The sequence below is a fragment of the Aristolochia californica genome, unplaced genomic scaffold (genome assembly GCF_029961685.1).
Source record: "Aristolochia californica isolate CCGP_79_NKW_82.1479 unplaced genomic scaffold, dmAriCali1.0.hap1 SCAF_14, whole genome shotgun sequence".
NCBI lineage: Eukaryota > Viridiplantae > Streptophyta > Magnoliopsida > Piperales > Aristolochiaceae > Aristolochia > Aristolochia californica.
The window spans coordinates 23,907,220-24,047,729 of NW_027181815.1; the positions used below are offsets into that span (position 1 = coordinate 23,907,220).

The window sequence follows — 140,510 nt, forward strand, 5'->3', positions numbered from 1 at the left end:
GTCAATTGGGACAAATGTTTATTATGTTAAGAGTTGATGCATGATTTACTTAGCATTAGTCAATTTTGTGATAAAGGTAACATAAGTGTCATTATAAAAGGATAAATGCTTAGTAAAAATGAAAAATGATGAAACCTTGTTAGAGGGAGATAGAAGCAAAAATCTATATGTGGTCAACATTGTTGACTTACTCTCTGCCAGTGCAATTTGTTTGGGTGCAAATGTAGGTGAGACTTTTTTTATGGCATAAGAAGTTAAGGCGTATAGAAATAGTATCCTTGAAAAACTTAGTAAGGAAGAACCTAGTGACAGCACTACCAAATCAGAAATTTATAAGAGAAAAACTTTATGATGCTTGCTAACTTGGAAAGCAACACAAAAGTTCATTCATACCTAAGAATATACTCTTTACTACTCGAACTCCACACCTAATCCATATGGACTTAGTTGGACCTACCCAAACCTTTGAGCTTAAGTGAAAAGCACCTCACTAGTAGTTGTGGACAAATATTCTAGATTTACTTAGGTAGATTTCTTAGGCAACATGGATGATGCATTTCTAGCATTTGCCCTATGTGAAAAAGTAAAAAAGGAACAAGGTTGTAGTATTGTCAAAATTAGGAGTGGCCATGGAGGAGTATTTGAAAATACTCATTCCAAGGACTATTGTACTCAACATCGCATTGAAGATACTTTTCAGCTCCTCGAACTCCTCAACAAAATGGTGCTATTGAGAGAAAGAATAGGACCTTAATTAAAATAGCAAGAGCCATGTCTTGTCTCATAGATTTTGGGTCAAAGTTGTAACACAACTTGCTATATTGTGAACCTAGCTAGCATTAGGCTTCTTTTCAATAAAACTCCTTATGAGTTGTATATGGGCATTCTTCCCGATATAACCTATTTTTAAACCTTTACATGCAAAGTATATATATTAAGAGATCCAAAGCAAAAATTAGGGAAGTTTGACTCTAAGGTTAATTTAGGAATTTTCCAAGGTTATTTATCTCATAGTAAGGCTTATAGAATTTACAACAAAATGTCGATGAGAGTCATGCAGTACGTACATGTTCAATTTGATGAGTCACACCCATCAAGTACAACATCGACTCCAATTTTTATGATGAAGAGGAAGTGCCTCTTAACCCATCATCGGGTTCTCAACGTCAAGACAATCCTGAAAAGAACTTAAAAGACAAGGATAACCAAGAGGAACCTTCTACTGTGACAAAAAAACTATAGGTTCATAACCAATCACCCTTTAGATCAAATAATTGGTGACCTCTAAAGGAAAATTGCAACTAGAAGAACAAATCATGAATACATGGTAAGTAGTGCCTTTGTTTCTCAATTAAAGCCTAAGTGCTTTGTTGGGGCTGAAAAAACAAACGATTTTGGAATCATGGCAATGGAAGAAAAGCTTAACCAATTTGAAAGAAATCAAGTTTGGACTTAGGTTCCTAGACCCCAAAATCAACAAATAATTGGAACTAAGTGGGTGTTGAATTTATGGAAAAGAGAAATACTTCATTGACTTTTTTGTAATTAGAGTACATGAACCTCTATTTATAATAGAGGAAGGTAGTAGAGTCCAATTACAATTAAACTACCTTTGTCCCAATTACACTCAAACTCTAACACTTAAAGATAAGTCCTAGCATAATTAAATAACCCAATATAAATAGAAGACTAACATGACTAAAACTCCTCTATGAGACTTGCTTCCATAATAATTGTGGCTCTGTTCTTATTACGTAAAACTTCTTATGCCACCTCACATGATCATGGTGGATCTTATATCTTATGCGCTTGGGCCCATCTTCAAACACTCTTGGATATGTGGGTCTTCCTTGGTCTTATGGGCTTGAGCCCATCTTCCAACACACTTGGATATGTGGGCCTTCCGTGGTCGTGTGGGCTTGGGCCCATCTTCCAACACTCCCCCTCAAGCTAGGGGTGAGAGAACATCATGAACTCCTAGCTTGCTGCAAATGATGTATAGGATCTTCTAGTATAAAATGGCAGTCCTCCATATCTTCCAACACTCTCCCTCACGCTCTCTTCCATGAGGCTCAGCTGGCATAAGATAAGTGAGAGTAAAATCACTCCAAGTCGTATGACATCGCTCCATACTCCAGTCATAGCCCATGTTGGATGTAGGGCACACTCCTATCATTCTCAGGTAGTGGGTTTATACATAGTGCTCAGAAGTGTAGTAAAAACTCCTCCATCACCGTGTCCCTCCACTAGACAATGACTCTCAAGTGGTAAGAGTAATAAATGCCAATTAAGGGGGGTAACATACATCACGGTGTGTGTGTGTGTGTGTGTGTGTGTGTGTGTGGACTTAAAACACCGATATACGTGATGGATAAACTCCCAACCAAAGCAACACGCAAATATTTGGCCCAAAGATGTATGTGAGAGTCAAATAAAGGATGGTAGGAGTAAGGTTGTCAAATTTCATAAAAAAAAATTGTCAAATAACTAGGAAGATAGGATGTTGAGGCCACCACTTCTTCAATAATAATGTCTCATCTAAAGAGACACGATAGTTGTAGCTGAAATGGGCCTGGGCCCATATAACATGAACCAAAATAATAAAAATCCTTGTAAAAGGACCCATGAAATAATCTGATGTGACTATCTGCACCAAATAATATATTGACCAAGGAATATGTCGTGGATACCTCAAAATAATAATCCAACCGGAGAAATAAAATCATGTTGAACCGAGTCAGGTATCACCAATAATTACCACAATTATCATTGTGAATCAGGATTCTTGGTCTTCAATTTGCTTTGCTGCAAAAGCTTCACCTTTGTGGTTCCCCTTTTCTTGAATATTTTTGTCACATTAAAATTACCACAACATATAAAATACCTTTTTCTTGTACTTTTTCTTCTACTTCTCCCCCTCAAGCTGGGAGGTAATGGCAGTGATCCTAGCTTGAACTAAATAACATAGATTTAGTAATAACAATAACAATAATGTGATAATAGGAATCAAAAGAAGATAAGATGATGGGGCCACAATGTTCTTTATTCAAACCTTCATCAGGATAACCAATGCTAACAATAGATAGCAAACAAGGAGTCCTTCTTTCATAATAATATCTCAATCAAAGATACATAATAACAGCAACAAAAATGGGCCGCCAATGCCCAAATAACATGTACCAAATTTGCAGTAGTATTGCAGTAAATAACCGATAAATAATGAAATTCCTTCAGAGTGATAAGGACACATGAAATAATTCGGCTTAAATTCGGATTTTCCAATGGAACGGGATACCAACATGACCTTTGATTCTTCCAATGCGAATATATCCTTAAATATAGATCAGATTGATATGAAACTTTCTCCTTCTGAAAATAGACTTAAATACATTTCATCCAAGTATAACTTCACTTCATAAAATATATTTCTATTGAGATATATAATCTGATATATTTTGGTCTCTATAATCTGGCCGTAGTAAGTACTCATTCTCTTTTTGCCAACATGACCATTGACTCTTCCAAGATCAATATTTCCATATAAAAAACTCAGATCGAGAACTGGTTGAATAGGTAAGAAAATAGACTTATAGATATTTCTTTGGATATATAATTCTCCATATAAAGTCTCGTTCTTGTTAGCATAAAATGGCTCGGAAGTTAAAGCTTTCTACTACTACTTGAACCTTTTTTTGCAATCTGACCTTCGCTGTTTCAAATATCGATTTCTTTTTGTAGATAACCCTGATTGGGAAAAATAATTTTTCCTTGGAAAGTAGACTCAAATATCTTTCCGTCAATATATAATTTTCAATATTAAAACCTCAATGTAGAGGTGAAAAAGTAAAGAAAATAACGGGTATAGGGACTAAAAAAATAAATATGAACTAAAACTGCTAGAGAAAATAAATCAGAAAAAAATCACATTACCTCTGTGGGTTGACTGAGTCAACTCACAGAATCTGGCACTGGTACCATGTTGAATTTATGGAAAGAGAAATACTTCATTGATTTTTTTATAATCAAAGTACATAAACCTCTATTAATAATAGAGGAAGGTAATAGAGTCCAATTACAATTAAACTACCTTTGTCCTAATTACACCCAAAAGATAAGTCCTAACATAATTAAATAACTCAATATAAATAGAAGACTAACATGATTCAAATACCTTTAAATTGAAAATCCTCTATAAGACTTGCTTCCAAAATAATTGTGGCTTTGTTAGACTTCTTATTGTGTAAGACTTCTTATGCCACCTCACATGATCATGGTAGGTCCCATATCTGATGGGTTTGGGCCCATCTTCCAATACTCTTGGATATGTGGGCCTTCCTTGGTCTTGTGGGCTTGGGCCCATCTTCCAACAGTGGGATTTTAGAAACAAAGCTGATTAAGAAAATAAGATTGTGAGAAACAAAGCTCGCCTAGTAACCAAACGATATAACCAAGAAGGTCTAGATTTTACTAACCTTGGTTTGTCACTATCGCTTCAAGTTGTACCAAATGGATGTGAAAAGTGTATTTTTGAATAGGTACATATAAGAAGAAGTATATGTAAAGCAACCCAAAGTATTTGAAGACTTAAACAAACCAAACCACGGGTATAACTTGCACAAAGCATTATAAAGATTGAAGCAAGCTCTTAGGGCTTGGTATGAAAGATGGTGAATTCTTAGAAAAGAAAAAATATATGTGAGGTAGTGTGGAGAATACTTTTTTCACCAAGAGTCACAATCAAAACTTGATTATTGTCCAAATTTATGTGGATGAGATCATATTTGGCTCAACTTACCCTTCACTATGCAAAGAATTTGTTGAAGTGACGAAAAACGAATTTGAAATGAGTTTAATGAGTGAATTTAGTTTCTTCCTTGGACTAAAGTGATGCAAACAGAAAGTGGCAATCATAAATCAGTTCAAGTATATAAAGAGATAGTTTAAAAGATTCAATATTGAAAATCTAAAGTCAATTAGCACACTCATGAGTTCGTCACTCAAATTTGATATAGACAACTACAATAGACCCATATATAAAAAATAGTATAAAACTATGTTAGGGTCACTACTTTACCTATCATGTTGTAGATTGGACATAATGTTTGTGGTATGCCTGTATTAGATCTCAATCGGACCCTAAGATTCACTCTTAGTAGCCATGAAAAGAATTTTCCGACATCTACTTGGAATACCTAACTTAGAGCTTTGGTACTTGAACACCTTTTAGTAACCCTGCTACTTCATTATTTGGGTGGATAATCGATTATTTCATAACAAATGATAATCCTACTAGAATGAGAACAATAAAAATCATTTTCTTTATTATAAATAATTATAGAACCACTTTATGTTATAAAATATATTATCAGTGCCCTTTTAAGACAGTGTCAAATTAGAATCTACCGTGCTCTTATAAACCACATCTAATAATATATGATTATAGAATTGTAAATTTGCTTTGATCTAAGAATTGTAAATAGTAAAGTTCTAATATAAAATAATTATACAACTTATGAGTGTTCGTCAAATTCATATGCAATTTATGAGTACTCATCAGATTTATATGCATCTTATAACAAATTTGAAGAATAATCCACTCTACTCCACCCCTTGATCTAATCTGCACTGAAATAGATTGTACATGGATTTTTATTTTACTTGAACCAATCTACGATATTAGGTACCCAATCCAACAACCTATCATGTCCAGGGCAATACAATTTTAGGAACACCGATCCACATCTTCATGTTTTAACGTCTATTCAGTGATGGAACCCATCATCAAGTTATATTATTCCGAGATCAGCACAAATAACTTGGTGACACAGAAATTGTTCTTACCCTAGCAACAATCAATCTACCAGTCCAAGCCAGGTGGCTCAACGGCAGTATACACAGCCACCTCCCAAGCTATCTGCTAGTAAAGATGCATAGCCTACTACTACAGCAGTCTCCATTTGGATTCACTTCGTCTTATGAGACCAACTGGTCTAATGAGATCATCAAGACTATCTATTTGTGGTTCAGAAGATTCACTTTCAGCCGGAGGTAAGTGTCTGTCAATTGGATCCTTAACTACTTCAGTTTCGTCCTCACTAATGTAGAGGCTAATATAATCAGCATATCGTCCATCACAAAAGAAAATCTCTCCACCCCCAGACTCTGCAGTTTGATTCTCAGATACAGGTGACCTAATACCCCCACCATCAATCAACTTGAGAGAACCAAAGTAACGACCTCTGCTATTTCTCTGATCTTCAGTGTGTTTCTGCTTCTGACACTTGCTTCTGTTCTTTGGATGATGTAGTTTGCAGAGGAGTCCTAGTGGGCAAACACCCTTTTCTTTATAGTGCAAACAGACATAAGTATGCTTCTTCCGACACTGGCAAAAAAGGAAAACTACGGATGTATTAATTTCATAAACAAAGTTGCCACAATCTACTTAGCGGGACTACAAATTAATAACAAGCCGAGATTCTCAACTATAAAATAAAATCTGGTCAACCAAGTTCTACTTCTCTTCATGACCTTGATAGTTGCAATAAAGAAAGTTGTAAAAAAATAAACATAGTAAGCCACAGAATAGCAAAAATCCAACACAAAATCAGTCCAAGCACAATGAATGAACTAAAAAATAAAAATACGGTCCTCATTCTTTTAGAGAGGAATCAACTGCCTAGTTCATCAAAAAGAATCATAGCATCCAACAACCCCAGCTGGCTTGGGGCAGTTATCTGCAACCATTTGGGGTACCAAAACTGCTAACTTCAGCTAGTCATGTTGGGTACCGAACCTTAACATGGTATTAGAGCAGGACCCCCACCATGTTAGGCCTAGTCTATGCCTCGCCTAGTTTACACCACATCTCAGGCCCATTTTTTATTTGTGTAGGTCTAAGCACGAGGGGGAGTATTAGTGGGAATGGTAATAATTCTGCACAGGTTAATGTCAAAAAAAGTCATGTGGTTATTAGTTTGGATTCTTGAGAAAAGGCATTCGCTAACCATACATGTATTTAATATTTAATATGTTTATAAGTTTACAACAATTATTTGCAAACTTCTTAAATTATCTCTTACACAATTTACTATTTTGCACTTATCCACAAGTGATCGGGATAAACAGATAGTAACTAAACACCCTTTAACTATTCCAAATTGAAACGTATAACATGAAAGGCAAACTGAATGGATAACAAAATAACCTTTACCTTTTCAAGATTTAACACATTTATACCTACATGAAAGACATCCATGCAGAAATCTGAAGATGTATACCATCAATAAATAGATTGGTGCTGCCCCATATCAACTTAAAGAGTCACCAAAAAGTGACTCTGGGATACAAAACAAGTCCAGTTCACACAAACTACTGTATAATCGTATGCCTCCTCTCTATGTTTTGCATTTAGGGGTTTATGCATCTTATGGGTGTTAAATGAATCAAAATACATAAACTCCTCGCATCTGGTTCAGTTAACTGATTATTCATTTCAAATCGGTAAAACAGAAAAGCTAACTGGCCCAGAGAAAAATTGGGTAATATTCCAAGAAAAACATTCTGCAGTCATTGCAAAACCAAATCATGAGCCGATAGACAAGAAGAAACCAGCTTCTAACCTTAGATTGCAGTCAGAAAGCTTAAGAAAGGGGAATGCAAAATGAAATCTCATCAACATTCAATGAAGCAACGCATGATCTGGTTCTGTGAGAGGAACAGAAAACAATCATGTTTTACACCAACCACAGCAAGATATATGTTCAGGAAGAAATATGAAAGAGTCTTACTAGACTCATGGAAAGAAGTTTCATGGGAAGAAGATTCAGACAAAGAGGAATTTTAGTATTATTAAATTTTTACTTTGTTAAAGTTGTTTAATTGTTGTAATACTTATCTTTTAAGGGTTGTACTTTGGCTGTAACTAGGATATGAGTAGTTTAATTTAACTTTGATCCATGTGTTCTCTCTATTACAAATAGAGACCCAGTGTAATTAATTTATAATAATTTATAAATCATTTCTACTCCAAAAATTCAAACGGCTTCAAAGCAAGTTCTGTTGACTCAGTCAACCCACAAAGACAATGTATTCCTTTTCTTATCTGTCATCTCTATTAGTTTTGTTTGTTTTCTTTTTCCTTTAGCCTTCTTCTTTCCAAATCTGAGCTTTTGTTTTAATAAAATTCAGCATCATTTAAAAAAACACTCTTTTTTCCTTGGAGTTTGTACCTTTATACCACGTGTTCCATGTTACAAATATATATATTCGGAAAGATAAATTAGTCTAGTTTCAAAATAAAAAATAAAAAATTATCAATTGGAGTATTCTACAAAGAGAAATCAGCATCTGAAACAGCAAAGGTCATGCTACGTAAAGGACTCATGCAACAACAAAAGGCTTTTTTTTTCATTATGTTTTGTACCATCAAGAATGAGAATTTATATAGAGAATTATATAAAAAAAAAACTCTGATTTTATTTTCTAACCCAACAAAGCGTTTCAAAATCCAATGATTTGAAGAGAGATATCAGTATTAGAATAATCAAAGGTCATGCTGGCAACCTGTTGCACACAGAAATACGAATTTTAAGCTGATTTTTTCCTTCTTTTTTTAGCTGCTTATTTTATTTTGCCGAAGTCACCCACTTATTTTCAAATTCTAGTGCAAGTCTTTACCCATATGAGTCTTTTTTGCTGGTCTTCTAAGTTGTTTTACCCTTTTTTGTATCAAGGCTTGTCACTTTCATTAATCTATTAATTTGATGAGCCCCTCCTTATTTGGAAGAGTGTTGCTATTATTTTTTACTTACATCTTTGAATTCATGTAAAAACTCTAATATTTCTTCAATTTTCATTATTCTTCATCACTGCAAAGCAATGCCTATAGACCCACTAGCTACAAAAAAATAAAAGGCGCGACATCCAACATCAGGCAATTCTTTTTATCCACCCAAGTAGTGATTTTTCCTTACCTAGCCCAAAATTGTGAGTAATCTCTTTTTGTGCCCTATAATTGGGGCTTTTTTTGCCTTTGAAATTGAGCGGGAGTTTCTTTTAGACATTGACATTTTGTGACTGGTGTGCGAAGCATTGTCGTTCAGTTAGGAGTGATTTTTCTTGTCCCATGTTTGTTTTGTCTAAGTTAGATCTTTATATCTTTTTAACCCTTTGACAAAGAGAAGTAGAAGAACAAGTATAGGAAAGAGATATTTTATTCCACATAATATGGTAAATTATATGTCACCAAAATATCTAAGGGGAGAAAAAGTCAATAATTTTTCAACAAAAGAAGATTGTAGACCAAGTTTAAAGGCCAAGAATCATTTTCTTTACTGGCTGAAGTTACCAACTCTAGCTTGAGGGAGAATGTTGAAGAACAAATATGGAAGAGTCTTAAATGACTCTCATGGGAAGAAGGTTCAGCCAAGGAGAAATTTTAGTATTAATAAACTTCTACTTTGTTTAAGTTGTTTAATAGTTGTAAGACTTATCTTTTAACAGTTGTGCTTTGGGTATAACAGGGATATGGGTAGTTTAATTCAACTCTAACTCTATGTATATTCTCTCTATTATAAACAGAGACCTAGTGATACGTGGGCGAACAGGGCATAAGTAGCACCGCCGTAGACAGAAGCAACACAGCCGACACAGCCAAAATGGAGTGAACTGGGGATGGCACCAAAATGGTGTTTCTAGAAAGGTATGGCAGCCGAAGTCACTAAAATACCCACCTGAAGGCAACAACACCTTTAGACGGCTCAGAAACATGAAACAGCAAAAGCGCAACAGCAGCAATAGCAGGGACACATATTGCGGCAGCCAACATAGGCGAATTTGTATAAATAGTGTTTCAAGAAAGGTATGGCAGCCCAAGTTACTAAAATGCCCACCCGGGGGCAACAACACCTTCAGATGGCTCAGAAACACGAAACAACCAAGGTGCAATAGCAGCAGCAACAGGGACATGGGGGCGCCTGCTGCCAGCAGCTGCTGCAGGTGAGCAGCAAGCAGGCGAGTGGCCAGCGTGAGGTAGATGCACAAGCTGGCAGCAGCTGGCAGGCTGATTAGCAGTTCGATTCGAGATTTGAAATTTGAGTTTGGGGGCTTATCCAAATGTATATGGATAAGATTTTTTGGAGGTTTTAGGCACGTGTCATAATCCCACATTTGAATCTGAATAACTTAGAGATTTGCCTTGCTTAGGTGGCAAATTCTCATAGGCTAGGGTTTGAATAAGGAATAAGATAAGGTTATCTCTATTTTACCTATAAATAGGCTTTATAAATCAGTTCTAAACATCTCATTTTTTGTGTGAAGGACTCCCAATTACCGTCAGAGTTGTGTTTCTCTTCCTTTTGGCTTCATTTATTCGTAAACGGGAGGCTAACTAACCTACTTTTCACCTGAAGTACGTTAGGCTGTACACTAAGGGACTAGGAGTAATTGAACACTCAATCAAGTGGTGTGGCAATTGGTATCAGAGCTAAGGACCAATTCAAACAAACTAGTATCAAAGCAAGTTTAGTTCAGAAGAACTGATAACAAAACTGAAAATGATTCAGCCATGGCATCCTCGGAAGCAACTTTGGAAGTTCAACCAAACAAAGGTAAGAAGAAAATTTTTGAAACTGAACCTCGTTTAACTTTTTTTTGAATCGAGGTTCGAGAAAGTGGAGTGCCAATGCTTGAGTTAGGAGGAAAATATTCAAGAAGTGGTGGACTTCCGAGAACATAACCTTGAATCGGTTCAAGGGCTTTAGTTCAAAAGAACTGATATCAAAACTGAAAACGATTCAGCCATGGCATCCTCGGAAGCAACTTTGGAAGTTCAACCAAACAAAGGTAAGAAGAAAATTTTTGAAACTGAACCTTGTTTAACTTTTTTTTGAATCGAGGTTCGAGAAGGTGGAGTGCCAATGCTTGAGTTACGAGGAAAATATTCAAGAAGTGGTGGACTTCAGAGAACATAACCATGAATCGGTTCAAGGGCTAGAGGATGAAGGGACCGGTTTTCTGACTGTTATATTTGTGTTCGTGCCGAACTATTGAGCAACAGAGGAGGCATTTGCAACAAGCAGCCGCCACTTGTGTCTCTTGACACATTTTCGAGCAAGTTTGGGAGGGGCCCAGTTGACTTACATTTTGTCAAATGATTGAAGGAGCACATCGATTTGGTAAGCATTCCTTCTTAGCCTATAAGAAGGTTAATGAGACGATATAATTATTGTGGGAGAATGATAAATGGGCAAACATGACATAGGTAGCACAGCTGTAGACAGACGCAGCACAGCTGACACAACCGACATAGTTGAATTCATATACCACAGCCAAAATGGAGTGAATAGGCGACAACGCCAAAATGGTGTTCTAGAGAAGTATGGCAGCGCCAAGTCATTAAAATGCCCACCCAGAGGAAGCAAAACCTTCAAATGACTCAGAAACATGAAACAGCCAAGGCGGAGCAGCAACAGCAAGAGTGCAGGGGTGGGGCACATGTGCACACAAAGCAGCCTAGACATGCGGCAAGACGCACGCAGGGCAACACGCACACCAGACGCGTGCGGCGAGGCGCACAACCAATGTGCACACTTGCAGGCAGGCGTGAGCTTGCATGGAGCAACCTAGCTAGCTGGCAGCTGCCTAGCTAACTAGCTGTTCAATTCGAAATTTGAAATTTTGGTTTAGAGCCTATCCAAGCAGGTATGGATAAGAATTTTGGAAGGTTTTAGGCATGTGTCATTAATGCCACATTTGAATTTAAATAATGTAGAGATTTGTGTTTCTTAGGTGGCAAATTCTCATAAGGTAGGAGTTGAATAAAGGATAAGATGGATTTATCTCTATTTTACGTATAAATAGGCTTTGTAAATCAGTTACCAACACCTCATTTTTCGTGCAAAGATTTCCCGTTGCACTCAAAGTTATGTTTCTCTTCCTTTTGGCTTTATTTCTTCATAAATAGGAGGTTGACTAGCCTACTTTTTGTCTAGAGTAAGCTAGGCCGCATACTCAGGGACTAGGAGTGATTGCTCACTCAATCTAGTAGTGTGACACCCAATGTACTTAATTTACAATAATTAATGAAATATTTTTTTCTTAAAATTCAACAATATATATTATCAGCAATGTTTTCAAAATTGATGGAGAAAAAACACCTACAAGAAGGCAACACAAACTCCTTTTTTCTCAGGTTTTCTTTTTTTTTAATATAAGTTACATACAGACAAGATACCCCAAACACCTCTACCACTCAAACTCAAGAACTCAAAATAAGTAACTGCCCTACATAGGCAAAAGACACTAGACCATCTTCTTGCTTTGTTTGCAACAATGAACAAAAGTTGGTCTTCACAAGAAGCAAACCAAGCGCCCCCCCCCCCAACCACCCTTAAACAAGAAGTTGCAAACAAACAAGAGAGATTTTTCCCCTTCAAGAGAGACAAAGAAGAGACATTTGCCCTGCTCAAAGTTAAGTCTCAGAAGTTCATAAAACCAACTGCAATTTCATCTACAATAACATCTAAAATAGTTATATCTTGAGCTGAAGGCAACTCTAAGCTCCAAGTTGCTACGAACAGAAATTTCATCAAATTCAAGACACGGCACAAACCTAGGCATTTCTTGGACTCATGTTTGTAATCAGGAAATACATCTGCTGACTGCCTTTCTAAAAGGCATATAATCCTTTTTCTTTTTTTTTTTTGAAAAGTAGGGATGTATTATTGATCAGCTTGAAGTTAATTATGCACCATTTCCTTGAAGGGTCTCTTAGAATTGCTGTTTTCTTTTCAATAAGATTTATAAAAGGGAGAATAGACATAAATCCATGGGTATCTCTTTCAACCTATTGCATCCAATAACGAAGATAAGAGGAATACCCTGCCTCAGGAAAGGAAAAAATCAACAATTCATAAGAAAAACTCCCTCAACTACTTCATATCATCATGGCTGCTTCTTTACTTCTTCCTTCCTACCATACCTCACTGTATAGAAACAACAATGAAAGGATCCCTTTGGAATGGCTCACTTAAAATGATTAAACATTACTCAGTATCAAGGAGAGTTAGCCCAAAAGAAAAGGTACTATGCAAAAAAAAAAAGCCTAAAGCTGACAAATTTCTTGCAACAGCAAAACAAGATGCTGGTGTGGCCAGTACAAGTACTTGACGCCTCAGGATGGTTTAATGAGCACCAGAGGGGTCGTTAATTGATTGAAAAGTCTGACATTGGATGTGTTCGGATGATTTAGGACTTAGAGACCCCTTAAATTCAGCTAGTCATTTTGGACAGAACCTACACACTTCTAAATGGTACAAGAGCCAGGTTAAAGCACAATAGTGTTTCAATCTTGTCAACCATCCATATTTGCCTAACGTAGTTTTGGTGTGACCAAGGGTCCTCTATATCACAGAAGAGTTCACCTGAGAGTGAGAAGGGTTGTAAGCGTGTGAGAAAGACTCACATCTATTGTGAGTTGGGTTGATCTTTAACGCACAAAGCCACGATAAGGACTGGTGAGTTCAGCAAATTTAATTGAGAACCTTCTTGCAACCACACATATAAGATCCAGACTCTTCCATTAAATCAGCAACAGCCGTAATGCCTAACGAAGTCTTGGTGTGACCAAGGGTCCTCTATATCACAGAAGAGTTCACCTGAGAGTGAGAAGGGTTGTAAGCGTGTGAGAAAGACTCACATCTATTGTGAGTTGGGTTGATCTTTAACGCACAAAGCCAGGACAAGGACTGGTGAGTTCAGCAAATTTAATTGAGAACCTTCTTGTAACCACACATACAAGATCCAGAATCCTCCATTAAATCAGCAACAACCGTAATGCACCAAAGCTGACCAAGGATAATAAAAATAGTAATCAAGGAGATGAAGCACATAGCTTCGACAATGCAACAAGTTAGACACAAAATCAAACAGCCAATAAAAGTATAATGGATGATATAAATTTTTATAGAAACCATCTCTCTTTCACTCCAAACCCTTATTATCTTTGACTGTTGGTTGGATTTACAAACTGTAGACTTAAACTATGGCAATTTATCATAGCTCAGTGTTATCAACTTCTGTTTTGGATAGTGAAAATCTTTCTTGGTTAGAGACCACTTAAAAGAACATATTTCCTGGTGTCTTTTTGAACTAAAGGGTTTCATTCCGCATGCTTTTTGCTTCGCTCCACAACCTACAAATCATAATCAACTTCAACAAAGTTGTGACAATCAAAAACCTCCTTTATCTACATCAACAATGTAGATAAACCTTCTAAACTCACCAATAACATAATATCTAAATGATATACGCACCCAGCTCTCAGTAACTTCAAAGATTGGTCAGATAATCCAAGAGAAGCCTAGTGTTTACCCATCCATAAAGCAAAAAGTTCAGTGTGCCTCACTGTGTTATCCTTCCTCTTTGCTTCTTGATCTTTGCTATTTATTTTTCAAGAATGAAGAAGCTCTGTCATTGTTCCATCTCCCCTTGAATAAACTATTTTTATTTTCTCTATTTGATAACTTATAATCCCTAAACATCATATCAGCATTTGTGGAGATCTCACATTAAACCCTTGAATATTCTTAGGTGACACAATTCATAATGGCATAGAGTTCTTTTCTTAGTAAGTTTCCATCTATTCAATTGATAAAGCAGCTAGCAGTAAGCACATACCTCATTGCCATCAGCACAGTAGCCCCTAAGAAAACCTTCACAAACAGAAGCACCGGGGTTGACATTTACATGCCTATATGGACAATTCACATTTGTACACGATCCTGTAAAGAAAGTATCAAACTAGTCTGAGTATAGGAACTTCAAGAATGATAGGCACAAAATATGAAGCAGTGAACAGCGCCCACTTACCTTTCAAAAAATAAGAGCAATCCTGCATTCTTTCTGGAATGACCTACAATATAAAACTCATCACACAGGTTACCAAGAAAAATAACTTGAAAATTCTCAACTGAGCAAAACAGATATCAGGCAATGAGCAGCCTTCACTACATGTACACAAGCACATCTCCTTCATCCAGATTCCAGGCCCATGATTTTAAAGGTCTAAGCAGGTAGCTGAGGGGGGGGAGCGGGGGAACACACAAGGGCTATCTTCATTTTACAATGAAATGATTCCAATTATAATGAAAATTTGGGCAAACTGGAGCATATTCCAGATGATGGCATTTATTGACCTTCCAGTATTATGTATACCCATGATCAGAATAGGCAGTAGGAAGGCTTGCCTAACATGACCAAATTGCTTCAAAAATAAGTATCCTACCTTATGAGTCAACTTGCAACTAAGATCCAAACACAAGCCCTTAAGAAATTTTGTGCACACAGCAATCTTATCGGGATCATGAATATATGGACACTTCCCATTTTCCTTGTTGCACTTCCCAAATCTAGTAAAAAACTGGCAGTACTGCTGCTTTTTTGCCAACTTCAATCTTGCTGTATGCAAGCTCCATCTGACCTTCTCACTTGCCAATATGTGTTTTAGCTTTCTTGCACCCCTAACAAGCTTGTTTCCCTTGCCAGTACGAATGTATCTGTTCCAAAACATTAATTCACATCAACTATTACACGCAGCATATCAAGCAAAGGGTGTACATGAAAACACTTTAGAACTGGCATCCATATAGTTTCAAGCCTTCAAAGTAAAATGAACGTAGTTATGGACCGATTTTATATCTTCCTTTCGTAAAGGTATAAACATATGAATTTGAAAATAAACATATGGATTTTCTTCACTTACTCGTCATTGCCAATCAACGGCCTCCATGACCCAAAACATTTTGTGGAGTCACTTCCAGCTCCAATATCAGAGGCAGTTGGCATACTCTCATCTGTACAAAGAAGCTTCTTGAGTAAATTTCATAATCAGCTTACTTCACTGACGAAACATCAAAGAGAAAAACAAAGACCAATCTCATCTATTACTCCATTAGTTGTTTTCAAGTTTTATCATGATTAAGCAAGTATATCCAAATTGACCATCCACAGAAACACAACAAAATGATCTTCCAAGACAGATGTTTTACACAATGAGGACATGAAGAAAGGAAAATTCTAGTTCTATTATCTGTTAATCCCACTTTATGTCATCAGATCTTTAGAGCCTTAGTATGATTTAGGCAAGTAAATCCAAATTGACCAGCAAAGAGTAACAAAATTAAAAATGAAGCTTCAGCTCTATTACAAGCAAATCCTAGCAGAGATCCTAACAAGTGTTTTATTAGATGCATCCATCCTATATTGATCTGAACCAACACAAAGGATCCTTTCCCCTGGAAAAATAATGAAGAACAGGCACATGTAAGAGCACATAATGTAGCAAATAACAGTTGTGTCCATAGCTGTTAATGCATTACAGTTGATGCCTAATATCAACTAGTTAAAATAGCCCAGTGCACATCCCTTCTCCTAATTGCTTTTTGCAAGAATATTACTTCACCAAAACACACCTCAGCTAAATTGATCAGACAAGGATAGCTGAATAAGGCTTAGTTCTCTCTACCCAGTTAGGTCACTTTGGCCATGCTGACTCATTCACAGTCCCCACTGTAATCATGAGGTCATGACTTTAGGTGGAAGTTTGATAAACTGCCAAAAGAAGATGTAATATGAATAGAAGCACAAGGAATATTGCTTATACTGATGCTCTCACCTGGCTGTAGATTAATCCCATGCACAGAGTTACCAGAAGAACAGTTTCCATGCACTGTATCTGAAGCTACAAAAGCCTCACTACTCTGCTCTCTCTTTTTCTGCTCCCCTGCAGCAAATGCTAGTGTAGCTTCCTGCGGAGCAGAATATAGGGTGAAATCAGTATAATAACATAAAACTCTCAAGCTATCAAGCAAAAATGAATCGATTGCCAAGCAGCAATTTTCTTACGTGAAACATCCCAAAAGGGTAACGTAGTAAGACCCATCACCATTTGGTAAGTTCTCTAAGAGTAATCATGTAAATCCTATTCCTCATAGATTTAGACAATTCTCTGAGGAAGGTCAACACTTCTAACCACATCATTCTAGACAATTCTCTCTGGAAGGTCATACACTTCTAACCACATCATTCTAAGAGCTTTATACAAACTATGTATGAGTCCTCTTTCAATCAGATTTCATTCTTTTTTTCTCATAAGTCATCCAACCAGTGCTGCAGATAGCCTTCTCAATGCTACACTATTCACCTTTGTCCAACTTGATCACACCATCTTAGTTGATTAAATTGTACTTTTCAGCTATTAACAGCATTTTAAGGGTTCCAAGATATTTGCATCTAATCTTTTCCCACCATTCCACTTTCTTTTTTTCTTTTTCTTTTTTTGAGAAGGTCAAAATCTTGGGCTTTTATTGCTTCAAGAGGTGAACAAATGCATAGAACAGGGATAGGAAATCTACAAGCTTATGGTTTAGAGACAGTTCCTGGACCAAAATCAGAAGTTTCAAAGCCCTCCTCAGCCTCTTCGAAATGCCCTCTAGGCAGAAAATAAATTGGAGAAAAGCTACTCTCAAGATTCCACATTGACCTAGAAGTGCTTTAGTCCATGGTAACCTACCTCAACTGCTCCATCACCACCCTCCCCACCACCTTCTTGGGTCTTCATCTCTTTAACTACCGCCCACATAGAGGAAGTTGTCCCCCTATGATCGAGAGGATTGAATGTCGTTTGGCTACATGGCAGGGTCGACTTCTCTCTAAAACTTGTTGGCTTGTTCTTCGAAACTCTTGCATTGCTGGCCTCCCAAACCACTCCATATTTTTCCTCCCATGTCTAGCCTCTATTTGCCAACACCTTGAGAGTATCAAAAGGAGCTTCCTATGGCGGGGGCTACTGATGGTTTCAAATACCAACTCATGTGTTGAAAATGTTAGGAATTAAATGTTCTAATTCCAAACTAAAGAGAACAATAATAATAAACGCGGGAGAAGGGAAAAGTAAGCTCGAAAACAAACAACAAGATTTATACAGGTTCGCCTCAAGGTGAAACTACGTCCTGTCTTCTGCCACTGCAGTAATCCACTATGAAGATGAAATTGCACACTTACAAGTGTTTCTCTCTAACCTCTCGAACTGCAACTCGAGATGCTTCTCAAATTAAGATGATTAAACTCTAATAGCGGCGTCTCTCAATTATAAAGAGAAAATTAGGGCAACCGTGATACAAGAGTAAAAATCTCAAACTGCCCTTAATGAAACAACAGTCAATATATCGTGGATCAAATGGGGGCTTCGCCCCCGCACCACCGGGAAGGGCGCTTCCCGCCCCCCCTTCCAATCACCACGACAACCTGACTGCTCAAGTCGATCCGCAACCAACTCGGCGTAGGGCGTTAATTAGGCTCCACAACTTCACAGGAAAGACATTTGCAAGCCGAAGAACCTGGGCAGTTTGGGGATTCAGCTCATCCAAGACATGTATACAGCCCTCCTCAAATGGTTATGGAAGCTCAACACCTCTCCGAAATCTGTTTAGAGAACATTGGTCGCCGCCAATCTAAGAAGCTCTTCCATCTGGTGGACATCCAGAGGACCGTGGCACAGGTTATCGCCTCTCTGGTGCTGCATACACCTCCTTCCCACCTTCAAGTCTGTTGTTAGCCTTTTTGTTGGTAATGGCCAACGCATAGAGTTCAGAAGCGACCATTGGATTGGCTCCATGCCACTTAGGGACTCCTACCCTGCATTGTTTAGCCTCAATCACCACTCCTCTATCTTAGTGGCTAACTCTTGGGACAATGATAATTGTTGGAACCTCCATCCTCACCGTGGCCTGAATGATTCAAAAGCCCAAGACATTTGTGCTCTCCTTGATGAACTTAACCAGATCAAAGTCAGATGAAAAATTGAGGATAGATTGGTCTGAAGGCCTGCTAATAGTGACATATTTTCTGTCTCCTTTCCCTATCATCACATCTCGGGATGGAAAGGCACTCATGAGTCAAACTTCATTGCAATTGCCAGGCGCCTTTCTACTCCCCCCAAAGTCAAGTTTTTTTATTTGGAGTGCCCTTCACAACAAAATCAAGAGGCAATTTGGGCCCCTCCATTCTATGCCCCCATGTAGAGTCGTTGATGAGAGTGTCACCCACATTGCTCAAATGTCTAACTCCTACCATGGCCCTACTATGCAGGAATGGGAATGCCTCCTAGTATTCTAAAGCTCAACTTTCATGGTAGCACTTTCGGAAATCCCGGTCCAGTTGGATTTGGTGGCATTTTCAAAACCTCCGAGGGCGTCACTTTGATCTCTTACTTCAGGCCTTTGGGAGTCCCTAATTCCACCTCGGTTGAGCTCATGGCTCTCCTCTCGAGCCTCAACATCTTTTGGGATAATCTCTCAGGCCCCCTCATTATTGAAGGTGACTCCATCATGACGATAAGCTGGTGTTCCTCTCTTCCACGAGCCCCCTTGGCGACATTGGGCCACCTTTAGTGACATCAAATACATCTCCTCCCTGTTTTCTTGTTTTTGGTCTCATGTGTCAAGATCAGCCAATTCTATGGCTAACTTTGTTGCTAAAAATGGAGCCTCCCTACAATCTCTTATTGTAACAGGAATGCTCCTCTAATTGCTTAGCTTTTTTTCTCAATAAAGCTCATCAATTTCAAAAAAGAAAGTAAAATATCTTGATAAAGGAAAAACTAACTAGATGGAAAAGATTAACTACATCGCAACTTGACATGTATGTGTTTTCCTTTGGAAAATTTTCTTAATATATTTAATAAAACTAGTATATTTATATAAATTCAGTTGATGAGGTATATGTTTTACTTTTTTTTTTTTGTTAGATATTCAAAAAAACTCTTATTGATGTTTTCCCTCAAACCCTAGAAAAACATTCTGTCTCAGCCAAAACATCCCGAATTACAGAACACCAAGATGGTATTTAAGAACATTTTTTTCAAGGAAAATCTAAGGACACTCCCCCACCCACCCCCTCCGTGGGCAATATAATAGAAAGACCTATTAATATGATTAAAGTAGTATTCACCCTGTGTAACTTAGGGTCTTAATTATGAATTTAGTCATACGAGCAGACACCATCTTCTGCACCTTCCATACAAACCTTGCAATGATTCCATTGCACCTGTGATGTGCTCATACATTCAGGCCTCACCTATTCATTTAAGCTGCATTTATGGAGCTAAGGCAGTACTCTTTAGCCTTTCAAAAGATTGGAACAAAAGAACTTTATCCAAATTATGCGGCTCCCAGAAGACCATCCTATTTTTTATGTAAAAAGAAGTGGAACAACACAATATTGAGATTAGATGACCTTCAGTTGTGCAAGAAGGAGCTCTCTAGCACCAAATAGTGGGACTAAAAGCACCCCTGAGAATATCACTGGATATGTGTGAGATGGTCTTACCTTATTCACCTTTTTTGAGTGCCTTTCAATTGACTTCGACCATTTCAAACTCCAGGTATTCACACATAGAACCTTTGATTTTCTAAGAGAAAACCCAGTTGTTGATCTTGTGTAGACTATATCCCTCTTCCGTAATTGCAAAAGCTTCCTACTGAATGCAAACAGTAAAACATAGCATAAGCCAATAAAAAAGAATCTCAAATCAGTATTTACTTTTAAAGCATAGAAGTCAACCTGATTAGTAATAAAGAATTCTTATCTGGATGTGAAGCTATGTTACCTCAAATATGTTGTTCTTTTCCATGGGAAAAGGTATGGAAGGACATTCTTCCGTTGCAATGATGTTCTATCTTGTTTCTGAGATTGAGCACCACTATGTGTCCATACAAAAGAAAACTTTGAAAGTTTGCATGTTTTCTGGAAAACTGTACAGGTTAAACACACTTGAGTTAACTCCTTTCTCGACTAAAAGAAAAAAATACTAGTATTAAACAGCGCTTGAATAACACAAGACAAGTCTTTCACTATAAATATTATAACAAAATGAAAAGAATAATAGCTAGAGAGACAACCCTAAAACACCCAACTAGATCAGATTCTCCAGTCTGTCATCAATGTCTGTGTAACATAAAATTCATTCTTACAGTCATGCATGTTACTAATACCTATCCAATTTGAACTCAATTTCCAACTACCTTATTTCAACAAGAACGAAATTCTTTTTTTTTTCTAAAGGACAGGCACAAAAGTCTACCATCTTCCCCAAGACCTGCTGGAAACAAAAATTTCACCCACACAAACCCTGCAACAAATCCACCACCCTGTTTGAATCCAGGCAAGCTAAAGATATTCTTGGGCACTGGGAGGGAAACATAGGGATTGCCAGAATCACTGAGGGTGGGCCAGGAAATCTCTTGAATCTGGCCCCGCTCCTCCCTTTTCTCCTTCACAGTCCCACTACGTGACAAAGCATTGCAAAAGCATCAGTTCTTGCAGAAAGCCAACCAGGGACCATGCATCTCCACTCTCTCCCAAGAATCCTCCTCTGAGAATTCATCACTCCTCTTTAGAAACCAAACAATTTGGAAACCCTAGCAAAAGAACAAAAGGCAACCCCTCCATATCAGGAGCATTGACGACTTCTTTGAAAGGTAAAAACGTAATTTTGGGTGATCAGCCTTGGGGGAAAGAGAGGCGAGAAAGCTGGACGATGCAGGACCTCTCAAGTCAAATATTTGAGTAGCTGCAGTTATTTTGGTAGATGGTAAAGTGAATGGTTGTGTGAAGGCAGGCCCTAGTTGGAAAAAGAAGATGAAAGCTCTGGCTTTAGGAAATTCATTGAGACCAACAATAGTTGCAACTAATGGTGCAGCTTCCAATGATATGAAGACTGAAGTAGTGCAAGCAATGGGAACAGGTATATGGCCACAAACAAATAGTTGAAGTACGAAATGGAACTTAAGGCCTGTTAGTGCACCAACGCATCCGGGTCAAGTGAGAGTGTAATCTAATTTGGTTCATCCACTTGAACTTGCGTCTTGGCTTGCAAAAGTGGATCTCGCTCTCCTCTCGGCACTCTTGCTCTCCCATCTCCCTTTTGCTCTCGTTCATTATTAATTTGGTTCATTAACAGGCATTTTTTGTTTAATTATTTTAATTTTTATAATTAATTAAAATAATGATTTTTAAATTTGTTGAAATATTATTAATTTATACTACATAAAAATCTATCTTATGTTATTAATAAAACATTTTATTTATTTATTTATTATATTCATTAATTTTATTACTATATTAAATTAGTGATTTAAGAGTGGTAATTAAAATATCGTTAAAGTCAACATTTGATCAAATATTTTTTTAATTATTCTTTTTTTATAATTAATTATACTAATGATTTTTTATTTTGAGGAAATATATTATTAATTTATAAGACATAAAATCTATCTTTTGTTATTAATAAAATATTTTATTTATTAATTTATTATATTCATTATATTTATTACTATATTAAATTAGTGATTTAAAAGTAATTAAAATATTGTTAAGTAAACAATTGATCAAGTATTTTGATTAATTATTTTATCTTTATCATTAATTAAACTAATGATTTTTAATTTTATGGAAATATATTATTAATTTATACTACATAAAAATCTATCTTATTAATAAAAAAATTTATTTATTTATTTATTTATTTATTATATTCAATATTTTTATTACTATATTAAATTAGTGATTTGAGAGTGGTAATTAAAATATTGTTAAATTAAGCAATTGATCAAGTATTTTTGTTTAATTATTCTATTTTATCATTAATTAAACTAATGATTTTTAATTTTGTGGAAAAATATTATTAGTTTATACTACGTAAAATATATCTAATGTTATTATTAAAATATTATATTTATTTATTTATTATATTCATCACTGTTATTTTTTTAATTTTTATTTATCAATTTTTATAATTAATTAGTGCACTAGTTAATTGTCACATGTAATTATTGTATTAATTTAGAGTAAATTGCAATCTATCTTAATTTATTAATGAAATATCTTATTTAATTAATTAGTATATTAATATATTTTAATACTACATTAAATTACTTATTGGGGTAGTAACCACATTTGTTTCGGTTAATTATCTGTTTAGGTATATGATCTATTTAGGTATATTATAAAAAGTAACTCATTCTCTTGTTTACACTACATTTTTCATTTTGGGCAGTAATACAAGAAACTGTTTTCCAGTGCACTTTACACTAACACCAACAAGTAATTCACTTTCACTTTTACTTACAGTGGTTCATTCATTTTCACTTTCACTTACACTAGGTAAAGTGCACTAACCCCCCCCCCCCAGGTAAAATTATCTAAGATTGTTAAAATACAAGTTCAGGGATATTTTGGTTATTTCCTATATTTTCTATATTACATTTTTCTCTTATAGTATGGCTATTAGATAGAGAATGTCTTATTTTATCTCTAGTTAAATTGTTATTCAATTTAGACATGTATTTTCAGAGAGATGTAATTTTGAGTATTGAGGGGCATTTTTGTCCTTTTGCACATTTTCTGATTATAAAGAAGCAAAAAGGACCTTTCTGGCTCGAATTCCAAGGCAGCAAAGTTGCCCCACTTCTAGAAATTTTTTCCTCTTCTATTTTCTCCCCAAATCACCTATTTATCACGGTATCAGAGCAGTATCGCAAGTCTTAGGCAAGTTTCTTTCGATTTTGTGGATCTTCTCTCTATTTTCAGCAATCTACTTGAAGGTTTTTCCCAGATTTCTGGACTAGTAGGGTAAATTTTTCATTTTTTTTCCCTTTTTTCTGCCTATCTTAGCCTATTGGCTAATGATTACTGCTTCTATTTCATTGGATGTTGGGATTTAGAAGTGTTTGATGATCCCAATTTGAGGAAATTTCTCAAATCTGTCTGGATCATCATCCATATAGCCTACATCATCCTGATTTCTTGCAATTAGGTCATTCTTTCATAGATTTATGGTCTCAATTGCTGGAATTGATCACTATTGGTTCTAAATTGAATGAATTCGGTGTTATATTGCCCTAATTGAATTTGGAATGGGGCCCACTTGACTAAGCAAACCTAAAAATTTGGGGAAAGTATTTCCCTTCCCTTTGGTTAATTGACACTCAAGTGTACTGAATTGTGGTGTTTGGTGATATTTAATGGTTGATTCCAACACACGGGTTGCTTTCCAGAGGACTACTGAGAGCTCAGATGTTAAATTCACTCAGTCTATTCAGATAACTACAATCCGATTGAATAGATCGAATTATGTAAACTGGTCTAGATCAGTTTTGATGTATTTGAGGGCCAAAAGAATGGCAAAATATATAAATGATAAACTCCCAGTACCTGTTATTGAAGATTGGGTGGCAAAAGATAATTTAGTAATGACCTGGTTGGTCAACAATATGGAATCTAGATTTAGTGATCAGATTTTAAGTTGCAGTACTACTAAGGCAATGTGGACTACATTGGCTTCCATTTTGTCGCAAGAAAGTAATTTATCAAGGATGTATGAGTTATATGTGAAGCTCTTTAATATGAAGAGTGGAGGTAGATCAGTGACAAAGTATTTCACTGAGATGAGGGAAGTACTACAAGAAATTAATAAAAGAAAATCATATTCAAGTAGCCCGATTTATTGATGGTTTGGGGCATGAGTATGATGCTATTAGAGCCTAGTTGGTGGTCAATGAGAATGTGACCACTCTTGAGCGAGCCTTTAACAGAGTTCTTCGAATTGAAGGTGCAGTTGTAAATAAGAATGAGTCAGGTGGAGCCCTCTCATAAGCAATTACTCTTAACCTTCAATCTTCTACTAGTAAGCCTGATGGTCAATTTTATGGTAGTAATAATAGAGGTAGAGGTCACTCTTACACAACCGTGGCCGTGGCCAAAATAATCGGGGGGGATCGAAAATGTGTTTATTGTGGTAGGACTAATCATATTTCAGAGAAATGCTGGGACAAATTTAGTAAACCTACCTGGGCCAACTCTATAGTCACAGATAAGGATGCCTCCTTACACACTGGATCCTATGAGGAAATTCAGTAGTTATTACAGCGACTGGGTCAACTGACTGTTTCATCTACTGCTTCTCATGCACTGAACGTGTCTCATTCTCCCTCTTGGATTATTGATTCAAAAGCCTCTACACACATGTCAGGTATACCCTCTCTATTTTAATCCATTAGTCCATCTCATTCATATCATCAAGTTACTTTAGCTAATGGATCCACCTCTCCCATTCAGGGGGAGGGTATAGTTCACACTACTCCATAAATATCCTTAGATTTTGTTTTATTTGTACCAAAGTTTCCAGTTAATCACTTGTCTGTGAGTCATATAACTAAATCATTAAACAATCCAGTAACCTTTTATCCTACATCTCGTGTTTTCCAAGACTTGCAAACGAAAAGAACGATTAGTTCAGGACATGAGAAGGGAGGGCTCTACATGTTGGATGATGTATCCGTTTCTCAAGTTGTAGCTCTCGTTAATGTAGATTCATCGTACTTGTGGCATCTACGCTTGGGACATCCCTCACCAGCTAAATTGCATCAGTCTTTTCCTTCTCTGCCAGCCGATATTTCATTTGATTGTGAATCATGTTAGCTGGGAAAGCATCATCGCTCTAGTTTCCCAGTTAGTTCTAGTTAAAGCACCAAGTTGTTTGAATTAGTCCACTCTGATGTATGGGGTCCATATCAAGTTCCTAGCCCATTTGGTTTTAAGTATTTTGTGTCGTTCATTAATGATTTCGATAGAGTCACTTGGGTGTATCTCCTAGGAAAGAAGTCGAAAGTATTTGATGTATTCCTCAATTTTTTCAATGAAATAAAAAATCAATTTGGTGCATGTGTTCATGTACTTCGTATTGACAATGGTTTGGAATATCTTAACCATAAATTTTCAATATTTTGTGCTTCTAATGGTATTACCCATCAAACATCCTACCCTTATACACCACAACAAAATGGGGTGGTTGAATGTAAAAATATACATCTCCTTGAGGTTACAAGGACACTATTACTGCATATGGATGTTCCTAAATCTTTTTGGGGAGATGCGATTTTAGCTTCGTGCTACTTGGTTAATCGTATACCCTCATTTGTTTTAAGTGGTCAAGTTCCTCTTCAGGTTTGAAAACCCAATTGTAAATTGTTTGGTGTGGTTCCTCGTATTTTTGGATGTACATGTTTTGTTCATATGTTTGGAACTTTGATCGATAAGTTGTCACCTCGGTCTGTCAAATGTATTTTTTTAGAATATTCTCGTCGACAAAAAGGGTACAAATGTTATGATCTTATTCGACGAAAAACATGTGCCAGCCGATGTGATCTTCTTTGAAGATACTCCATATTTTTCATCATCTACTGAGCTTCCTGTATCACCTGAAACTCCTTCAGATAGTCTTGTTCTTATTGTAGTTTTGGATGTACTAGCGTCATCAAGTTCTTCATTGTTTTTTCGTGTTTACAGCCGTCACTCTCGTACTCCTACAATGCCTCCAGCAGTTACCTCTACAGAGCTCTCTTCTCGTGTTCCACCAGCTTCCTCATTGCCTGCAAATCATGTTGTCTCTAATTTGGACCTGCCTATTAGTCTACGAAAAGGTAAACGATCTTGTACTTCTCATCTGATATCCAAATACGTGTCTCTTGATTTTTTGTCCCCATCCTTCAAGTCCTTTGTTGTGTCATTGTCTACTTCCCAATGCAGGAAGCCTTGTGCTCTCCAAAATGGAAACAAGCAATGGATGATGAGATGAGTGTTTTGGAGTCTCAGGGAACATGGCGTCTATGTGACTCACCTGCAAGAGCAGCTATTGTGGGGTGTCGTTGGGTTTATACTATCAAATATAATGTCGATGACTCTATTGAACGGTACAAAGCTCGGCTGGTAGCGAAAAGGTATACGCATACTTTTAGAGTTGATGTCTTTGAAGCATTCTCTCATGTGGCCCGACTTGCTTCGGTAAGTATCTTAATATATGTGGTTGTTAATAAGGGTTGGCCTCTCTTTCAACTCAATGTGAAGAATGCCTTTTTACATGGTGATCTACATGAGGAAGTGTATATGGAGCAACCTCCTGGGCATGTTGTTCAGGATGAGACAAAAAAGGTGTGTAAGCTATTTATGGACTTAAACAGAGTCCACGGACCTGGTTTGAAAAATTTAGTGATGTGGCACTACAATTTGGGTTCTATAGGTGCCATTGTGATCATTCTATGCTCCTACTTAAAAGGAAGATTGGTATGGTGGTTTTGGTTGTCTATGTAGATGACATTGTGTTATCTGGTGATGATCTTGATGGTATTACAGAAGTTAAATAATATCTGGTCACACATTTTCAGACAAAAGATTTGGGCTCTCTCAAGTAGTTCCTTAGCATTGAAGTCGCTCGTAGCAAACGAGGAATTGTTCTTTCTCAGAGAAAATATATGTTGGATATGTTACAGAAGTATGGTTTCTTAGGTGCTAAACCCATAGACACCCCCATGGAAGTTAATCATAATCTACATGACACCCAAGGTCCTACACTCAAGGATAAAACTCAATACTGACGGTCAGTAGGTAAACTGATCTAGTTCATAGAAAATCCTCAAAAAGTCCATTTAGAAGTTGCTCAGAGTTGAAGTACTTGGGTGCACCTAGAAAAGGTTTTTTGTATTATTAGAAAGGGAAAATTGATGTACTTGGGTATTTTGATGCCAATTATGCTGGGTGTAAGATGGATAGACGTTCTACATCAGGCTACTGTTGTTTTTGTCAGCAATGATTCCCAACGGTGAAGTAAGACCACTGACTAGTTACAGCCAGAGTTTACGCTCTGGTTTCTCGGGAGCGAAAGCGATGTTTGTCGGACGGAGGCTGATGGCACAACGAGAGCTCCCAGCTCTTACGGCGGTGGATGGAACCACCACCACCTCACGGGACTGACGGGACAATCCAAACGGAGAGTGCCGCGCTCTCTGGACTCTCGACAAAGACGACAGCACTGGAGAAGATGAACAGTCTCTCTGAAATGCTCTCGTGCCTTCCTCTCTCTTCATTAGCCATTTAAGCTAAGGTTTTAGAGATTATTACAAACTGGCCCATGGGCCCAATACAATGGCCCCAACCATTAAGCCTACTCTAAATACCCTATTTACATAACCCAAATTGTACAACAATTATAATCAGAAATTCTATTTAAAATACAATGCAAGATATCGTAACAGTTTTGTTGGAGGCAACCTAGTAAGCTGGAAAAGTAAGAAACGGACAGTTGTGGCTAGGTCCAGTGCAAAGGCTGAGTATGGAACAATGGGTCATACAGTTAATGAGCTTATGTGGATTAAGCTTGTGCTTCTTGAGTTTGGTTTTTCGTTACCTAACCCTATGGTTATGAATTGTGATAACCAGGCAGTTGTTTTTATTGTTAGCAACCTTGTATTCCATGAGAGAACAAAACATATACAGGTTGACTGCAACTTCATTAGAGATACAGTTATATAGGGGAAGGTGGTAACTCCTTGTGTAAAGTCTTCAGACCAGTTGGGAGATATATTTACCAAGCCTTTGGGGAGACATGAACATGTATCCTTTAGTGACAAGCTGTGATTGTTTGATATCTACTCTCCAGCTTGAGGGGGAGTGTTAAAATACAAGTTCAAGGGTATTTTGGTCATTTCCTATATTTTTTATATTACATTTTTCTCTTATAGTATGGCTATTAGATAGAGAATGTCTTATTTTCATTCAATTTAGATATGTATTTTAGGAGATATATAATTTTGAGTATTGAGCAGCATTTTTGTCCTTTTGTAAAGTTTCACTTAAACCCTGATTATAAAGAAGCAGGAAAGGCCTTTTTGGCTCAGATTCCAAGGCAGCAAAGCTGCCCCTCTTCCAGAAATCTTTTTCCTCTTCTATTTTCTACCCAAATCACCTATTTTTCAAAGATAAAAGACTCAAGCTATCTAAGATAAAAGCCAGACTCTCGTCGAGCTTAAGAGAAGTGTGTACACCTAGAGTTAACAGTACGATGCTAAAAATGACAATAAAGATGGAAAATAGAGTATCATTTCATCAAATTTGGAGAATAAGATGGCTGACACAGTGCACTGTACTTATAATGATGGAGTAAACAATGGTTTGGTAAATGAACAGGTTGAATTCTTGCAATGCTTTTTCTTATATGTCATCTAGAAGTTTTTTTTTTTTTTTTTTTTTTTTCTCTAAAGTGTTCTTGGGGTCCTCAGCAAAAGCAGAAACTGGCTGACTATCACATGATTCTTAGAGAAATTTCAGCCTGAGTACACAACTTCCATATTCCATAATTGAAATGCCAAAAGTCTGGAAGCCATTACTCTCCTTCACATGAAACAAAGCAACCGACCGTCTAATTTAAGATTGCACTCTACCTTACATTCTTTAAAAAAATAAAACAACATCTAGCGTAATATAGAGTAAATAATAAAATATCCTTTTCAAAAAATAATAATAAAAGAAGAACCCTTCTGCATGCTAGCTCTTTTCATGAATATTTCAGTCAAGCTTAAAACCGTACCATTTTTCAAAAAATAAAATCTTTTCATATCACATTTGACACGCCTGCATAGTTCACAGAGAACATCTCAAAAATCAATTGACCTTGTATAAGGTCATTGCATCAGTTGTATGTACCCAAAGCCTTAGGCTGCCATGCAGCAGCAAAAATCGCAAATATCATATCAAGATAGTGGTCCCATAGCCAAGGAGCCATGTGTTCTTTTCTCCTAGAAGTTCTTCAAGAAAGAAAAGATAAAGTTGTCATTCTAATCACATAGTTCTCATCATTTTTGCGTCTTTTTGGGGTTTCTGCTCCCTTTTTAATATAACTATCCTTGTCACTAGAAAACAAAAACAAAACATTAGACTATCTTGTCTATTCATATAAAATTTGTTAGAGTATGTTAGATGAGCTTCCACCAATTCAACTAACTTCTTCCTCAGAGAATTTGCTGTGCATCCTAGATCAGGGGAACTCTGTTCTTGCATCTTACTTTCATCCATTTCTGTATCTTCTTCTCAACTGCTAAGCAATGTATAGATACTAGAACATGATAATAAAATGTGCAATTCAGACATAAATAATCATAGGAAATGCAATAATGGAAGGTGTAAGAAATTGTAAAATTCAATTAAAAAGAAAACTTTGCAAAACAAGAATAGTGTCCTGAATAAAAAAATGTAGTATGTGCTAGTTCTCAACCATACTCATTTCCAAAAATTAAGCTAAGTTAGAAGGCATATGATGCACAAACCAGTAACATATTTACTGTAGAAAAAGAAGAATTGGTGAACAGACCTTTCTGAAGCCTTCTTCTACTAAAGCTTCTACTGTACTTCAACAAAGGAGCCTTTGGAACAACTTTTTGAGTCTCTAAGCTTACATTCTCATTTGTTAAAGCAACGGCCTGTTTGCTCTGATATTCTGATGGTGCAATACTACGAACAATCTGGTTCTTCTTGCTCTTGTAGTATCCTTCACCCAAAGCAACAGATGATAACTTTACCTTTTCTTTTATGGGCACTGGCAATTCAGATCTAGTAGTAGCCACCAATTGATTTGAATTACATTTCACATAAGTTAGCTTCGATATGTCATTATTCACTTCAGCTAGGGCAGCTGGTGAATTTTCAGATGGTTTAGTAGGGCAAACCTCTGAATAAGGAGTTCCGTCACTTCTACCAGAAACATTTACACACTTGAAAGTATTGAGAGATGATGTCTCGGGTCTCTCGATAGAGGGACTGGCACCTATTTCACAAGCCACTGCATGTTTTTTCCCTTCTCCACTTGTGGGACCCAAAGTAGGAGATGCCTTGCGTATTGTGGTGACTGGAGAGGTCTTCCTTACTAAAGAATGGCCTTTGCGAATATAAGAGGTAGTCTGAGGTTTCAATTTTTTTCTGGGAGAATCTTTTCTAAAGGAAGTGGGAGCTAAAGACAATTCACGTACAGGTGAAGGAGATGTGGAATAATCACTATTACCAGTTCTATGCCAAGTTCGAGCTCTGGTTGTTATGTGATTCAAAGAAGTAGAAGCTTTTCGTTTGATGGATCCAAGAGGAAAACTAGTCTGAGCAGAGAAACTACTAACAAGATTTGAGCTCACCTTTCTTCTAAGTAAAACCGGATCAACTTCCAATTCTTTTGACAAAGGAGAAATCTTCTCAGTAAGCTGATGGCCTATCTCCATCTGTGACTTCAATACATCCCTTTCTTCTGTACCTGAACCAAAAGCTTCTTTACCCAGAGGCTCTCTTGCAGGTTCATTGCTACCTACACAAATTTGACCTTGGTCAGTGTTCGGTGGAGAATCAGAAATTTCATTACCCATGTTCCTGCATGTTGCAACAACAGCCTCTCCATTCAAGTTTGTTCCAAAGACCTCCGTGACCCATCCAGTATCCACTTGATCACCCACATCACTGTCAGTTGCTCCATCATGTTGTACTTCTTTCAAATCTAAATTCACTGAACCTGAATTCTCATCTTCATCCAAGACAATGTTTTTTGCTTCTAAATCCAAATCACTTGACTTTTTCCCTTCTATCAAGAGTAATTCAGCAATATTGTGATCACACTTTTTCACTTCCATCAAATCAATGTCACTTTGATCCCCTCTCTCACATTCATTTTCCACATCTTTCCCTCTTAACGAGCCTTTTTGTTGACAATCAGTCAAACCCCCAGATTGACTACACATATCAACAAAGCCCTTACCAGAATTATCAGAAGAACCACAACGGACTTCTTGCATACAAAGCAGTTTATCTAATACTTCTGCCATCTTTGCATCTGTGGCGACTTCCTCATAATCTGTATTATCGCTTTCAGTTACCTTTTGTTCCCCCAGAACTGAAACACCGGAGATTTTATTTTCAGACCCCTCACATAAGCTGTCATTTAAAAGCGAGCACATTTTACCAGAACGAGCAGTCATATCAAGTCCTCCTTTATTCTCTATATGCTGGTCAACCTGTTCATTTACCAAACCTTTGTTTTCTTCGACATTATCAGTACCAGTACCAGACACCGTGTCTTCCGTCGTATAATGCAAATTTGATGAAAATGATACTCTATTCATAGACTCCACACCTAAATTCTGTTTCAAATTCATAGTCGTTGAATCCAGTGCAACAACTTCATCATTTCCATCTTTACAGTCATTTTTAGCATCTGTACTGTTAACTCTTGGTGCAAGCACTTCTCTTAAGTTTGAAGAGAGTGAGACTCTTGTACTGCACATAGTAGGTGTATTAAATTCCACTGAGTCTTTAATCTTGGAAAGATTACCTAAATTCGAGTCCGGACTCAAATCTATTTGTTTGCGGCCATCAAATGTGTCCCGTACAACTTCATTCTTCAGTATCTTGGCACCAGCATTATTGGCTCCAATCACCTTTCCCGCTGCTTGCGCTTCTTCACTCTTCATATCACTGGAAGCTGCACCTTTAGTTGCAAGTGCAGCTGGTCTCAACGAATTTACCCAATGCAAAGTATCGGCCTTCTTCTTCCGCCATTGCGTCTTCTTCCGCCATTTCGTCCTTTTCGAAGGGCCCGCCTTCACAGGACCGTCTACTTTACCATCAACCGAAACAACTGCAGCTACCCGAGAATTCGCCTTGAAAGGTCCTGCAGCGAAGGCCTTCACGCCTCTCCCTTCCGCCCGAGGCCGATCACCTAACATCGCGTTCTTTCCTTTCAAAGAAGCATTCAATGGTCCCGAGACAGAGGGATTGCCTTTCGTCTTCTTGCTAGGCCTTGCAAATTGTTTGGTTCCTAAAGGGAAGTGATGAACCATCGGAGCAGGATTCTTGGGGGAGGGTCGAGAAAGACGTTTGCTGACAGGCTGTCTGTAAGAACCAACGCTCTGGCGATGCTCGGTCTCGTCGAGGAGCAGCGAAGGAGAAAAGGGTGGAGCAGAGCCAGAGTCGAGAGAATTGAGGACCCATTCTTGGTGATTCCATCGATCACTATGGCGCCCCTCCCACTGACCCGACACACTCTCCATCGAACGGCCCGATTCAAATACGTAGGGGTCCGCTCTATGGGGATTGTTGCGGAAAGCAAGGATATCCGGCGGCGGGAGGCGGACGCCGGGTGGCTCCCAGTCAAAGAATGGCCTCGATGAGTCATCCCAGGCAAGAAACGGCCCACGATGAACGGGGTCGCCAAACCTTCCGATGGATGGGCAAAGGGCGGTGGACCGAGCGGCAAAGGAGGGTATGAAGGCGGGCGACGAAGGCATGTAATGTTGGTGAGCACGGAAGAGATCGCGATTCCGATCACCATCGATGCTGTGATCCAGCGAATGGTACCTGGGAGAGTGGGATGGGATTTGTAGAGGCAGGAACGGCAGCGGCGGGGGCGGTGGCGGTGGATCCATTGCCGGATTTGCGCGGAGGAAATTCTTGTTTTCAAGAGGATCTGGGGAAGACGGCACGCTTTTCTGCCTCAAGGGGATTTAATTTTTATTTCTTACGTATAATTAACTTCATTTCCAAAAATATTATTTATTTTATTACTCATTTATGTTTTATTTAATAAATAGTAAACTAATAATTCTTACTCATTTATGTTTTATTTAATAAATAGTAAACAAATAATTAAGTTAAAATTACCATAACAGATAATATAGTAAGAAATTGTATTTTATTTTTATTGTATTTAATTAATGGTAAAAATAGAGTAAATGGGTAAAATTGACGTTCCTATCTTGAAATATGACTTTTGATTAAGATGTGATTAATAAAAATAAACGAAAATATTTAAAAGACCAAACTATTAAAAGTTATATATCTAAAAATATTAATTGAATTTCATTCTAGAAAAAATCCACGATATTATCAAAACTATTTATTTTTATTCCTTTGTTATAATTAACTAAAATTATTTACTTAATAATAAAAAAAAATTAAAATGGCTTTATTGAAATAGAAAAAAAAGATATGGACCTCATTGGTTCTTATTTATTTTTCATTTTTATTATTTCATGTATTCATGATTGATATTTATTTGAGATTTTTCTTATTTTTATCAAATTTTAATGATTAGATGATGATAAGGGCAGTGTTGTTAATACAATAAACCAATTTTCATTCTTCTTCCCTCCATCAATTGAAGATCCCCTTTATCAAAGCCTCTAGGTATGATCTTTGCTCTCATTTCTCTCTTTCCTACTCTTCTCTTTCTTCATCTTTTATTTTGTGCACAAATTTCTACCTAGATTTTATTATTGAAATAATAAATCTATTTATGAAATATATGTACTCCTAAATTAAATAAATATTAGAGTTACTAATTGAAAAATATTTATGTTATTTAAGTAATCAATCAAAATTACAAAAAAACATATGTTAATTTTATCTAACAATACTTTAAAATCAGTGACAAAATAATTTATTTATAATTTAAATAATAAAAAACCATGAGGGAGAAGACCTCCTACCGTTGTGGGAGGGCCTTCGCTCCCACCGTCAACTTCTCGTCATCGCAAAAGAATTATGACTCTGGGAGGAGGAGGCCCTTTCCCGCCCCCTTCTCTTTCTTCAATGGCCTCTACTACTTGCAAAGGACTCTAGGAATGAAAAGGGGAGGGAGGAGGGGGCACCTCTTCCCTTTCATTGTCCTGTTCAAACAATAAAAAGTTGAAGAAGGAAAGACCCCCCCCCCCCCATATGAGGGAACGAATCCCGTTTGAAATTAAAATTACAGATCCGTAATTGTCGGATCATATGACCAGTTATTCTCAGATCATAAGACCCGTTATGTTCGGATTTTCAACACTCCCCCTCAAGTTGGAATATATGTTAATGATACCTAACTTGCCGAGTAATACCTCAAATTGGGACGAACTCAACACCTTAGTAAATAAGTTTGCAGTTTGTTCGTTGGTTAGTATGTGGGATGTCTTAATTATCCATGCTTGAATCTTTTCATGAACTAAGTGACAATCAACTTCGATATGCTTAGTTCGCTCATGGAAGACCGGATTTGAATCGATGTGTAGAGCAGCTTGGTTGTCACAATACAACTTGGCTGGCTAAGTATGCATGATTTTCAAGTCTTTCAAAACGTTCTTCAACCAAGTAATTTCGCAACATGTAGTAGCCATGGAATGATATTCTGCCTTGGCAGTTGATCAAGCCACCGTTGTTTGGTTCTTTGTTTTCCACGAAATGGGTAATTGTCTAAGAAATATACGATACCCTGTTACTGACCTTCTTGTGTCCTTGCAACGAGCCCAATCTGCATCGCAAAATGCATTTAATTGGAGTATACTTGTAGATGATAATAGAATACCCTGTCCTGGAGTTTGTTTCAGTTATCGAAGAACTCTTTATGCTGCATCAAGGTGTGGTGTACATGATTTTTCCATAAATTGGTTTAGAACATGAACGACATAGACCATATCTAGTCTAAGTGATGGTCAAGTAGATCAATTTTCCCACAAGACGCCTATATGATGAAGGATCATTTAGAAGTTCACCATCGGATTGTGTAAGAGCCAAGTTTTGTTTCATTGGGAACCTCGTAGGTTTTGCTCTTATAAATTCAGCATCTTATAATATCTCCATGGCATATTTCCTTTGGGAGAGGGAAATCCCCTTTGAAGACCTTGCTACTTCAATGCCAATAAGTATTTGAGCTTACCAAGATCTTTAAGTTTGAATTGCTTGGACAATAGCTGTTTCACATCTTCAATATGTTGCATATCGTTACCTGCCAAAATCACATCATCAACGTACACAAGTATTGTTGTAAAACTGCCTTTGTGGGATTGGACGAATAAAGAATAATCTGCCTTTGACTGATGAAACCCATCAATCTTGAGGGTTGTGAAAAACATCAAAAACCACTGTCTAAAAGCTTGTTTCAAGCCGTATAGGGACTTCTTTAGTTTGCACACTCGAGTCTCCCCTTTTCATCCAAAACCAAGGGGTAGTGACATGTAGACATCTTCATCAAGATCACCATGTAAGAATGCATTGTTGACATCGAGTTGGTGAAGATTCCATCCTTGAATAGCAGAATCACTCAATAGGACACGTACAGTAACCAACTTAACAACTGAGGTGAATGTCTCTTGATAGTCAAGTCCTTCAATCTGGTTGTATCCTTTGGCGACTAGGCGAGCTTTGTAACGCTCAACGGTGCCATCAGATTTGAGATTGACTTTGTATACCCATTTACATACAATAGGTTTCTTGCTAGGTGGAAGAGAGATGAACATCCATGTGTGGTTAGCCTGGTGGGAATGAATTTCATCATGCATTGCTTGACACCATTTAAGATCTTTCATGGCCAGTAAGCAACTAGTGGGTTCTTTTGTAATGGTTAATGAAATGGTAAAAACTTTAGGAGATGGGGATAATCGGACATAAGAAAGAATGTGAGAGAGGTCATAAGGTGTACCTGATGTGGTGACCACGTTGGAGGCAGAAGATTGTTCAGGTCATGACAGTAGGGTCATTTCCACATGAAAATCTTGAAGGAAACTGGGTCGCTTAATGGGCCTGGTAGAGGGTCGACGAGTAGGAGAAGGTATTTGGGGGGAAGAAGCATGATCAACATTGGGAATGTCAGGACTTGGTGACTGAGGAGGTGTGTCTGATAGAGGGTTAAGAAAAGGTATGTCTGGTAGAGGGTCATCATAAATAGTAGACATTATAGGAGGAAGAAACATGAGACTCTTATTTGCAGCGGAAAGATGTTTAAGAGGGAATTCTTTTTTAAAGAAAGTAACATCTAGGGAGATAAATACTTTATTGAGTTGGAGATCATAAACCCTATATCCCTTTTGTCCATAAGGGTACCCAAGAAAAATGCAACGGATGGCACGTGCATCAAATTTGGATGGTTTGTGGGCGTGAGAAGAGGCAAAACATAAACATCCAAAAACTTGTAAATAAGAGTAAGTGGGGATAATATGAAATAACTGCTCATAAGGAGTTTTACCTTGCAAGATTGGGGTAAGTGTCCGATTTATGAGATAAGCAGCTATTAAAATGGCATCCCCCCAAAATCGTTTAGGAAAATGGGCTTAAAAAAGTAAGGCTCGGCCTATGTTTAGCAGGTGTTTATGTTTGCGTTCGGCTACCCTATTTTGTTGCAAGGTGTAAACACAACTGGTTTGGTGGATAATGCATTTGGACAAGTAGTAAGTAGCAAGAGTAAATTCAAGGGCATTATCACTACGCGCAACCTTCACCTTGGAAGCAAATTGGGTTTCTACCATACTAATAAAATTAGTTATGTGAGTTTGAGTTTCAAATTTGTGACGCATCAAATAAATCCATGTGCATCTAGTAAAGTCATCAACTATAGTAAGGAAATACCGGGCCCCAGAAATCGATGCAATATGGTAACCCCTTCGGATATCAACATACAAGTTTTCAAAAGGTGATGTGCTACAGATTGTGCTCAAAGGAAATGACAATCTAGTTTGTTTAGCCAAGGGGCAAACCAAACAATTGTTTGAACTACAAGAATTTTTATTTAAAAATAGAAATGAGACAGATACTTGAGGTGATGGATGCTCAAGACGTTGATGTCAAATACCAGATGGAGAATGTACAGAATAACATGATGATGGTTGTGGATGATCAAGGTAGTAGAGACCCTGCCGTTCTATTCCCGTCTCAATCATCTTCCCCGAGCATAGGTCCGTATGGCACAAAAATGGGTAAGGAACACGGTGATGCAAAGAGAATGATGAAAAAGATTGTTGATGGAAATGAGGTTTAATCAGAAAATTGGGACACATAAAATATTGTGAAGAACCAAACTTGACCAACATGTGTAACATTAGCATGAGAACCATCTGGTAATTCCACTGTTTTGTTCGTAACATTTCACCAAGACGTAAACAATGTATGACAACAAATAATATGGTTAGTGGCTCCACTATCTAGGATCCATGTGGTTTGCTTATTGGGAGAGGAGAAGTAAAGTGTTTTACCTGAAAGTTCGTCATGAGCAAATGAGTTACCCACATGATTTGCCATGGATGGCTTGTTATGACTGAGCATTTGTAATATTTGTTGGCATTGTTCCCGAGTAAAAGGAAAGAAGTTGGATATGTTCTTCTTCTCTGTGGGCTTAGTGGATTCTGCAAACTTGAGTCTTCGACAAGAATCAACAGTGTGACCCTTCAAACCACAATAAGTGCATTTCAAATGTGCTCAATAATTTCCAGCATGGTGACCGTCTTTGTGACATTTGTACAGGTAGAGGAGCTTTTCTTGCACGAATTTCTGATAGCAAAATCTGTTGCCTCAGGTTGAAAGATGTTTTGTTTATCAGATACATCTTTCTGTCGTTCATGTCTGAGTACTAGGGAATAAACCTTGTCAATCTTAGGCAAAAGGGTCCATTGTCAATATTTGTCCACGTAAGGTAGTAAAAGAGACAGTGTGAGATAGGACAAAGAGAATCTCTCTCATCCCACACTCTTTTGAGTTTTGTGAAATATGAGTTAACAGACATATTATTCTATACCCAATCATGTATTTCATTCTCAATGTGAAATAATTAAAAGTTGTTTACCTGAAAAAAACGATCACACAATTCATTCCAAACTACTTGTGCTCCATCACAATGGAATAAGTTTGCTACAATATCACTGGAGATTGAACTCAATAACCAAGTTTTGACAAGGTTATCACAACAAATCCACTATTGGAATTCATTGTTGGTATTGCTGTCTGGTCGCTGGAGAGATCTATTAACAAAACCAAATTTATTTTTGATTGTGAGGACCATAGTCATGGAGTGATGCCATATACTGCAATTATCCTTAGTGAGAAGTTGTGGTACGATAACCAACCCAAGCTGATCAGAATGGTGAATATATAGTGGGTGATTCGGATTAGCAAAGTTGGATGTCATACTAGCGGTATCCTTGTTGGAAGCCGATGTGCACAGATTGCGACTCTAGCTTCGGCTCGGAACTTCGAGCTAGACTCCTTATGTCCGAGTTGACTCGGCAAAAAACTGGTGTGGCTCGGCTCAATGTTTCGGCTTGGCTCAGTATTTTGGCTCAATTGATTTTGGCTCGGCTCAGTGTTTCGGCTCAAATGATTTTGGCTCGACTCAATGTTTATACTCAGTTTAGTGTTTCGGCTCAATTGATTTTGGCTCGGCTCGGCTCAGTATTGTGGCTCAATTGATTTTGGCTTGGCTCGAACCTTAGGAAAAACGTTGATTTAATTTAATGCATCAGCACCTAGGTGGTGCTGTAAATATTTCGTCTTCTCACTTTTTCTCTTTAGACAGCGCGCGAGAGAAAATAAAATGGGTCGTCGGAAGGCGTAGTGGTAGGACGACGCCAAACATCGAAGCGTGGTTTGCAAGTGTCGTCTTGTGCGGCAAAGGAAGGCTAGAAGACGCGGTGGCCGAGACGACCGTGTCTCTTGACGATCGGCATAGGTTTATCTTCGTTAGTCGAACGAGGGTTTGGACCTCAACGGAAACATCGCCGGAATCAGAAGCAGCAACGAGACAGAAGGGAAAAATAATATAAAGACCGATCTAAGGATCGTTGCTCTGATACCATGTTAATTTCTTTATTTCGGACTAAGAAATACATTCAGAATACATTTACATATAAGGGAACGAATCCGGTTTGAAATTAAAAGTACAGATCTGTTATTATCGGATCATATGACCAGTTATTCTCGGATTGTAAGACCCGTTATGTTCGGATCTTCAACAGAATGAAATGTAGATGCCACTAGTGTGAAGCAAAATTTCAGATTTCATTGAAGGAACGAAGCGATTTACTTTCCCTAGGTGAACTAAATTCCACTCCAATTTTTAACTCACAATTACACTACTTTGTCACTTAAGTGAGTGGAATTCATATTCCACTCTAACTTCCCAAGTGTACTAACATGACCTACCTAGATTTTAGGATTTTCATCTCTTCCCACTAATCCTCACACTTGGTTATGTAACATAGTAAGAGAAAGTTAACACTTTCTAGTTTTCTTTCTTGGACAAGATTTGATCGGACTAGAAAACATGTCGATCCTATGCATTATATTGGGGATGCTAAACTCGGTTTCTTTGGGTCTTTAAAAAATTTATTTGTCCTCCACCCTTACCTTTCCAAGATAATTTCGTTCTTTACCCTCAAGTGCCTTGGGGTGAATTTCTTTGATTGTACCACAAATTCTCTTCATCCAAGCGTAAGGCATGGCAACTATGTAACTATAGGATTTTGAGGAGGTACTATACACATTAGAAATAGCAAAATACCCCTCTCTCGTCTCCTTTTCTCTTCTCCCTTTTGGCTTTCGTTGCAGAACCACCATTGCCATCGTGTGATCATGGTGGGTTCATATCTTATGGGCTTGGACCCATATTCCAATATACTTGGATATGTGGTTTATCCTTGGTCGTGTGGGCTTGAGCCTATTTTCCAACAAAAACTCAATCTATCCTATTTTTAAAAACACCAAAGTGCACCAAAACTTTTAATTTTAAATCTTTGATTTGGGTTAGAATCGAATCTCATGATTGTTAAATCATTTTACATGCTCGAGCTATCTTCCCTGCGTTTCGATTTCAAGACAAAGTCGAACGAACCGAAGGGTATTTTCATGACAATATTGAATTTCATAATTTGAATGATAAAGATCTAAGAATCTTAATTTTCTATTTCTTATTATACAACACATTGTCTTCATCTTCAAATTATTTAAAGGGTGCTTAGTGGCTCAATAAGAACAAGATGTCATAAAAATCAAAGGATTTTAGTTTTAGTGGAGATAGAACACGTGCTTTTGAACCCTTTAAAGGTTGCTCAATTATTTGCAGCCGGTGAGAACAAGAACGCACTTGGCGGCTAAGAGGGAGAATCAATTTCGTAAAACTCTCGCGTCCGAATTGACCACGAAGCGCTGTGTATAATCAAAACGCTCCTTCAGATGTGGATCCGCGTCAGAGAGAACTGAAAGGTTTCCGAATGGCGCTGGATACATTTTTCATCTCCCACGGATCTCCGCTTCTCTCCGTCGACGACTCGCTGCCAGCGAGACATTTCTTGAAATCATGGCAGCAGAAGGTGCTTCCGGAGAAACCAAGCTCCATTCTTGTGATTTCAGCGCACTGGGAGACCGATGTTCCAACCATCAATGTCCTTGATCGGAACTCTCTCATCTATGATTTCAATAACTTCCCCAAGCAGTTGTATGAGGTACGCCTTTCTTTTTCTTATTCTTCGGAGAGACCTAAGCTGAAAATCGATGGAGACCCGTGCCAGATCGGCGTGTCTAAGTGAAGTTTGAATTTTTCTTTTTTCTTTTTCTCGAATTTGCATTTTTCGCCTATCACTTTTGCCCTTCGATTTCCTTTTTCTTCTTGTTATTTTTTTTGTCTAGGGTTTTGGTAGTTAGGCTTCTATGATTTTTGCGCGGAGTGATTCTGTTCAGCTGCTCAAATTGGGACCAAAAGATCCTGATTTGTTCCATCTCGTTACTTCATGAATTTTAGTTGTTTTATTTGATCGGTTTGCGACTCAGATGAACTATAAAACAAACCGACCGTGTCATATCAGTGAAATTGGTCGTTTGAGCTCCCTTCAGTTGGAAACATTGCGCAGGAACCCCTTCAAAAACTTCCAATCTTTTTTTTTTTTTTTTTTTTTTTAAACTAGAAATCAGAACAAAAACTAGTCAATCTTGCCTTATGTTTCAGCTCAAGTATCCGGCGCCTGCAGCTCCAAAACTAGCGGCAAGGGTGAAGGAGCTGCTCTTGGAAGGAGGCTTTGGAAACGTCAAGGAAGACAAGTGCCGTGGGCTGGATCACGGCGTTTGGGTGCCACTCCTCCTTATGTACCCAGAAGCCGACATCCCGGTTTGCCAGCTCTCCGTTCAGACCAACCTGGACGGAACTCACCACTACAACATGGGCAAGGCCTTGACACCACTGAGGAAGGAAAACGTTCTCATATTCGGCTCCGGCAGCGCCACCCATAACCTTCGCGCCCCTCGTCGCCTCGAAGGGATCCACCAATGGGCACTCGAGTTCGATGACTGGCTCAAGGATTCACTCCTCGATGGGAGGTACCAGATCCTGCTTTTTCCTTTGCAGAAATCCCCCAAAGACATCCTCTGTTTCCTTTTTTGCTGATGGGTTTTACAAAATCTTGTTTGCAGACACGATGACGTGAATCATTACGAGGAGAAAGCCCCCTACCCGTTAATGAATCATCCTCAGCCGGATCACTTCTACCCTCTGCATGTCGCTCTTGGGGCTGCCAGCGAAGGATCCAAAGCTCAACTCATTCACCAAAGCTGGGAGGACGGTTCGCTTTCCTATTCGTCGTATCGTTTCTCTACCAATCAGTAACAGATTTCTCCTGATTCCTTCTAATTCCTTCATTAGGACTAGAACTGCCAGCGTATTCCTGGAATTTGCTTAAAAATTAAAATTTCCATTCTATCATGAAGATGGAAAGCTGCAATTTATATGAGACTAGAACTGCTAGTGTATTCCTGGAATTTGCTTAAAAATAAAATTTTCCATTCTATCATGAAGATGGAAAGCTGCAATTTTTATGATGATTATTTTGATTACAAATGAATAAATATATAACATTTAATATGTTGGATGATATGATGCAATTAAGTGTGGATGTAATTAGTTTATGTTTTTCAATTCTTCTTTAATCATTATAGGGTGAAGGGTATAATTATAATATTATATTTTTTATATCATTTTCTCCTTTTTTTTTTATTTATCCAGTATGTAATCTATTGAGCCCTGAAAATCAACATAATATATTGACAAAAGGTATCAAATACAATTAAAATCATTAAAACCATCTAGGAAAATACAACAAACCTTTTGTTCTTTCTTTTTGAGGATTCGCAATTACATTATGAATTAACCTTTAGTTGATTTGCAACCTTGGCAAAATTAATACAATTTTATTCACTATTAAAATAATAAATTTGATTAAATATCAAACATATTTCTAACAAAATCTCAACTTCCTCATAAAAAGTCACTTCAACTTAAGTGGTAGTTGAACACCAATTTTTCTTGGCTAGGAGGTTGATTGGAGGTGAGGGGGCGAATACATTTGTTAATTTTTTTGTCAATGTATGTTTTATTTTTCATAAATTTAAGTGTGTTCATCCTTTCAAATAAATATTCTATTCAAAATTAAGTTCAAAATCAAAGTTTGCACACATCACATAAAAAAACTCACGATAATTTATATCGGTTCACAATCTTATCTTAAATTGTTAATCCCAGACATTTGCAGTTTAGAGTTAATTTACTATGTTCAAGTAATCAAATACATTAATTTGTCTCTACAACCAGTTATAACAATACTCTTTAAAAAACTTACATCACTCTATTGACAACAACAAATTGACAATGTCTTCTTTCACGTAGATTTATAGAAATAAATTAGGCTTCTTGAACCCACAAAGGGATTTACAAAAGTTATCTAAACACACTTGCATAGACCCATAAAGCGATAAGCACACTTGCATAGACCCATAAAGGGATTTGTAGTAGCTAACTAGGCACACCGACTTAGACCTACAAAGGGATTTCTAACATCGATTACTTACACAAGAATTTATAGCACACACAACAACAAACAAGATTTACTAGCCTCTACCCTGAAGAAATTCAGTAGCTAACTAAGCAACACAACTTACATACATGAAAGACTTATTAGTAGTTAATCCACAATGACACAAGTATTTCTTAATGAAGTTGAGATGAGGAGTGGTCTTGTCCACAGAAGCTTTAATCAAATCTTGTAAGGACTACTTCTTTTACACTTTCAATAGTTCACTAGGCACTTAGACCTACAAAGGGATTTCTAACATTGATTACTTACACAAGGATTTATAGCACGCACAACAACAAACAAGGTTTACTAGCCTCTACCCTAAAGGAATTTAGTTGCAAACTAAGCAACACGACTTACATGCATGAAAGACTTATTAGTAGTTAATCCACAACGACAAAAGTATTTCTTAATGAAGTTGAGATGAGGAGTGGTCTTGTCCACACAAGCTTTAATCTAATCTTGTTAGGACTACTTATTTTACACTTTCAGTAGATCACTAGGCACACCGGCTTAGACATACAAAGGGATTTTTAACATCGATTACTTACACAAGGATTTATAACACATACAACAACAAACAAGATTTACTAGCCTCTACCCTAAAGGAATTCAGTAGCTAACTAAGCAACACGACTTACATGCATGAAAGACTTATTAGTAGTTAATCCACAACAACACAAGTATTTCTTAATGAAGTTAAGATGAGGAGTGGTCTTATCCACACAAGATTTAACCTAATCTTGCAAGAAATACTTTTTTTACACTTTCAGTCCTTTAGAAAGCCTGCAATCAGGCAAATATAACTATACTAGCATATAAATATAAACACAAACAATCCTATGTACATGTTCTCTGTAATAGTAGTTGGAAGTTATCTTTGACTTGACTTAACTTTAGAAACTGAAATTTCGAAAATAAAAGCTTTGAAACTTGAGAATCTAGTATAACTGAGACACAAATAAGTGAAACCGAGACACAGACACTTTCAAACAATATTTTCTGAGTTATCATTCTTCTCCATTTAGGAGGCAATTTATAATACATTATATGCTGATTTTAGGATCAATTTAGATCCTAAAATCAACGAATAAAAGCACAGGATCAAAGAAACAATCTGTTTCCTACAATCATGCCATAATAAACTTTTTCCATTTGATTCTATGAAAGATTTCCTCTTCTGAAAGGAAGCTCAAACAGCTCACGCCAACACTCCCCCTCAAGTTGGTGCGTACAGATATCGGATGTCCAACTTGCCAAGTGCGTTGGATAAATTCTTGCTGCATACTACGCTTGGTCTGAGACAAAAATATACCATATATCTGATCTTCTTGAGTGCTCCATTGGGTGTGATCAGCAGAAGTCTATTTGTACGATCCGATTCGGATGTTCAGTTCGGTCCGGTTCGATAATTCGGTTCGATCAAGTCTGATCTGAATCAAATCTGGTCTCGTCGTCTTCTTCGACGAGAGCACTTCTGAACTGTGCTCTCACGATGAACCAAAGATTAATTCGAGACAGTTTTTGGTGACGGGTGACGACAGAGCATCTTCGGTGATGGGTGACGATATAGGGTCTTCGATGACAGGGTCACAATAGAGTGTGTTCGGTAATGACGACAAAACGTCTTCGGTAATGTGGTGACGACAGAGCGTCTTCGGTGATGACATAGCGTCTTCGGTGACGACATAACGTCTTCAGTAACGACAGAGTGTCTTTGGTTTTGTGGTCTTGGGTCCTGTTTTCCAACACTCCCCCTCAAGTTGGGGGTGAGTGAATAGCATGAACGCCAAACTTGCTGTAAATAATTTTTTTTCCGATCCGGTTCGATTCAGGTCCGGTCCGATTTTGGACCGCTTTGGCTCCGGTTCGGTCGGGTCTGGATGTGGTCCGATTCGGGGTCGGTTTGGTCAGGTCGACAGAATAATAAAATCAGACCTAAGTTAAGCGAATTTTTTTTTGTGTACCTGGTAGTCTTCGTCTTCGATGACGACATGCCTGGTTTCGACCACGACGGCAGGCCTTCTGGTTTCGTCGACGACTGTATGGTTTTCTCGGAGGCCGAGAGTTGGCTCGGCGTCCGCAGCTTTTGGAACTTTTGCTGGTCTTCTGTGCCGGCGATTTTGTTCACGGTGACGGCGTCTCCGGGCTGGTGATGCGCCGAAAAACCGAGCAGTGATTCGGTGCTGGTTCGGCAGCGGTTTGGTGGGTTCCAGCGGGGTTCGGGTGGCGGAATTTGGCTACGGAAACAATCGGTGTAGAAAGAGAACAGAGTTCTGCAAGTCGGCTTCCGTCGGCTACAGCGGTGATCGATGACAATAACGGGCTGGTGGTAAGGTTGTCGGTGGTTATCTTCAGTCTTCGATGATCGTCATCGGTTGTCGACAGCATTCTTTTTGGCTAGGGGATGGTCGAAATACAGAGTTGCAGAAAAAAATAGAGTTTTGCAATTCCACGATGAATTTTTCTGGCTTCGTCCTTCATGGCTCCGAATTTCAGCTCTAACTTTCAGCGAGGGAAAGGAGAAGATAATTCTCTCGCTTTGATACCATGTAGAACTGAGACACAAATAAGTGAAACCAAGACACAAACACTTTCAAACAATATTTTCGACTTATCATTCTTCTCCTTTTAAGCAATTTATAATACATTACATGTCGATTTTAGGATCAATTTAGATTCTAAAATCAAGGAATAAAATCACAGGATCAAGGAAACAATCCGTTTCCTACAACTATGCCAAAATAAATATTTTGGTTTTGGATTCTACGGAAGATTTTCTCTTCTCAAAGGAAACTCAGACAACTCACGCCAACAAATCTTAAACATCGCAAATGGATATTCCAGGATCTAAGACTTTAGAATATGAAATATTGGAATCTGAAACTTTTAGCAGAAATTTTGGAAACAAAAACTAAAAAAAATCAAAATTTTCTAAAAAAAACCAGAAATTGAAACTTTGGAAAGAAAAACTTCAAAAACAAATATTTTTGAAGGAGAAACATCAAAACAGAAATTTCAAAAAAAAAAACTTCATAAAAAAATTTTAATGACTAAAATTTTGGAAATTGAAACATCGGGAACTGAATCTTCAGAAACTGAAATTTTAGAAACAAAAACTTCAAAAATTAAAATTTTAAAAACCGAAACAATAGAAACAGAAACTGAAAAAATCAGAAATAGAAACTTCAAAAAATGAAATTTAAAAAACAGAAGCTTTAGAAACAGGAAATTTGGAAATCGAAACTTTAGAACCTAAATTCCGTAAACTATTATATTAAAAATAGAAACTTCAAAAATTAAACTTTTGGAAATAGAAACTTCAGAAATTGCAATTTGTGAGCTGAAATGTCAGACTGAAACTTCGGAAACAAAAACATTAGAAACTCAATTTCAGAGACAAAAACTTTAGAAACTAAAATTTTAGAAACTCGAACTTTAAGAATTAAAATTTTGGGAACGGAAACTTTCAAAATTTATTGGTGACCCTCAAACAAAAATTGCAACTAGAAGTGCAACTTGAAACTATGGCAAACAATGCCTTTTTTTTTTTCTCAAATTGAGCCTTGAAGTTTTGCCGAAGTCGAAAAGGATGCCTTTTGGATCTTGGCAATGCTAGTAGAATTGAATCAATTTGAAATAAATAAAGTTGAAATTTTTGTTCCTTGACCACAAGATCAACAACTGATTTGAACAAAATGGGTTTTAGGAATAAAGTTAATGAATAAAATCAAATTATGAGAAACCAAGCTAGATTTGTTGCCAAAAGACATAACAAAGAAGAAGGTATTGATTTTAAAAAAACCAATGTACGTGAGCCAAGACTAAAGGCAATTCGAATCCTTTTAGCCTATGTTTATGACTTAAAGTTCAAATTTAACCAAATGGATGTAAAAAGTTATTATTAAATGAGTGCATTGATGAGGAAGTCTATGTTGAAAAACCCCAAGGTTTTGAAGGCTTCAACAAGCTTGACTATGTATACAAATTCTGCAAAGCTTTTTATGGGTTAAAGCAAGATCCTAGAGTGTGGTATGAAAGACTAAGAGAATTCTTATAAAAGAATGGCTATAAAAGAGGCAGTGTAGATAAGACTCTATTAACAAAGAACCATGATCAAAACTTGATTATCATCCAAATTTATATGGATGATATCATACTTGGTTCTACTTATTCCTCTTAAAGTCAATAATTTGCTAGTGTAATGAAGAATGAGTTTGGAATAAGTTTAATGGTTGAACTCACATTGTTCCTTGGACTTCAAGTAATGCAAATCGAAAATGGCACATTCATAAATCAATCCAAATACACTTAGGGATATCTTCAGAGATTCAACATTGAAAATTTTATGTCAATTAACACACCCATGAGTTCGTCCTTGAAACTTGACTCAGATAACTCTTGTTGGGCCATTGATAAAAAATTGTATAGAAGTATGATTGGATCCCTTTTTTATCATTCAACCGGTAGACCGGTTATAGTGTTCTCCGTATTCATATGTGTTAGATTTCAATATGACCCAATAGAAACTCACTTAGTGACAATGAAAAATATTTTTCGTTATCAACATGGAACACCAAACTTAGGTCTTTGGTACTCAAACCGTTCAACCTTTGATCTAGTGGGTTTATTCCGATGTTGATTTTGCCAACTGCAAAATTGAATAGAAAAGTATGAGTGGTAGTAACTAATTACTTGGAAGTGTGTGTGACTTTTTGTTTTCAAAGAAACAACATTCAGCTGCACTATGCACCACTGAAGCTGAACATATTACAGTGGAAGTTGTCGTCCTCTACTTCTTTGGATAAAACAACAACTAGATGGTTACGACCTAGAGCAAAAAGAAATTCTAGTCTATTGTGACAACATGAGCACCATAAGTCTTTGTAAGAACTCGGTTCACCACTCTCATTCAAAACACATAGAGATTAGGCATCACTTAGTAGAGAGTTGGCTTAGACAATTGGTTCAGACCAATGTTATTTGGATTGAATTTGTTCTTACAAAAAAATCAATTAACGGACATCTTTACAAAGCCATCAGGATTTTATCGTTTATCAAATATTCGACGAGAACTAAGCATGAACAACCAAACTTGATTCACTTAGGCTAAAAACTATGAGCTTAAAGAACACATCTTACCTCGGTAATTCCATAAGAGTGAATTGGTAATCAAAAGATTACAATTTTGTCGCTCTACATAGGTCATTTTATCGATTGATGCATATTGGTTGATAGATCAAATTAGACCATTGATCGATCAATCAACACATAATGATTGATTATTCGTAGTACAAAATGAAAAGTTGAAGAGTTTTAAATGATTTTTAATCCAATATATGTTGACCGTAGGGTGACTCCCACGATACTTTTGATTATAACAAAACTTAATTGATCTAACAATTTGAAAATCTAAGTATTTCAGATACTTCACCTTCAAGAGTAAATGCATCTCAAGGTCTAAAACTTCAAGCCAAACTTAATACCTCAAGCACCATTGAAGAACATCTTTTTAAGAAGCACCAACAAAGAAGAAGATAACAAGAAGACTAGAGTTAAAATGTAATATTTAAATGTCCAAACTTAGTCACTTTTGTAAGAGAGTATTCTAAACTTCTTTCTTTAAGTACATATGTAAAATCGGAGCTTTAGGTTGTAATATGTAGCTAGACATGCTTAGGTTCATCATAAAGATCATTTCGAATATGCTAGAGCACTTAGAAAAAACTATTCCCATCCTATAAAAGTCAATGCAGTTGAACTGGCATTGGAATGAATGATCAACCACTCATAATGATCGATCATCCAAAATTGTGCAGGCCATAAATATAAAGCATGTTCGATCAACCATAGTCGATTGATCGATCATCCAGAACATGGCCATTTCATGCTATAACTTATGATCGGTGATCTCAGTTGGATTGATTGATCGTTTCTTTCCAGGCAAGTAATTTTTACTTGGAGTGATCGATCATCCCACCTAATTGTTTGATTAGACTGAACCTTGCGAGTAAGAGACATAATACATGAGCAATCATAGAAAACATACTGATCAATCATTCTTGTATTGCACTACCAGAGGGAATTTTGATTTATCTATCATCCACTGGTAATGTTGGATCAACTTAAATTTTTTGCTCCAACGGTAATATATTGATCAACTAGTCCAACGATCAAGAAGTCACTCTCTGACAGAAATGTTTCCGTTATGTTCAATTGATCACTTTTTAGTGATCGATCAATCAAAGTACTATTTTTTACAAATGAGTAAATAATGGCTAGTTTGACTTGGGAATATACAAATACCCCACCAAAGTATAGAGAAGTTAATGAGTATTAATTGGCAAATTATCAAGCCGTTATTTTCTATCTAGCAAAATTCCCTTGAAAGTGCCTTAGAGTGAAAAAAAAAATTCTTATGCCTTTGAAAATTCTCATTTATCTTTCATCAATCCTTGCATTCATAGAGGCCAAGCTGTTTCATCTTTTCACATCATGCTACAAAGGAAGAGGAAGCTTGAATCTCTCAAGGAGAAGCATCTCTCCAAGTAAGGGTGTATTTTTACCTTGTTTTTATTTGATTGTTTTGAAAGTTTCATCTAAAACCTATTTGACTTTTCTAGCTATTAGAGCTTTTTAAAATAGGGGAATTTTCCTATGCAATGGTTCTTGGGCGGGGACTACCACTAGAGGAACACTTATAACAAAAAATTTATTTGTCCTTGTGGTGTGTGCATGTTATATTTTATTTTGAATCACTTTTATGCATGAATTTTTAGTTACATGCACAACTTTTAGCCTTTTCCCTCCCAAAAACCGATTACGCACCATGGTACTTACCAAAGTCATGGCTAAGAAAAAAACCCCGATAAAGGAAAGCAACGTCTGCGAAGAACTGCCTAATTGGCGAGAACACTTCTGCAAAAGGCAACAAAGGGGTAGGTACTTCTGTAGTTGTATCTCTAAAAGCTTAGTGGAGCCCTACAAGACAGACATGACCTTTTGCAAACAAGAGATAGAAGGGTTTGAGACCATGTTCTCATTCTAGAGTATTACTTGAGATAGATATGCCGGGATGCCTGTTACTCGTCAAGGTCTTCTACTCCAGCCTTGAGGTAGAAGAACTCTGGCCAAACAATTTGAGGTTTTCTTCCTACGTGAAAAAAAGACCAACTTATCCATTCAGTCCATGGAATTGAATGACCTCCTAGGCACGACCTTCATGGGAATGAGCCAGTATGTCTACAAGAACTAATTGCTCAACCTTCATCCCGGCTGCCAACAATGTATTTAGGATGCCATCTTACTTGTATTCTGGCAACATGCAAGAAGTTCATATGAGGTCTATCAAATACCTCACGATGGCTCAAAGAGTGTTTAAGGAGATTGTCATCCACGTCCTCTATCCAAGGAAGGGGACGAACTCGTTCTTCACTACCACTGACACTTTTTGGATGTGATCAATCACTTAGAGGGTACAACTTGATTTTGAGTGTTTCATGGCTAGTCAGATGGCAAACGTAGCCTCTAGCTCTAGATCGGATAGTCATCCTTTCGCTCAAGAGATTACAACTATCCTTCGATGCAGTGGAGTTGACTTGGCTGATGAAGAATTTTTTGACAATACAAAGAAAAAGTTCATTGGGAAAACAAAGGTTGGAAAGTTTGGCTTTGCCAAATGGCAAGGTCAATGGGTTCAAAAGGACAATATCCAGAGAGAATCACCTCAAAATGTTAGATTTAGCGAGGGGATGAGTCCAAAACCTAAGGCTAAACTATATGTGTGTGTAAACAGGAGGAGAACATAAGGAGCCACATCTTTCTGCACCAACTGACACTCAACCCTTGATGATTGTAGAAGTTAGGACCCCATGAGAATGACTCTAGGTTAACGTGGAAGAAGAAGGAGAGAAGAGAGAGAAGAGGGAGAAAGGAGAAGGACATTAGAGAGGAGAGTTTGGATTAAGGGAAGAAGAGAATGCGTCAAGGGATAAGAGAGGGTCGCTGGACGGTTTCTCAAAGAGAGGAGAAGGCTTGAATGCCTTACCTCTTGGTCAATGTTCCTATTTATAGTGTTACAAAACCCTTAGGGTTACAACTCTTTAGATTAAAAGACATACTAAGACAATGTATTTACATCTTCGTGTCATCCTTATGGAACATACCATAAATAACCACTTTGCCACTCCTTTGATGTGTGAGCTTCTAGCCTTGAGTTTGTGGGCTTGATCCCATCTTCCAACACTCCTCCTCAAGGTGGAGGAGAAAATACATCATAAATACCCAGCTCGCCACTTATATAAGATAGAATTTTGGATGTAACCAATTTGGTGAGGAAATCAACTAATTGCTCTTGAGATGAAACATACTTAAGAGAAATTATTCCTGTTTGAAAATTTTCCCATATAAAATGACAATCCCCATCAATATGTTTAATTCTTTCATGGAAGACTAGATTTGACGTCATGCAAATAGCTGCTTGATTATCACAATGTAGGCCTATAGAGCCTCCTTTATAAAATCCCAATTCGGTAAGAAGAGTCTTTATCCATAAAAGTTCACTGACCGTGTGGGCTATAGCTTGGTATTCTGCTTCAGCACTAGATCTTGCAACCACGTTTTGCTTTTCGCTTTTCCATGTGACCAAGTTCCCCCCAACAAGGGTAAAATACCTAGACGTAGATCTTCTATCATCGGGTGACCCAACCCAATCTGTATCTGAGAAGCCTTCTATATTGAAGTGACCATGTTGTTTATATAGCAATCCACTTCTTGGAGCACCTTTTAAGTTTCGTAGTATTCTCACCAACACTTGCCAGTGAGTAGTTTATGGTTTGTGCATGAATTGACTTACCACACTCACAGCATATGATATATCTGGCCTGGTTACCGTAAGATAGATTAATTTTCCCACAAGTCTTTGATATTTGTCAGTGTCAACATCTTCTCCAGTTGTGACACACAATTTTTTATTCTCATCCATAGGTGTATCAACTGGTCTACAACCCTTCATTCCAATTTATTCAAGAAGATCCAAGACGAATTTTATTTGAGACAATACTATTCCATGGTTTGACTAAAGGACTTCTATATCCAAAAAATATTTGAGCTTACCCAAATCTTTAGCCTTGAACTCTTGACATATCATATTCTTCACTTCTTGTACACTATGAGCATCATTCCCAATCAAGATAATATCATCAATATACTTAGCTAATAATATCTTCCCATTGATAGTATCTTTAACATATACTGAATGATCAACCGAGCAACTATGAAAGCCAAATCGTAGAAGTGCTTGCCTAAATTTATCAAACTAGGCTCGGGGGAACTGTTTAAGCCCAAATAAAGATTTCTTTAACCGGCATATGGACTCCCCCCCATCCACATATACAAGTGGTTGGACCATATAAATTTCTTCGCGTATATCACTATTTAAAAATGCAATTTTTACATTGAGCTGATGTACTGGCCAGGATGAGTTAGCAATAATAAAAAGGATGATACGTATCGAGTTCAGTTTTGCAACCGAAGAGAAAGTCTCTTCATAATTTATCCCATTGCATTAAGTATAACCTTTTGAAATAAGGTGTGCTTTAAGGCGAGCAACCGACACATCTAGTTTCTGTTTCACCGAAAAAACCCATCTGCAACAAACCGGTCTTTTCCCTTTTGGGAGCGATGCCAATGTCCATGTTTGATTTTCATATAATGCATGCATTTCTTCATCCATAGCCGTCTTCCATCCTAGATTCTTTAGGGCCTCCTAATAGGATTGTGGTATGGAAACAGACGAAAGAGAAGCAAGAAACTGAACACACTCAGAAGATAAGCGATGAGAAGACATAAAATCGGCAATTGAATGAGACGTAGTACAAGAATGGGTTTCTTTTCATAACGCAATAGACCAAGTATCAAATTCAGGCCCAAACATAAGAGGAGGAGAAAGACTTACCTCAGGTGGATCGGACAACTCCACAGGTGAGGGGATGGCCGGTGCTTCAGGGGGTTGAGTAACATCTTCATTAAACGGCACAAGTGGGCATAGAGTGGTAGGAGAAAATGAAAACCTTAGAGGAGCCTCACGTGAGGAGTAGAAGGATGTGTCTTCAAAGAAAGTCACATCCCGAGATAGCATCAACCTCCGAAGTGTAGTATTATAACAAATATATCCTTTCTGAGTTCGAGAATACCCCAAAAAAATACACTTTAGAGACTGAGGATCAAGTTTACTTTTATGTGGTGAAGTATCATGAATAAAACATGTGCAACCAAAAACTTTAAGAGGAAGAGAATGGATCTTCACCATGAAACAAAACAGAATACAGAGTTTGATTTCTAAGTACTGATGAAGGGAACGTATTGATGAGAAAGCATGTTGTAAGAATAGAATGAAACCAATAAAAGTAGGGTACCTTCATGATGTAGAGGAGGCCCCGAGCAACTTCAAGGAAGTGACGATTTTCTCTTTCAGCAACACCATTTTGTTGAGGGGTGTAGGCACATGATGTTTGATAAAGAAGCCCAGTATCCTCACAAAATGATTTAAACTCAATAGACAAATATTCCTTATCATTATCAGATTTAAGGATTTTTTTTTTCCAAATTGCGTCAGAACCATTGTATGAAAGTTTTTTAAAAATATAAAGAATTTATGATATTCTTTAAAAAAAACAACCAAGTCACTCGGGCCATAAAAGTAACAAAATATTGAACTTGAGAAATGTTAGAAACCTTTAAAGGGCCCCATACATCAGAATGTATTAAGGCAAATGGAGCAGTACTAGTAGTTGTAAGACGAGGAGAATATATACTCCTAACATGCTTACTTAATTGACATGCCTCACAATTGAAATTAGACAACGATTTAAGAGATGGAACCTAAGAACGAAGTGACGAGGTAGATGGATGACCAAACCGGTTGTGTCACAATTGAGCTCCAGATGTAGTGGATGGAATAACAGCTACTGGTGGAAGAGTAAAATAGTATAAACCCTCTTTTTCATGGCCGTCACCAATCGCCTGTTTCGTAGTTAGATCCTAAAATATACACGAAGATGGTGAGAAGGTGATAGAACAATTCAATTGTTTGGTTAATTGACTAATGAAGAGCAAATTTAATGGAAATTGAGGAAAAAATAACACACCTTGGAGAGGAATAGACGCGGTAAGAGAGGAGGAACCCTTGCCAAGCACCTTGGTTTTGGAACCATTAGCAATAATCACAAATTTACCTGACAAGTGTTCGAAAGGCCTATAGTCAATGATCCAAGAGGAAGAGGTTGAAGCGGAAGAAAGCATACCTGGGGCAATGGTAGGGGTAGCAGTAGGGCCTGGTGGAATAGAGGACTGATCCAATAAAGATTTCTGCTTTTGAATTGCAGCATAGTCTTCTGCAGAAATAGTCACATTTTTGGAACGAGAATCACTCATATCCTCCTTTTTCTCAACATTAACAGAGGCTGGATAGATTGTCGCCCAATCAGGCTTACCATGGAGTTTCCAGCATGAATCCACAATGTGGTTTTGACCAATCGAGGCATAGTGTGGGAATGGGTCAGACCCATTCGACCACCTCCAGTGCGGCCTCCTTTTGTATTTTTGTCGCGTCCTCGAAATGGGGATGATGTACCCCGATTACCAGAGAACATAATTGATGGTGCATGAATCGAAGAAGGAGGAGATGGATCAGGAATCCATAACAACATAGCACTGATGTCATCAAAAGAGGGAAGGGCAGAGGAACTAAGAAGCTGAGTCTTAGACACCTCAAGATATGGTTTAATATTGGTAAGGCAAATAGCCGCTACAAGGGCCTCGCGTTGTTTTTGTTGAACAACAATGTCGGTTGAGTATGGTTGAGCAATTTTCCATTATTGGAGAAGGCCACAAAATTGGGCCAGAAACTCATGAATATTATCTCCTTGTTTGGTAGTCATCATACTTTGGAAAACATCAAATACTAAGGAGGCGGTACTGGAATAGAGCTTAGCACATGTGTTCCAAATATAGTTGGAAGATTCCAAGTGGACCACATTGTTAGTGACATGCTCTTCCATGCTCTTAATAAGCCAACTGATAACCATGTTATTGTTTTTTACCCATTTATGGTAGACTTCATTTTCTTCATCAATCGGAGGAGGGATTTTGATAACATAACTGAGAAGGTCACGAGTAATGTGAACCCTCTGTACCGATTGAGACCAGCTGAGGTAATTGGAAATACCTTTTAGTGGAATTGTAGTAATTCGGAATATGTCACTCTTATTACTCATATGCCCACTCTCCATGTTGACTCAAATCAACTAGTGAGGTCAATTGTCAAAGGGGCTCAAATAACAATTATACAACGTAATTTGAAGAACCCGTAGATCAAATTAGCCACAAAAATAAGTAGAGAATATTTTCACGAGAATAAGCACCAAATCATGGAACAATTAGTGCTTTTGTCAAGTGATAACAAGAACCAGCCACTCTCAACTTCTCTTATATTTATAAAAAAAACAGAGAGAAGTGAATAGATGCAACAATTATCCTTAATCCAAACTCAACCACAAAATCGAGAGCAACTTTAGACAAGACCTTTCTTGGCAAACCGAGAGCAATTTCGTGGCAAAATAAATTCCAACTCAAGGGAATACTTCAACACAAGAAAAGATTCAATTGTTGAAGTTCAAACACAAAAATAATAGGGATAAGTGAGTGCTAGAATTTCATCAAACATATAATAGTCATCCAACAACATAACACACTCCCATGAGTAACGCTAGATTATAGAATTGACAACAACATATGATGGAATCCCATATCAACAATGTTTCATTCCCGTTACAAAAAAGTAACTGAATCCAAATAAAAAATAGAAAAAAAACAACCTTTGATTAATCATGTAATTTTGCTACAAGATGACTTGACGTGAATCAAGAATTCAAGAAGAGCGAAAAAAATTGAAACCGTAAAAAGAGAATATGAAAAAAAAAACCAGATTTTACCTATATCTTCATGGCAGAACTCTTTCTATAAACAATTTCTTGAATGGATGACATAACTACTTGAATAGGGATCCTAACCTCCATGCTTGGATACCATGTAGAAGTTAAGACCCCATGAGAATGACTCTAGGTTAACGTGGAAGAAGAAGGAGAGAAGAGAGAGAAGTGGGAGAAAGGAAAATGTATTTACATTTTTATGCCAGCCTTATGGACCATACCATAAATAATCACTTTGCCACTCCTTTGACGTGGAGACTTCTAGCCTTGAACTTGTGAGTTGGAGCCCATCTTCCAACAATGATGAAGTGGATGATGATCGAGCCACTCGAGTAATGATTCTTACTACACAAGAACAACCGAAGGCTAGATAGATTGAGCTTCGAGGGAACCAGTTGAGGATCAAGAGCATGCTCGAAAAGCTCCTCAGCCTTCTACCGCCACCGGCCTAGCTCTATAGTCCTTAGGACCATACTATTTGCCTCCTTTGTACTTATATTTGCCTCCTTTGATTCTTACTTTTTTGTTTGAAGCATTTTTAATTAGTACATTGTTTGTATCTATCTACACATCTATATATGAAATGGCTTTGAGCCAATACTTTTTATTTACTATTATGCCTTATTTGAAAATCTTTTTGAGTTTAACAAAAAGGGGAGAAAACATGGAAAGATGGACCTAGACCCATTAGGCACTCTAGAGATTGAAAACTTGAAAATTAAAATGACTAAAATAACTATGCAATGATTAAGGGGGAACATATTCCAAAATTGCGTGCTTAACTTAGCTCTGAATCTTAGGGATTGCGTGTATTTTAATTTTTCAGCGTTAGTTTTTGTCATCATTAAAAAGGGGGAGATCATTGACCATAGGTTGACTCCCTGATTGCTTTTGATGATAACCAAATTAAATAGTGCTAACAATTTGCAAAACTAAGTATTTCAAATGCTTTACCTTTAAGAGACATGCATCTCAAGGACTAGAGCTTCAAAACTAATCGGGCCTATTCAAGACCTCAAGCATCATGGAAAGACTTATCTTAAAGAAGCACCTTTGAAAAAGAAGACAATGTGAAGACTAGAGTTTAAGAGTCATTGATGTATATCAAAACTCAATCCATGTAAGAGAGTCTCGTCCAAACTATTTCTATTTAAGGTACAATGTTAAACATTGAGCTTTAGGACTTTCATTTCATCCATACATGTTTTAAAATATCATATACAGTTTTTTCAAACATGTTAGTGCACTTAGGATCATTCGTTCTCATGCTTTCAAAGTTAAATTAACTAAAATTTCACTAGAATGATCCATCAACCTCTGCCAATGATCAATGATCTAGAAGTGCACAAGCCAAGTTTATAAAGCATGATTGATCAACTTGAGTCGACTAATCAATCATCCAGAACATGGCTAATTAATGCTATAAAGCATGATCAATCATCCCACTTGGATTGATCGATCAATACTGTCCAAACACGCAAAATTTGTATTGAATGATCAATCATCCCACATGACCTCGGCAATGAGACATAAAGCATGATCGATCTTAGGAAGTTCACTGATTGATCAAACTTGTTATACACTAATAGAGAGAATTCTGATTGATCAATCATACCTTAGCAAAGATCGATCAACTTAACATGTTAGGTCCAACGGAAAAATTTTGATCGATCATTCCATTGATCAATTAATCACATCCTGACAGAAAAATAGCCTTTATATATGATTAATCGATTAATCATGTTACAATTCTTGATCAATCCAAACACTTAACTTTTAAAAACGGAAAAAAATGGCTAGTTTGGCATGGGGATGTTTTAAATACTCTACCAAGCCTCACATAGAGCAGTTAATGAACATTTATTGGCAAACCTTCCAGTCTTTATTCTCAAAGTCTTGAATTTCTTCTCTAAAATGCTTTTGAGTGAAAGAGAGTCATCGCCTTGCATAAGCTTCTACTCTTTCCTCTATCTTTCCTTGCATATCCTTTAAACAAGCTCTCATATTCACATTGTGCTGCAAAAGAGTAGATGCTTAGATCTATCAAGGAAACGGTATTCTCCAAATGAAAGGGTGTAAATAGTTTTTTAACTTTTGTTTGATTTTATTTTGTGAAAGATTCATCTAAAGAGACAACAAGAGTTAGAATCCAGCCAATCTATTGGGGAGATTGTATTTTTAAAAGCATGTACTTGAGCTACACGTAGCTTAAAGAGAGTCAAAATTTCTTTGTGTAATTTATAGCTATTAGAGTTTGGAATAGTGGAATTTTCCAAGCAAAGTTTCTTGGGCAGTGAATACCAAAAGGGGAACATCGATAGTAAAACTATAAAACCCTAAACCTTTTAACCTAAGGGCTGGAACTAAAGCGCAAAGAAAATAAATAAAATAAATATATGCCACTATCCTTCTTGTATTTTAACACTCCCTATCAAGTTGGTAGTGCAAAGACTTCATACAATCCCAACTTGGAACACCTAGTGGTCAATATCTTTGAAGTAACAAGCTTTATAAATATTTTGGCTATGTGAACTTGAATGAAACATGCTCAAAGCTTATAGTACCAAGTTGTAGCTTTTCTATGATAAACTGACAGTCAACCTCAATACGCTTTGTCCTCTAATGGAGGACCAGATTGGTTGCAAAATGAATTGCCGCTTGGTTATCATAATGAAGTTTCATTAGAGTGTCTTTGTTGAATCCCAATTTTGTGAGGAGAGACTTGATCCATATCAATTCACTCACAACATTTGCCATGGCTTAATATTTTGCCTGCATTGGATCGAGCCACTACATTTTGTTTCTTATTTTTCAGAGCCACTACATTTTGTTTTTTATTTTTCTTCCAACTAATATACAATAGTCAAAGGTAGATTTTCTATCAATATGGGGAGTCTGCCCAATCAATATTTTCAAAACTTTAAACATTAATATGACTGACATTTGTATAAGAGTCCTTATCCAAGAGATTTCTTTAGATATCAGAGGGTTTGTTCTAGAGCTTGCCGATGAGAGGCTTGAGGCTTATGCATGTACTAGCTAACAACACTACTTCAAAAGAGATATCCAGTCTAGTTACAGTGAGATAAATTAATTTCCCTACTGCCACTGTCCCACAATAACATTATTTCCAAAAAACAACACACAATTTGACATTAGTATCTATGGGAGTGTCTACAAGACGACATCTCAACATTCTTGTCTTACTAAGAAGATCAAGTACATATTTCCTTTGTGATAAAACAATTCTATACTTGGATTGCAATACTTCAATCCCATGGAAATAGTTGAGGAGCCTTAAGTATTTTGTCTTGAACTTCTTTTATAGATTTTTTTTTACCTGGCTGGTACTTTCAAAGTCATTCGCTGTTATGATAATATCATCAACATACATGGTGAGGGGAACAACTCCCTTGTTATTACGTTTAACAAAAACTGAGTGATCCATCATACATTGGGTACAACCAAACTAAAGCATTGCTCCCATAAACTCATTAAACCATGCTCTAGGTGACTATTTGCACCCATATAGAAATTTTTTTTAATTTGCATGATATCTCCCCCTCAGCTACAGAACCAGGTGGTTGATCCATATTTGTCTCATTTGTCATATCATGATTAAGAAAAGCATTCTCTACATCAAGTTGATATAATGGCCATTAAAAATTGGCAACGAGAGATAAAAGAATCCATATTGAATTTAATTTGGCTATAGGAGAGAATGTCTCCTCATAATCAACACCATATCACTAAGTGTATCCTTTAGCAACTAGATCAGGTTTAAGCCTTGCTATGGTACCATTGGGTTTATGTTTAATTGTGACCGCTCATTTACATCCCACTATTCTTTTATGTGGAGGTAGGGGCACCAATTGTCAAATTTGATTCTCATATAAAGCTTTCAATTCTTTTAATGACTACCTGCCACCTTGGATGTTGAAGAGCGTCATCATATGATGTAGGAAGAGAGGTAGAAGACAGAGAAGCAAGAAATGTGAAACAAGTGAAAGACAAGCAATGAGTTGATAACACATTAGATAATGGATGAGAAATAGACGGTTTGGACCAAGACCGTAGTTTTTTCAAAATACTAATAGGTCTTGTGTCATAAGGAGGACCAAAAATAATAGGCAAAGGGGGAGAACTTACCTCAAGAGGATCTGTACATTCCATAGTGTGGTGGTAAGCCAATGAGTTCGAGATGTGAATTTCGTTGTTTGTTGGAATTAAGATGATCTTCCAATGGCACTACAAGTTTGAAATCTATAGAAGGTGAGAACCCAGGTGGTGCAATACCTAGGAGATAAAATGATTGCCCCTAAAAAAAAGTCACAACTGTTGACACAAATAACCTTTTTAAGTGTGGATTATAACACAATTATTCCTTTTGGGTATGAGAGTATCACAGAAATATACATTTAATAGCTCAACGAGACAATTTGATGTGTCATGAACAAAGCAAGTATATCCAAAGACCTTAAGGGAAGAGGGAAAATATAGAGTATGGTGACTTGTTATGGAGAACTAAGGAAGGAAGCCGATTAATAAGAAAACATGCAGTGAGTATAGTATGAGGCTAGCTAAAAATGAAGCACATTCATACCCTGTAGTGGAGCCCTGGAAACTTCAAGTCATTGCTTATTTTTCCTTTCGGCCACTCCATTTTTTTGTGGAGTGTAAGAATTGTATGTTTTGTGAACGATGTCATTCTCACTACGAAATTTTAGAAACTCGCTAATCATATTCTTTGACAAGATCAAACAACTCTTAATTTTGAACCAAACCGTGTAGAAGTCATAGCATGAAAAGACTTAAAAATAGGCAAAAGTCCAAACCGATCTTTCATCAACTACAACTATGTTACTCTAGTATAATCATCAAAAAATACAATAAATTATCTTGACTTATAAATATTTGAAACATTTATTGGTCCCTACACACTAATATGAAGTAAAGAGAAGGTAGTAACTACCCTAGTTTTATATCGAGGAGAATAAGTATTCCTATGTTGTTTATTTAAGTGGCAAGCTTCACATTGTAAGTTGGAAATATGCTTAAAAGAAGGAAACAATGTTTGGGTGGATTGAAGGGAAAGATGTCCAAATCTATTGTGTCATTGAAGAGCCTTGTCTTGTGAGCTTGTTACGACTATAACTGCTGGTGTGTTTAGAAAATAAAGACCCCTTTCTCATGGTCCATCAATCACATGTTTGATCTATAGATTCTGAAAGGTACAAGAAGTAGGGTAAATTTTATAGAGCAATTAAAGTTTTTGGTCAACTAACTAACAAACAATAAGCTCAGTAGAAACTGAGGAACAAAAGGAACATCATCTAGGTGAAGTGAAGTTGTAACAGTAGTAGACCTCGTTGCTTGTACCTTGGTTTGGGATCCATCTAATATTAAAACAAATTTATCTATTAGAGAAGAGGATAAAGATATCAAAAGATTAATATTACTTGTTAGATGCTTTCATTCTTGTAAAAGACCTTTGAATTTGGCAAAATACTAGTGCAAAATTTTCCCTAGTTTAGTATCGTGCAATGTTTGAAAAACATCATTCAACTTTTGCAAGTAATCAACGCTGGAATAAAGTTTGGCACATGTATTTCAAACCAATTTTATTGTTTCTAGATGAATCACATTATTTACTATACTATCCTCTATACTGTTAATCAACTAAAAATTTACAAGATTGTCTTCTTTGACCCATTTTTTTTATAAATAAGGTCTTCCTCATCAATAGGAGGAGTAGGCACAACTAGGTGATATGGAAGGACTAAGGTAATAAGAAATATCTTAATAGGTTTAGACCAACTCAAATAATTAGACATACCTTTGAGGGGAATTGTAGTATGCTTAAGTAGCTCACTCTTGCCAATTATGTGTGCAATATTATCTTCAACCATAATATTCTTGACTGATCATAGTTACAAATCAATCCAAGGTATATAAATTTCAATAATGAATCCAATAATCATGAGATTTTAGTCACCTAATGATGGCATGAATACCACATAACATTCACTTACTAAGGGAGATTGAGAGACAAACTCATCAAGATGACAAATCGAGAATTAGTTTGGTTGACCTAAGAGCAACCCACAAGCTTTGTTTACCGTTGTTTTTTAAATGAATCCACACTTGCTATTGCTATTCAAACAAGTTATTTCGAGAGTAATACAAGGAGCAAGCCAACACGAGAATCTATGACTTCTTTGAGAGTAATCAATGTTTATTGTTGTTTTCATGTAGTTTATCCTGAGAGTAATACAATAGCAGAGCGGAAAAACAAATAATACCAATACACAATGCTTGAATTCGAGCGAAATAAACATGCAAGAAAACATGGAGACCTTCCAATCAAGAGTCCTTGTCCAATAAGGATTCAAACTTTTGGATTTTAGGTAAGTTCACCCGAGAAACAACAAGAAACCAAGACAATAATCATGTCCTTGTTGCACTAGGATTTAAATTCATGTAGTTGTTCAAATAGTTCAACTCTAGTTGGGATTCCAACTTACAACAACAATTGTATCCCGTTTTGATTAGGAAAAAAGATTGCACCTAGAAGTTGCAAATTTAATGCATCAACTATTCAAAGTCCTGGTTGAAAGTAGACTTGGTAGCTTAGATATTTCACTTGAAATGAGATCTAGTCATTGTCGTTCACTAATTTGAGTACGTCTAAAACCAAACTCGGTAATCTTTAGAAAGAGTTTTCAAAAAAACTCAGTCCAAAGCATCAAAAGTTCTTTTATGGATCCAACACAACACTAGACGCCCATTGAAGAAAATAAATTTGTAACATACATATCATAATCAACCTACTGCATTGAGAATTTTCTACAAATAATTCAACTCTTGAAAACAACTTCCTTTGACATCATAAGTTGTGCATGAAGACTCAAGCCTCTGGTTCGTAGTTTGTGAAGGAGAAAGGGAAGAAAAATAATTCTTGTATAAGGACATTACTCGCATGAATATGTAATTAACTATCGTATTTGTGTTTATGCTTATTTCATAAACAATGAACGAATGATTGAAGAACAAGAGAAACACAAACTATTGTGTGCTTTCAATTTAGTTATGGAATAAATTTACTATGGAGCAAATAAAATACTTATCTGATTCAAGCATTCTTGACTCATAACCCATGCATCATCTACATAAGATGAGGAGGAAAATATTATGGAATCCGAAGATCTCTACTTTGATACTATGTTGAATCTTAGGATTCCATTATAAAAAACTTAAATAACCCTTACGTGAGGTAGTTGTGAGGAATGGAAAGAGAGAAATTGTGAAGGAGAACCGAGTTGAGAAGAGGAGGAGAAGATGAAGTTAGAGGTCGAGGTTGAAAAGAGAAAATCTTGGTGAAGATTAGGGTTTGATGTGATTCGCTAATCCTCCACCACATCCTTTTTATAATCACTTACAAGATTGACAAATTACATAAATACCTTTTAACCCAAAGATTAAAAATAAAGACCAAAGAGAATAATAAAATTACATATAAGCCATTATCCTTCTTGTATTCTAACAACAAACAAGGACTTGACTTTATGTTTACTTATAAATGGTTAAACTATTGTTCGAGTTAAAAAAATAATTAGAAAATAGGTGGAAGATTTAGTTTATAGTAATCAATATTGGAATAGTGTGCATGAAGTAGTTAAGATTTTAAAGCCTATCGTGAATGTTTTAGAAATGGTTAATGGAGATAAGACTCCTACATTGGGTTATATATCTGAGGCAAAAAGATCAACAAAGTTAGCGATTCAAGAGGCTTCTCTAATACCATATAAATAATATTGCGAAATACTAGTGCAAAATTTTCCCTAGTTTAGTATTGTGCAATGTTTGAAAAACATCATTCAACTTTTGCAAGTAATCAACACTGGAATAAAGTTTGGCACAAGTATTTCAAACCAATTTTATTGTTTCTAGATGAATCACGTTATTTACTATACTATCCTCTATACTGTTAATCAACTAAAAATTTACAAGATTGTCTTCTTTGACCCATTTTTTTTATAAATAAGGTCTTCCTCATCAACAGGAGGAGTAGGCACAACTAGGTGATATGGAAGGTCTAAGGTAATAAGAAATATCTTAATAGGTTGAGACCAACTCAAATAATTAGACATACCTTTAAGGGGAATTGTAGTATGCTTAAGTAGCTCATTCTTGCCAACTATGTGTGCAATATTATCTTCAGCCATAATATTTTTGACTGATCATAGTTACAAATCAATCCAAGCTATATAAATTTCAATAATGAATCCAATAATCATGAGATTTTCACCTAATGATGGCATGAATACCACATAACATTCACTTACTGAGGGAGATTAAGAGACAGACTCATCAAGATGACAAATCGAGAATTAGTTTGGCTGACCTAAGAGCAACCCACAAGCTTTGTTTACAGTTGTTTTTTAAATGAATCCACACTTGCTATTGCTATTCAAACAAGTTATTTCAAGAGTAATACAAGGAGCAAGCCAACACGAGAATCTATGACTTGTTTGAGAGTAATCAATGTTTATTGTTGTTTTTCATGTAGTTTATCCTGAGAGTAATACAATAGCAGAGCGAAAAAACAAATAATATCAATACGCAATGCTTGAATTCGAGCGAAATAAACATGCAAGAAAACATGGATTGCTTCCAATCTAGAGTCCTTGTCCAATAAGGATTCAAATTCCCCCCCCCCCCCTCGCTCTCGCTTCCGATATTGCTCCCCCGCTCGCTCACGATCCCGTTACCGATTCATACCGATCCGACTCATTTCGAGCCGGCTCGCGAGCCGACGAACCAAACCTAGCTTCGGTCGAGCTCGGCTTGTCAAAGTAAATGAGCCGATTTCGGTTCTCGAGCTCGATAAATGACGAATCGAACCGAGCCGGCTCGCGAACCAACTCGGTTCGAAGCCACCGCTAGTTGTGAGGAACGGAAAGAGAGAAATTGTGAAGGAGAACCGAGTTGAGAAGAGGAGGAGAAAATGGAGTTAGAGGTCGATGTTGAAAAAAGAAGATCTTGGTGAAGATTAGGGTTTTATGTGATTCCCTAATCGTCCACCACATCCTTTTTATAATCACTTACAAGATTGACAAATTACATAAATACCTTTTAACCCAAGGATTAAAAATAAAGACCAAAGAGAATAATAAAATTACATATAAGCCATTATCCTTCTTGTATTCTAACAACAAACAAGGACTTGACTTTATGTTTACTTATAAATGGTTAAACTATTGTTCGAGTTAAAAAAATAATTAGAAAATAGGTGGAAGATTTAGTTTATAGTAATCAATATTGGAATAGTGTGCATGAAGTAGTTAAGATTTTAAAGCCTATTGTGAATGTTAGAAGTGGTTAATGGAGATAAGACTCCTACATTGGGTTATATATCTGAGGCAAAAAGATCAACAAAGTTAGCAATTCAAGAGGCTTCTCTAATACCATATAAATAATATTGTGATACTATTGATGGTAGGTGGAATTACCAACTATTCCATGACTTACGTGCAATAGTATATAAGTCCATGTATTTTTTATTTTTTTTTGTAAATTGATTATTGAGACTCTTTGTATATCTATTACAAACTGTAACCTGCATGATGTACTAAAAGAATCGATACAAATGAAGAATTATCGTGAAGCTTGCAAAAAGTTACTGAAAAATTAGAGTTAGCTCAAGAGAAAACTTTGAGGACTATAATGGAGGTAAGTAATCACATGTTAAAATTTTTTCTGTTTTTCAAAATGATTATATGAGGTATCGTAATTCCGGTAGTGAAATTTTAACAAAACTTATTTCAAATTTGTGTTTAGGCAAAATGTTTGGCCTTGCTTTGAGGACTAAGTGGTTTTCTTACTTTAGCAAATATTACATAAAATTTGATTGCACTAATTATATTAATTATTTATAAGTTTGTCACTACCTGGTGAATCGGGTTTGAGCTAGATGCTCGTCATCTTAGGAATATTGTTATCCAAATCTTGTCTTACATAATTTCGTAATTAGGCTTTGAAAGAAGTTGGAATATTTTTCTCTTATTCACATAAACTAAAGAAATAGATAACCATATGAGAAATTAATGAAGCTAGTATTTGCTCATTATATCATTAGACTTAAGTTGAAGCACCTAACACAAGATGTGAAGAAAGAAGAAGAATATTTTGATTTTATTGATTTAATGAACATATTTGATGAAGAAGACCCACTTAATCCTTGGTTAGAAGAACCAGAAAAGGTTACATATCGACCTTATAACGTTTTGGTTTAAAAAAATAATATTGATATTGACAAATGGGTTGAATAACATAGATGAAGACTTAAAATAATAAAAAGGTTTCCTCCAATGGTAGAATTTCACGGGAATTGGACATTAGAGGGGGTATTTTATGAAGGAGTAATATTTCGTCTATTTTACACAAGACTCCCGTGTAAAAAGACATAGATGTCTTTCTGATAGTTTATAATTTTTTAAAACAAAACATGTGAAATAATTATGTCATTAAATACATAATATTATATATAAATAACATTAATTAGTTTTAGTAATTTTTTTAATGTTTTGATAACGTTTTCATGCTTATACATCATTTTCCTAATATTCTATATATCTTTAATATATTTTCGTATATACGGCTCTTTCTAAAAATTTAATACATTTCCGTATCCTCTCGAGCCTGTCGAGAGCACAAGTCAACTAGTCAACGTGAGTGGAGGGAGGAGGGATTTAGCCTCGTTGTCGGATGCCACGACGCACCCGCATCGGAGTGTTCCCTGTTCCAACGCACAGACGAAAAGGGCTTGGCGGAAACACGTGGTAGGAGACGCCGCTGCTTCGGTGTTTCCGCCCAACGTCTACCCCCCCGCCACCAAAAGTTTCTCTCAACTCCCGCCACAGATTTTCTCCCACTTCCAACAGGACGACAAAACCTTAATTTTTCCCCAATTGTTGATCCCCTGATCTCATTATACGTAGGACTTTGGAGTTTTCAAGCAGTTTCTTCGAATTTGAGTTTCTGTTTTTCCCTGTAAATTTTGGGCGGAGTTTCAGCTGTCAGTGGTTGTGTAAAATGCTGGGGATTTCGAAGTGCCTTGCATGTGGAAGCGAATGGAAGCCCGTTCTGGTTGGAGAACAGGGCCTTGGCTTTTCTGGCGCACGTGCTGGTGGTTTTCGGAGGTCAGTGGTGAGAACATTACGGCCGTTTGAGGTATGGACATAACTGAATGTGGAGCTTAGCATTTTCTTTTCCTCGTTGTTTTTAATTTCTTTTGGAGAAGAATGGTTGCTGAGAATGTTTTCTTTTCATGTCGAAAAGATCTGCTTGTTCTAGTTCTGTATGACCTCTCTGCGTTATTTCTGTCTCCCCCAGATGGTGTGGCTGTAAAATTCGATGCTCTAGGGAGAAGATTTCTTTAGAACCGTGATAACTTTCCATTTAGTGAGCTGGAAGGACATTTCTACACGTGAAAAACTTGCCGCTTTGGATCTATGAGTTAAGTATTTCCCTGCAGTGAACAAGGGGCTCCTTGTTAAATGGCTTTGGAGGTTTTGTAAGGAAGAGGATCCAGTGTAAGGGTTCAACATTAGGGAAAAAACCTTTGGTGACCAAAGAGGGCGATACGATTGAGTTTTTTCCTGTCACCTTCAATAATACGTTAAGGGTTTCCTCATCCTTGATAATAATGATCCTGAAGCGACCTTGCTGAAGCAAAAGCTTTTGAAGGAAGTAACCTATCTCCTAGTTTACACCACGGCTAGATTTGTTCATCACCTCATTATGAGGTGTAATTCCTTTGGTGAATTTTCAGTGTCCTTATTGACAATCTTATCCTTAAGAGGTCTTGAGACTCCTCTAATAACTCATTTTATCTGTTGTGCAGTTCAAAAAAAAAAAAAAAATCTTCACCTTTCAGATCAGATTATGAAATGTAGATAAATCTTGATTTTGACCAAGGCAAGCTTTTATAGGGAAAGGAGGAAGCGATCGACCACATCTTCATTCATTGAATGTTTAGATTTGGTCTAGTTGGCATTTTTTAAAATGTTTGATACTACTGTCGCCTCTCAATAGCCTTACTTGAGATAATTCAATCAATTGATCTATCGTCCTTACCAACTGTGGGAGGAATTTTTGGTCGACTGTTTATTGGTTCAGTCATGTGGAGCAGTTAGCAAGATAGAAATAACAGGACCTTTGATAGATCCCAATCCTAAGGTGCTACAATAAAAAAAGTTATTCACTATGTATTTTTATGGATAGGGAAGTTCACTGAATTTGACAAGCTCCCTGGTGTTGCTATAAGGGACAATTGGAGGGCTGCTGCTGCCTGTTTTGATGCAAGGAGATGGGAACTTCATGACTGCACTCATTCACATGTTGGTTGGTTTGATTTGCTGGAAGCTTAAGAGGAAGATAATAACTGATTGGTGATGGTGGCATCATAAGAATTCTGGTGGCAACATCAGACTGCTATTCTTGCTCCTTAGGCATGTTGATTTTTCTGATGCTGGTTTTTGGGCTCTAATTCCCAAATTGAAATACTATACTGCTTCTTTCTCCATGACGCAGATGAAGGAGGTTCCTATGCCTGCAGTTCCTTTGAGAGGATTTGGATATCTCCATTGCATGATTACTTGGTTCACATATGGATTGAAAGCCAATCATATGGTTGACTCATTCGTGAGAGTTGTTCTCCAGCAATGCCTTTTTTCCCCTTTTTGGAAAATTGTGAGATTGATATTAGATGAATAGAGAGTATTCCATTCTTCTCGTCATTAACTTGATAGTCCTCTTTTCTAGTTGTTTCTGTTTATTGGCTTTTTCTATGCATTTGTTTGCTTTAACTGTCTTTATCTGGTATACGAACTGTCTCGATGTTCTAAATAGGAACAATGTCTTCTTCACCTGTTGTGAATGCATGAACTGAATCTGTTGGAGGATCGATTAAGTTTTGGTCCTCAATCGTCCTGTTAATTATGGAGATCTTCTACATGTAATGGTTTTATTGTAAACATTTCATGAGCATTTTGTTGTTGGTTTTAGGGTGACATTCATGCTGGCCGACTCATTTCATGTCAGTCCAGTAAGGCACCACTTGAGGCTTCTTCACCTGTGCTTTCTATCTGTTCAGTATCGGTGGACAAGCAAATAGCAAGTGATCGAGATGTTATGAAGGCTTCTGGAATCCTGGTAGGCTGCCTCTGTAGTTTTTGTTTGTTTCCTCTGCTAAGAAGAGCTTGTTACTGACTGTAGGAGATAGGTAGCTGTGCTGTTACTTATGCATAAAGACACGGTCTACTTTTTTATGCTTGTTGTAATAGGGTTGTATTTTACTCTTCTGCAGGCCTATGACTTGGTCCAAGGAGCTCTAGTAAGTTCAATAGCTACCTGATTATGTTTTTGATATTGATATTGCTTGGGTAGTTTTCAGATTGAATCAATTGTGGGCTCTCTTCAGAATACAAAATAATTTTTTATTTTTAATATTGTAGATTTTTTTAGATGTTGTTCTAGATTCAAGGGCTGTCAAGAGAGGAGCAAAGTTGTAATTAGTTAGATATTATAAGCTGGCACGTATCTAAGTGTCGATTAGTCAATCTGTTTTTAAGTTTTTGGTTTGTAGTGGGAGATGAGGGACGTCTTTTGACTGCCAATTAATTGGATAGAGAGGAGTCAATGTTTAAGACCCTAATCTTGAGTTCTGCAAATAATAATGATTGTTGGGTCTTCTCTCCCAACTTTGCATGACTTCATTATTTTTCCAAATCTGTATAGGGATATTTTGTAGTTTATTTTACTTAGCTCTTAGGACAGAAATATGTTAGGGGGGGTTAGTCAACATTGAAGTTGAAGTTGAAGTTGAAGTTAAACTTCAAATTCAACGCAATGATTTAATTCAACTTCAACGTCAAGCTGGGTGTTAGTGTAGATGAGTTCAAGTGCACTGAACAGATTCCTGTGTTAGTGCCCCAAAATGAAAAATATGATGTAAACAAGAGAATGAGTAAATTTTTATAATATATTTAAATAAAACATATACCTAAACAGATAATTAACCAAAATAAACATGGTCACTACACTAATAAGTGATTTAATATAATATTAAAATATATTAATATACTAATTAATGAAATACTATATTATATTAATTAATGATTACAATTTATTATAAAATAATATAATAATTACGTGCGACTTTAATAAATTATAATAAATAAATAAATAAAGTAAAAAATAATAGAAGAAAATATAATAAATAAATAAATAAATTTATTAATAATATAAGATATATTTTAACATTAAAAATAAATAATTTAATATAGTAATTAAAAAAATATTATTTTATCAATAACACATTATATATTTTTATGTATTATTATTTAATAATATATTGCCACAAAATTTAAAACCATTGGTTTAATTAATTATACCAATGGGATAATTAAACCAAAATAATTGATCAAATGTTTACTTTAAAAATATTTTAATTACGACTATTAAACCACTAATTTAATACAATAAATACAAAATGAATATACTGAATAAATAAAAACATTTTTTTAATAACAAAAGATGGATTTTTGACGTAGTACTAATTAATAATATATTTTTACAAAATTAAAAATGATTAGTTTAATTAATTATAAAAATGGGATAGTTAAACCAAAATAATTGATCAAATGCTTTCTTTAACAATATTTTAATTACCAGTCATAAATATCTAATTTAATATAGTAATAAAATTAATGAATATAATAAATAAATAAATATTTTATTTTATTTATAACCTAGGATAGATTATTAATAACATATATATATATATATAATTAAAACTTAAAAAATATGCTTGAAAATGAACCGAGTTACTTGTAATAGTCCACAATTTACAACATAAAAGCAAACGTTATGCTTTGGAATATAACAATGAGTTCGTGTCTTTAATATTAAAATCATCAACTTACTAGTTTATTACACATGAATGACAAAATACATGTTCAAAAGTAATAAGATACAACCATCAATGATCATTCCACATGCGAGTTGCTATGGAATCTCGAAATTGTGCGGCTCTTGTGGATTCTAATGCATGCTGCCTTCGAATGTTTGTTGATTAGCTGTCTTCATCCACAAGACCATCGCTATCATCGCTATCTTCATCATCATTTACACCTGCTAATCGGACCTTATCAAGTCCAAATTCACCGAACACCCCTGGTAGAGCCCCATATGACTTTGCAGTCACTACGAACCGTACCTCAGTGATGGGGGTCGGGTTTCGTTGGCTAATGGACGTTCATGTAGGTGACTCAGCCTAGTTTGAACTGGACTCAACCCACCCATTAGCCCCATAAACCCTAAACCCTAAACCCTAAGCCCTAATCCTAATTCCAGAACCTAAACCCTAATTTTTTTACACTAAACCCCCTAAAAGCCCCAATCCCTAAACCCTATTACCCCAAACTCTAAACCGTAAACCCTAATTTCTATTAACCCTACCCTGACCGCGCTTTTAAAACAAAAAAATCTCTAAACCCTAAATACCATAAACCCTAATACCCTTAACCATACTCTAAATACCCTAAACCCTAATCCTAAACCCGAAGTTATACCCTATAAAGACAAAATTGAACCCTAAATACCATAAACCCTAACCCTATATCCTGAAATTATGCAGAAACTAAACAATAAATACAAATACCGCACACAGAAATTAAGATTAAATCAAATACAACAGTACATTAATTAAAAAATTAGGGTTTAGGGAAATTTGGGGAAAACCGAAACCCAATGGGAAAATCAAGGGAAATTGAAGTAGAATCGAAGAAATTGACGCTGGAATGGGGAAATCGAAGGAAATCGAAACCAAAATGGGTTAAATCGAAGGAAATTGGGAGGATTTTTAGGGAAAAGACAAGAGCGAGAGGGAAAAGGGAGAGGAAGGCCGAGAGAGAGAAGAGAGAGGGAGATGAGAAAGAGAGAAGGTACAGGGAGGCCGAGAGAGACATGGAGAGGAGATGCGAAGAAGATGGAGGGAGAAGAGATGCGAAGACGATGAGAAGGGAGAAGAGATACGAAGATGACGAAGGGAGAAGAAGCCAAAGGGAGTACAAAGACGAGAGCAGGAGAAAAAATTTCAGGGGAGGAAGGCCGAGTGCGAGAGAGAATTTTTTTTTTTTTTTTGGGGGAGGAAAGACGAGTCCCAAATGATGGCTTCAATCGCCATCTGAGAGGATGAAATTCCCCCCATTTTCGCTCAATCGCCATCTGCCGAACGCCGTTTCCCTGTCCCTCCTGATTCCTGAGAAGTCGAGAACAAAAGACGAAGAGTTGTCTCGAACTCGAAGGCACCTCCCGCTTTCCGGGTCCTCGTTAAGTTAACGAGCTAGCTCGCAGGTTGAGCTTGGCCCGTTAACTTAAACGAGCCTAATTTGGGTCTTGAACCGAATTAAACCAAGCTGAGCTCGAGCTACTCGCAAACCGGCTCGGTTCGATGCCAACCCTATGTGTGACGACGTAGTTCTTAGTGGTGGCGTTGGGTCACTGATGCCAAAAAGGAAGAGGTGTCATTGGAATGGGAGGACTTTAAGTGCAAACTTAAGGAGAGCTTCCCTAAGGATGTGGCTTATCAAGCCAGGAAGTTATTGAAAGGACTAAGGTAGAAGGGTTGATTTGGGATTACATCCAATTGCTCACCTCCTTGATGCTTAGTATCTGGAATGAAGACACACCCTAAAGACCAAGTTCACACTTCAAATCTGTAGGGAAAATGAAAACCCAGCAAGTTTGCACTTCAAGTAGACACTGACTTAGAATTGCTGAATTGTTTTGTCAGCTGATGGCAGTACTCTCATTTCCTACTCTGGTCCATTGTGCTTGGCCGACTTTATTGCTGCCGAGTTATCCACCCTCCTACTTGGTCTCATCATCTTTTGGATTGTCTTAGTGGCGCTCTCATCATCGAAGGTGACTTCAAAGTGGAGATTGGATGATGCTTCTCCCCTTTCGATCCTCCTTGACATTATGAGAATGATTTTTTGAAATTTCGGATATTGTATCTTCAATTCAATGTACTTGGTCTCATGTACTCAGATCAGCAAATTCTGTTGTTGGCTCTTTTGCTAAGCAAGAAACCTCTCTACAATCTCTTGTTGTAAGGGGAGTGCCTCCTTGATGGCTATTCCGTTTTCTCTTTGTTTGCAATAAAATCATCACTTTCTCAAAAGAAGAAAAAAAAAGTGGAGGAAACTATTGAGAGGACAATGTTTTTTTTTTTTTTTCTCATATATGTCTTCATTTATTTACTTCTGAACAAACTGAGAAGAAAGAATCCATTAATAAAAAAAAAGAGTTCAGTGAACAATGCAGAGAAATGTGACAAGTAGTAGTTGAGAAACTCCATATAGATGAGTAATTGGATTTTGTTATAAATGGGTCAAGGTTTATCCTTTAGGAGACCTTTGCTAAAAAAAATAACCACAAGTTTCTTTTGAACTTCAACCAATGTGGAGTTATTCCCATTAAAACTCCTCCCATGTCCTAGCCTAAACAAACGGACAACAGATCTGAGTCATGGACAACAGGAGTATTATTTGGATGGAAGAGAGCTTCTATAACAAGTAGTTGTTGAGAAATTCCATATAGATGAGTTATTGGATTTAGTTATAAATGGGTCTAGGTTTATCCTTTAGGAGGCCTTTGCTAAAAAAAATAGCCACAAGTTTCTTTTGAACTTCAACCAATGTGAAGTTATTCCCATTAATACTCCTCCCGTGTTCTAGCCTGAACAAATGGACAACAGATCTGAGTAATGGACAACAGATCTGAGTAATCGACAACAGGAATTTCGTACAAACCAAACAGGACACTAACTGGCTAACTGTTGTGCTCTTGCACTACGTTAAAATTGGGTTCAGGTTCATCCAAAAATGACTAGCTAAAATTTGGAAACCTTTGATTTTTTAACTGGTGGAGTTTTATTTAATAAAGTATGATTAGGAGACCTCCTTCCTACTTACAACCACAAGATTTGTCCTAACTAAGGTTTTACATTAGCGCTGAGATATCTTGATTACCGGGTGATGTATCTCAGATTCCATCGTAGATGGGACACATTACAATCGATAAAATTAAATCTTGGTGGGATATTTCACTTTGTGGCTGAGATATCTTGGATTTTGTACTGGGTTTTGTACTACCTGGTATGAGGCACTGATCCTTATTTTAACTTATGTGAGGCTACTTTTGTTGAGGAGTCTGAGCTCAAAAAATGGTCCTTAGCCTAAAGATATTCTTTTATATTAACTGATTAGGAGAACAAAATTACTTACTGTCTGTTCATATATGAAAGTAAACGTGAAGCAGGTAATAGCTAAGAAACATCCAGTATTTTGATCTTTCATTTTGACATATTTTGGTTATAAGTTAGTGTAACATACCTGAGATCTGGAGCAGGTTAGATGGAGCTCTGCTGTACCTGATCCACCTACTGCTGTTCTTCTGCATGGTATTCTTGGTAGCAGGAAGAACTGGGGTAAGCATTTAATTATGTAAGTATTAATGTAACTTGCTGTCATACGTTAGCAGTGATGTTCATGTATAATAAATTCAGGATCCTTTGCTAGGAGGCTAGCACAAGAATTTCCAATGTGGCAGGTACCTTCATATTGACTGTTTAGCTTGACTTTGTTTTGTTCCCTCTTTGTGTGGATGTATTTATATTGAATTTGGATTTTTTTTTTTTTTTTGAGAATAGTGAGAACTCATTAAGAAGGAGAGAATAAGTAATTACATTAAAAAGAAACAAAGAGTGCTGAGAATATTACGTAAATGATCTTTTAATACAGCTTACACATCTTATTTCAAATTTTTTTTTTTTTACGTAAATGATCCCAGATGACACCACCCTCTACGGGGCTTGGGTTGCCTATAGAACTATTGTCAACACCCAATTTAACAAACCTGGAGGAGGAGAGTCTCATTGCACAAAGTAAGATCCTCACAACAGACGTGCTTAGAAGAAAGGGCCACCCATGTATCGACCCCCTCTGTCCTTTTTGCAATACAGAGGTTGAAACCACCTGTCATATTCTGCTACAGTGCTCCTTCTCGTGGAATGTGTGGACCTCAGTCCTTTGCAAGTTGGGGCTACAATTCTGTATGTCAGCTGATCCGATCTCCTTCAACAAGTCGCTCATTGGCTATCCTCTTCCTGGTCTCAGTAAAGTGATGATCTCCGCCTGTGCCAGTTTCGTTCCGTGTGGGCTTTGGAATGAACGTAACCGAAGGCGTTTCAATACTAGAAGTGAATCAGCGGTAAGAGTAGCGGACAAGGTGTCGGGCCAAATTTCAACATGGCTTCTGACTATGAAGTCTTTTTCCTCCTTCAAGGGTACCTTTATCCGTGAAAACTAGAACAATTTGGCAAAGATGCACATTGGGACCAAGGTTCAAGCCATGCAGGAGTGGACTCCCCCGGAAGCTGCTTACCTAAAGTTGAATTTTGTTGGCTCTTCTCTCGGCAACTCTGGGATCGCTGGTTTTGGGGGAGTTATTTCAGATCCATCCGGCAATTAGCGTTTTCCTTATGCCAGCCCTTTAGGCATTTCCGATTCAACGTCGGCTGAGTTCCATGCCCTCCTCAATGGGCTTCGTGTTTTTAGAGACAATTGTAGTGGTCCTCGAAGGTGGTCATTGGCTGGTGCGAGTGTGATTCCCCTCCGCCTTGGCGCCATTGGGACATCTTTCGGGAGATTTTAGAAATTACCTCACTACTCTCTTGTATTTGGTCTCACATTCCGAGATCTGCAAATTCAATAGCAAATGTGCTAGCCAAGCAGGGAGCGACCTTGCAATCTCTTGTTGTTAGGTATTTACTCCCTCTTCTTTTGTAAATTTTCTCTTGTTAATATAAATACATTTTTATAAAAAAAAAAAAAAAAGTCTCATTGCACAATGCGAGGGACCTCCTGATCTGAAGAAGCCTCAATATCTTGACAATGCATCTTTAGAACGGAATCTGGCAGGATTTGAGAATTAGTAAATTTACTAATCCAAAAATGCTGATAGTGAACAATCTTATAAAAAATTCCACCCATGGACCTACTTCTAGCATTAAACACTGTTGTTCCTTTCCTTCCAAATAGCTCAAACGACCAGCAAAAGAGGATTGCCATAAAATCCGACCAAGTTTAGAAAGAGGCCTTTTTTTAAAATTTGAAACATGAAATCTGAAAAACTTGATGAGAAACAAAGTTGAAAACCAAATTTAAGAAAGAAACAGCCACATCAAAGATTGAGCGGAAGTGCAACAAATAAAAAGATGATCAACTATTTCTTCAAAGCCACTACACACTTTACAACTCAAATCAGGAATCATCTGATCCCTTTTAGAAAGCTGGACCTCTGTTAGAACACAACCCTTAAGAGGTACACCATAAAAAACACCTCAGTTTTGGGGCAACTGGTAGCTGCAGGGAAGAATGGGTGAAGCAGATTCATAGGAGGATGAAACTGAGTAACAACCAGAAACAGTCAGCTTCCATATCAATTCATCGGCCCCAAAACCACTAAGATGTTGTCTTTCCAGAAGAGACAAAAGGCGACCAATCTCCTCCACCTCATCCTCCCATAAAATTTCGATGAAAATCAAATACCCTAGAGCCATTAATGTAAACCTGTGACTAAGATATCACAATTCTTGGCAAGACGAAACAGAGATGGGAACGCCTCATTGAGACTTTTATCAGCTATCCATTCATCATACCAAAAACGAACTACAGTGCCATCTGGAACCTAAGGCCCTGACTGAAATAAGGTTTTAATAGAAGAACACTTTTCCATAAACTTGATGCTCTAAGAGGAAACAGACTTTGGAAGCACCCATAAAGAGTATGAATAATTGTATTTAACATTAAGAAACTGTCTCGATTAAGTGTTTCTTTCGGATCTAAAACTCCGTAACCACTTGAAGAGGAGAGAGCCTTGCTCATTAGAGAGTGATTGAATACCCATCCCACCAAATTTTTTGGGAAGACAAACCTCATCCCAATTGACTCCATGATACCTGAATTCATCATTATATCCCCCCCAAAGGAATCTCTATATTATTAACTCAAGTTGAGAAGAAATGGCTGTAGGACACGGAAAGAAAGAGAGGTAGTAAATAGAAATACCTGCTAACTTGGAAGTAAGGAGTGTCCCTCCTATCTGCAAGGCATAGCAATTTACCCTTCCATGTCATAAGCCTCATCTTTAATCAGTCCAATACAGCGGTCTGGAGTTGCTTATTAGGTTTGCCTAAAAAGAGAGGTGACCCAAATATCAAGTTGTCAATGAACCCACTCTACCACCAAAGAATTGGGCAGACATATTCTGTTGATCAGATGAGAGATTGATGTCTATAAGAGCCGACTTAGACCAATTTATTTTTTGTGCTGAGACTAATTCATAAATTGACAAAATGTTAATAGATATTATCTGATTAAGACACACAGAGAAACAGAGAGTATCATCTGCAAACTGCAATAACATGTTATGATAATGAACTAATGATGAGGGATAAGGTTGCAACCAGCCTAAAAGATCATGCTGTTAGAAGGACAGTTGTTTCGGTTCATTCTTATGGTTTGCAAATTTGAATAAATGGTCAGTTGTTGTTATAAGGTGAAAGTGGTTATAATGATTTACCTATGTCACTATTGCTATACATTATCAAAATTGAGAAGAAAAAAACTGAGAATTTGTATGCAGTTTCTTTTAGTAGATTTGCGTTGCCATGGTGATTCAGCTCAAATTAAGAAACCTCCCCCTCATACTGTTGCTTCTGCTGCTCTGGATGTTCTTAAATTGGTAAGCTCTTCATAAGTACTGCTGTTTGTTCTTTTTTTTTGTTTTTTGTTTTGAATGTTGAAACCGTTTACCCTGGTGAAACTTGAATTTCTCTCTAGAAACCTTGTCATGTGACCATTGAGCCCAAGGTCCAAGTCACTGCAGTTAATGTTATAGAAGGATATTTACTGGGTGGACACAGATCTTCTTGTTTTTAATAAAAAAAGAAATTATAACTTTTGTGTCAAAAATATGTTGTGGAGGTTCGTAATTTACATTTGTTAATATGCTTCAAATACCCTACATGTTGGATTGTCGCATTTTGTTAGTTTTTTTTTTTTTGGAAAAAGATGTATATATTAACAGAGAAAATTACAAAGGAGATAGGAGAAAATCCCTAACAACAAGAGATTGAAGGGTTGCTTCCGTCCTGGCAAGCACATCTGCTGCCGAATTTGTAGATCTCGGAATGTGAGACCAAAAACAAGAAAATTGAGAAACAATTTTAAGAATCTCCCTAAAAGAGTCCGAATGGCGCCACGGGGGAGAGGATACATACTCACACCAACCAATTACCACCATTGAGTCTCCTTCAATGTGAAGAGGGCGACTTTAATTGTCTTTGAAAACACGAAGCCCATTGAGGAGGCCTTGGAGCTCAACCGATGTTGAGTCAGCAATGCCTAACGGGCCAGCAAACGAGAAGCGCTGGTTTCCAGAGGGGTCTGAGATAACTCTCCCAAGGCTAGCAATCCCGGAATTGCCAAGAGAGGAACCGTCAACATTCAACTTTAGGAAACCGTGCTCTAGGGGAGGGGGAGTGGGGGGGGGGGGGGTCCATTCTTGCATAACTGGGGCCCTGGATGCAAACCTCATTTTTTCCATTGTGCTCTAGTTGTCGTGGATAGAGGAACCCACATAGGAGGAGAAAAGCTTCTTGGTAAGAAGTCATGCTGAGATTTGACCCAAAACATGCTCGGCTACTCTCTCCGCGGAATCACATTTAGCATCAATCGCCTGCGATTGTGCTCATTCCAAAGCCCCCACGGGATGAAGCTAGTGCAAGCAAGGACCATAAGCTTTCCAAGCCCCGGGAAGGGGGTACCATTGAGCGACTTACTGAAAGAGATCAAATCTGTCGACATACAAAATTGAAGCCCTGTCTTACTGAGGATTGAAGTCCACACATTCCACGAGGAGCATTGAAGCAAGGTGTGACTGGCTATCTCAACCTTTGAGTTGCAAAACGGGCAGAGAGGATCAATAGCAGGGTGGCCTCTTCTTCTGAGCACATCGGCTATGAGTATTTTTCCTTGTAAGGCGCTCCATATGATTTTTTTAATCTTTGGCGGAGCACAAAGACGCAATGCAAAGAAAATTTCATGATCACGGTGAAGATTCCACTTTTGTTGGGCCACCAAATCAGCTTGTCGACTTCTGAAGGCCTCAGTCTTAAAGAGTGAAGAGATTCCATTAACTTGCAAGCCACTAATGCCTCTGTATTAGAAAGACCTCGTCTAGGGTGCAGGTTCAATCCATCCCCCTCAAAAGTTTCGGCAACTGATATCTCCCTTCGTAAAGAGAAGAGGAAAAAATTCCTGAACGAAGACTAAAGTGGTTTCTGTCTTGTCCACCAATCCTCCCAAAATTTTAATGATCTGCCATTTCCAACATGAAATCTGCTAGCAGAGGAGAATGCGGGAATAAGTGAATATATCGATCTCCTAATTGGAAATAGACCCCTCTGATTACCTCCCAAAGTCCACCATGGAGAAGGACAACCAAGTTTGACTTTTACCATTTCCTTCCAAAGATTAGAAGATATAGTGTTGAACTTCCAAATCCATTTTAAGAGCAAAGCTTGATTCATTTCCTTTGATTTCCGAATCCCCAAATCTCCCATTTGTTTAGGCTGGTAAACCACCTCCCATTTGACCAAATGATATTTAAAGGTATCACTCGATCCTTTCCAAAGAAATCTTCTTTTTAACTTATCCATGTCATTGCATATGGAGGCGGGACATGGCATAAAAAACAAAGCATAATTCGGAATGCTTGCAATACAAGACTTTAGGAGAATGAGTCTTCGTGCTTTGCTGAGAAAATGGCCCTTCCAGAATGCCAGACGAGTCTCAGTCTTTTCCACCACCGGGTTCCAAAGACTTTGATTTATGCGACCATTGAAAAGGGGAAGGCCAAGGTAAGTGGACGAGATGCTAGATGTTTTACATCCAAAGAGATTTGTCATCTCATCTAGTAGCTCAGGACTTACATTGAAATCTATGAGGGAAGTTTTCCCCCAGTTAACGTTTTGCCCCAAGGCTAGTTGAAAAGTCCCAAGACTGCTTTGATCCTTCTGGCGTTACCCATGTTACCGATCCCAAAAATGATGGTATCATCTGCGTATTGTAGAATGGGGATATTGAAAGCCTGCTAGTGGCTAGTAGGAGGGAGCCACCCACGAGCCACAGCCGAGTAAAACATTAAAGAGAGAAATTCCGCTATAACATTGAAGAGAAGCGGAGAGAGTGGGTCTCCTTGCCCGATTACCTTGGTCCCTTTGAAATACCCGCAAACCGAACCATTTAGGATGAGAGAATAGGAGGCCGAACCCACGCAACTCTTGATCCAAAATCTCCATTTTGCATTGAAGCCCATTTTCTCCATTAGCTCATCAAGGAGTACCCAATTTACTCAAACGAAAGCCTTTTCTAGGTCAAGCTTGAGAGCAATTCTTGGATTCTTGTTACTACTGAAATGATCGATAAGCTCATGAGCTGCCATAGTGGCGTATAAGATTTCTCTCCCCTTTAGGAAGGCGCCTTGCCCACGTTGGATGACGATCACGATCAATGTCTTTAGCCGATGTGCAATGATTTTATATGCACTTGTTACTAGACTAATAGGTCGAAAGTCTATTGGTTTTAACGTTGGACTTCTTCGGGACCAAGGTAATGAAAGACGCGCCGATGCTCCGAAAAGTGATACCGTTCATGAAGAAACCATGTATCATATCAGAGATGTCCTCCTTGAGCCTTGGCCAGATCCTTTTCAGACAATCTCCATTAAAATCATCTAGGCTTGGAGCCCTATCACATTCCATGAGCAAGTACAACCCGCTCAATTTCTCTAGTTGAGAAAGGGGACTCTAATAGGGAAGCGACTGCATGGGAGAGCTGGGAGAAGCTTATGTGTTGAACTTTTGGTCTATTTGTACATTCCTCCAAATATAGATTTGTGAAAAACTGAATCAACACATTAGTGATTGAGGTCCGACGCGACGTTACCTCATTATCAATACATAATGAGGTAATTCAGTTGGATTTCCTTCTTGCTGATGCGACGACATGGAAAAACTTTGTGTTGGCATCACCTTCCTTCAGCCATTTAAATCTGGCTCTTTGCTTCCATCAAATTTTTTCTTGATGTAGAATAGTATTAAGTTCAGAATTTAGAGAATTTCGGGAAGTGAACTCAACAGGAGATAAATACCTTTGTTCCTCCACCAGGTCTAGATCCGCAATCCGAGAGAGGAGAGATGGCTTCTTAGCACCCAAAGAGGCACGACGACTTGTGGCCTATTCCTTAATTTTTCCTTTTAAAATCGCAGCTTGAGAGGGAAAGCCTCCTCCCTCCTACCATAGCTTGGACCTTCACCCACCATCCTTTTATAAGGGAGTCAAAATTTTTTCTCAGAGAGCCATGAGTTTTCAAATCGAAAAGGGTTGGACCCCCATTTTTCGAAGGAGGTGGAGAGCATGATAGGCCAATGGTCAGAATTCACCTTGTTGAGCACTCTTCTAGTGACATTGCCAAAAAGCTGCAACCAGTCATGGCAGGCCAAAAAGCGGTCCAGTTTTGAAAGAATTGGTTGCTGCTGGCCGTTTGACCAGGTATAGTTCTTCCTAGAGAGATATCTCGTCAAGACTGCAACCACCAATGAAATCCGAGAACCCTCGCATTGAAGCAAATATGAAATTTGTTGGAGGCTTCTTCTCATTATAATATCAGAGAGCGTTAAAATCCCCTGCAAATAGCCAGGGGAGTCTCCACAACTGATAGAGCTCCAAAAGCTCTTCCCAAAAAAACCTTGTCTCCCGATATCTTGTAGGGCCATAAACTCCCTCCACACACCATACTATGTCGGAGGAGTGGTCCCGAAACTGGATTCCCAAAGAGAAGCGGCCTTCAGTAACATTGAGAGCATAGAAAATAGTAGAGTCCCAGGCAACGAAAATGCTACCGGAGTGACCAATGGCGTTGACTGCCACCCATTTTATTGAAGGGCATGCCCATAGTTCCATGGCAATGGCATCGTTCATCTCCTGACATTTCGTCTCTTGGAGAATCACAATAGAAAAGAAACTAAAAATCATATTGCACTTTTGGGCCACACCAATTCCTCTGACATTTCAAGATAACAAAATCATTTGTTACCTTTCTTTTGGGCTCCTGGAGTGGTGCTGTCCCCCGGCATATGACCCTTATAAACAATTCCCATGAGACGCGCCAAGTTCATCATTTGTTTGACCCTTATAAACAACTCCCATGAGACGTGCCAAGTTCATCATTTGTTGACACGTCTCATCATCGTATTTATGGCGTTAAACTTGGAGTTCCTCCACTAGCGGAGACGACCTTTCATTTGGGGGAGGGAAGGAGGTCTCAGGAGGCCGAGGTTTTGTCGAACTAGATTCACCGTGATTAATAGTGCTTTCCTGGCGGCGCCTTCTTCTTTGGTAGGTTGCTAGGACAAGGGGAGAAGCCGAGTGCACGGGAGCAGTGGCTTCGAATATTGGCGCAGAATCGAGATGATGAGGGTGAGAAGGGGAGGTGGGAGGCGACGCCATTTCGGTTCTTTGAGGAGGGGTATCTTGTTCGACAAAGTTGTTTTGGTAGCTGAGCTCGATGTGTGTGTTATCTGGAAGCTGGGTATGCCAATCACCGAAAGATGCAGAACATTTTGGGAGGGGAATGCCATGGGTAATATCTTCGACACTCTCAGTGATATTTCCGTTCCACTCTTGAGTGATTCCGAAAGTGGTGTGACTCGTCGGGTGGGATCTGAAGAGTGGGACATGTGCTAGATAGAAACCCGTTGCTCGAGGTTGCCAGCCCTACTTGCTGTCCAGCAGTCCCTCGGGAAGGCTCCCTATAGGAATCGAGATGGTGCGTGTAAGGGGGACTGACTTCGTGATGTGTTCCTTGCACAGACCCAACAATCCCTTGGGTAGGCCCCCTTGCGGTCTCGAGATGACGCGTGACAGGGGAACTGACCGTGTGATGAATGTCTTGCACAGAGCGCTTTCCACTCTGTTGGGTTTTCTTCCCATTTTCGATCTCGTGATGAGAGTGACTTTTTGGGCTCCACGCTAGTGTATCTTGGGAAGAGGGACTAGGGGTAGGGATACAACTGTTTCCGGAGGTACTTTTCTGGAAAAGAGGGTTTGACAGAAGATTTATGACAGGCTGATTGGAAAATTTGAAAAAGGGGGAAAGGAAGTGGAGGATGAAGCCACATTGGAGTTCGGGAAGGTACGATGGGAGAGGGATTCTGACGGTGGGGTACATGAAAAGGATAGTTTTCTGATGAGATTTGAAAGAAGATTGTGGATAAATGTGTATCTTCAATATTGGAGTTCGGGAAAGGAGGGGTGGATGGGAGTTCTGACATGGCTCTTGCTTTATCCCTCTAAAAATTGGTGTTTAAATTTGAATTTGAAACTACCTAGGGGACAGTCTTGGTAGTTGGGTCCGGGACAAAAGGGGCGTACCTTGAAAAACTTGCCTGTGAATTCGAATTTGAATTTGAAGCAGATTCCGAGTCAGAATTCAGTAATGAAGTTGACTCGTCCGAGTTTGAGTCACAATGCTGAGTTGACTGTGTGTTGACGCGGTATGGAGACTAGTCCTCGAACTCAGAAAAGGAGCATCCCTTTTGGCGTCGGCAGTTCTCCAGCGGACTTAGAATACTAAGTTTCCCGAAGGAAGCCTCAATCCAAACAAAATCCTTCCCTGTGATGATCTTCAGGAAGAGAGGATCAATTCATTTCGAAATCGGGACTACGAACGCCATTGCTACGTCAAGACGAGACTTTTCCGTGGTATTGTGCCACCCACTGGATTGGAGTTCCAAGGAGTTGAAAATGTGATTCAACACCTATTCCAACCAGAGCTCTATTGGTAGTCCCCTGATCGAGACTCACTGCTCGAGAGGGCAACTCAGCATGGTCTCCTCCCACCTCGACACAAAAACCTCTTGTTCTTGCGCCCATCTTCTAGCTTCGAGAGCAACTTCAACCTCCTCCGATTTGAGAAATATTAATCATTTCCGGGGAGCCATCCATGCGATTTTTGGCAAATAATCAGACTGGATTTTATCTTGGATCCATGAGGCAAGATTTGCTGCATTCAAGTTTTTTGACTTCGTCTCCGCGATAAATGCTGATTTCAAAGCCTTTCCTCCTGATAAGAAAGCGTCCGAGGGTATGTGGATGGTGGGATTTTGGGTGGTAGGGTGGGGTGGAGGAAAACGATTTGTCGATGGATGGGCTTCCATTCCCTAACTGGAGTTTGGGAGGGGGGGAGTGAATGATGTCGTTTCTTGGGGGGTCAGAATGGGAGGCCGGAGAAGATCGGTTTTTCTCAGGTGTTATATGCGTGCCTTGATCTCTAGCGAGGTCTGAGATGATTTCCCGCAACTTTCTCCAATAGAAGGAGCCTCTGAAAATTTCAGGGAGATAAATGCACGCCATTACAAGCATTCCCCTCAATGATTTTTATCTCCCGTATCCCCTTCTTCCGGAAAACAGAGAGGGAGAAAGAGTTATCTCCGACCCATATTTCCCGGAGTCTTGGAGCTTTTGCCGTTTCACCCTCTCGAGACATCGGACGAAATCCGAAGCTGCAGCCATTGGAACTGAGATGAAGGATCTTTTTGTCCCATTTCTGAGGGTTAGACGAAATACCTTTTCGATTTGGCCTAGCTTTAGTTCCAGTGATATCTCTGAATCACCGCTGATCCATGATGATTCCAAAAACTTCATATTTTCCTTTTTTCTCCGAATTTCTGCTTCTTGCCTTCGTCCAAGGCCCATTGTCATCCTTCACCAGAGAAAAGTTGTCGTCGTGCCTCTGAAGTAGAACCGTGGCAGGAGTCACCTCACCAACGGAGGATCTGGACTGGATGGGGTTAGGGGGAGACATTGAGAGTGGCACTTCCCTTTCGAGTGTTGGTGGGGGTTTCTCCGCAGCCGAGGGCTTTGCAATGTTGACTCCGGAGGTTAAAGGAAACCTGAGAAGGTCTTTTCCCTCACGACCCCCATGCATCACTCGAAAGATGAATGAGCACAATTTGACAACATTATTGTTTCCAGTCAGAAAAAATACGAATCAATCCATCTAGTCAGAATAGAACCAAAATGGGTCGGCCCAAGTATTTGAGACAGCAAGCTCAAGTGAAAAGCACCAATCCTTGTTGAAACTGACATACAAAGTTGGAAAAGATCAATTCTCAGAAGCATCTAAGAAAATTTCTCCAGCAATACATCTTAATTGTTATGAAGTAGAACCGATAGGAGATAAAGAAAAGCTGAGGGGTCACATTGTGTCAGTTGGTGTACAATAGGTGTACTTTTGTAACTAATGTTTTATGAAGGGGCATGTTGTGCTTCTGTACACAATTACGATATATAATTGTAAAAATCCTTAACAGCAATGGATCTTCTACGAGAAGAGGTGATTCATTTTTTTTTTTGGTGTAATTTTCAGATCTTTATTTCAATAAAATCTGAAAAATAATACAAGTTATTCAAAATTTGAATATATTGCAATGGCAAGGACCTTCCAAGAGCATGATACTATACTTACTTGTGAGGGATGTCATCAAGAAATCCATTCATGACAACCTCTGCTGGACTAATCCTACGGATACTTTCAAGGGTTTTCCTAGGGAAAAACTGGAGCTCTATTGCTAGAATCTCAACTTCCTTTTCTCATTCAGAGTCATAGGTTCTCTGCTGCAAACTCTACTAAGAACTACTTTGCAAGAGACTGTAGTAATCTTTACATCTTGTTGTAGGAAACTCTTGTCATATTAAAGTTTATTGCACCATTATGGTTGTAGGAGTTTTGTCCAGAAAGGGTACATAGAAATGGTGTTCTGCTACTTGTATATTTTCTGTAATTGGTTACACAAGACTTGCTCAAGGAAAGTTTGCAGTTTACAAATGTGAATAGTGATTGAGCAGTACCACTTAAAAAATGTTTTTCCTGAGTCTCCAATGTGTAATGGAAATACAGAAAAGTACTTTGTGCTCCCCTCAAGTGGGAATGGATATGAATCTTTCTTTGGTTGAAGTAAACTTTCTGGATTTTGCTGTCACTGAGAGGTTTTGTGAAGGTTTCCTCTGTTCGATCTCTAAAAAAAATATGATATCTTTTTACTGAATCTTCTGACAAAAACAATAGAAATGGACTTCTATATTCTTTGTTCTGTTATGATAGATAGGTTTTATACCTTTCTCGGCCTTTTGGCTAAGATAAAGTGTAGTATTACAACTTTCTTGGTCTTTTGGCTAATATCAAGTGTATTATCTGTTCTTATCAGTTTAATATTTGATTCATGGTCCATTGGACCACATGATATTTAGTTAATTTCTTGTTGGTTGGTTTGGGGGTGGGGGGGTGGTCACCACTGGTAACTTGCTGCTGGGGGCCCTTGAGTGTCACCCATGTGTTGCACTACTGCATGGACCTGGCGCATGCCTACCCCTATCCAAAAAACCAATGATAAATAGGTGTTAGTATCCTAGAGTCTCATATTTGTATGTGAGTCTCCCAGAGTCTCATTTGAATGTTAGTATCCTAGAGAAACTGTTAAGGAATAGTCCCACATGGATTAGTGAGTACAAAGATCTTGAGTTTATTAGTTGGGAAAGATGTTTCCTAAGTTGGCTAGTCATTTTGGGATAGGGCCTTGGACCCAACTTAACATGGTATCAGAGTAGGTAACTCATATGTGGGCCTGCACCTAAAAACTATCTACTTGTAGAGTCATAAAAGAGGGCATACACCTAAACTATCCACTTGTAGAGCCACAAAAGAGGGCCTACACCTAAAACTGCCTACTCCTAAAATTATCCACTTGTTGACCACAAAAGATGGTCTACACGTGAGGGGGAGTGTTCAGGAATAGTCCCACATGGATTAGTGAGTACAAAGATCTTGAGTTTATTAGTTGGGAAAGAGGTTGCCTAAGTTGGCTAGTCATTTTGCGATAGGGCCTTGGACCCAACTTAACAGAAACCTACACGGAAGGAGACGAGAATAGAGACAGGTAGAGAGAGAAGAATGAATGCCCTTGTTTCAAATGAGAATATCAGAGTATCATTAAGTTTCAAAGATGCACCAAAGAAAAGAATGAAGCTTTGTTAGTAGTGTAAGTTGTCATGATTTTTTACGTTTTAATAAAGACACTTAGGATACATGGAAGGAATTGCGGTCTTAGGTATTTTCTCAACTTAATAAGAACTTATTTGAGATGAATAATGCTTCAAGGCAAACAGATTTGAAATACTTTATATCGTGGTTGGTTACTTTTTGCTTGATTAAGTTTCTTTTGTACAAATCTGAGTTAAGGAGAAAATAAAGATATAAAGGAGGAGAAGTTGCAAGTGAGAGAGAATGCTGTTACAAGAGGTTGGAGTGATTAGGGGTCAAGCTTGATCCATTATCCCACTTTTGACATAGACAAGCATTGCTCACCAGAAAATCAAAGGATATCACTACTTTGCTAAGTTTTTAAACTAGCTCACGGGCTGTTTGAGTCTTTACATGGGTTTTTTTAATAGACACGCATTCCCCGTCCTCCCCTGAGCAACATATTTTGGAGATTGTTTGGTATATACCTCCTTTGCAAGATGGGATCTGACTTACCAGAGACATGAATCGTGCCCTACTCCTAAAATGGATTTGGAGATTCAACTTATCTGCTCCAAACCTCTGGAAAGATATGGTGCAAGCAAAGCTCGACATTTATTCGAATTGGTGGACCGAGGGGGGAAACAGAAGGCTCTTAGCTCCTATATGGAGATCTCTCAATCTCCTTATCCCAATTTTCTCCTCGGCTATCTGATTTTATGTGGGAAATGGCCAATATATTAGATTCTAGGAAGACTGGTGGTCGGGTGATATGCCTCTTAATCTCTTCAGAATTTCAAGACATAGGAGGAGTACAATTGCTGAAGTCGCCAGTAATGGGGGATGGAACATTCACCCTCGTCGGTGTCTATCGAATCTTGAAGCTTTGGAAGCCAGTCACCTTTTGGAAGCCATACAGCCAAGCAAGATTCAGGCTAGCAGATTTAACAAATTAATTTGATGGCCTGATAAGAGTGGCTCTTTTTCAGTTTCCTCCACCTATCTTGTTATTCGAGGTTGGCTCGCTCACCACTCCAAACATGCAGTGGAGTTCACTTAGCATCTCAGCGCCCCCCCCAAAAGTAAAATTCTTCATGTGGAATGCCTGCCTCAACAAAATCCTCTTTGCTGACAATCTCAGAAAGCATGGCCAGCTTGGGGTGGACCCCATTTGCCCTTTCTGCCATGTCGCTGAGGAAACTATTAGCCACCTGCTCCTCCTTTGCCCTTTCTCGTGGGAGATTTGGACGTCGATTATCAGTCGAATTGGATTCCGGTTCTGCTTTCCTATGGATCTTTCCGCAGCCTATCGGATGCTTGTAGGGACTGCCATCCCCGGTCTTGGAAGAATGATGATCTCGGCTTGCTTGGCTTTCATTCCTTGGGGTCTCTGGTTAGAGCGCAATCAAAGGAGATTCAGTGCCAAGTTCAATCCTCAAGAAAGAGTCGTTGAAAAAAGAGTCGTTGAAACTATCTCAGAAAATATCGCAACATGGCTCCACTCTCAAAAAACCTTCTCCTGCTTCTTGGGATCTTCCATCAGAGACAATTGGAGTTGTCTTGCCCAACTTCATACGTCTTTGAAGCCCCCAGTTATTTCTCAGTGGACCCCGCTACCTACCGATGTCCTTAAATTAAACTTTTACTGTTCCTCTTTCGACAACCCCAATTTTGTTGGTTTTGGTGGAGTAGTTTGTGACTCTCTTGGGAACCAGATCATCTCCTTCGCCGGCCCTCTCGGTATTGCGGATTCCATGACGGCCAAGCTCCACGACCTTCTTAATGGGCTCCGCGTTTTCCGTGATCACTGCTCTGGACCCATTCTCATCGAGGGAGATTCTAAGATGGTGATCGGCTGGTGTGAGCATTCCTTAGCACGTCCATGGCGTCATTGAGACACTTTTTTTGAAATTATGAAAATTGTCAGCTTGTTTGAATGTTTTTGTTTCACATCCTGAGATCAACAAATTCTGTGGCCAATGTTTTAGCCAAGTAGGGAGCTTCCTTACAATCTCTTGTTGTTAGAGGATAGCTCCTCCTTTTTTTGGTTCTCTTAATAAAATCACCATTCATAAAAATAAATAAATAAATATACCTCCTTTGCAAGATCATATATGAATTTATTCTTCACATACTGAAAAAGTGGGCCACCTTATTAACTGAAGGCAGATTAAAATGTGTTTTGAACTAAGTCTAGCAATTGGAGAAAAAGTGTCAAGGAAGTCCACACCATTCGTTTGGGGTGTAGCCCTTGGTATTAATTGAGCTTTGTGCTCTTCAACCATCCCATCCAGTTTTTATTTTACATTATAGACCTGATGACATCCTACTATTGCTACCTATAGAGTAAAACCTAAGACACAATTGTCATGGCTATATCTTTTAGATTGATCATCCAATTAGGTCATCCAGTTGACTATATCTCCTTCAAATTCAGATAAAAAATTCAAACCCTAATGCATTGAACTTCCTATGTTTGCATTTTTGGATGATGCTTCATTATTTATGAACTTTCTTGTTTGCATTTTGGGTTTGCTACATGTAACTTACTATTGTGCGATGCTGCATCATTTAAAAAAAAAGAAATTGATTTGCTTGTGTATTTATGTTTCCACTTAGGCATTTATTTGTGTTAAATACATGGCTTAGGTGGCAAAGCTCAGAGTAACTCCTCGAGTTTTAGTTGGTCACAGCTTTGGAGGCAAAGGTAACAATTCTAATGGTAGAATAGTTTTACAATTCATTGGAGTTTCTATATTAAAATGGTGTGCAGTTTTGTTTGGATTAATTAAACTATGCTTCAATTTTTATTCTATTCAGTGGCCTTAAGCATGGTGGAGCAGGCTGCAAAACCTCTTGCACGTCCTGTTAGAGTAAGATTCCATTCTTTTAGAAATTCTGCTGCTGTATTCCAAGTGGTATTCTGATTAAATAATTTATGCTTTAGATGTATAATGGTTGATTCTTTTGTGGTTGTCTTCCTCTTGTAAAGGTTTGGGTTTTAGATTCTACTCCTGGAAAAGTTCGACCTGGCGGTGATGGGGAGGATCATCCTGCAGATCTGATCTCTTTCCTTAGTAAGATGCCTAAGCAGGTACAATTCGATGTTAGAAAAGCGAAATAACATGAGGTTTTAAAATGGATCAAAGACTATAATTATCAGATAATTTGGTATAAATCCAAGGTCTATGAAGACTTTGTTTTCAAGCAATTCCCATGTCCTTCTTATATGAGACACAATTGTCATATATTTATGATTTTATTCATCCAATTACTAAATCCAGCTATAAAAAGTATCATATAAATAAATCTACAAAAAGACAAACTTACTTGTGAATGGTTGTCTCAAACTATTCCAAATTCCTGTGACTATTGTGTGCTAATGAAAAGTATCAATAATGCAAGAATGATGTAGCTTAGCTATTTGTGTATATAGTTTTTGGATGAATGACTTAGATCAGGTAAATTTAAAGTGGGAAATGAGATTTTTTAAAGAATTTTTTATGGTTCTGTGAAATCAATTACTCTTGGATATGCTCTGTAGTTTCTTGTCAGGTTAATATGCTCCTCTATCCTTGATTATGCATCCTCTATGTTTCTTTGATATATTTGTTTGTGTGCTTGTGTTTTAGAGGATCACATCTTTCATGATCAGTGCCATCTACTGATAATAGATGACAAAAAGGGGTAGTGTCTCACAAAGTCAAGGATAGAACTACAAAGCAAAATCTATTCATCATTGGTTTGCTAAAATTATGCAAGGGTGGTGCCATATTTATATTGAGTAATGCAAACAAAGACAAGTTAGTTGAGAATGTTAGCTCTTAAAAGACCAATACTAAATACCTTGATCAAAAAGTAAAAAGCAAATAGAATGGTGGCAATGGAGACGGATTTTCTTTGGAAGGGAGTAACCAACATGTTCAAATAGCATCTCGTGAATTATTAGGAGGTGAGCCTCTCGAAAAGGATGCCAGATTGGAAGTAGAAGTCTTCTATCTCTCAATAGGGCATTCTTCTTTCAATTCAAAAAGAGGGTAGTCTTATTAAATGGCTTGGGAGGTTGATTAGCGAGAAAAAAGTGTTTGGAGAAGCATTATATGTTTGAAGTATAATATGTCTAGTGATGATACTATCCCCTTTGTTACCTTTCCTGCTATAGTCTCTCAAGTTTGGAAGCACATTCAACAACATTACTATTCGTGAGCATGCAGTTGATAAACTGACATGGAAGCCCAGTATTAATGGCCTATTTACAGTTTCATCCGCCTATTCTCATATCAAAAAGCAAGATTATAGCATGCAAGTGCACAAAGCAAACTTGGCTTGGAAGCTCTCAGTACCTAGTAAAATCAATTTTTTCGTGTGGACGACCATAAGGGAACAAATCCTCACCTTCGACAACCTCCATAGCAGAAGCTACTCAACCCCCGATTGAACTTGTCCCCTTTGTGGTACGAGCGATGAGACAATACAACATGTTCTATTACATTGTGATTTCTCTTGGCAAGTCTGGATGAAGATCTTCCAGATGATTGGACTCCAAATGGGGCTACATTAGGACCTCTTTGGAACCTACGAAATGGTTAAGAGGATCCGCCTTCCTAGGTTGGGCAAGCTAATTATCTTGGCATGCCTTGTGCATGTCCCATGGTGCCTATGGCTCGAGCGCAATAATCAGAGATTCAACTCCTAGGCTAGCACCCCGGAAAACACGACTTCTTATGCAGTGGGCCTTATCTCGAGTTGGTTACATACCAGGAGGGAGTTTGCTTCTCTATCGGATGTTTCCCTTCAGGAAAATTGGGGCTTGATAGTGCATATGGCGGGCCTGTGCAAAACCCCGATTAGGACATCTGGGATCCTCCCCCTTGCGACTGCATCAAACTCAATTTTGATAGCAGTGCTTTAGGTCGTTCTGGGCTGGCTGGAGCTGGTGGTGTTTTCAAAGACAGTAGTGGAGACCCTATTCTATCTTATGTAGGGCCGGTGGGCATTGCTGATTCAAATACTGCTGAAGTGAGTGCTCTTCTATTCGACCTTCAAATCTTCAAAGAGCGTCTCCATGACAAACTGTTTATTAAAGGAGATTCTAAAACTGTCATCAGCTGGTGCTCAAAAGATAGCTCCCCCCCTTGGCGCCACTGGCTTATCATTGATTGTATTGCTGACATCGTGTCATCTATTCATTGTAATTAGAACCTCGTTCCTCGATTAATTATGGGCTTGGAAGCTTCTGGACTTATTAGTTCAGAAATGACCTCCCTACTTTTGGTGCGTTATATGGAATGGAATTGGTCTAATTCAACATGATCCTCTAGAAGTACATAACACATTGGTAAGATAATTTTGACATATTTATTCCTTGCTGCAGAGGGAGAGTGTGCATCATCCTCTGTCAGTGATTAGCTGCGACCCTGCAAATTGCTTAGTTGAGGATCCTTCTCCAATGCCTCATGTCAGGAATGCTTCTTCAAGGTTGCCCCCTTGATGTCTTCTGATGTTCTTTGACAAGATCAAGGGTATTTATGCATACCTCTCCATCAGTTGGGCTGATATTCCAACTCAGAATTATATCGTCTCTTTGGGCAAACATCTTGCTTTAGGGTCCATTTCCCTAGCCTTAGGTTTCTTTAGGCCTTTGTTACTATATTTCTTGCTTCTTACTATGATTCCAGTTTTTCTATAGCTTCTTTCCCTATGGAGGTCCTAAAGATTGATAAAAAAAAGATTGATTTTATGAACATATCTGAAACTGTAGTCTTACATTTGTTTCTACTGAGCAGGTTTTGTCAAAGCTGGAAGTTGTACATGCTCTTATGCAGGAAGGGATTTCCAAAGATGTAGCACAGGTTTGACATACGATATATATGCTTCTATAATGCTTCTTAATGCTGCAATTATGCTCCTATAATGCTTCTTAATGCTGCAATTAGGTTCCTCTTAACTTGTAGAAGTAGAAAGATCAAAACCGAAAGAACATGACGAGGAAAAAGAATTTGGTTGGAGCGTGAAGTGAAGTTGACCAGCTCTTTTTTTAAAAAACTGGTCAGCTTTTTTTTTTTTAAATTAATTACATGTGAAAAGAATTTGGTATGATTTCCACCACCCACTAATGGACAATTTGTCTAATATGGATTTGCTAATTTGATGACTAATTGGAGAACCAAATTTAAGTAATAAGTATAATTTTGATGAATTGCTCTTGTTGTGCAAACTGGAAATGAGGCTTCTTGGAAGCACATGACATAAGATAAAGTTTTTGACTTATGTACTAGTCTAAATTTATGTATATAGAAACATTTCCATGGAATAAGATACCTATATATGGAACCTTCTTATGGGATGAGAAAAGTGGGTTGTAGAAAATAAAGGAAATATTTGGGTTAAATGTCCAATTTCCAGTGTTGTTGGAACTTGACTGGTCGGTTGTTCCGGGTTCAGTCAGACCCAACTCCTCTATCTGGTCTAAAAATTCTGAAAACTGGCTGAGCTGACCGGGTCAGTTGGCATCCTAGTTGCATGGGGTTCTTCCCCTGTGCATTTGACACTACTGGGAATGGGAATGACTGCTGCCTTACTCTCACCATGGAAACTCCTCCCTACCATCTACAATGCAAAGAAAATGGGAGGAGAGAGGTGGTGGTCCGCTCTGCCTCCCCCTGCCCCTCTCTGTTTTTTACAAGAGGGGGAGGGGGTCTCTGCTTCACTCCCTTTTTTAACTGCGATGACTGGGAGGATTGGTGAAGGTAAACATAATAGTGGTGAAGCGGCAAAAGCCCTCCCACTCCCCTCGCATGCAATTGGAGGAAGAAGCTTCCCCCAATCTGAAAATTTTAAAATATTGATGATTTTAAAAATGTTGTCATTACTGGAGCAGTCAACGGACAAACCTGGTTGACTAGGGTTAAACCAGACCTGTGACTTCACTGGGACGGTGAGTTGGTCGATCTTTCTAACATTGCCACTTTCACGTTAGAAATAACATAGAAAAATATAAAATTATTTTGACACTCAATGACATACTTGCAGGGAATGGCCAGAGGAGTGTTATACTTTTGTTGTGTTTCACCTGTAAAAGCAATTTTTATGCCTAGATGGATTTGTAAATTTATGGTGTCATGATGATTTTCTTTATTATTTCATGTTGTCAAATTAGAACATCAAGAATTGGCATCTATTATTTTCTTTGAGGTGGTCCATTTGCATAGGCTTGTGAAACACTCCTGGCTTGTCCTGATTCCAGTGGGTGGTGACAAATCTCCGTCAGAATGGTCCTGGTTCACTGTCATCACATTTTTCATGGGTCTTTGACCTTAAGGGCATTGATGAGATGTACAAGTCCTATGAAGAAACAAATTTATGGTCGGTCTCTCTCTCTCTCTCTCTCTTCCCTTCCCTGCTGGGAGTGGGTGAGGATCTCATTGCCTTTGCTTATCCCAAGGTTCCCATCACAGACTTATCCTAATGATGATTGCAGGAAAGTTGTGGAGGATGTACCTCGAGGTGTCCACGTTAATTTCTTAAAAGCGGAACGAAGTTTACACCGGTGGGCCCTTGAGGATATTCAGAGAATTCATGCTGCAGAAGAGCTGGCTATAGAAGAAGGGGCTGGTGTTGAAATGCACGTGCTTGAAGATGCTGGCCATTGGGTATGTTTTCTCTACCAAAGAAGTTACTTCTTCAATTAATTAGTGAAAATGAAATACTTTTGAAATGCTCGTGGTCCTGTCTGGAGTTAGCTGTCTCTATTTGGACCGAGTTATAGGTGTGTGCCGGCTGAATGAAATGTTGCTGATGAAAAATGTTTTCAGCTGTCTCCCATTTCACTTGCCTAGAAGTAATTTGGCCTCGATAAGCCAAGATTAAGAGTTAATTAAGTAATTAATTAAATTGATTGATAGGGCTTAATTGAGGAGGAAATCTTTGATGACACTGTTTCCATTCTCTTCAATATAGGAGGCCCCAAAACAGTCCACCCCATTCTCTTTATGTTTTTTCCGATTTGTCAAGTTGCTGAGAGGAGAGGGGCATTGCTTCTGGGTGTTGCTGAAAAATGGAAACAAAAAGGAGCAATTAGCAAAATAGAAAGAGAAGTAATTGCAATAGATACCAAATTCCGAATAGATTATAAGCAAGCAACAGGAGAAACAGTCTTGAAGACATTCACCCCATAAGCCTTGCCTATACCTTTTTGGCACAAGTCTGGCCACCTCTCAATGGAGCCATCAGCTTTATGTTATCATGTACACCCATTGGCATCCCACTGTTGTTGCATTTGTTTTGGTGGTGGCTCACATGGAGTCCATGTTCCTTTTTTAGTCAAGGCTTCCATCTCAACATCCATGACCTGTTTCCAACAAGGGGACACTAACGCTTCCTAACCTAAAGGAGTAAAGCAAGATGACAAGCAAAATTTTTAAAAGAATTTGACCGGTTATCAAATGATACAAACTTGGAAATAGGATTTTTGGTACCTTTTTGGGTACAATCATGAATACCCTTGCAAAGAGAAGTAGTAAATGGGGAAGGTGTTGGCACGGGTGAAGAAAGCACTGTAGTGGTAACTTTGGAAGGCGTTCGTTGCTTGTATACCTACAAGAGCTTTGGCGATCCTGGAGCAACTTCAGGAACTGGTACAACACTAAGCAACTTCAGGAACTGGTACAACACTAGGAACATCCTCCATAGAAGCGGAGAAATTACATCAATACCCAAAGGAAGAGGATTAGACAACTAATTGGGAAAAGAATGCAACATTCTCAAAAAAAGTAACATCGATGGAGACATGTTTTCCTGGTAGATGGGCAATAGCACTTATATCTTTTTGAGGGCACAAATACCCAAGAAAAACAAACTTAACGGCCCTGGGAGACAATTTATCAATAGGACAAAAAACCTGGGCATAACAAACAGATCCAAATATACGTGGGCAGAGAGGAATAACTCACTCTCAGGCTTGAGGACTCAGTAATGGAATTTGTCCACCATGTACAAAGAATGACATCCTTTTAATCAAGAAACAAGTTGTGAGAAAGACATTGCCCCATTTATATTTAGGAATCTTCATTCGAAGGATCATTGTACAAGCAACCTCAAGTAAGTGTCGATTCTTCCTTTTGGCAACTCCATTTTACTGAGGTGTTTACACACATGATAACTAGTGAAGAATTCCATTAGTAAAACAAACAGAAGCAAACTTAGCGTTTATGAACCTCAGCCCATTATTAGTATGCAAGACACGATGTGAAGCACTAATTTGAGTTATTTCATTATAAAACTTGATGAATACATTAAAGACTTCAAATTTGAGAGATCATCAAGTTCAAGTGAAGTATCATCAACTTAAGTGTGTTTTGAAACCCGCTAACGTGCGCCGAGAGAAAATTCGAAATGACTGAGCGAGAGAGGGTGGCCCCACTTGTCCCTGTCCCTGGCCCTGACCCCATCGATAACCCACCTGCCGGCAACCCTGCCGTCGGCCACCGACACTTCAAGCATCATCGAGATGCAGAGTCGTCGTCGTCTCTAATAGCGACGACAAGATCTCCGATGAAGACATTAGAAACCCTTTTGGCGAGCATCAGCTGACGTCGACGAAGCCCAAGGATGCAGAATGGACGACTGTCTCCCGGCGAAGAAGAAGACAACATTTATTTTGATTTTGCTACGGGAAAAATCATGTTACAATCAAAAAGGTCGTCCGGAGCTCGGGAACTGTCATGAGGATCAGTTTGGCGAGCTGGACGAAGCTCTCCTTCGCGTGCGTCTCCACAACAGCCATCTCGGCCTTCGCCCAGCAGTTCCTTCGCTGTATGGAAGATAAATCGAGGAGGACACAAGGACTATGGTCTGGAAATACGATTTTGCTCTTCTCGATGACCTCTCTCAGTAGTTGCCGTGACTGTTGAATCACACAGCGACGAGGAGCACAATCCTTGCTCGCCTCTTCATCCTAGAGAGCCCGAACTCCGGTTTCGGCTGGAACGAACTGATAGAAGCTCTCCAGAGCTTTTCTCCTGTGCCGGCGAGTTTTTCAGTGACCTCCGGCGACAGTACCCTGGCTTTTCTACCACTCCTTCCCGAGCCTCACCAAAACCTTTTCTCCCACACACGACCTCTCTCCCCCCTTATCCCTCCTCTCCCAAAACACCCCAAGCCATACCCTCCGAAAAAGCCTACTGCAGTAAGCTTCTTCTTATTCTTCTTTTTTTAATTTTTTTATAAAGATATATTATATAAACAAGAGAGAAATTACAAAGGAAGAGGGAGCAGATCCCTAACAACAAGAGATTGAAGGGACGCTCTTTGTTTGGCAAGCACATCTGTTGCCGAATTTGCAGATCTCGGAATGTGAAACCAAATACAAGAAAGTAGTGAGGTAATATCACGCTCGCACCATCCAATGATCACCTTGGAGTCCCTTTCAATGTGAATGGGACCACTGCAGTTGTCTCTGAACACACGGAGCCCATTAAGGAGGCCATATGGCTCAGCCGACGTTGAATCGGAGATGCCTAATGGGCCAGTATAAGAGAAACACTGATTTCTAGATGGATCCGAAATCACTCCCCCAAATCCAGCAATCCCCGGATTACCGAGAGAAGAGCCATCAAAATTCAACTTTAGGTAACCAACTTCCTGGGGAGTCCACTCCTTCATTACTTGAACCTTGGTCCCAAAGTGCATCTTTGCCAGATTGCTCCAGCTATCACGGATAGAGGTACCCTTGAAAGAGGAAAAGGACTTCTTAGTCAGAAGCTAGGTGGGGATTTGACTTATCACCCTTTCCGCTACTCTTACCTCAGATTCACTTTTAGCATCGAAACGTCTTCAGTTACGTTCATTCCAAAGCCCCCACGACACGAAACTGGCACAGGCGGAGATCATCACTTTATCGAGATTAGGAAGGGGATAGCCAATGATCGACTTGCTGAAAGAGATCAGATCAGCAGATATAAGACAGAGGTCCACACATTCCATGAGAACTGGCACTGTAGCAGAGTATGGCTGGTGGATTCAACCTCAGCGTTGCAAAAAGGACATAGGGGGTCGATAGATGGGTGGCCCCTTCTTCTAAGCACATCTGCCGTGAGAATCTTACTTTGGCAAGCGCTCCACATGAAGAATTTTATCTTTGGAGGAACACAGAGACGCCAAACGAAGTAGATATCGTGCTCCCTTTGCGTCGAATCCCAACCATTAATGTATCTATATGCGGATGAAATTGTAACTACAATAAGCTTCTCTGAACCAGCACCCTCCTCCCCTCCTATCGAGCCTCAAAAAATCGTTCGCATACCCCCAAACCTTCTCTGTGACAGGCGGCTTGCCATGGCACGATTTATAACCATCCATTCCACCCCCAAAACCGAGCTAAACCTCACATACACCCCCATAATCTCCTTCCTTGCCCCCCAAACCAGGTTCATACACTTCCGTACCCAACCGGAGATAATGATGGCCTGCGCCCTCGCTCCTCATTCCCCTTCAAGAATCCTGGGGATAATTGAATTGCATCCATCGACGCCATCCAGTCAGTTCGGGCAATGGGTGACCATAACTGGTTTGCCAGTGGAGCTTTGGCAGCCTTTGGTCTTCTCCAGTATCATGGAGGAGTTCGGATCCATCATTGCTTCGGACCCACTTACTGAGCACTGGCATTGACTTGATGAGGCCTGGGTGCTCATCAACCCCCTCCGACAATGCGATGGAGTGCATTTCAGATGTGTATTGGTTGATAATGCTCGATTCTTGATCCGAATCGACATTGGAACTCTGTCTGACTTCTGACACGTGGAGCACCCTATTGTCGTGAAGCCAGTTGGCAATACTACCCCACAGCCTGACAATGCATTGAGAACAGCGTGTGCTGACTTCACTTCTCCCCAAGAAGTGCGGCCTTCCCCTTGCAGTCCTGTCACGAGCCGTGCTGCTGCCCCTCTGGATCCCCTGCCTTGCTTGTTCCCATGCCCGCCATTTCCTCCTCGCATATCTCCCATCCCCATATAGGATACAACCCTTCACCACACTCAACCTCTCCTAGAAATTAACCTGCCAGACCAATCCAGAGCCAGCCCTTAGATACAACCTATCGACACTCACCTCGTCTTTACTCTAGAAAAAGCCACCCCCCTCTATCCCCACATTTGAAGGACGCCACACGTCTTATGGATAACCCTTCCATTCTTTTAAATCCAGCAACCCCCAATATTTTCACCCCAGAAATCACCCTCTTGAGCATGGACTCCCCCCTGGCACCCTGCCCCCATATCCTATCATTCCGACGCTGAGTCTGGGACTAGTGTGCATGCTCCTCAAGACCGCCGCCAAAATCCCCCAAAACCCACCATAGCTACACACTAGAGGAGAAACAGAGGGCAGCCGCAGCAATTACTTCAGGGGGAGCCTAGTACTCAAGCTCACCTCCCTCGATATCCTGCGACGGGCCTTGCCGTCTTCCAGGAATTGGGAGAATAATCTTAGAGGTTCTTAGAGGCGCTTCAACCTGAGCAGCACAAGTACGACCCGGAAACCTGGACGCATATCATGGAGCTAGCAAAATTGATGGGAACTGTCTTCACAGGGCATCTTCTGAGGGACAACCACCCCTCAGAAAAGTCAAAGAAAAAACAAAATGATCAATGATTGTGCTCTCATGGAATTGACTCGTCGCTGCGTCATGCGTCTATTTGTAGCCTCCTCACCTCTACTCAATCTAGCATTGGCGTGCTTCAAGAGACTAAGGTGGCGTCTCTTCCGCTAGGCTTCGTTTGTGATATTTGCCCTCTGAGGGAGCCCGACTGGATCTCTGTGGATGTCGTTGACGCAACGGGTGTCATCCTTCTCGTATGGGATACCGACGTCATTGGAGTGATGGATAGCTTTTAGGGTAGCTATGTGTCGGTATTAGGGTTTTATCATATCATCTGAGGAGCATCAATTGCAGCTGAGAGAGTTTAGAGAAAAACAACACCTGTAAGTGTGTGCGATCTCTCTTGCAAACTATTTCTTCTTCATAGTGGATTACTGTAGTGGAGGAATATAGGACATAGTCTCACCTTGAGGCGAACCTATATAAATCTTGTTGTGTATTTCCGTGCTTTCTTTTTCCTTTTTCTGCTTTTATTACTATTGTTCTCGTTAGTTTGGAATTAGGGCATTTAATTCCTAACAAGTAGTATCAGAGTTTTGGTTCGTGATTGAGAGCAATAGCTGGCGGAGAAGGATCGACACTTGGAATTATCGAGTTTGATGGTATGGATTTTGCGTTCTGGAGGATGCAGATCGAAGATTATCTGTACAGTAAAATGTTGCACATACCACTTCTTGATATGAAACCAAAAGGTATGAAAGATGATGAGTGAAATCTCCTCGATAGACAGGTGTTGGGAGTAGTCCGGTTAACAATGTCGAAGAACGTTGCTCACAATGTGATGTCGGAGAAAACCACAACAGGGATAATGAAGATTCTGTCTGACATGTATGAGAAGCCTTCTGCAAATAATAAGGTAAATCTCATGAAAAAACTCTTCAATTTAAAGATGCAAGAAAATACATCAGTGGCATCGCATTTGAATGAGTTTAGCACTATTGTCAATCAATTGACCTCCGTTCAAATTAAATTTGATGATGAGGTTCGTGCTTTAATTCTTTTGGCATCTTTGCCAAATTGTTGGAAGCCTATGAGGGTTGCGATCAACAATTCAGTAGGCAACGGGAAGTTGATTTTTAATGATGTTCGGGATACCATTATTGCGGAGGAAGTTCGTAGAAAGGACTCCGGAGAATCATAATCTAATTCTGCCTTAAGTGTCGATACTAGGGGCAAAAACTTCAAGAGGAATTCCAACAAGGGCAATGGTAGAGGGAAGTCAAGGAATGGTAGAAGCAAGTCCAAATTCGGAAGGAATGTGGAATGCTGGTATTGTGGCAAGTTTGGTCATATAAAGAAGAACTGCAGAGCATCGAAGAAGGATGAAAAGAAAAGCGATGCTACAAATGCAGTGATTGAAGAGGTACCAAATGCTTTACTCTTGTCGATTGATAGCCCTATTGACTTTTGGGTGTTAGATTCAGGAGCTTCTTTTCACACCACCGCACACCGCGAGATCATGGAGAACTATGTTGCTGGAGATCACGAGAAGGTGTATCTTGTTGATGGAGAACCTTTGGATATTGTCGGTATTAGTAATGTCAGTTTGAGGATGTCAAACGGGTTAGTGTGGAAAATTCACAAGGTGAGACATATACCAAAACTTATGCCTAATCTGATCTCAGTAGGGCAACTTGATGTAGGTCATAATGTGACTTTTAATGGTGCTGCCTGGAAATTCACTAAGGAAGCCATGGTTGTTGCATGAGGAGTTAAAACTGCTTTACGTCTCTTCCAATTGCAGAGACATGGTTGCAGTTGTTGATGTTGTTATTGATTCTGATTTGTGGCATTATAGGCTTGGTCACATGAGTGAGAAAGGAATGAAAGTGATTCAGTCGAAAGGGAAGCTTCAGGGTTGAAAACTGTAAATAACAGCTTGTTTGAAGGCTGTATTTTCGGCAAGCAGAAAAGGGTTAGCTTTTCTAAGGCTGGAAAGGAGCAAAAGACAACAAAATTGGAGTTGGTTCACACAAATGTGTGGGGGCCGTCAATTGTTACTTCCCTTGGTGATTCTAACGACTACGTGACATTTATTGATGATGCAAGCAGAAAGGTTTGGATTTATTTCCTAAAAAAGAAATCCGTTGTCTTTGTTACATTCAATAGATGGAGAACAATGGTTGAGAATGAGACAAATTTAAAGGTGAAGTGCTTGTAGTCAAACAATGGGGGAGAATACATTGATGATGATTTCAAGCGGTACTGTGCTGATAATGGAATCAAGATGAAGAAGACCATTCCTAGAAAACCTCAACAGAATGGTGTAGTTGAGAGGATGAACATGACCTTGAATGAGCGTGCTAGGAGCATGAGATTACATGCGGGATTGCCAAAGCTGTTCTGGTCTGAGGCTATTAGCACCGCTGCCTATTTGATCAACAAAGGTCTTTCAACACCATTGGATTGCAAAATACTGGAAGAGGTTTGGAGCGGCAAAGAGGTAAACCTTTCTTTCTTGAAAGTTTTTGGTTGTGTTTCTTATATTCACATTGATTCTGCTATTAGAAGTAAACTTGAAGCTAAATTTAAGATATATTTCTATATTGGCTATGGTGGTACCGTATTTGGTTATCGCTTCTGGGATGAAAGAGGTCGAGAACAGAGTCTGAGAGCACAAGTGATGAAGCCGAGAAGTCTGAAGTGATTCAGTTGAGTGATCTTCCAGTTATTGAGATGGAGAATATTGCTCAGGAAGACCAGGAAAACATACCCCTAGAAGTAAATCAGAACATTCCTGTGACTGAACTCGGGAGAACTATCAGAACTAGCAGACCACCACAGAGGTACTCCCTTGCACTGAATTATATTCTGATGACTGATAAAGGTGAACCAAAGATCTATGAGGGAGCCGTGCAAGTTGATGAATCAATCAAGTGGGAGTTGGCCATGTGGGATGAGATGGATTCACCGTTATCCAATCAGACATGGCAGTTGACCGAGTTACCAAAAGAGAAGAAGGCCTTGCAGAATAAATGGGTGTACCAAATAAAAGACGAAAATTATGGCAGCAAGTTGTACAAGGCAAGACTGGTTGTAAAGGGCTTTCAAGAAAAAGAAGACATTGACTACACTGAGATTTTCTCTCCAGTAGTAAAATTGACTACTATTAGAATAGTGCTTGGACTAGTGGCAAATGAAGACAACTTTTCTTCATGGCAATGTGGAAGAAGAAATTTACATGATGCAACCACATGGTTTCAAAGCACAAGGAAAGTGGAAAATGGTGTGCAAACTTCAAAAGAGCTTGTATGTCTTAAACAAGCTCCAAGACAATGGTAAAAGAAATTTGACACCTTTATGAGTAGTAATGATTTTTTGAGGTTCCAGGTGGATCATTGCTATTATGTGAAGAAGCTTGATGACTCCTACATCATTCTACTGCTATATGTTGATGATATGTTGATAGCAGGTACTTGCAAACTGGAAATAGATAAGTTGAAAAGGGAGTTGTCCAAGAAGTTTGCAATGAAGGATTTGGGTGCTGCAAAACAAATCCTTGGGATGAGGATTACTAGGGACATTGATGTCTTGAAACTGTCACAAGAAGAATATGTGAATAAGGTGCTGAGCAGATTCAACATGAATGATGCAAAACCAGTGAGTACTCATTTGGCTAGGCACTTTAGGCTATCTAAGGAACAATCACCTTCTGCTATTGGCAGTCTCATGTATGCCATGGTGTGCACTAGACCAGACATAGCTCATGCAGTGGGAGTTGTGAGCAGATATATGAGTAATCAGGGTAAACAACATTGGGAAGCAGTGAAGTGGATTCTCAGGTATTTGAGAGGCATTGCAGACTCAACCTTATGTTTCAGAAAGTCAGACTTGGGATTACAGGAAGAGTACCACTGGATATGTATACACATTGGGTGATGCAACAGTTAGTTGGGTCTCTAAGTTGCATATGATAGTTGCTCTTTCCACTACTGAGGCAGAATATGTTGCTGTGACCGAAACCAACAAAGAGATGGTATGGTTGCAGTCTTTCTTGGAAGAATTAGGTATCGAACATGGGAAAAATGTGTTGTTTTGTGACAATCAGAGTGCTATTCATTTAGCAAAGAACCCTGTTTGTCATGCCAGAACAAATCACTTACAGGTGCGTTATCACTTCTTTAGATCGGCTCTTGAAGATGGAGTATTAGCACTTGAGAAGATTCAAGGAAGTCATAATCCGACTGATATGTTGACAAAGACTGTTATGATTGAGAAACTAAAGTTGTGTGAAACTTCAGTTGGACTTCTCTCTGAGGATTGAGAACCTACTACCGTTGTAGTGGAGATATTGATGATGGATTAGTCTCCAAGTGGGAGATTGTTAAGTTTTGGAGCCTAATCAACGCCCTACGCTGAGTTGGTACGTAGATCAACATTCACGGTAAGGTTGTCGTGGGGGGTTTGAAGGGGGGCGAATTCTACCTGCACTGCTGGCCCCTCATCGGTGAAGACATGGCTCGAATGGTCTACTCGTTCTACCATAGGGGCATTGCTTTGAAGAGTGTTGGGGCTTCATGCATCGCCCTTATTCCCAAAAAAGTCGGGGTAGAGCTTCCTTCGGAATTCCAGCCTATCAGTCTCACCACTAGCATCTATAAAATCGTTGCGTGTCTTCTTGCTAATCGTCTCAGAGTGGTTCTTCCGATTGCTATTCACTAAGGGTAGAGTGCTTTCATTAAAGGGAGGAACATCCTGGATTTTGCCATGGCTTGTCATGAGCTTCTGCACCACTTCAAAACCTTGAAGCTCCCTAGATTTGTTCTCAAGCTAGATTTTGAGAAGGCATTCGTTAGAGCCAATCGGAAGCTTCTTGATGTTCTTTTGGAAAGAATGGATTTTGGTGTTAAGTGGAGATTCTCGATTCAAAGTTGCATCTCCTCGGCTAGCTACTCGGTGTTTCTGAATGGTATAGTGTGTGTTTTTTTAAAGGCACTCAAGGCATTTGTCAGGGGGACCCCCTGCCCCCTTTGCTTTTTAATGTGGTGGTGGTATATCTCTCCTCTTTGATTTATTCGGCCAAGGGTTTGGGGTGGCTTCTCCCTACAACGTATATTGTGGCTTTTGACATACTGATTCTTCAGTTTGCGGATGACACTATTTGCTTCGGCGTGGGCACCATGGATCAGATCAAGAAGTTGAGAGCTGTTCTTGGTCTATTCGAGTTGGCTTCGGGTCAGAATATGAATTGGAGGAAAACCACTCTATTGGGATATTATATAGATGAAGCAGAGCTCTGAGATATGGCTGATTTCCTGGGATGTTCTCTGGAGAATACGCTTGCTACATATTTGGGTCTCCCCCTCTATGATTCTCGCCCCACGACTGGGCTTTGGTCCCCTCTTATTGAGAAATTTGAGAAGCGTCTTGCAACTTGGCGGGGCAAGCTCCTATCCACAACGGGTAGACTCACTCTGCTAAAGTCTTGTTTGGTTGGACTACCAAATTATCTCCTATCTTTTATTAAGTGTCCAACCATTGTATGCTCAAAGATAAATGCTATTCGCCATCACTTCCTATTTTAGATATCATTTGGTCAGTTGGAAGGAAATTTGTATGCCTGAGGATAGAGGTGGGCTGGGCATTCGACCTACAAAGGTTATGAATAATGCCCTCCTGCTTAAGTGGATTTGGATCCTCAATGCCAACCATAGAAATTTGTGGAGAAATATGGTGTGCCACTGTCTTCAGATTCCAGGGCACTGGTGGAGAGAGGGAGGCGTTCCTTGTTGTCTATCCCCGATTTGAAAATCTGTTTATAAGTTGCTCCCAGCCTTCAAGGCCGTGACCTCATTCTACCCAGGAAACGGGAGGACTCTTTTATTCTGGACCAACGAGTGGTGCAATCCCCGCCCCCTCTCCGAGGTATACCCAGGACTGTACAGGATTGGTATGGACCTTTCATGCTCGGTAGCTGAATCTTCGAGTAATCTTTCTTGGAGTCTTCTCTTCAGCCGGCGCTTGAATGATGATGAAGCTGTTGCCTTCTGCTCGCTTCTTTCCAGTCTCAGTGTACCATTCTCCGGGTGAGAGTGTCAGATAAGCTAATTTGGAAGCATAGTATCAGTGGAACATTCATAGTGGCTTCAGCCTATTCCCACATCAGGGAAGCTATCCTTAGTCAGTCAGAGCACAAAGAGCACCTCGCCTAGAGACTTTCAGCGCCTAACAAAGTTAAATTCTTTATTTGGACAGCCATCAGAGAGCAAATCATTACGACGGACAATCTCCATAGGAGAGGCTTCACCACACCGGATGCTACCTGCCCCCTATGTGGCATTTGTGAAGAGTCAGTAGAACATATTCTTCTGCATTGTGGTTTCTCGTGCAGAGTTTGGATGGCTTTGATCCAGAAAATCAGCATTCAGGTGGGTCTCCATCAGGATCTATTTGGCACTTTATAGATGGTTCTTGGGACTTGCCTCCCCAAAATTGGCAAGATTCTACTCTCTACTTTCCTTGCTCACATCCCTTGGTGTCTTTGCCTTGAGAGAAATAATCGAAGATTCAACTCCAAGTTCAGCAATTTGGATAGCACGGTCTCTTGCGCTGTGGGTATGGTTTCCAGCTGGCTCCACACCAGGAAGGAATTTGATCCTCAGGCTGGTATCTCCCTTTGATGGAATTGGTGTTTTCTGGCTCACATGGCGGGCCCCCAGAGGACTCCGATCATGGCTGAGTGGGAGCCTCCCCCCAAGATTGCATTAAGTTGAATTTTGACGGTAGTGCTTTGGGATGCCTAAAAGAGGCAAAATATTGATAACTAAAAAGGCTGGGAACTCGATATGGACCCATACATCTGAGTGAACAATCTCAAATAAACTATGGCTAAGTTGCGGACAAGAAGGAAAAGACGTTCTATGGTTTTTCCAAAGTTGACACGAATCATACTGAAATGACGAGAGTAACTCTTAGAACAATTGTTGGAGATTCTCTATAGATGGATTTCCTAGCCTCAAGTGCCACTGGAAGGGAGATTCTATTGTCTGAAGTGCTGAGGGTGATTGATGGATGCAACCTTCTAGGTATTGGAGGCTTCCACTTTTACATCCTGAACCAATTGTCCTCCTCATCTAAAGTTTTTAAAAAACACAATGAGTAGGAAAGAAAGTTACATATAACATTGTAAGGTTTTTGTAGGTTGACTTATAGACAACGAGTTAATCGGAAACTTAGGAACAACTAAAATAAAATCTATAGATAAATAGGACGTAGGTTGGGTTGTCCCAACACCATAAATAGGAGAAAGAGAACCATCTACTAACATAACATTTTCAAATTGAGATGATTGGTTAAGAGAAGAAAACACGATGGATGTACTTGACATGTGCGAAGATGCAGCAAAATAAATGACCCACAGAAATTGGAGTTGCATGAAATGCAAACATACTTGAATTGGCCATAGTGACTGTGGTAGTGGAGACAATCTGGTTCATGGATGGGGTGGAAGCAGTCAGCTGAGCCAACTGCTGAACCTCATTAGGTGCACCAGGAAGAATGTCAATTGTACCAATATACAAATAAGACCCACCTTCTGTAACACTTGAGTTTGCCCAAGCAGGCTTACCATACATATCCTAATACTTACTGGAGTTATGGTTGGTACTTCCACAATGAGCACACCTCTCACTACTATTTTCTCCAAGACCAGAATGATCTCTACCTCGACCCCGGCCACCTCGGCCACGTCTATTGGCAGTCTCTGAGTGTTGCTGATCTGGCTCAATAATAAGGGCAACTACCTCTAGTTCTTTATTTTCGTTGCCTCTTGTCAAGACTTTCAACCATTTCAGCCTGATTAACTTGATTAAACACCTTTATGAGAGATGGCACATTAATTGAGGCGAGAATCTGGGCCCAAGTTACATCATCCTTCCAGCCTTAACCATTTAGGAACTTAGCTACATATAATTCACGCCCTTGTTTTTTGAGGATCTGTTTCATTTGTAGTAAATCTCAATGTCTTGTAAAATTCATTGTAGCTCACCAAAGTAGTGTATCATGAATCATCTGATATACTCTCGATAGGTTGCTTTCTTGAGCATATAATGGCTCAAGAATCGTCCAAATTTGCTTTGAAGTCTCACAATTCATGACTTGTCTTTTAAACCTTATCTCTATACTATCGAGTGGCCATGTCATAACTTGACTGTCTTCAACTTCCCAATCATCTGTAAGTCGCTGTGGAGGATCATCCCTAAAAACCTTTGCTTTTCTTTTAGCCCTTTTAAGTAGATTTAATAGATCTGGCCCAACTCAAGTAGTTCGAACCACTCAACTTCTTGGCAGTAATAATAATTGCATCATTTTCTTCCAAGTGCACAACATCTTTGGCCGAAGTCACTTCTCCCAAATCAGACATAATTACCGCTGAAAACACCGCAACAATCTGAGACAAAACTGCAATCCACCAACACAACTCCAATAATGAGCATAAAAATACACCAACTGTCCTACATGGATGATGTAGACCCCACATAGGCTGGCGAAAATTAGGGCAATTCTTCAATGCCTACAACAAGCCACAATATAGATTATAATAGCATGAAATCACCTCTGAACACATTTCTATGCAAATCAGGAGATACCCCTGATCCAGGTACTGGTCTGGGAGTTTGTGCAGGCACAAGAACAGTTTGACGCACAAAAACATAGGTAACTGCTCCATAAGCAGTACAAATCATCAACCCTAGGGTTATGATATAAAACAGGTAAAAACAATCAAAACCTTAACACCAATCAATAGAGAATTAGAGAAACACCCTTCCTGGAGATAGTGTAGACTGAGAAGGAGAAGAAGATCAACTAAAATATCACTTTAGATGGATCTTTTGCTCCAATACAATGTTAAAATAAGAGAAATAGATGGAATGGAGAAGAAAGAGAAAGTAAAGAGAAAGAAGAGGATTCAGAAGTGCAGCAGTCTACAACACTCTCTACAAGGTTAAAATTGTAGGTCAAAAATTGACCTCTCTTTTTAATAAATGGATCACATAAGTGAAAAAAATGTATAATGCCAGAAATACCCCTTTATATTCAACTACTTGTATCTCCTAGAATATAAAGTATATAAACTTGAATTGAACCTAACATTCACCATAACTAGACAAACACTCTCCTAGTCTTAGAGGGAAAACACATGTATGTATAACTAGGGGTGGCATCGAGCCGAGCCGAGCAGAGCCCGAGCCTGCCTATGTTCAAGCTGAGCTTGATTTAAATATTTCGAACTCGAGCTCGAGCTTCAACATACATTTAAAACTTTTCAAAAAATATATATCAAATAAATTGTATATAAAATTATGCATACATTTTACATAAAATTGGGTATGACCTCTACATAAAATTGGGCATAACCTATGTATATAATACTTGTATAAGATTGTGCATGACCTCTACTTAAAATTGGGCATAATCTATGTATATAATACCTGTATAAAATTCGGCATGACCTCTACTTAAAATTGGGCATAATCTACATACATAATACCTGCATAAAATTATCCATAAACACTCCATAAACACTCCATAAAATTTTCTATACATTCCATAAACACTTCATGAAATTGTTTATATACTCCATAAAATAGTCTAAACACTCCATACACTGCATAACATTATGAATAAACTCTATACAATAATCAAACACAACAAAATTAAATGAAATATCGCTATCAATTTACAATCACTCAAATAAAAACTATAAATCCATTATAAATTTACAAGCTATAGTTGTTTATCTTCATGCTAGAAAGTAATATACGTCCCTGCATGAGCAAAATCTCCAACTATGACAAAAACAAAAAAATAAAATTAGTTATTGTCACCCCTAAAATAAATAAATCGGTTCGAAGCCACCCCTAAAGAAAAGTGCCACTAATCTTCCTCTTGTTGTTACCTCTTTTTGCTCGACCAAAAGGACCTTATCTTCATTACTATGTCTTCTTGAAATCAAGGCGAAATATCTGACTGTTGGTGAATCAGGAGTCCTTAGCAGAGTTCATGTAGCTCAATGACCAAAATGCTCAGAAATTGATTCTCCATTAATAATTAAGCCAATAGTGTATTGGAACTCCTGTACCTCCAAACACATCCATACTCATCTCTTTCATTGTATTCTTCTTTTTCCTTTCTTGGTATTTTTACACTAAATTGGTTTCCTCCACTAGAAGTACTCCCATATAGTCACAAGAGCATAATAATAACATACATTCTTCGCTAAATAAATTTCATCCATTTTGAGCCTGAGATTCTTGTGGTTCAATGACCACATGGGGGGCTTTCTCAGTCTCAACAGAGTACAGAGCTCAACATTCAAAAAAAAAAAAAAAAAAAAAACGGAGCTAGAAAGCCACAAGATAAAGAAGATGTAACCTACCAGCATGCAATGAAAGACTTATCTTTCTAGCTCCTTTTTTTTTATTCTAGTCTTTCATTGCATGCTGGTCCTCAAGCCACAAGATAAAGAAGATGTAACCTACCAATAGAGTTGTAATGAAACCAAATAAAGGTAAGTAAGAAGTCTTCTTATTTTTCAATTATTACACTTTACTTTCATAATGATCACAAGATTTTTCTCCAGCTAAACACATAATAAAATCTCAAAGGCGAAATCTGGATGTAACATAGTAATACTATTTAGACAATAGAATCCAAATAGCACCTAGTTGTCATAATGGCCATAAAAAACCAAATCCCCACAGATCCAGAATTTTCTAAACAATCACTTGACCAAAACATACTCTCCAAAGTGATTCAACAAATCATACAACTGCTCATTAAGTTATATTTCCATGATTTAAAGATTCCGGTAATAAAAATGTGCATCTATAGTTTGAAGTGGGCTATTGTTTCATTTTAACTTTTCTCAAGATTCTGCATTTACTGAGGATGATGAATTGATAGAAACAAAATTAAATCCAGTTTTTTTTATCTTTCATTTAGTGGAGCTGCTCCCTCTTCCTTTGTAATTTTCTTGTTTATATATAAATATATCTTTATAAAAAAAAAAAGACGGAAATCCCCAACAGAATGAGCCAGACGATATGGACCAGTAAGAGTGCCTGACCTGAGACAGGCGCACTACCACCATTTCCAACCTCGTAGAAGCCCATCTTTGCTACACGCATGCCAGCACACATAGCATCAGTGCAGCCGCACCAGTAGGTCACCCCATCTTCCCCACAAACGGGATCAGGGCGAAAACAATTGATGGGGCACGAAGCCGGACGGTGCTGAGCGTAGAGATTGTCAATGTTCCCGTCGGACGTTAACTGAATAGCCGCAGAGTCAGACTCATGCCGGAGGATCGAGGGGCAGGAGCCGAAAGAGAAGAGGAAGAGGGAGATGGAAAAGAGAACCGCATGAGCAGAATACGCGGCGATCATGGTGGAAGGAGCTCGCCTTTGCGTTTTTGATATGGCAGAGACGGAATGGAAGCGAGTCCCGCGACGCGACTCTCTTCTCGGTCCCGAGACTCCCGAAATCTCAAATCCCCCCGAATCCCGCCGCTCGTTAAATTAACGAGCCGGCTTGCGAGCTTGGATTCGTGAGCTTGGCTTGTTAATATAAACGAGTTGATTCCGGATCTTGAGCTCGGCTTGAGCTCGAGAGATACCGAATCGAATCAAGCCGGCACCGAGTCAAACTCGAGCCGCTCGCGAGCTGGCTCGGTTTGAAGCCATCCCTATGTATAACGACCAAAATACCCTTAACACGCACAACTTTAACAAAAGCAAAGCTGGAAGAGTTGGTGTATAAGCTATTAAGTAATTTCTTAGCCTTCTTGCTTAAAAGTTGATGGAAAAATGATCCTGTGGCTGAGACTTATGAGTCGTACACATGGTTGTCCAGTATCGAAGGCTATGTTTTTGCCTATCTTACATCAAATTGAACAGAATTGGGATAAGGCTTGGATAGTTGATGATACCCAATGTTATAATTTTAAAGAAGGTCAACGAAAGCTGCTTTTAGCTGGTGTGCAGTTTTATGCATTCACTGGAATTTGTTACATATACCTGGGTCTTGCGAGCCTTTGACATACTTTATTGCTAGAAGGATTTCTGAAGTGTATTGTTTAGAACAATCTTACATGGATCCAGGGTTAAAAGAATCCTATTGGAAAAGGGTCCTCTAACTTCGTTTAGTCATTTTGGATGGACTTAGGCTTAACCTGGATGTAATATCAGAGCAGGTTCTTGTACTTGGGCTTTCACTTGTGATTATCTATGTATAGGAGACCATAAGGACGGCCTACACCTGAGAGGGAATGTTAAAATAGTAGTTTCAGATAGTCACTTTAAGATGGATCCTGGATAAAAAAAAATCCTATGCATGTTACTTGTGAAGAGGTCTCTTAATTTCATCGAGTCACTTTAGGATGGACCTGGACAACAGCTCTGACATGTATCAATCAATGCTATCACCTACTTCTAATCATTAAAACGCACTATCTGGTAGCAAAAACTGATGTACCTTGCTTCTTGTTGGGAATTCTCGAACTTGGGCAACTCTACTAACATATAACAGAAAATTTGAGCTCTTCTCATCCTCGTTTTCAGGAAAAAAGAAAACTTGAATTCTGAAAGTTATCGTTGTTTATTTATGAAGAAGCTTAGTGAAATATTATTTTTAAGCAGACTCATGGGGATGATTGCCTTAAATTTGCTAATCTTTCTTAGCTTTTTTCTGTGTTTTTCAACACTTTCCTGACAGAGTTGACTCTGCTGGGTCGACTTCCGCCTTCCTCCCCGTACCGACACACACACTACCTGATTCAGGTTTTTAGGTGGCTGAGTTGGTTCTGGATTCTGAGTCTAGTGTCAGATAGTTCACTTAGCGAGAATAATATTTCACTTTCAATTTGTTACACATCCATGACAAAGCAGCTGGTGCATAAACTCTTTACTTCTGCAGGTGCATGCGGACAACCCAGATGGTCTCTTCAGAATTCTTTCCTCTTCCTTTCAGGGTTTCAAACCCTAAAGATGTGATGCATGTCTGACCAAGAAATCCTCAGGCTGTTGCGTCAGTTTCTGTTGCATCTGCTAAAAACTTTAGGCATAGCACAATTGTTTGTACTTATCCACTCTACTTCATTTTTTACACCAGGGTTGGTCCACCTTTCTGTTTTTGTAACAATTTTTTTATCATCTCTTTTTTTAAAATACGTTGTACATCTATCATTTGTCTTATCTATGGCGAAATTGGTTCTCTTGGAGAAATTCTGCTCTACCTATATGAATCAAAATGGGATCTGCCACTGGGAGCGCATATCAATGTGTATAGAATACTAGCATATCATCTATTGCTGATATGTCTTGTAGATTACCGTCGGATTTTTGTTTCTGTATTTCTTTAAAAATTTTCTCGGAATGCTTCAGGTTCTATTGATCCAACTATGGAGAACTTTGGACTGGAGCTATTTTTTGTCGATAACAAAAAAGGTAGCTTAAAAGTGTGTTGTTAATTGTTTTCTTCAGTGTGATTATAGACATTCTAACAAGGTTTTAATGGTTTATAGTCTGGCTCGGGTCAAGAAATAGAAGATTAATGTTGTTGAGTCAGGACCGTAGAACTAAAGTTAGAAGTAGAACTAAAGTTAGAAGGAAGTAGCTATTGAGTCGAACAGATTTATCAGTGTAAACTTGGTTTTTGGCCAACTCTAGTCCACTAGAAGACTGATTAATCGGTTGATTAGGTCAAATAGATCCTCCAACGGTATAAAGTTAGAAGTAGCTATTGAGTCAATCAGATTTATGGGCATAACCTTTTTCAATTGGATTTTGGCTAATTCTTGTCCACTAGACTGATTATTCAGTTGATTCGATCAACTAGATCCTCTAATGGTCTGAATATGACTATTTGGTTATATTTTTAGAGAGAGAACCTAAAAGAGAAATAGAAGCTTCCTAAGAGCCGACTCATTGTAGTATAACTTACAAAAGCAAATCTAAGTGTTCTTAAAGCCAAAAATATGTTGGGTTTGTTCCATTTAAGGAACACTCAAGCTAGTAGCAGTTTATTTAGTGAAATTTGTGAGTTATCCCTTTGCTTTTACATTGTTTTGTGTTATTTTTTTTTAAATTGTCAAGGGCTCGGTGCCCATGTTTTGAGATACTATGTGAACCTTGTGTGGATTGGAACAAGTAAGTGACTTAGTTTATTGAAAACATGTTGGTTCTAAGATTCCCAATGAGATAATTTAGTGATAATAAATAGTTAAATTATTAATTATGTGGATTATGTATGCTTTAAAACCCAAAAAGTGTCAAAGTTTTGATAGCATAATTGTTCAATCGGTTAGTGACTGTTCAACTAGTCCATATGAAAAGGGTAGTTCATGCCAAAAAACACATAGTTTTAACCACAAAGCAACACTATTTGATCAGACTAGAGAGCACAACATAACAAGCAAGGCAAACCCATTCGATCGGATAGAGTGTGGTCATTTGTTCAATTGGCCAAGATAATGAAGACAAAATAAGTCCTTTAACTAGATTATTGCCCTGTTCTAGTGGACAAGAGAGAGAAAACCATTTGAATGAAAGCAAAAAGATAAAAATAAGCAAAAAAGGTTATGAGAAGAAGGCTATTCTGATTGACTTTGGCGAGTGGACTAAACTTTTACTTTTGCATTTTGAAATCATTGATCAAAATTCAGATTATTACTTGTAGGCTGATACTTAGACATCATTATTTAACTTGTGCTATTTTATTTCATTTGCCCCTATTTCTTAATCAATTTGATTTTCTCTTGATCTTTAAACTTTGACATTTGGTCAAATTAGGACATGTAGAGCTGCTATTACATTGAATAGGTACTTAAGGATTGATGTCCTTATATAATTGTGCTGGTACTTAATTTTTTTTTCTATTTGAAGTGGCTTTTGTAATTGAGATGAAATGAAAGTAATCCTTGCATTGTTGGGTCTAACCTTGGCTTGACAAGACAATCCTTAGCGTGTGTGAGTGAGGAGTAAAGGCTATTAAGACTTAGTTGCTACCCTTTTGAGTCATAAGTTCATGTCTAAGCAAGTGGTGCTGAAAAATCCTTATGTAGGTGTAGGCCTAGTGTGCCTAATGAACAGTTACTGCAAAATTCCTTTGTGGGTCTAGGTAAGATTACTTAGTAAGCTACTAGAAAACACCTTTTGTGGGTTTGCAAAATTGCCTAGTGAGTGAACGGCTAGAAAATCCTTTTGTGGTTTCAGGTTGGATAACCTAGTCTATTACTGTATTTCTATGTGAGGGTGAGTTTTTTAAAATTGGCTATTGTTGTTAGTTTTGTGGTGTAAGTCCCTACATGGGCACCATTGTAATTATCCTGAGAGATAATTTCCTAGAAGTGCCATTGAGCATCTTAAGATGTAGTGAATGAACTTCAAGGTATAAACACCTTGGCAATAGATTAAAAATCAAAGATAGGATTGTGGACCACTATAAGTGTTACGTGTTCTTTGTGTATTTGGTTGTGTTGTATAGGTTTTTTTCTTCGAAATTATTTTTGCACATTGAATTACTCAATTAGGTGGACACACGAAGATTAAATTGAAAAGAGTCCAAATAAGCAACAAAATTTAACAAACTTATTCACACCCCTCTTAGGTTTGTTCCTTATTGGACTTAACAAGTGGTATGAGAGCATGTGTTCTCTGAAAGTCTAGTTTTATGACAATAGCACATTGGCCCCTTTCAATTAGGAGTTTGTATACATGGCAGTAACTCAGACCACTATATATGGAGGGTCATGATTCTTTACCCTTGCAACTTTTTATAGGACCAAATATCAGCATTGTGATTATAAAATAATTTTTTTTATTTAGTTGAAGAGCTTACACATGTGGCACTTGTATGTAATGGACTCTATCTCCCATAACAAATAAATGGCAGACTTATCCAAAACTTTGTAAGTGATTAGGATAAAAATAACATTGTTAAAGTAAGTGACAATGCAATGGACATAAGACTCTTGCTTGATGCCTTGAACATGGATATAGCCGATTCAATTCAACCTATAAATCAACTAAAGAAATTTGGGATAAACTAGAGTCCAATTTCTCTAGGATAATTGAGTGCAACTCATCTCACTCAGAATGCTCATTTAGCCACCTATGCTTGTTAGATGAGTTGGAAGACATCTCAAAGGGGCATTAAGGTAAATACTTTCCCCATGTCAAAGAGATGGCAAATGGTATAAATTAGTGTCCTTCTCATAAGGATAACACAAGGGTGTAAACAAAGAAGATGATGTATGTCTACTTATGTCTTTTCTTTTTGAGATCTTGTAGTCCTAAGGATAATGTAGTCATTGTAACTTTCCTTCATAAACTATAAATAGAGGCTCAAGGCAAGGGGTCGATCATGAAGTCTCCCCTCTTCTCTCTCAAATTTGTCTTTACACTTTTCTCTCTCTCTCTCTCTCTCTCTCTCTCTCTCTCTCTCTCTCTCTTTCTTTCTCTCTCCATCTCCCTAGTTGTCCCTCTCTTCTCTTACTTCTTCCTCTCATTTTCTTTTTCTCTTCTTCTTTCTCTCCTCTCTCACCCTTTTGGCCAAGTACCTATCATGGGATGCTAAATCTAACATGGTATCAGAGCATTAGCTTTGGGGTCTTGAAATTATGATGATGGTTAATCAAGTTTTTATCAACTCTCTCGGTGGAAGTTGGGGTATTGATCGAGGTTTGATTGTGAACCCCTTTGACTCACAAAGGTAAGTTTTTTCTTCTTTTCTTTTCCTTGAGATGAATGCTGCTATATATTCTGGAAATATAAAGATTTATTAAGCATTTTTTGATAAAAAAATATTGAGTTCCTACATCTTATATATGAGCTTCAAGTTGGTTATTATTGATGTGTTTAATCCATGCTATCTTTGATTAAAGAAATCAGTTTTTAGACTGATACATCTTACAAATTTATGGTTCTTTGTTTGTTGAATGAAGCCTTGCTATCCCATTGATGGTTCCATGGTGTTTCATGATTGAAAGACTATATTTAAATATGTTGATGGTTGAAGGTTGATATCATAGTTCAATAGTTATTATTATTATTTTTTTTTTTGAACTAATGAAGGTGCTTGCATTGGTGCACAATTTTTTTTTTTTAAAAAAAATATATGTTGTTCTCTCACTTTGGAAGGGACTATATAATTAATATTTGTTCTTGATCCTCTTTCCTAAAATTTTAAAATAAAAAGGGAAATAAAAGTAGGTTGGTTGTTATTGGTGTGTTTAATCCATGCCATCTTAGGTTAAAAATAACACTTTTTTTAGACTGATACAACTTGCGGATTTCTGGATCTTTGTTTGATGAATGAAGCATTTCTATCCCATTGATGGTTCCATGGTGTTTCATGATTGAAAGGGATTGAAGGTTGATATCATAGTTCAGTTGTCTTTTTTTTTTTTTTTTGAACTAATAAAGGTGCTTGCATTAGTGCACGGTTTTTTTTGAAAAAAAATACATGTTGTTCTCTCACTTTGGAAGGGACTCTATCATTAAGATTTTTTCTTGATCCTCTTTTCTAATTTTTAAAATAAAAAAGGGAAAGAAAAGGTTGGAATTACATGATTAGGTGACACATGACTTATAGAAGGAAAGTTCCTTCTTTAGAAGATCCACAAGATTGATTGAGATCTCTTGAATTTACATACCTTGACCTTCTCATTGGAGTGTATCCCACATGCGATAAGATTATAAAACGTTACCAATTTTCTTTTTAAGAAAAAAAGGCTACAAAAGGCTGAATTTTTTGGTTAGTGGTTGGTGGCAAACAACTAGCAAGAAAGGTTCCTTGTTTAAAGGATCTCTATGATATTCAATTTTTTTCCTTTGAATGATTACTGATTACTTCCCATAATTATCCCCTTGCCTAAAATAATCAAGGCTAGTCAAAGATTGAGATTGATTTGCTAAAGTGGCACCTAAGACACTAAAGGATGGTTTCCTAATTTATTTTTGGAAAGTGGTTGATTGAAGAAAGATCTTCCTTGATTTGATTTCTTGCTGGGTATTCTTTCCTAAGTGAAAAAAAACATCACATGCCCTACCTATTTGTTGATCTCGACCAGCATACACTCTCCTTATTTAGTGCACAATTAGTTATTATAAAGATGTCCTTCATTTTTTTGGGATAGATCTTCCTCCCTACCCAAAATGGTTCCAAAGCTTAGCTGGTTAGCTCTTTCTTTCCAAGTTGGTTCCAATACGAGTTGGCCTTGGTCTCCCTCCTCTTTGGCTGGTTCATATTCTTTGTGGTTTCCTTATTGACTTGATTCAAGGTGTTTCCATTACTCATATTAGACTTATAAGTTCTTTTTAACAGTCTTCTTTGGTGGTTCCCTCTTGGGTTACAAGTCTCTTCTAAGTTATTTTTTTTTGGTTCATCTCTAATGGCTGAAGATCACATGGGGAGTAAGAGTGACCTTCTCAAGATTACAACTATACCCTCGAAAGGGCTATCTAATTACCTGCGCTGGTCACAATTGGTTAAAATGTTTCTCATTACAGGGACCTTTTAGGACATCTCACCAAACCAGCTCCACCTATTGATGAGGAGGACAACTCCTGTATTAAGTGGTTAAATAATGATACATTGGTAATCAACTAGTTGGAAAATAGTATGGAGGAGCATGTGGCTAATAATGTGGTCCACCTTGAGACAACCAAGCAGATATGGGATACTTGTGTTACGTTGTACTCTAGCACATCAAACCTCCATAAATTGTATGATGTTATTCAAAACGTGTTTATTACTAAACAAGGGGACAACCTACATGAGTTATTGGCAGGGTTTCAGGGACTAATTCAAGAGTGAAAAATTGCTCTGCCCTACTCCATTGATATATCGGTTCAAGAAAAAATGCGGGAGGCCTTAGGAACTACTATTTGTCTCTCAAACATCAAGCCATATCTTGAATGTTAAGTTGTGGAACCTAATAAACGCCTCACGTTGACTCTTGGGTGTTAGATTCAGGAGCTTCTTTTCACACCAATACGCACCATGAGATCAAGGAGAATTAAGCTGTTGGAGATCACGTGAAGGTGTATCTTCATGGTGGAGAACCTTTAGATATTGTCAGTATTGATAATTTCAGTTTAAGGATGTCAAAGGGGACAGTGTGGAAAATTCACAAGGTGAGACATGTAACAAAACTGATGCGTAATCTGATCTCAATAGGATAGCTTGATGATGAGTGTCATAATGTGACTTTTAATGGTGCTGCCTGGAAAGTCACTAAGGGAGACATGGTTGTTGCCCGAAGAGTTAAAATGGGAACTTTTTACATCACTTCCACTTGTAGAGACACGGTTGCAATTATTGATGTTGATACTAATTCTGATTTGTCACATTATAGGCTCGATCACATGAGTGAGCAGGAAATTAAAGTGCTTCAGTCCAAATGGAAGCTACCAGGATTGAAAACTATAAACAACAGTTTGTGTAAAGGTTGTATTTTTGGCAAGCAAAAAAGAATTAGTTTTTCTAAGGCTGGAAAGGAGCAAAAGACAACAAACTTGGAATTGGTTCACACAGATGTGTGGGGGGACTTCAACTGTTTCTTCGCTTGGAGGTTCTAACTACTATGTGACATTTATTGATGATGCAAGTAGAAAAATATGGGTTTATTTCCTCAAAAATAAATCTGATGTCTTTGATACATTCAAGAGATGGAGTGCAATGATAGAGAATGATACAAATTTGAAGGTGAAGTGCTTGCAGTCAGATAATGAGGGATAATACATAGATGACGATTTCATTCGGTACTGTGTTGGTAATGGAATCAAGATGAAGATACAATTCTTAGGAACCCTCAAAAAAATGGCATGGCTGAGAGGATGAACAAAACTTTGAACAAGCACGCTAGAAGCATGAGATTACATGCGGGATTGCCAAAGATGTTCTGGTCTGAGGCTATTAGCACCGCTGCCGATTTGATCAACATAGGTCATTCTATTAGGAATTAAATGCCCTAATTCCAAACTAATGAAAACAATAATAGTAATCATGAAAGAAAGAAAAAACAAGAACGAAAACAAACAACAAGATTTATACAGGTTTGCCTCAAGGTGAGACTATGTCTTGTCTTCCACCCCTGTAATAATCCACTATGAAGATGAAATAGTTTACAAGAGAAATCGTACACTTACAGGTGTTTCTCTCTAACCTCTTGGGTTGCAACTCGAGATGCTCCTTGGATTAAGATGATAAAACCCTAAAAGGGACGCCCTTCAATTATAAAGAAAATTAGGGCAACAACATTACAAGAGTAAAATTCCCAAACTACCCTTAATGAAACAACAATTAATATATCATGGATCAAACCAACTCAGTGTACGGTGTTAATTAAGCTCCACAACTTAACACCTTCAACACCATTGGATTGCAAAATACTAGAAGAGGTCTAGAGCGACAAAGAGGTAAACCTTTTTTTCTTGAAAATTTTTGGTTGTGTTTTTTATATTCATATTGATTCTGCTGTTAGAAATAAACTTGATGCTAAATGTAAGATATGTTTCTTTATTAGGTATGGTGGTACAAACTTTGGTTATCGCTTCTAGGATGACCAAAGTTGTAAGTTTATCTGGAGCAAAGACGTGATCTTCAATGAAGGTGCCTTGTATAAAGAAAAGTTGAGAACAAAGTATGAAAGCACAATGATGAATCTAGGAAGTCATAAGTGATGCAATTGAGAGATTTTCCAGTTATTGATATGGAGAATATTGCTCAGGAAGACTAGGAAAAAAAAACCCCTGAAGTAAATCAGAACATTCATGTGACTGAATTCAGGAAACCTGCCAGAACTAGCAGACCACCACAAAGGTATTCCCCTGAGTTGAATTATATTTTATTGACTTATAAAAGTGAACTAGAGACTTATGAGGAAGCCATGCAAGTTGATGAATCAACCAAGTGGGAGTTGGCCATGAAGGATGAGATGGATTTACTATTATCCAATCAGACATGGCAATTAACCGAGCTACCAAAAGGGAAGAAGGCCTTGCAAAATAAATGGGTGTACCGAATAAAAGACAAACATGATGGCAACAAGTGGTACAAGGTAAAACTAGTGGTAAAGGGCTTTAAACAAAAAGAATGCACTGACTACACTAAGATTTGGGAGTTGGCCATGAAGGATGAGATGGATTTACTATTATCCAATCAGACATGGCAATTAACCGAGCTACCAAAAGGGAAGAAGGCCTTGCAAACTAAATGGGTGTACCGAATAAAAGACAAACATGATGGCAGCAAGTGGTACAAGGTAAAACTAGTGGTAAAGGGCTTTAAACAAAAAGAATGCACTGACTACACTAAGATTTTCTCTCCAGTAGTGAAATTGACTACTATTAGAATAGTGTTTGGACTAGTGCCAAATGAATACATGCATTTAGAGCAATTCAATGCGTTGAATTTAGGACCCCATGCTTGAAACCTCAAGCAAGATGAAGAGGGAGAAGAGAAGGGAGAGAGAAGAGAAAAAGAGCAAACAGAGAGAGAGAGAGAGAGAGAGAGAGAGAGAGAGAGAGAGAGAGAGAGAGAGAGAGAGAGAGAGAGAGAGAGAGAGAGAGAGCTCAGGTAGAGAGGAGAGAAGCGAATAGAGAGAAAAGAGACTTTATTCTAGAGTTTGATTCTTCCACGAATTGAGAAAAGGAGAGCTTGATTGAATCTTTCAACCAGGACCCCTATTTATACTATTTCCATTATATATTTAGGAAAACTCTTCAATCAAGTAGGATCCCTAATATCCCTAATTACATCAATCATGATTAACTAAATTACATCAATCAAGGGAAGATAAATCAATTACATTAATCAAGGAAGATTACCAAATCTTCCAACTCATGTGATGAGGATTCCACCTCGTGTGATGACTCATCATGCTACCTCATGTGGTGACTCATCATGCTAGTTCGTGTGATCATGGTGGGTTTGGTCCCACCTTGTAACACTCCCCCTCTAGCTGGGGGTAAGAAACAATCATAAAAGCCCAACTTGATGCAGATGGTCGACAAGATCTTATGAGTTACTGGTTTGGTGACTGCAACTTACCTTTGAGAGGAGATATGTTTGAGAGATAATACGCTGGCTTGAAATTTTTCTCACATAAAATGGCAGTTTACCTCAATGTGCTTTGTTTTCTCATGGAATACCGGATTTTAGGTGATATGTATCGCCGCCTGATTATCACAATGTAGATCCATATGAGCTTCTTTAAACAATCCTAGTTCAGTGAGAAGGGATCTTATCCATAGAAGCTCACTAATTGAGTGTGACATGGCCCTGTATTCTACTTCTACACTGGACCTTACAACTACATTCTGCTTCTTGCTTCTCCATGTAACCAAATTTCCTCTAACCATTGTACAGTATTCTGAAGTAGATTTTCTGTCATCTGGGGATCCGACCCAGTCTGCATTTGAGAACCCTTCTATGTTGAAGTGACCATGGTTCTTATAGAGAAGCCCTCTTCTTGGAGCTCCTTTTAAATATCACAATATTCTTACTAGTGCTTGCCAATGAATGAGTTGTGGTTATGCATGTAGTGACTCACCAATCTTACTACATATGATATATCCAGCCTTGTTACATAGAGATAAATGAGGTTCCCCACAAGTCTTTGATATTTTTCGATATTCACTTCTTCTCCAGTGCCTGCAGATAATTTTGTATTTGAATCCATAGGGGTTTCTGCTGGTCTACACACCATCATTCCTGTCTCCTCTAGTAGATCAAGGACATACTTCCTTTGAGATAGTATAATCTCATGTTTGGACTCTTCAATACCCAGAAAGTATTTAAGTAGTCCAAGATGTTTTGTCTTGAATTCTTCACATATCTTTTCCTTGGTTTCCTGAATGCTCTTGAAATCACTATCGCTTAAGACAATATCATCAACATATAAGCCAAAATCACTTTCCCCTTATGTGTGTCTTTAAGAAACACAGAGTAATCTATGGAACATCTGTGAAATTCGGCCCATATCAGTGCTTGGCTAAATTTATCAAACCATGCACGAGGAGACTATTTCAGACCATAAAGGGATTTTTCAATCAACATACTGACTGCCCCATTAACCACAAATCCTGGTGGTTGTTGCATTTAAATTTCTTCCTTTATATCCCCATTGAGGAAAGCATTTATCTCATCAAGCTCATAGACTGACCATGAAGAATTAGCAACAACAAATAATAAGATACGTACCGAGTTCAATTTGGCCATCGGAGAGAATGCTTCCTCACAATCAATCCCATAACTGCGTATAGCCTTTGGCAATGATGCGAGCCTTAAGGCGAGCAACCGACCTATCCAGATTGTGTTTAAATGTATAGAGTCACTTACAACCGACAAGTTTTTTTTCCAGATGGAAGAGGAACTAGAGCCCATGTTGATTCTCATAGAGTGCAGATATTTATTCTTCCATTGCCACCTTCCACCCTGGATATTTCAGAACCTCTTGATAGGAATGTGGGACAAATATGGAGGAGATAGATATAAGAAATTGACAACATGAAGAGGATAAACGATGGTGAGACACAAATTTGGATATGGGATGAGAAGTAGAGGGCATAGTGCAAGTTCTGGGTTCTTTTCTTAAGGCGATGGGTCGAGTATCATATTGTGGTCCAAAAGGAACAAGAGAAGATGGACATACTTCGAAGGGATCCGCAAACTCCGTAGGTGTGGTGTCATCCAGCGCTTTAGGGGGTTGAAAAATTTCCGTAGCACGTGGCAAAATCAATCGATGAGAGGCTAGTACAAAAAAGAGACCTGGAGAAGCATTGTCAGAGATGAAGAGTGTTAAAAAAAAAGTTACATCTTTGGATACAAGTAACCTTTGGAGAGTGGGATTGCTAAAAATATAACCCTTCGATATGCGAGAGTATCCTAAGAAGATACACTTGATAGATTTTGGATCTAGTTTACTATGTTGAGGAGAGGTAATATGAACAAATCATGTACAACCAAAGACTTACAAAGAAAATAAGGAATATGGGAATTTATGACCGAGAACGGAAGAGGGTAGCCTATTTATAAGAAATCAAGCAATAAGGATGGCATGCAACCAATAAAAGTATGGTACATGGTTATTTGGATGAAGAAATTTACATGATGTAGCCACAGGGTTTCAAACTACAAGGAAAGGAGAAAATGGTGTGCAAACTTCAAAAGAGCTTATATGGTCTTAAACAGGCTCCAAGACAATGGAATAAGAAGTTTGACACCTTTATGAATAGTAATGGTGTCCTGAGGTGCCAGGCGGATCATTGTTGTTATGTGAAGAACTTCAATGACTCCTACATCATACTACTGTTATATGTTGATGACATGGTGATAGTAGGTGTTTGCAAGCAAGAAATAGATAAGTTGAAAAAATAGTTGTCCAAGAAGTTTGCAATGAAGGATTTGGGTGCTACAAAACAAATCCTTGGGATGAGGATTACTAGAAATACGGATGTTTTGAAACTGTCACAAGAAGAATATGTGAAGAAGGTGCTGAGCAGATTCAACATGAATGATGCAAAACCAGTGAGTACTCCTTTGGCTAGTCACTTTAAGCTATCTAAGGAGCAGTCACCTTCTACAGAGCAGGAGCTAGCCAACATGGCCAATGTGCTTTATGTTTTTGCTATTGGCTGTCCCATGTATGCCATAGTGTGCACTAGACCAGACATAGCTCATGTAGTGGGAATTGTGAGCAGATATAAGAGTAATCCAGGTAATCAACATTGGGAAGCAGTGAAGTGGATTCTCAGGTATTTGAGAGGCACTGCAGACTTAACCTTATGTTTCAGAAAGTTAGACTTGGGATTGAATGGTTATATAGATGCTGACATGGTTGGAGACATTGATGGCTGGAAGAGTATCAATGGATATGTATACACATTGGGTGGTACAATAGTTAGTTGGGTCTCTAAGTTGCAAAAGATAGTTGATCTTTCCAGGCAGAGTATGTCACCGTGAGCGAAGCCAGCAAAGAGAGGGTATGGTTGCAGTCTTTCTAGAAATAATTAGGTCTCAAACATGGGAAGAATGTGTTGTATTGTGATAGTCAGAGTGTTATTCATTTAGCAAATAACCATATTTATCATGCTAGAGCAAAGCACATACAAGTGCATTACTACTTCATTAGATCAACTCTCGAGGACGGAAAAGTTGTTATGATTGAGAAATTGAAGTTGTGTGCAATTTCAATTGGATGTCTCTATGGGGATTGAGAAGTTGTTGCTACTGTAGAGGAGATGTTGATGATGGATTAGTCTCCAAGTGGGAGATTATTAAGTTTTGGAGCCTAATCAATGCCCTACACTGAGTCAGTACGCGGAGCCCCCGCTAGATCCACTATTTCATTAAGGGAAGTTTGGAGATTTCACATTTGTAATCTAGTGGCCCTAATTTTCTCTTTATATTTTGGGGCACAACTATTAAGGTTTTACCATTCGAGGAGCATCAATTGCGGTTGAGAGAGGTTAGAGAAAACCAACACCTTTAACTGTGTGTGATCTCTCTTGTAAACTATTGCATCTTTGTTGAATTTATGGAAAAGAGAAAAACTTCATTGACTTGATGTAATCAAAGTACATGAACCTCTATTTATAATAGAGGAAAATAGAAAAGTCCAATTACAATTAAACTACCCTTGTTCCAATTACACCCAAATTCTAACACTTAAAGATAAGTCCTAGCATAATTAAATAACTCAACATAAATATAAGACTAATATAACTAAAACACCTTTAAAATAAAACTCTTCTATGAGACTTCTTCCATAATAATTTTGGTTTTGTAAGACTCCTTATTGTGAAAGTCATGTAAGAGGCTTTCATATCTTCTCTTCAATAATCTTCATAGTGGACTACTACAGCGACGGAAGACAGGACTTAGTCTCAGCTTGAGGCGAACCTGAATAAATCTTGTTGTCTTTGTTCTTATTCTTGCTTTTCCTTTCTTCCACAATTTTTATTTCTATTCACGTTAGTTTAGAATTAGGGCATCTAATTCCCAACAAGATTCATTGTTATCCAATCAGACATGGTAATTGACTGAGCTACCAAATAGGAAGAAGACCTTGCAGAATAAAAGGGTGTATCAAATAAAAGACGAATATTATGGCAACAAGTGGTACAAGGCAAGACTGGTGGTAAAGGGCTTTCTACAAAAAGAAGGCAATGACTACACTGAGATTTTCTCTCCAATAGTAAAATTGACTACTATTAGAGCAGTGGTTGGACTAGTGGCAAATAAAGTTTTACACTTTTAGCAGTTGGATTTAAAGATAAATTTTTTTCATGGTGATTTGGAGGAAGAAATTTACATGACCTAGCCACAGGGTTTCAAAGCACAGGGAATGGAGAAAATGGTGTGCGAACTTCAAAAGAGTTTGTATGGTCCTAAACATGCTCCAAGATAATGGTATAAGAAGTTTAACACCTTTATGAGTAGTATTATTTTCTTGAGGTGCTAAGTGGATCAATATTGTTATGTGAAGAGGCTTGATGACTCCTACATCATTCTACTATTATATGTTAATGACATGTTGATAGCAGGTGCTTGCAAATAGGAAATAGATAAGTTGAAAAGAGAGTTGTCTAAGAAGTTTGCAATGAATGATTTGGGTGCTACAAAAAAAAATCATTGGGATGAGGATTACTAGGGACATTGATGTCTTGAAACTGTCACAAGAAGAATATGTGAAGAAGGTGTTGAGCAGATTCAACATGAGTGATGCAACACCAGTGAGTACTCATTTGGCTAGTTACTTTAGGCTATCTAAGGAGCAATCACCTTCTAAAGAGCAGTAGCGAGCCCGCATGGCCAATGTGCCTTATGTTTTTTCTATTGGCAGTCTTGTGTATGTTATGGTGTGCACTAGACTAGACATAGCTCATGCAGTGGGAGTTTTGAGTAGATATATGAGTAATCCGGGTAAACAACATTGGGAAGCAGTATAGTGGATTCTCAAGTAATTGAGAGGCATTGCTGACTTATCCTTATGTTTCAGAAAGTCAGACTTGGGATTATAGGGTTATGTAGATGCTAACATGGTTGGAGACATTGATGGCAGAAAGAGTACCACTAGGTATGAATGCACATTGGCTGGTACAACATTTAGTTGGGTCTCTAAGTTGCAGAAGATAGTTGCTTTTTCCACTACTGAGGTAGAATATGTGACCATGACTGAAGCTAGGAAAGAGATGGTATGGTTGCAATCTTTCTGGGAAGAATTATGTCTCAAGCATGGGAAAAATGTGTTATATTATGACAGTCAGAGTGCTATTCATTTAGGAAAGAACTCTATTTATGTGTTATCACTTCATTAGATCGACTTTTGAATATGGAGTATTAACACTTGAGAAGATTCAAGAGAGTTAGAATTCGGCTAATATGTTGACAAAGACTGGTACGGTTGAGAAACTGAAGTTGTGTGCAACTTCAGTTGGACTTTTGTCTGAGGATTGAGAAGTTGTTGCTGCTATAGAGGAGTTATTGATGATGGATCAGTCCCCAAGTGGGAGATTGTTAAGTTGTGGAGCCTAATCAACTCCTTACACTGTGTCGGTAAGGGGGTCATTAAGGGTAGTTTGGGGATTTCACATTGTAAAGTGGTTGCCCTAGTTTTTTCTTTATAATTGGGGGGGGGGGGGGGGGGGGGTCGCACTGCTATTTGGGTTTGATCATAATTGTGGAGAATCATCTATTGTGTCCCGAGAGAAATTAGAGAAAAACTCATGTGAGTGTGTGCGATTTATCTTGTAAACTATTTCATCTTCATAGTGGATTACTGCAGTAGCGGAATACAGGATGTAGTCTCACCTTGAGGCGAACCTATATAAATCTCGTATGTTTTTGTGCTTGCTTTTATTTTATTTTTTTGCAATTATTCCTAACATTGAAGTAACCAAGACTCAACTTCTCAGCTCCTCAGCACTTCCATCATTCAATGACATAAGTGTAATATTACTTCGGATACTACATCCCTCCTCCACCTCCCGTAATGAAGTGTCATCTACTATGTACTTAGGTATTAGGGGTACATCTTCTACCACCCGAGGGTGCGATTGAAATCATAGATGAGGACGAACAAGAGGTGGAAGAACTGACTCTGGTTCTTTAAGGACAAATAACTGGGTCTACACTCAATGTGTTGGACTAAACCATTTGGTGGATACCTTTTGGAAGCTTCATGGAAAACTAGATTGGGTCATTGCCAATCAGAACTCAGTTAATAATGAGAAAAATGAAGACAAATTTGAGTCACAAAGAGGCAAGAAGACTATAACCGATGATGAATATGAATTATTGCAGAGGATGAAAACTCTGATGCCACCACTGCACTAGGTATGATTTCTGTCACTTCTTGCTCTTCATCCTAGATCATCGACTCAAGAGCCTCTGAGCATCTTACAGGTAATAAGAGTTTGTTACGTTTCGTGTCTCCATGTTTACCAAACAAGTTTATTACCATAGCCATTGAATCCCAAACCAAAGTTCTTGGGAAGGGATCCTCCTCTGGTACACCATCACTTCCACTTACTGATGTTTTATTTGTCCCCCAATTCCTCTTAAATTTGTTATCTGTTAGCCAATTAAAAAAATGGTTTAATTGTTTCATCACCTTCTTGCCTTCTTCTCGTGTTTTTCATGATCTAACAATAACGCAGGTGATTGGCGAATGCCATGAATAGGAGGGCCTTTATTACTTATACTTGCCTCTTGTAATTGCGGTTTCCACTTCTCAGACATAGGCAAGATTATGGCACAACAGGTTTGGACATCCATCTACAACATCGCTTCAACACTTATTTCCATCTTTGAAAACTCTATTTGGGTTTGATCATAATTGTGGAGAATCATCTATTGTGTCCCGAGAGAAATTAGAGAAAAACTCCTGTGAGTGTGTGCGATTTATCTTGTAAACTATTTCATCTTCATAGTGGATTACTGCAGTAGCGGAATATAGGATGTAGTCTCACCTTGAGGCGAACCTATAAATCTCGTGTGTTTTCGTGCTTGCTTTTATTTTATTTTTTTGCAATTATTCCTAACATTGAAGTAACCAAGACTCAACTTCTCAGCTCCTCAGCACTTCCATCATTCAATGACATAAGTGTAATATTACTTCGGATACTACATCCCTCCTCCACCTCCCGTAATGAAGTGTCATCTACTATGTACTTAGGTATTAGGGGTACATCTTCTACCACCCGAGGGTGCGATAGAAATCATAGATGAGGACGAATAAGAGGTGGAAGAACTGACTCTGGTTCTTTAAGGACAAATAACTGGGTCTACACTCAATGTGTTGGACTAAACCATTTGGTGGATACCTTTTGGAAGCTTCATGGAAAACTAGATTGGGTCATTGCCAATCAGAACTCAGTTAATAATGAGAAAAATGAAGACAAATTTGAGTCACAAAGAGGCAAGAAGACTATAACCGATGATGATTATGAATTATTGCAGAGGATGAAAACTCTGATGCCACCACTACACCAGGTATGATTTCTATCACTTCTTGCTCTTCATCCTAGATCATCGACTCAAGAGCCTCTGAGCATCTTACAGGTAATAAGAGTTTGTTACGTTCCGTGTCTCCATGTTTACCAAACAAGTTTATTACCATAGCCGATGAATCCCAAACCAAAGTTCTTGGGAAGGGATCCTCCTCTGGTACACCATCACTTCCACTTACTGATGTTTTATTTGTCCCCCAATTCCTCTTAAATTGTTATCTGTTAGCCAATTAAAAAAATGGTTTAATTGTTTCATCACCTTCTTGCCTTCTTCTCGTGTTTTTCATGATCTAACAATAACGCAGGTGATTGGCGAATGCCATGAATAGGAGGGCCTTTATTACTTATACTTGCCTCTTGTAACTGCGGTTTCCACTTCTCAGACATAGGCAAGATTATGGCACAACAGGTTTGGTCATCCATCTACAACATCGCTTCAACACTTATTTCCATCTTTGAAAACTCTATCGCTTTTAAATTGTAAAGTCTGTCAGTTGAGCAAACACCAGAGGATAACATATTCTCCTCGAGTTGTACTTAAAGGTGTTGTTCCCTTTTCATTGATTCATTCAGATGTATGAGGACCCTTAAGTGTCTCAAACATATCTCAAGCTAATTATTTTGTTACTTTTGTTGATGATTTCACTTGAGTCACATGGCTATTTTTGTTCAAAGAATAGTCTGAATTTTTCCCATATTTAAGTTTTTTCTTGTCAAGGTGTCCACTCAATTTGGAAAAAATAAAAGAGATAATGCCAAAGAGTACCTATTTGGTAAATTTCAATTATTTTGTTAGGATACTTACCTTATCCATCAAGCATACTATACCTACACCCCTAAAAAATTGGTGTAGCTCATGGCCTACTCTAGTCTATGAAGGTGCCTTACTTTTACCAGCCTCATGCCATTCTTATAATCTGTTTCCTTAATAATAGGCTACTATATTTAGTACTTAGCCATAAATCCCCATATTCATTGTATTTACAGATGAAGACCCCTTCTCCCTTCCTTTGAAGGTCTTTAGTTGCACATGCTTTGTTCATGTCACGTCCCATATGTTAGGAATTAGACGCCCTAATTCAAAATTAGCGAGATAAATAATAATCGCAGAAGAAGAAAAAAAACATGAGCGAAGAACACAAGATTTATACAGGTTCACCTCGAGGTGATACTACGTCCTATGTTCCACCATTGCAGTAATCCACTATGAAGATGAAATAGTTTACAAGAGAAATCACACACACTCGTATTTTTTTCTAACCACTCTCAGCCGATATTGATGATCCTACTCGATGATAATAAACCCTAATAGCGGTACCCCAAAATATAAAGAGAAAACTAGGGCAACCGTAATACAAGACTGACATCCCCAAACAATCCTTAATGAAACAATAGTCAATATATCCGCTTACCGACTCAGCGTAAGGCGTTAATTAGGCTCCACAACTTAATACCCTCCAAAGAGTATGTTTGACCCAAAGTCTAATAAGTGTTGGGTAACTCTCATACCCAAAAAACTTATGTATGCTATAATATTTCTCTTCAGATGTTAATTGTTTCTAGGGATGTCACTTTTTTTAGGACACTTCTTTTTATTCCTCAAAATATTCTCCTTTGAGACTTTCATTAGTTCAGGCAGCTCTGAAGTCCTTTGTGCCACTTGAAGTGGATCTACTTCAGCCCCTTGAAGCAACAACCAACACCACACTTGTGGAGTTTACGAATCCATCTGAGGTAAGCTTGTCATCCCCTATTGTATTTGGCCCAAAATTTGATACTTGATCCATAACTCTGTGGAAGGAACTTCGGACTTGCACTGGGCTCTGCGCTTCTCATCCTATATACTTTTTTTCTCACCATCGATTGTCTCTTTCATGCTGTCAATTTCTCTCATCTATTTCTTCCATCTTTGTTCCATAGTCATTATAGGAGGCTCTGAGACATCCAAGATGGAAGGCAGCCATGGAAGAAGAAATGCTTGTATTATATGAGAATCAAACTTGGACCATAGTTCCTCTTCCTCTCGACAAGAAACCTGTTGGATGCAAATGGGCTTTCACTATGAAGCACAATCCAGATAGTTATGTTGAACACCTCAAAACCCAATTCATTGCAAAGGGGTACACTCAATATTTTGGAGTGGATTATGAGTAAACATTCTCCCTAGTGGCTAAATTAAACTCTCCATGCATCTTATTATCTCTAGCTGCTAATTCCTCTTGGTCAATATATCAATTGGATGTAAAAAATCCTTTTTTGAATGAGGACATTAAAGAAGAGATATATATGCATCACCACTTGGTTTTGTGGTTTAGGGGGAGTCGGTATACAGATTGACAAAGTCTTTATATGGGCTTAAACAATCGCCTCGAGCTTGGTTTGACAAATTTAGCCAAAAAAATATTCCAGTATGGAGTTAGCCGGTGCTCAATAGATCACGTTGTCTTTATCAAAAATACTTTAAAGGGAAAAATATTACTGGTAATTTATGTGGATGATATTGTCTTAACAAGAATTGATGCAGCCAACATAGAAGAAGTCAAAGAGAATATATGCAAAGAATTTAAATGAAGGATCTTGGACTTCTGAAATATTTTTGGGTATTGAGGTATTCTAGTCAAAGCAAGGAATTGTATTATCTCAATGAAAGTATGTTTTGGATCTACTACAGGACATATGGATGATGGGGGTGTTGACCATCAAACACTCCTATGAATGCCAATACAAAGCAATGTGCAAGCTCTAGGGGAGATGTTGATATAGGTAAATATCAAAGGCTTGTGGCATAACATTTTTACCTCACAGTGACGAGATCTTATATATCATATGCAGTAAGTGTGGTGAGTTAGTATATGAACAAGCCGCAACTTACCCATTGGCAAGCCTTGGAGAGGATACTAAGATATTTAAAAGGAGCTCCTAGGAAAGGGCTTCTCTATAAGAATCATGACCACTTCAACATAGAAGGTTTTTTTTATTGTAGGTTGGGTTGAATCCCCTAATGATAGGAAGTCCACTTTAGGGTATCGTACCTTAGTTGGAGGGAACTTGGTTATATGGAGAGGCAAAAAGCAGAATGTTGTGACGAGGTTTCGTGCAAACACAGAGTACAGAGTTATGGCTCTCACAATCAATGGGCTTCTATGGATTAGATACTTTCTTACTGAATTATGATTTTATATGGAAGTATATTACAACAACCAGGCAGTTATTCATATCACTTCAAATCCAATCTTCCAATAGAGGACAAAACACATTGAGGTAGACTACCACTTTATACGAGAGAAATTTTAGGTGGGTATCTTATCTCTCAGACATGTTTCATCACAATGGCAAGTGGCAAACATTTTTATGAAACCACTCACATCCAAAATTTTAACTACTATATGCGGCAAACTAGGTATCTATGATGTTTTCTCTCCCCTAGCTTGAGAGGGAGTATTGGAAGACATCTCGAAGTGGCATCAAAGTAAATACATCCCCTATTTCAAGTAGGTAGCAAAGGTGGTAATTAAAAGGTTTTCTCATAAGGATGACACAAAGGTGTAACTAAATAAGATGATGTATGTCTACTTACGTCTTTTCTTTTACAAAGCTTGTAGCCCTAAGGGTGTTGTAGTCATTGTAAACCTCCTTCCACAACTATAAATAGAGGTTCAAGGCATGGGGTAGATCATTAAGTTTTCCCTCTTCTCTCTCAAATTCGGCCCTAGAATTTTTCCCTCTCCAAATCTCTCTCCCTCTCTACATCTCTCTAGTCAAGTTTTCTCCTCTTTCTCTCTTTTCCTTTCTTCTCCTCTTTTTTTTCTTATCCTCTCTTACCACCTTAGTCGAGGACCTTGTCATGAGATCCTAAATCTAACATGATCAATTGAACAATTTTAGAAACCTTTAGTTCATCGATCAATGAACTCAGATCGATCAATCATGCGATGATGCCATGGCTGTATAATATCAAGTATGATCAATCACGCTTTATAGCTCATTTTGGTGTAGTTTGCTTTGATAAATCAGTCAACCTAATTGATTGGTCATGCTTTATATTTCGGCTAGATTACACTCTGGATGATTGCTCATTACCTAACAATGATCGATTATGCCATAACTAGTTTTCTAGGTTAGGCTCCTAAGTTTGATAAAATTGATCCTAAGGACTTCTAAAAAGTTCAAAACATTTATATGCATAAAATTTTTTTTGAAAGCAATATGTCCTAAAGCTCCAAAAACTCATTTGTACCTAAAATTTGAAGTTTTGGTGCTGGATTAGGGTTCTTGAGACTTTTCTTTATGACTTGGACTCTAATATTCAAATCTTCATATCTTAACTTGTGGATGTTTGTTTAAGATCACTCACCACACAAATCGAGCTTGAGGTCTTGAGAAGCATTTGCTGGTTCTTTTTCCAAAGACTTTGATATTTGTGTCTCTAGATGGAAAACCATTTGTAATGCTAGATTTATAGTTGTTATCGCTATTAAGTTCTGCTAGCATCAAAATATGGATGAGAATCAACTCTAGGTCAACATAGAGGAGGGAGAGAAGGGAGGGGACAAGAGGGAGAGGGGAAGGGAGAGGATGGGAGACAAAGGGGGAAGGGGAGGGGAGGGGGAATGTGGGTGAGAGGATAGAAAGGGGAGGAGAGAAGGGTGGGGAGAGAATCGAATGTTTGTGTTTATAGTCTATTGTGTAGTAATAATTTGCTTTGTATATTTGAGTGGAATGTTTCTATCAATTTTCATTAAAATCATAGTGTTATATAATGATGTCTGTTGATTTTCAGGACTTTATGGATTAGCTCATGGCGAAAAGAAGAGATGAAATATTGGGGAGAAAACAGGAGGAAGAATGATGTTGTGGACTTGTGTCCTAACCCTCCCCTTGAAGCTCAATTTGTAGATGAATAAATTATAATATTATAATTATGCCCCTAAAGCTTATACTAATTATATCAGTGTCATCTTTATGAGATAACTCTTTATTTACATCATGCTACCATTGTGTGGGCCTTCTCCTTGGTCTGTGGGCTTGGGCCCATCTTCCACCTCTCTTGGATGTGTGGGCCTTCCTTGGTTGTGTGGGCTTGAGCCTATCTTCTAACACACTTGGACATGTGGGCATGAGCCCATCTTCCAATACTCCCCCTCAAGATGGGGGTGAGAGAACATCATAAACTCCCAGCTTGCTGCAAATGGTGGACATGATATTCTTGTATAAAATGGTAGTCCATCATATCTTCCAACACTCTCCCTCAAGCTGGTGATCTCTTTTTTCTTTACCAAGAGACCCAACTGGCGTAATACAAGAGAGAGAGAAAATTCACTCTTAGTTGTATGAATAGCTCTATACTCTAGTCAAATAGTCATAGTCTGAAATACTCTCCGCTCAATTTCAAAGGCAAAAAAATAGTCCAACTATGGGGCACAAAGTCTACTAACTTTCTAAGGGTAGCTAAAAAAACACCTTTAGGGTGTATAATAGACTTGAGATACATTGGACGTTGGGCACACTCCTATCCTTTGTAGGTAGTGGGTCTATAGGCATTGCTTAGATGTGATTTTAACAAATAAAAAGAGGGTAATGGGAAATCACCTGAACGTAACATGTTGGGGCAACCATGTGCTTTCTTCTTTATTAGAATAACCAATGTTGACGATAGTCAGCAACTGAGAAGTCCATCAATAATAATGTCTCAGTCAGAGAGACACATTAGCAGTAGCTGAAATGGGCATGGGATTTAATAACACGTACCAAATCATAAAAGTCCTTAAAAAGACATATGAAGTAATCCTCAGAGAGTCCATCTGAAAGTTGTGCACCAAATAATATGTTGACAAAGTAATAAGTTGTCAATTATATTAGATAATAATCCAAGTCAATAAATGACTCACGATATGTCAAGAGACCGGGTTGAGATGGCTGAGTCAGGTATCAAATCAATCTAGCCAAGTTGCATGAGAAATTGAAGTAAAACTCGGGACTCGGACCCATATAACAGAGGCAAAGAGCAAGTGGGCCTGAGTTGGTAAACTAGGACCGAGTTGGCTCAATAGAGTCTGTTGAGGCTCGAGACGGGTCAACTTGGTTAGTTGGGTTGACTCAGCAAAGGAAAGGCCAGACAAGAGAAGGCCAATGATCGTCGATTCTCCAGAACCAGCAACAGAGAGATTACCGACAATAGTAATCAAGCAAGAAGACTTCTATCAATACAATCTCCAATTATCTTCCAAACGATATTTCTGGCAGCATATGATGAGCTAGATGATCACAGTAATGCAAGAATGACAACAACCTAGATGTGGGATAATTTAGCAGTGATTGAGCAACGATACAAAGTCATCATAAACTCAGAATTATTATCCAGATTGACGAGCCAGCGAAGCAGAGAGCAATACCGGTAGACGTGCTTCAGGAAAAAAAATGCCAACGATGGGCTGTTTGTAACTTGGTTAGACTTGCCAGGGAAAAATCAAATCAAGATTTTCCTAAAATATATTACTAGAGTCGAAACTAGCTAGAGTTGAAAGCGTCATTGAGAACCTGAGACCAGAATGATGCTCGGAGAACCAAGCTAAGCCAGCCATAATAAAATCACGGTTTGTTGCACCAATGATTGTATCTTTCTTATGGCTATTGATGGGATGTCATCAATTTTCACCTTGATGCATTTCATCTTCCCCACAAACTGCTTTGACAGTTCATCAATGACGGGGAGGATCATACGGCAAGGCCCACATCCTGGTGCCCAAAACTCAACAAGGACATGGAGGTCAGCCTCAAGAACAAAGGACTTCCATGTAGCATCAGTAACTGCAGGCACTACAACAACAACCTCATGTGCTTTACAAACAACTCCTCACTTAGCATTCCTAACTCTCACACTCACGGCCAACACCAACACAATCTTCTGGAAGCACGAATCGATCCTCAATCCCTTGGACTCCAACACCACTCCATGTTTCCTCCCAGTAGACTCTGTGGCAACCGATGTAAAAACCTTTATTGAGGTGGAATTCTGAAGAACGAAGGTGGGGGAAACCGAAAAAGATTCAAGAAAGGCCACCATGGAAGCATGGAGCAGAGAGAGATCACCACTCGGTCGGGGAGAAAAATCGGATGAAACATGTGATGGATGAATCGGAAAAAAATAGAAAATTTTGGACTTGAGAGGTTGTTGTCGAGTAATGTGGCAAACGAAGGAAACTATTTGGACGTGAAAATTATAAATGAAATATGAGCAATATGAGAAAAAAAAAAAAGGTTTCTGGAATCCTAAAAACCTTACATGTGAGTTCTAAAAAGTATTGCTCTGATACCGTGTTGATTTTTCCGGACTCCATGAATTAGCTCATGGAGAAAAGGAGAGACAACATAATGGGGAGAAAATAGGAGGAAAAATGAGGTTATGGATTTGTTTCCTAACCCTCCCCTGAAGCTCAATTTATAAAAGAATAAATAATAATATTATAATTATGCCCTTAAAACTTAAACTAATTACATCAGTGTCATCTGTATGATATGTCTCTTTATTTATCATCATGCCACCACTATGTGGTTCTTGATCTGTGGGCTTGAGCCTATATTCCACCTCTCTTGGATGTGTGAGCCTTCTCCTTGGTCTATGGGCTTGAGCCCATCTTCCACCTCTCTTGGATGTGTGGGTCTTCCTTGGTCGTGTGGGTTTGAGCCGGGTTTGAGCCCATCTTCCAACTCTCTTGGATATGTGGGCCTTCCTTGGTCATATGGGTTTTAGCCCATCTTCTAACACACTTGGTCGTGTGGGCCTTCCTTGGTATTGTGGGCTTGAGCCTATCTTCCAACAGTGTCCATTTGGTAAGGCTATCAGAGTCAAGGGTGGTATGATGGAATTGTTAAGTGAATTATATAAAGAAGGATTATGTGATGTTGTTGTAACGATAGGAATGTGTAAGATCGATTGGAAACCGTGTCCAACCAAACCTCTAAATTATTCATAATTTGTGCATAATGCAATCATACATGCATAATATTCATTTATAAATTCAAAAATAACGTATAATTAAGACAAAAGAATATGAGCATGACATACTTATAAACATAAAAAATTAATAATTAATCTAACAAAGACATTAGTAAAATGAGCAAAACATACTTATTTAAGATACGTATCATAAACTTACAAACATAAATAATTGATACATAAGATATCAAATAACCGAATAATATGAACATAACGAACAACTAGTTATCATAATAAACATGATTGGCCAAGATACAAGTGATAGGATAAAGGTTGACCACGTCATAGTCTCGCTAAATAAAAATTGGCAAGGGTCAAAATCATTAAATCATTAAATTTATTTTTGCGTTGCACTATTTTGATGGAACATGGTTACCCATCTTAGAGTTTGTAAAGTATGTTGTAATGTCTTGGTTTTGTTGTTCCACACATACCAAGGGAGTATGATCGACAACTGTAAGGGGACAAACTCTTGGATTGTCTTGTCAAGTAGTTTGGGACTCAAAATTATTGTTGAACGTTGTATGATGTAATAAGATAAGACAGTTATTCCCTATTCTCTTATTAATATGCCAAATGGGTATCTTGGAATAGAATAAAGAGACCACCGGCTTGAGGGGAGTATTGGAAGATATCATGGACTACCATTTTATATGGGAAGATCCTATACACCATTTACAGCAAGTTGGGTATTCATGATTTTCTCTCGCCCCTAGCTTGAGGGGGAGTGTTGGAAGATGGGCCCTAGCCCACAGACCAAGGAGAAGACCCACAGGTCCACAAGTGATGGCATTATGGTAAATAAGGAGTTATCTCATAATTATGACATTGATGTAATTAGTTTAAGTTTTAGGGGTATAATTGTATTCTTATAATTTTATTCATCTATAAATTGAGCCTTAGGGATACGGTTAGGACACAAGTCCATAACCTCTTTCTTCCTCCTGATTTCTCCAATATGCCGTCTCCCTTTTTCTCCATTGAGTCCTAAAAATCAACAACTTTCATCCACTTCTCATCTCATCTCATCTCCAATTATGCATCCACTCACCGTTTGTATCTTAAGTTGTGTTTCCTTCTTGTCTGCAGTATCATCCTCTCATATTCCTATCAGTTATACAGAGGCTTCTGCTAGCGGAGATGGAAAGCTACCATGGATAAAGAATGTTGGAAGATGGACCCAAGCGTACACGACCAAGGAAAGCCCACACGTCCAAGTGTGTGGAAGATGCGTGTGGAAGATGGGCTCAAACCCACACGACCAATGAAGGCCCACACATCCAAGTGTGTGGAAGATGGGCTCAAGCCCACATACCAAGGAGAAGGCCCACTGGTACTGATGTAATTAGTTATGATTTATTTCTCTTATTCACTTTTTCTAGGGTGAAGCGTATTCTTGTAATATTATTACTTTTGATATCTATGAATAACACTTAAGGTGGAGGGTTTGGACAAGTCCATAACCCTATTCTTCCTCCTTTTCTCCAAATTTGTCACTCTTCCTCTTTTCCTCCTGAAACCTTCTCTCCACAACTCTTCTTTTTCTTCTCACCCCTTAATTCTCTTCTACTGTGATTATACATCATGGAATCCTAAGTTTCAACAAAGAGATCCGAGCTATGTACAAGAATTCTACTTGGGTGTAGATATCTCTTCCATTATCCAAAAAGGTAGTTGATTGTTAGTAGGTATATACAATCTAGTATAATCCTGATGGCACAAGTATAATCAACGGTGAGGTATGAAGCAAGGTTAGTTGTAAAAGGTTATACTCAATCTTATGGTATTGACTATGACAAGATATTCTCCCCAGTGTAAAGATGAGTTCCCTTTGTGTTATTATTTCTCTAGCCACAAATTTTAAATGGGCCATACATTAGTTGAACCCTTTTAAATGGTGATCTTCTGGAAGTGCTTCATATGAGTCAACCACCTATTTATGTGGTTGAGAAGGAGAATGTATGTCAATTAGAAACGACTATTTATGGGCTAAAATAGTCCCTCTATTCTTGGGTTGATAAGTTCACCACGGTAATAACTCGACTTGGGTTGAAGTGATGTGGAAGTGATCACTCAACATTCACAAAAAAACATCATAAATGGAAAGATTCTCATGGTTATATATGTTGATGACATTGTCATTACTGATAGTGACCTTATGGGATTAGGTAAGGACGTGAACCAAGAGTTTTAGACACAAGAAATAGAACTTCTCAAATACTTTTTGCATACAGAGGTCCTTCAATCTAGTTACGACAATGTTCTATCATAGGGAAAAAATGTTGATTGATCGATCATACAAAACTTTGTCAGACAAGGACACAAAACATGATCAATCATAGCAAGGTCATAGATCCATCACACTTGCAATGCACAGCCAGTGAGGATTTTGATTGATCAATCAACTTAAAAATTCAGACCTAATGGGAAGATATTGATGGATCATACCATTGATCAATAAGTCAAATTCCGACAAAAAAATAATCATTATACATGATTGATCGATCATCTACTTTACACTAATCG

At 38.3% G+C, this 140,510-nt stretch overlaps 3 protein-coding genes and 1 pseudogene across 6 annotated transcripts; 3 read left to right on the forward strand and 1 right to left on the reverse strand.

Moving 5' to 3' along the window:
• Positions 1–5,558: 5,558 nt before the first annotated feature.
• LOC137950098 (uncharacterized) lies at positions 5,559–33,366 on the reverse strand. Of its 2 annotated transcripts, none has more exons than XM_068796476.1 (9): positions 30,257–33,366; positions 20,666–20,810; positions 20,386–20,533; positions 16,673–16,805; positions 15,761–15,851; positions 15,284–15,554; positions 14,869–14,911; positions 14,677–14,780; positions 5,559–6,382 (listed from the first exon to the last, which is right to left on the reverse strand). In XM_068796476.1, exons 1-9 carry the CDS (start codon positions 33,342–33,344, stop codon positions 5,942–5,944), a joined length of 4,464 nt encoding a protein of 1,487 aa, XP_068652577.1. In that variant the 5' UTR covers positions 33,345–33,366; the 3' UTR covers positions 5,559–5,941. The 2 variants fall into 2 exon arrangements, with proteins under 2 accessions (XP_068652577.1, XP_068652576.1); XM_068796475.1 differs by having other exon boundaries at positions 20,386–20,536.
• Positions 33,367–40,796: 7,430 nt separating this feature from the next.
• Positions 40,797–42,622, forward strand: LOC137950284 (4,5-DOPA dioxygenase extradiol-like). Its single transcript, XM_068796675.1, has 3 exons — positions 40,797–41,159; positions 41,660–42,027; positions 42,121–42,622. The coding sequence occupies exons 1-3, from the start codon at positions 40,929–40,931 to the stop codon at positions 42,311–42,313; spliced, it is 792 nt and encodes a 263-aa protein (XP_068652776.1). The 5' UTR covers positions 40,797–40,928; the 3' UTR covers positions 42,314–42,622.
• Positions 42,623–67,338: 24,716 nt separating this feature from the next.
• Positions 67,339–113,684, forward strand: LOC137950094 (abhydrolase domain-containing protein C22H12.03). Of its 3 annotated transcripts, none has more exons than XM_068796468.1 (13): positions 67,339–67,777; positions 69,614–69,760; positions 69,915–69,941; positions 75,023–75,101; positions 75,180–75,223; positions 78,320–78,418; positions 90,467–90,524; positions 90,638–90,690; positions 90,810–90,911; positions 93,604–93,669; positions 95,064–95,182; positions 95,298–95,469; positions 113,388–113,684. In XM_068796468.1, exons 1-13 carry the CDS (start codon positions 67,640–67,642, stop codon positions 113,454–113,456), a joined length of 1,173 nt encoding a protein of 390 aa, XP_068652569.1. In that variant the 5' UTR covers positions 67,339–67,639; the 3' UTR covers positions 113,457–113,684. The 3 variants fall into 3 exon arrangements, with proteins under 3 accessions (XP_068652569.1, XP_068652571.1, XP_068652572.1); XM_068796471.1 differs by having other exon boundaries at positions 67,723–67,777; positions 69,702–69,760; XM_068796470.1 differs by lacking the exon at positions 75,180–75,223 and having other exon boundaries at positions 78,330–78,418.
• LOC137950954 (U2 spliceosomal RNA) lies at positions 86,953–87,166 on the forward strand (annotated as a pseudogene).
• Positions 113,685–140,510: the final 26,826 nt, after the last annotated feature.

Bases quoted from the DNA above. Each gene is read 5' to 3' on its own strand.
- LOC137950098 (XM_068796475.1), bottom strand. From the start codon at position 33,344: ATGGATCCACCGCCACCGCCCCCGCCGCTGCCGTTCCTGCCTCTACAA. The intron at 20,811-30,256 runs GTCTGTTCACCA...TAACCTGTACAG, and splicing joins TAGAAGAAGGCTTCAGAAAG to TTTTCCAGAAAACATGCAAA. The intron at 20,537-20,665 runs GTAACATAGCTT...GTTTGCATTCAG, and splicing joins AAAAGAACAACATATTTGAG to TAGGAAGCTTTTGCAATTAC.
- LOC137950284 (XM_068796675.1), top strand. From the start codon at position 40,929: ATGGCGCTGGATACATTTTTCATCTCCCACGGATCTCCGCTTCTCTCC. The intron at 41,160-41,659 runs GTACGCCTTTCT...CTTATGTTTCAG, and splicing joins TCCCCAAGCAGTTGTATGAG to CTCAAGTATCCGGCGCCTGC. The intron at 42,028-42,120 runs GTACCAGATCCT...TCTTGTTTGCAG, and splicing joins GATTCACTCCTCGATGGGAG to ACACGATGACGTGAATCATT.
- LOC137950094 (XM_068796468.1), top strand. From the start codon at position 67,640: ATGCTGGGGATTTCGAAGTGCCTTGCATGTGGAAGCGAATGGAAGCCC. The intron at 75,224-78,319 runs GTACCTTCATAT...ATTTGTATGCAG, and splicing joins AAGAATTTCCAATGTGGCAG to TTTCTTTTAGTAGATTTGCG. The intron at 95,183-95,297 runs GTCGGTCTCTCT...TGATGATTGCAG, and splicing joins TATGAAGAAACAAATTTATG to GAAAGTTGTGGAGGATGTAC.